At 42.0% G+C, this 144,179-nt stretch overlaps 2 protein-coding genes across 5 annotated transcripts; one reads left to right on the top strand and one right to left on the bottom strand.

Annotated features, from left to right (window-relative positions):
- Nucleotides 1-14,112: 14,112 nt before the first annotated feature.
- snai2 (snail family zinc finger 2) lies at nt 14,113-48,614 on the bottom strand. Its single transcript, XM_083782120.1, has 4 exons — nt 48,403-48,614; nt 47,626-48,150; nt 45,929-46,906; nt 14,113-14,124 (listed from the first exon to the last, which is right to left on the bottom strand). Exons 1-3 carry the CDS (start codon nt 48,479-48,481, stop codon nt 46,725-46,727), a joined length of 786 nt encoding a protein of 261 aa, XP_083638246.1. The 5' UTR covers nt 48,482-48,614; the 3' UTR covers nt 14,113-14,124; nt 45,929-46,724.
- Nucleotides 48,615-52,115: 3,501 nt separating this feature from the next.
- On the top strand, nt 52,116-121,884 carry sntg1 (syntrophin, gamma 1). 4 transcript variants are annotated; one of them, XM_083782508.1, is made up of 19 exons: nt 52,116-52,300; nt 71,155-71,263; nt 72,720-72,775; nt 81,350-81,484; nt 84,739-84,795; nt 85,015-85,072; nt 86,180-86,223; nt 87,223-87,264; nt 87,589-87,712; nt 88,534-88,616; nt 95,936-96,066; nt 98,072-98,201; nt 103,895-103,933; nt 106,058-106,174; nt 107,174-107,245; nt 110,414-110,566; nt 111,582-111,674; nt 120,612-120,722; nt 121,293-121,884. In XM_083782508.1, the coding sequence occupies exons 3-19, from the start codon at nt 72,749-72,751 to the stop codon at nt 121,476-121,478; spliced, it is 1,602 nt and encodes a 533-aa protein (XP_083638634.1). In that variant the 5' UTR covers nt 52,116-52,300; nt 71,155-71,263; nt 72,720-72,748; the 3' UTR covers nt 121,479-121,884. The 4 variants fall into 4 exon arrangements, with proteins under 4 accessions (XP_083638634.1, XP_083638635.1, XP_083638633.1 ...); XM_083782509.1 differs by having other exon boundaries at nt 70,877-71,263; nt 87,589-87,691; XM_083782507.1 differs by having other exon boundaries at nt 70,877-71,263.
- Nucleotides 121,885-144,179: the final 22,295 nt, after the last annotated feature.

Genomic DNA, 144,179 nt, shown 5'->3' with positions numbered 1-144,179 from the left:
AGACCCCCTTTCTTTCAAATCTCAGTTTATCTTGGCCATGTTGTTCCAATATGAACCAATCAGCTCTTAGCCTCCAGTGGAATGTCCCCCGAGACCTGCCTCGGTTTTCTCCCAATAGGCCCATTCATTTTGAGGACACAAGTTTAACATCTGGTTTGAATTAACGCTCTCTTTACAATAGCTCTCATCTAAGGTTCTCGGTTTTGCTCGCTGGGACCGGGGAGGGCAATCAGTCCCTGCAGAAACATTATTTGATAGTAAATCTTTGCGCGGAAATGATTGACTGCCTTCCCATTTTGAAAGCAGGAAAATTGATTATGTTTTCATGTGCATGTAAACTAGAGCCACGCGGATCTGTGTAAAGAGTTCAGAAAAGTTCTCACATTGTATGATTTCTTATGTACACTTCTGGATAATAGATCATGCTGTCATTATACCCCGCCACACGCTCCGTAGAAACAATATTGTCGTAATATTCTTGAGTAATGCATTTCTGTTCATTTGCAAATTAGTATGACATGTTTTCGTGTTCATGGGCACTTAAGCCTTCAGAACTAGAAGGTGGTGTATGAATGTTTATAGGTAAACGAGTATTTTAAGATTTGACTGTATACTACTGTAGGTAGCATCAAATGTACAAGCTGGCATGTCGGTCTGAATGAGAACCTCCAACGCATTGATGTTGTACTGTTGTTGTGGACGGTGCATGTTCATTGATGTTGTACTGTTGTTGTGGGCGGTGTATGTTCATTGATGTTGTACTGTTGTTGTGGGCGGTGCATGTTCATTGATGTTGTACTGTTGTGGGCGGTACATGTTCATTGATGTTGTACTGTTGTTGTGGGCGGTGCATGTTCATTGATGTTATACTGTTGTTGTGGGCGGTGCATGTTCATTGATGTTGTACTGTTGTTGTGGGCGGTGCATGTTCATTGATGTTATACTGTTGTTGTGGGCGGTGCATGTTCATTGATGTTGTACTGTTGTTGTGGGCGGTGCATGTTCATTGATGTTGTACTGTTGTTGTGGGCGGTGCAGCCGGTGCATGTTCATTGATGTTGTAGCCTACTGTTGTTGTGGGCGGTGCATGTTCATTGATGTTGTACTGTTGTTGTGGGCGGTGCATGTTCATTGATGTTGTACTGTTGTTGTGGGCGGTGCATGTTCATTGATGTTGTACTGTTGTTGTGGGCGGTGCATGTTCATTGATGTTGTACTGTTGTTGTGGGCGGTGCATGTTCATTGATGTTGTACTGTTGTTGTGGGCGGTGCAGCCGGTGCATGTTCATTGATGTTGTACTGTTGTTGTGGGCGGTACATGTTCAGTGAGAACAATCCGATCCAGCAGGTGCATGTCTCAGGTATAATGACTGCTGCTCCAAGCTTCTGCTGAAAGCCCACGCACACACGCACACGCACACCACTGGTATTATGCTACACAGTCATGGTCTGGGCCCCCTCTGCTGTAGGTGAGATCATAATTCCTTTCTCCTCTCTCTCTCCCTCTCCCTGTCCCTCTCCCTGTCCCTCTCCCTGTCCCTCTCCCTCTCCCTCTCCCTCTCCCTCTCCCTCTCCCTCTCCCTCTCCCTCTCTCTCTCTCTCTCTCTCTCTCTCTCTCTCTCTCTCTCTCTGTGTGTGTGTAGTCCCCTTCATCATTTCGAGAACACACTGCATATTGCGGTGTGCGGAGGTGTCTGCCAATGTCTGCTTGCCAAATGAAGAGTAAGAAAGGGGAGAGAGGAGGGCACACGTTAAGTCTCTTATCTGAGCGTTTGTGAAATGTCTTTAAGGATATACATGTAGGCTAGTTAATTTAACGTGACCTTCAATTAGACTGTGGATAGAGTACAGTGGTATGGCATCCCTCCTTTAAGTTACTGATTGCAAGGCCTTCATTTTTCTTTTGCCAGCATCTTGAAAAGAGTGACGATATAGTGCCCTTTTCATTAAAAATCACCCTCTCAACTTCAGACGGTCTGGCTGAGTTCCGTTTTAAGTCAATTGCCTATTTTAGCAACTAAATTGTTGGCTTGTTTTCTGTTGTGTGTAGACGGCAAGCTGGGTGGATTTAGTAAACTGCTCATGCACAAGTTTCTGTCAACACTGAACAGTGTTGATAACTTGATATTGACTGTCTCTCATCGTAACATCGTTGCTGGATTATGAATGAGAAAGCCCAAAATGAAATGGGTCTCCTTCTACAAATTTCGCCTGGAATGCCCAAAATTGAAGTTGATTTATTATGAATCAATTATTTTATTAAATTATCAATGTTTTATAACTGATTACATTGATTAGTTCTATTAACTGTTGCACACCTAATTGTGATATAATATTTAGCCACCTGTGACAATGAATTCAGTAAGTGAAAGTCAGGGCAACCAGACTTTATTATTGAGATACAGCCTTTGTCCCCACACGTCTCAATATTTGCCATTGACGATGAAAGGAGAAATTAGGTCAAATGTCCGCCAAATATGACGTAAATTTGTGCCATTAAATTAATTAAATTAAATTAAATGCCATTGACAATGAAGGGAAAATGTACGTCATGTGTAGACAAGCAAATCGGCCAACCAATCGCATACAGTTGTTCATGAGATGATGTATAATCATAAGAGCACCCCTCATTTCCCACAGGTGTATGATTTTTATATAGTAACCCCAAAAAGTTTGCCTGTTTATTAATCTACCCCCTGTGACGTCAAACATCATCATCAGACTGTACGATACTGCTCCAGCAGTTTCAATTTCCCAAAAATGTCTTTTTTGAGAAATACCTGTTGTCATCATCGTACCCAATCCACTATGGAGATAAGGGGCTCGCTGACAACGTCAGAGAAACTGTTGATGTCGGGTTCATGAGCACAAAATGGGAGACAGACAAGAGACAGATCCAGACATTTTGTACATTGCCTTGAAAATGTATAAAGTTCTATATACCACTACAGGCACATACACAAATAGACAAGACAGGCAAGGCCAGACAGACAGACAGACAGACAGACAGACAGACAGACAGACAGACAGACAGACACATGGTTTTGGAAATTTATAGATGGATAATAATACGTTGACCTCCTTATCACATTTTCAACGTCATCATTTAGACTGAAAGTGACCTCCATGCCTGAATGATTTAGGCGCATGGAGGTGTGGACTTCCTATAGGTTGTGTTGTGTCCTGTGTGTGTGTGTGTGTGTGTGTGTGTGTGTGTGTGTGTGTGTGTGTGTGTGTGTGTGTGTGTGTGTGTGTGTGGGTCTCTCAGTCATGCAGCCTTAGAGGTGGATAGGAGTTCCCTGGGCTGGTGGGGGTGGTGGTGGTGGTGGAGGTCACTAATTCACGGGCGGTAACTGGTGTGTCAGACTTCCCAGTAAATCCTGGCCATGCTCAAGCCACGGCGTCTCTCTGAAGCCCAAACATTTCAACCTCTGACCTCCAGGGAGCCTTTGTTTTACAGCCCGGAGTTAACAGTGCTGATAGCATGCCGAGAACGTGCCCATTTGATCCCAGGCGACAGCTCGCTATATAGGGTCTGTTTTACCACCTTTATCATTGCTGGAAACTTGACGGTTTCCCCCCTCTGCAAGCTCCAATAGCTCTGACCCTCTTGAGTAATCATGGAATATATATACCGTGTATGAAATAAATCTATGAAGTATAGAATTCATCCCGTCTGTATATATCACTGTGGCATAAATCTGATAACTCCAAGAAGGTTTGGTTGATTGATTGAATACTTAATTAACCAGAATAAGTAATGTAGTACAGTTGAAATGTATGCTAAAATCATAACGATTGCCTGATTCCATGTGAATGCAGCATTAAACATACAACAAAAAAATACATAATAATTTCTATCCACCCCTGACATGTCAAAAGTCATACATGCATTTATCTTCTCACGCTTTAGTCTACTGTAACTCCCTGTATACCTGCCTCACTAAAAAAATCCATTCATTTACAATTTACAATACATTTGAATAGGCTACAGTTACTTATACATCATGACTCGTGTATTATGCAATTATTAGTGGGAAGAATATAACACTATAATTAAACATGACAGAGATGTCTCAGTATATTGCCTTCGTGAACTCCTCCATTGAATTGATTAGTGTGAATTGAGATCTCCAGTCCAAAGTGTTTTTTAATGACGAGGGCCTTTCAACATGCAAAACAATGTGGCAAACGGGAGGATGCAGCTTGTGTGGACAATGGACATGTGACGTTACCATGTGGGTGATGAATGGTTCTATTTCCTCATCGGTGTCTGATTCATGTGTGGTTGCATAGATGGATCCAGAGCCATCTAATAGAAGACTGATACCACAGTGATCGGACTAATAACCAACGGTGATGAGAGGGCCTATAGGAGGGAGATAGAAGATCTGACTCTATGGTGCGATAACAACAACCTCTCTCACTTAACACCAATAAGACCAAAGAAATCATTGTAGACTTTAGGAAGTCTAAAGGTATATCCACATCCCCATTTCCATCAAAGGGTCATCTGTCGACATAGTTGATAACTTTACATTCCTGGGCATACACATCACAGACACATTCACATGGTCACTCATACACATCACAGACACATTCACATGGTCACTCATACACAGTGACATCACAGACACATTCACATGGTCACTCATACACGGTGACATCACAGACACATTCACATGGCCACTCATACACAGTGACATCACAGACGCATGCACATGGTCACTCATACACAGTGACCTCACAGACACATTCACATGGTCACTTAACACCGAGTACATCCTGAAGAAGGCACAGCAGCGACTGTACTTTCGGAGGTGTACAAAAGGACTAGTGAACTTTTATCGCTGTATAATTGAAAGTGTCTTAACTGGCTGTATCACAGTGTGGTACGGTAACACGACCACTCAGGACTGCAACAGGTTGCAGAGGACCGTTAAAACAGCAGCTAAAATCATCGGCAGCACTCGTATGAAAAAAGCCCACAACATCATGAAAGACACCAGCCATCCCGCAAATACCCTGTTCAAACCACTCCCTTCCAAAAAGCGCTACCAGAGCATCAAATCTCGCACCACACGTCTCAGTAACAGTTTCTACCCCCAGGCAGTCAGGCTGCTGAACAGCTGACCTTGAACTGTATTGCACTGTTTTGTCACTTCACTTTCTTGCACTTATTTTCTTGCACTATACTGTAGATGTTTGTTTATGTCCTATGTATGTAAGATTGAGAGTGCTCTGAGCTAAATATTTTTTTCATTGTATTTATACACATAAACCTGAACCTGAACCTGAGTTACGATATTGAGGGGGCAGAAACCGAGCGCTCGGAGCGCTGTTCATGCAGCCTGAACTGAGACAAGCTGGAGTTTGAAATACATTGTTTTCAACGAGGGCGGTGCAAATAAGATCTATTTAACCATGTGTGCAACATGACAACTGCTACTACAAAACAATCTAAAAGAAATTCAGATCATTAAAGCTGGGCTGTTGCCTGAGTCCAATGCAGTTCTGCCTACTTCCGGTCCAGGACTTGTTCCAGTTGGTTGTCCCCATTCTCTGTGTCGATTATCTAATGTAATCCTGGGCGCTACACTTCCTCTGCCAACCTGGGGGAGGGGGGGGGACTGACCTCATGCTTCCTTCTATGCATGAGTAGTCCAAGATGCTTCTTTTCACCTGACAGGGGAGATTTTCCCCGGCCGGACGTAGCACGTGGAAGGAACACGTTATTTCCGACCAGTTGCTTTCCCCTCCATCAGGCGCCCCGGCTGGCCAGGGCGAGGTAGTTTAGAGGGTTGTCTATGTCTAAGTCTATGTAGGAGAGCCGCCATTGGACTGGCCCCATGAAGTGAACGCAGTTTGCGTAACTTTGTCTACAATTTACAATTTAGGCATTTAGCAGACGCTCTTAATCCAGAGCGATTTACATTAAGCAAGAACAAAAAAGCATGGGAATACATCACATAAAAACATTTATCAAGAAACATGCGTAAGCTAAGAAAGTAACAGTGGAATATCTATATAATGAAGCTATACATATAAACTATACATCTATACTACTATGCTATACATATGTACTATGACGTGCTACAGTATGACTACATACAATGCAATTATAGTGCTGTCTACATAACATGCTATAAGTCTGTATCAAATGCTATCTAAGTCTACAGAAATGCTATCTAAGGGGGTGGGGTAAGTGCTATGGGCCGTTCCACTGATGCCTAGATCCGCTAGGGTGTCTAGGAGCAGCTGGTGGTTCACTGTGTCAAATGCTGCCGATAGGTCTATATCTAAGGCTCTGGATAGATCAACCTGTTCACAACACGTTGCACTGCGAAGGCATAGTTGGCTAGCCTGGCTTCCAGCCTGATTCACTGCGTTCCGCCGATCGGAAAATGTCACTGCACTACTCGGTCTGGAAAGTCTCTTGTTCTCCACAGGTAGGCGGGGCATCATTATGAATGTTGAAATGGAACCGTGGCTTCTGATTGGTCTGTGGTGCGGCGGGTTGAGGAGAAACACCAGTTTGACGTATCAATGCACACTGCGCAGCTACTGCTGTTGTCCTGCGACGTCCCCCTTATCATTCACTAAACTCACCCCACACAGCTACTGCTGTTGTCCTGTGATGTCCCCTTATCATTCACTAAACTCACCTCACACAGCTACTGCTGTTGTCCTGCAACGTCCCCTTATCATTCACTAAACTCACCTCACACAGCTACTGCTGTTGTCCTGCGACGTCCCCCTTATCATTCACTAAACTCACCTCACACAGCTACTGCTGTTGTCCTGCAACGTCCCCTTATCATTCACTAAACTCACCTCACACAGCTACTGCTGTTGTCCTGCGACGTCCCCCTTATCATTCACTAAACTCACCTCACACAGCTACTGCTGTTGTCCTGCAACGTCCCCTTATCATTCACTAAACTCACCTCACACAGCTACTGCTGTTGTCCTGTGACGTCCCCCTTATCATTCACTAAACTCACCTCACACAGCCGTCATTCTTTTTGTACTACTGAATCTGACAGTGGACTACTGACTGAATTGTTTACTTTTTACCGTAGGTTTTTACTCTCAAGTCTCGAACAGCACTATTTTTGTCAACAGTGAGAATCATGGACAGAGTGGCGCTGGCTGATGACGTATCAGCAACAACGTGGCAATGTAACGGTTGACGTTATGAAATGCTAAGGAACCCAGGCCAATAGTTGGCTTGTAGCTCTGCTAGATTCAGTGAGAAACACCCTGGCACAAATGGGTATAAATCATATTCCGCAATGACCAGTCAGTGAACCAGCTCTCTAAAACATATCTTACATAACTTATCCTCACTAATCATCGGTGGTCTTGTTCTGGCTTTGTGATGAAGTGGTTATGTTGAATAATAACTATAATGAGGTTTGTTCAATAGAGACATATTTAAATTTGCATATACGTTTTATAGTCCTTGCTATCTTGGTGCTGTAACATTATACAAATAGAAAATGTGAACTTTAGGAACAGCATGTGTACAGTACAGTACAGTATATTTCTGAGTGGTTTCACCTTTACTGTGAGTCTATTAAGCAGGGCTCCACTGAAGCACGGCTCCTCTGCTGTAAAACAAGAAAATATCAACTCCAGTCATGCACAACCATTGCAATCCTTCAAGTTAACAAATAACCCAGATAAATAAAAAAATGTGTGTGTGTGTGTGTGTGTGTGTGTGTGTGTGTGTGTGTGTGTGTGTGTGTGTGTGTGTGTGTGTGTGTGTGTGTGTGTGTGTGTGTGTGTGTGTGTGTGTGTGTGTGTGTGTGTGTGTGTGTGTGTGTGTGTGTGTGTGTGTGTGTGTGTGTGTGTGTGTGTGTGTGTGTGTGTGTGTGTGTGTGTGTGTGTGTGTGTATCATATTATATGTACTGTATATAACGGGCACGCACGCACGCACACACGCGTGCGCACACACACACACACACACACACACTATACATATCCTTTCTTTTCCAAAGAAATGCCCCACAAACTTCTCGAACAACAAGTCAGAAGTTTGCAGAGAAAAGCTCGTTTTCCGTCAAACAATGCCTTGCGAGAACGTACATAACGAGCAGCGAGAGGCCATTTAAGCTAACCACCCCATCTCAAGAGTTTTTTTTAACCACACATTTATTTCCCAATTAGCAGTTTATCCTTGAATGGCTGGCAGTGGGTTGCCACTATATAGCCACTGTGAACTATACAATTAGATTGGAGTTGCGAGGGACTTGGAGTCGGTCTCCTGTGAGGTGGATAGTGTTTTATTTGTCACCTGGGAGCAGCACTTTGGAGGGCCAGGTCACACATCCACACAGCGGGAACCTTGTAAATCGGCTGGTGCTGCCGCCTGGGCTGACATGCAACAGGGCCGCCATTCAAAACCACCTTGTGAGGAATGTCTCCCGGCACCATGTGGGGGTGGGCGGGGGTGAGGGGGGGTGAGGGGTTGGACGGAAGTCAGATCTGTCTTTCTTTTTTTAAAGGGAACAGACGGATGAACCGCACTTACGGACAGTGTTTTCTTTGAAAGGCCATTCAAAGCGTCCTTTGACACTGGGCTACGTCAGCTGATTACACGTTTTTCTTTTTTCTTTTTTTATCATCTAGTCTAATGCATTTAAATTTTAAGGGAAACTCCCCATGCTGAGAAAGGAAGACAATTGTGTCCTACCGTGTCTAACGATTCTTGGAGAATATACGTTGGTCTTATTCCTTTTATATGGCAGAGGAGTGACTCATATATACCGGTATATCTCATATTCAGCATTCACATCTCTTCAAATTAAGGAAGGATCCATGTTACTATTATAACAATGCAATAAGGCCTTTATTATTAAGATTTTTAATTAGCCCCTGTATGGGATAGGGGATACATAAAAAAAGAAAAAGAAAATCTCCCTGTGATGTGGCCCCCTCAGTGGTTGTGGCCCTAAGCGACCGCTTATATTGCTTATGCGTGGAACCGGCCCTCGTTTTAAATTAAGTCATTGTGATCTATCTTCAAGTGAGGGCTTATGAAGAGGAAAGTATCTGTGTTACCTTGGGGGGGGGGGGACCTGTAGATTACTTATCTACTTAAGGACTGTAATAGGTAGCTGGTTGAAGGAGCTATAGTCAATCACACTTGAAATCTGGGGCTTTCTCGGAGAGTCCCTAGTTAGATTCTCACTCAATTTGTCTTGCTTCTTACTTTAATGAGCTAATATGCTAGTGCACTATTCCTCGTGTGTGTGTGTGTGTGTGTGTGTGTGTGTGTGTGTGTGTGTGTGTGTGTGTGTGTGTGTGTGTGTGTGTGTGTGTGTGTGTGTGTGTGTGTGTGTGTGTGTGTGTGTGTGTGTGTGTGTGTGTGTGTGTGTGTGTGTGTGTGTGTGTGTGTGTGTCATGACAAAATGCAGAGGTACAATTCTCTCAAACAAGATAAACAAACAAACAATGCAGCAGCATTGACCTCATGTGAGCCTAGTTTATTGGGCAATGCTGTGGTTACTTTAACAGTAATGAATATATTACTTGCAACAACATTATGATGACATGTAATTGCAATTGAAATAACTAATGTCACCCAGTAACAAATGTCCGGCAGTGAGTGCTCAGAGCCAAGTGACGGGGGAAAAAAAGCTAGGATCATACGCGGGTTCAGTGCTGGCTTCTGGCTGGAGATGGGAGAGGAGTGTGAACCAGTCAGAGTCGGCTAGCTCCGGTGCCAAAAGCACTGAGATTTTGTGCGTCATCAAATTACCAAAAGTGTTGCCAATCTAAATTGCAGGGTAACATAATGACTGTGCTCGCTGTAATAACGAATAATTGCGTTTCTAATGGCATGGCATGTTTTTCCTTGGCTCTGTGCAATGTCATCATACTATCCTAACATGGATTTCAACCGGGATGATTTGAGCTTATCAGTAGCAGAACATATTGTGATATACTTCATCATTGGTGGGTGTGTAGAGTACATGTGTGACCGTTAGGCCTCTCTTTCCACAGTGCTGACATTCATCGTTCATCATCTGCCTTAATGGCATCTATAATGGGATCCAGTCTGTAAAACTTATAATTTTCTCAACCCAAGCCTGTGTTTCTCTCTGTCCTTTCGAAGGAACTTTTTATTTTTTTGCGCTAGAAGTCATTATTATTTATCTATTTTTTTATACGGCTCAGCGAATATTTATACAGGACTAATAGTCATCTCTATTCTTATTCACTTAAACCCTGTGTACTTTGTTGTATGTCAAATAGCGGAAATAGCATAATTATCTTGCAAGCTCATACAGTATGTCGCAACGCAACCAGTTGTGATCGTGTAGATGTGTTACTTTCTGCAAATGTGTTATTTTCGCCTATTGTGACATGCCCAGAAAAGGGAAGCTATAGGGAGCTCATGTGGTTATATAAATGCTTATCAAATTCATGCCATCTATAGAAGTTAGTGGTATCCACAGGCTACCTACATTTGAGCGGAGTCATTCCGTTGTTTGCCTCCAGCTAATTGTGATTGTGAACAGTCGAGTGTGCAATTTGCCTTCGCAGCAGGGGGGGGAGGGGGGTGATCTTAACAATGCTGTTGTTTTCTCTCCAGTTCAGTTTTATGGTCGCCCTAATGGGATGTTACTTGGGTTCCTAACAATTTACACCTCGGTTTGGGACGGCACATTTTGTATGGGTTATGTTATATTATATAGTCAAAGGAGATGAAAGATGACGTGAAAGAGAAGTGCTCTTATCTCGCGTGTTTCGATTGACTTATTGAAGTTATTACAAATTCATGCAGGTCGAGGTTTGGTTGGGTTGCTTTATTTTTTATATTTATTTAATCGAGTTGAGCATCCTTCATGGCTTCAGTGCGGAAAACAAATATTTAATTTGTAGTTTCCGGCGCCGAGTCAGTCAATATGTCAAACTCCTCTCTTTTATCGACCATTCGTCTTTTGGAACGGTCAGGTGTCTTCACACATGCATGTCCTAGATTTATGAAGACTTCCACGTTGCAACAACCTGTCAATAAGCAAACCCAGAGGAAAATGGAGTGTGCTGAGCGCACCCTGTGCCAAGCTCTGCGGTCAAAGGCTTGTGAGTGTGCATGTTGGCCGGACCCGGGGGGAGAGAATCGGACCAGTCAGGGCCGCCCGTGTGAGTTGAAAGGGTGAGGGGAGGGGGAGGTGATGGCGGCAGGGCGCTTCATGGAGCAGTCAAGGATAGATCCTCAGTGTTTGCCGAGGGAGAGGGGGCCAGTCAGCTCGGGTTCTTGGGGGGGGGGGGGGGGAGACTAAGGGGGCTCGTGGGCTGGCTGGGGGTGAAGGGGGGGGGGGGGGGGAGGGGAGGGGAGGGGGGGCTGGCAGGGGTGGGGTGGTGGTGGTGGTGGTGGGGGGGGGGGGTTCTACCCTACAGACTGTAACTCATTGTAGCCTGACTCCGCTGGCTTGGGTGGCAAAGATCGTGAAGTCCTGGACATTCATCAACCTGCCGAGGCAGGGCCGACTGACTGGAGCCAGAGACTGTTTTCTTCCCCCCCCCCTTCCCCTCTCCCCTCTCTCACCGTGTCAATGGGATCCAATGCAACTGTGCTGCCGCCGCCGCCTCAGCCGCAGCAGCAGCCCCGAGGAGACAGACCCGGGTCAGTGCAAATAATCAGGCCTCTGACGCCTTGCCTCGTTACGGAGGGGGGGGGGGGGGGGGGGAAACCCCCAAAGCACGAGTGTGTGTGGGGGATCCCACAGGAAACCTTAAGGACAGGGGGTCACCCAGTGTGGGTCTGTCAGCTCAGGAGAGGAAGAGGTTAAGAAGTGAACGTGCCCCGCACCGAGGGGTGTGCGCGCCACGCAGGGGCCATACTATAACAATCGCGTATATTTATTGTTATGCAATAATGTACATAAATATGGTATATATAAACACTTAAAAGTGTTAATTTAAAAGCGTTGACCTTTCGGTCGAACCTTGTATTGTATAGACAGCTGGGCATGATGAATGTCTAAATATAGCTCAAAAATCGCACTTTTGTTCTAAACTGTGTGTGTGCGTGTGTGTGTGCATGCGTGCACGCGCGGTACTAGGCTAGGCCTACATAATATTACATTATGTAACTTTTCTTTTTTTTATCCCCTGCTTGCTCAGGGGATAAATAAAATCTTGACCACCAGCCAGGTCAAAATTCGTCCTTTGTCTAGGTGAGACATGACCTTTGACCCGATCTAAATGTCTCAATAGAAGAGCAGGGAATCTAAATGCAACCACCCCAATTATATATGTTATATTGTATTAACCTTAGAGTATATATGAATAGAGACGGCACCCGGAGGAAACCCTGAGGCGAAATGGACATAGTGGCCGAATTTGGTATTGCAGCTCGAGCCAGCGCTTGTCCGTTGACTATCATTGCGCACGTTCATGTTATTGGGGCCATGATGAGTGAACGAATGTTTCATACGTGAACGAGCACAAACGGCACAATGATAGTCAGCGACCAGCGTGTTCATGTTATTGGGGCAATCCATCCCAGAATGCACTTGTTCCTAGGAGTGAAATCGCCTCATGCGCTTTTGAGCAACTTAATGCAAGTGGATGGGAGGAGGAATCCGGTGCCGTCTCTATTCATATATACTCTAAGGTATTAACACTCCGAGCAGCATAAACAGAGGTCTCCGACCTATCAAATAATCCTGCTCGTCACCCAGGATGGAGATTAACCACAGGACGGAACATTAATGATATCATAACCGAGCGCATCGCTCCACGGGCTGGGAACGCCTGTTGCGCAACATTCAATGTCATTTCCAGTTGGGACGTCATCCAAAGTGGTCCCCCCTCCATTTTAGTGGATGAGAGGAAAAACTTTGAATAACTCTTGATCTAAATCAATCCGTCCAATTCTAACCAAAGATTATGTTTTTGAAGGCCCATCGCGGTCCCGTCGCTTGTCTCGCTAGAAGTAATCGTACTTCCCGCTGTTGTCGATCCCCTCAGGGGTGTTTTGGCGTCATCCAAGATGGCGCCTTGTGCACCTTGAAATGGGCCCTGAAGGAACAAATCGCTGGGCGTCCTGATTTAATGGTTCCAAATACCCCCGGGTGTTCTAGGTGTTAACAAGTTGTGCCATACAGACTGGACAAAATGAAAATTTATTCTTAAAATAGCGACATTGTGCCGCTTTTACCTCGACCGACTGAAGTTCTGTAAATGCGACTAAAATCAACGTGTAGCCAATATTTGCTGTAATTCAAGTACCACCAGTTAAATGAGCACTCGGTAAACCGTACGTCTGTATTTTCATGACACTTGATTAACTTTTGGTTTGAAACGTTTCAAAGGCCAAAAGTCACAGGCAAGGGTGTAGGGCAACATAAAATGACGTACCCATATTATGGGCATATCTTGACAGAGAATGAAATCAAGGTCGGGTGCAATATTTCTACTATAGTTGCAAGGGTATTATAACCATCTTAAGAATCCTGTGACTTCCTTGATATCTCAATAGTTTCCCATGCTATACAGTAACAGAACTGTGACCCAATCGCTGCCGACGTGCAAACAAAGGGAGGATCCAGCGTGTAGCTAAGCCAACGCTAGTCCCGAGTATACACCAGGGCTTTGGCTTCACCCTGTAAGTCATCAAGTGGCTTTTCCAATGACTCTGTCTCAGTGATAACCACGCTGACTCAGGGCCGCGTGCAACTCCGAGCATGGGAAAATGTAAAAGAGTGGAATGTGTGGGGGGGGGAAACGCACTGTCTGCACTGATGACCCCTCTAGAGTCTGCACAGCATCCTTTTATAAATCAGCTTTATCTTTACTATGACTCTTAGGCTGTAATGCCTTCACGTTTGGTTTATCCGAGCCATGTTGCTGCGGCACTATCAGCTGTTTCGTTCCCCCCCTCGCGTTTTGTTTGTGTGCGTTGGGTATTTCTCCATCCTGTTGTTAAGTTTGTGTATATATATGCCGCGCCACCGCTTGGCAATTCCGAATACATTCAGTGTCAAAGCGCTGTATCCTCCACACGGCATTGGTTTTTGTTACAGTTTTAGTGCGATGTGTCTTATTTTATGGAATTGTGCGTGCGTGTATAGTTCTAGCTTTCCTTTCTTTTCTTTTTTTATACACTTGGAAATGGAAGCCAGAGAGTATCATGTTGTCTATTTTATTGTGTTTTTTGGAGGAGGAATTGATTTAGGGCATGTTGAAAATCTCCCAACAAAGACCTGCTTCCGCACTTATGTTTCCATTTTCAACAATGAAACGGTCTCCCTGTGAAAGTCATCACTTGTACTCTCTCGTCGCTGTGTATAGCCCGATATGTACTTCGGCCATACTCTGGTGTCGCGCGCTGAGAATCGTTGACCTACAAGCTCACAATGCGCCGCGGATGCGACACGTTGTGAGCTTGTAGGTCGGCTATTTTCATCGTCGTATGACGACGGAGCATAAATTAGGCATGTCTCTACTACTCCTCATTTAGCAGCGCCAGACAGCGCCAACAGAGCAAACAATCTGTAAGCGAATATTCAGACACACGGCGCACCTTTTGGTGCATGTTAACATCACCTCTGTCCCTCAATACACATCAAGTTCCTCTCGGTAGTTATGGAATTCTCTACCCCCCCCCCCCCCCACACACACACACACACACCACACACACACACACACACACACACACACACACATACACACACACACACACACACACACGCACAGTATCTACCCGCTACTACCTCCCCCCCCCCAGGGTCTCATGGGAGCTCAGCAGTACAAATTTCCGTTTATACCAGTGGCTAGGGCTGACGACACCGCAGAGCTCTACCCCACAGATTGACGAGCCCTCCGATGCCGATTTACTGTACATGGCAGCCACTCTGGAGCCGACGCACATCTGGAGTGGAGTATGCTTACTGAAAAACAGGGGCCAACCTTGGCCCGAGCAAGTGTAGCAGAGCAAAACCGATGAAAGGCAGCCCCCCCCCCCCCCCCTCTCTCTCTCTCTCTTTCTCTTTCCTTCAAACCCTCTTCCCACCATTACCCCCCCCCCCTCCTTCTCTCCCACCCTCTCCATCTCTCTCAAGCTATATTGTAAAGACCTTGGGAGGACTGGATTCCGTAAACAAAAACTTGAGAGAGGCATTAAGAGACGTGCTGCAGCTAATGATGTGATTGCGATGGGAATGTCTTCACCAGAGCTGCTGAAATCTTCACCTTGAGTGAGTGAGAGTGTGTGCGCGCGTGCGTGTTGATTATGGGAAAAGTTCAATTTAAGCCCTGATGGAAAAGTTTTCAACGGGAATGCTGCCAAGTTTGACAACTTTAAAATGTAAAGGGTTGAGAGAAGGATTTTTAGACCATTTTTAGATACTGTATAATATACGTATATAATACCAACAAAACTTTTGTGACTCTGAGATTCAGATTGTTTTAGTCATTGATGTGGCCTCTAAAGACATCAAAGGAAATTGATCATCATTGATGTCCAGCGGAAGCATTACATTTTCTAATCCCTGCTGTTGTCACCAACAGCTGACATCGTCCTTGTCTGAGGAAAATGAGGGACAAAGCCAAACCATGCAAAATGCATTGCAAAATGTCAAAGCTCCATGGGAGTCAAAGGGCAAATCAATTTGTTCCGGTAACTCCTGAACCCCCCCCCCCCACACACACACACACACACACACACACACACTATAATGACTGTATTCTTGTAAGAAAGTTGATTATTCATTTATCATCCCTAATATATTATTTGGCTGAGGTTCCCTTTTTTTTTTAAACATCCTCTGCATTCGACATCCTGCCATGAGTGTTGCTGTTAAATTCCCGTCGTTACTTGCGCTCAAACGAGGAGACGGCGTCAGTAGTCTCTCGCTCCGTAGTTGAAAGTGTGCCAGCGTGTGTTCCAGAAAGAGAGAGAGAGAGAGAGGGAGAGAGAGAGGTAAGAAGTGTCAAGGAATTCATTGTCTGTTCTCCACCTGTTATTATTCTGGTCCCAATCAACCTGCTAGCCAGTCTGGAGCCAGTGGCCATCTGGAAACACTGCTCTGTTTATAAACTTGGCAAGGATCAGCACTCCGGGGCCCTGACCTCCCACACAAGTCTGGAAACAATTAGAGCAAGACAGGCTGGCTGATTACTGCGAAAGGGCCCAGCGTGGCTCCCACTGATGGCTGTGGGGACGCCAGGGCCTTGTTAGAGAAAATGCAAACTCAGTTTTACACACACACAAAGTCTCTCACCGTGAACACGCACTCGTGCGCGCACACACACACACACGCACACACACACACACGATTGTGTAGGGTTTTTCTTCTTGTCCTCCGAAGTCTCGGATTCTCTCATATCGACGGATATGGACAGTCAGACAGAGCTACACGTGTGCACACATACACGCTCATGGACACACACACACACACACACGCACGCGCGCACACGCGCAGACATGTCACATGCAAACCATCCATCCACGCACGCATGCACACAATTTAGGACATGTGCATTAACGTCTATTTTAGGAAACGACCGTTCCCATAACGTTTACCCCACACACGGTGACTTCATGTTAATACAAACTTCCAACAGAGAAGTCAGTCCTCCTCCTAGCCTAAATTTAGACTCTGTTGGAATTCCTTTTTCCAAAACCATGGAGAGTGAGTGGGGGGAGGGGAATAATGTTTCTTTAGGTAGATGATGTTTGTGTAACCTTCGTTTCCATATATTGAGTCACCACTTTGTGACCTACTTCATGCAGAACTTCCATATTGCGTCATATAGCCTCACACATATCTTGACCATGCTTGTTTTCAACCATATTCTGGGCGTGTCATTATACTTGAAATATATATACAAAAAATAAATAAAAAACTAAGTTGCTTTTCCCCCCAAAAATAGCAGAAGCTCACAACTCAACAACACGAGCTTGTAGATAAGTTGTTTTCAAACATTTTCTCAAGTATTGTACAATTTTGAGGTATTTTGTACTTTACTGGAGTATTTCCAATACTTTTCCACTATCCACTATCTCAAATCCAAATATTGTGTTTTTACTCCACTACATTTATTTGACATCTTTAGTTACTAATTACTGAATATTTAGATTATTATTACAAAACGTACATTAATCACTTCAACTCTATATACATTTTTGGCCACTTGAAAATACTTTTGTAGTACAGTTTGAAGCATTTTTGATTTCTACATTGCAGTATTGATACTTTTACTTAAGTAAAACATTTGAGTACTTTGTGCTTTTTTTTCTTATTTTGAATGAAGATGTTCTGGAGGACAGATTCACTTTGGCTACAGAGCTCAGAACAAGCATGGCCCTGGGCTGCCTACACTGTGAAATCTCAAGTGTTCATTTAACACATTTTGTACAAAAATGTACAAAATGTGACCAAACATTTGTACACTCTTGTAGTCGGAAGGGATACATTGACACTGATTTTGAAGTCATTTAATAGAAATTGTAATTGAATAGATCTGATCCACCGCCTCTTTATTAGGAAGACCACACTGATGTGTGATTTTATATTTGGCAAACAATTGACTCCCTCGGTTTGTACAAACCATTCCTGGCTTAATCCATGGTGTCCGACATCTAATTGTATTTGTAATGTCTTTCATCCGCATTCTTAATCAGTGTGTGTGAAACATGAGCTCCAGGAACTCCCAAAAACTCATTTTCTACAAAGATGAATTATTTCCCAGTGGTGCTGTCACTGTAAATTGATCTCCGTCAGTGGTGGAAAAAGTACTCAATTGTTTTACTTAAGTGAAAGTACCAATACTGCAATTTAGAGCTACTCCTTTGCAAGTAAAAGGACGGAATTGAAAATGTACTTGAGTAAAAGTACAAAAGTATCGGCATCAAAATGTACTTTAAGTACTCATATTGCAGAATGTCCCACTTCACAAGTTCAAAATGTGTACAAAGTCTATTGAAAATAGCAGATATACAAGCTCACAATACGTCGCAACGCTGCGACGTATTGCTTGTAGATCGACTATTTTGAAGTGGTTAATGTATTGAAGTGGTTAATAATGTTTTCTAATCAAAATTAAAATCGCCAAAGTTACTATAGTAACTAAAGTTTTCAAATAATTGAAGTAAGTAAGAGTAAAGTACAAATTTTGACTCTGAGATGTAGTGGAGTAGAAGTAAAAGTCCTGGAAATTGGAAATACTCAAGTAAAGTACAATTACCTCAAAATGACTAAGTACTTAAGTAAAAATACTTAGTTACTCTCCGTGCAGTGGTCCAGTGGCGGTATCAACCCAACGCCATAAAAAGATGAATGAACAGCCAACGTGTTGAAAGGTCTTACTCATTTCTCACATGGCCCTGAGGCAGATCACAACCTACCAAACCCTTTCTCACATGGCCCTGAGGCACATCACAACCTACCAAACCTTGATTGGGGCAAAGAAGGATCTGATTAAAAAGACCCACGTTCATCGATCAGCTGATGATTTACTGCTTAATTTTATACTGTGAAATACTTGGAAATGGCAGTTGGACATGCTCACAACGCATCGGGGGGTGCGACAAAATAATAAATAAATCACGCTCACGGGGGCTATAGTGGCTTTGGCAATATATTACCAAACTAATGGAAAGTTACATGATTCATGTTTCATTTTGTTGATCAGCACGGTCTCTTTTTCTTCTTTTTTTCCCTCCTCACTGTCATCCACTATTCATCACACGACTCACCATTCCTCACCCGTTTCCTGATTATCACTGTTGTACATTCACCATGGCAATAACTCTCTACCCACACACTGACACAAAATGAACTGAGACGGCATGCCATGGAATATTGAGCTTTAGAAGTGTCGTCCTCTTTCTTTATGAAACAACAACAATAAGATGATAATAAATCAGTATAAGAATGATGGTAAAATGTTCTTTCTGCTTCCTATTTGTATGGTGTCTTCACTCTCTCTCGTCTATCTCTCTCTCCCTCTCTATCTTTCTATCTCTCTCTCTCTTATATAAGCATTTGTGGTATGCTGTTGCGCAGTGCATGTGAATGAACCAAGAGCTGCTTTTAATAAGCAACGATTATAGGAAATGGGCCCAAAGCCCAATAGAACATTTCCAGCTGGAAGTTCATCCTTGCCGTTAGGAGTGCAGCACGCCAGATATAGTGTGCCTGAACCTGGGAGAGAGAGAGCAAGAAAGAGGGTGAGGCTTGACTGCAGACACTGCATTTTACGGTACATCAGGTTTGGGCCACCTTTTTGACTCCAAGGAACAGCTCTGTCTGTCTGTCTGTCTGTCTGTCCAATGACTAGTCTAAACTAAGTATGCACCCCCCAACGGGTGACAAAGTGGCGCTATTGAGCTTCACACTGTGCACAGGTGCATGATGGGAAGCTGAGTTTTTTTTGTGTGTGTGTAATATTAGTGGAATACCAGCACGGAGCACAGTGCAGTACATACTGTGTACTGTGTAGCACATGCACAGGTGCATGATGAGAGGCAGTACAGTACAGACTACATAGTCCGACAACCAATATTCCGACAGCCAATAGTCACGACGACCAACAGAAGTCCCACTACTCCAATAGTCCCACAACCCATAGTCCCACACCCCAACAGCACCACACAGTTCAGACGTGTCTGATTCTTGGGCACATGATCACTTCTAGCCATGTTCCAAGGCTGCCGTGATCTCCCAGTGCCAGACGGTGAAAACCACCATTGCTTTTACAGCATATCATAGTGATTAAGCTAAGATCAATTACAGACAATAATTGTTAATAATGTTCTTGATCAACTCCGTTAATATCACTTCAATAGCCTCAATTACCTGGTAGATCTCAGATAGGTGTAGTGGTGGCTCAGCCTTCTCAGTACATGCTGCATTCTCTGACTGTTTCACTACACTCACATTGTTGGCTGTTTCCTGACCTCGACGCGACTCCTGTACTCCTGTACAGCTTCCCCAGATCCTTTTTCCAGGCCCAAGACATAAAAAAACGCATCAATTAAACGCTGCCATATCGTTGCTGTTACACCTCACATCTCCATATTTCATATTTTTATGTTTTTCTTTTTCTTCTTTTCCTGCTTGTGAGCTACATGCGGGCGTGTGCTTGTAGCTCAGTTATTTTTTTGCTATTTGTGTAAGTGAAAGTTGTCTTTGGATTCTATGAATAATGAAACCATGAAACTAATGTATTATTATTAATTGTTATTATTCATAATATTAATTAGTATTAAGAGTTTGTGACTAGATAACTACATTGGATCCACTGAAACACAGGCTATTTTTTCCATGAAAGTAACATATCGTTTTTTAGTTTTACTTAAAGAGGACAGATCATTACAAATGCATTATGGTTACTTATATGCATACTTACTTAATACATGTAGACTACTTTCACTACATTCTGCAAACCACTGCCTGGTTCACGTTAGAGATGAGGTTAACGCGTGAATTAGATGATTATGTTGTAACATGCAAGTCTCAAAAAACATCTTTCCTGTAGGAAAGATGTTTTTTGAGACTTGCAGGCCATGTTGATCATGTCATATGACTTAGCATGAATCACTGGCCCTTTTGGATAACGTGACGCAGATGCAGTCGTTTTGTAATAGCTTAAAAGATTCATAATAATAGCGGTAGAATATTGTCCCTTTCATTATATCGTCTGCCCGTCAACTGGCTTTTATGATGGCTTGACCACCAGAGTTCATCAAATATATTTGTTGTTTTGAAGTGTGATCCCCCCCCCCCAACACACACACACACACACACACACACACACACACACACACACACACACACACACACACACACACACAGTACAGTACACAGAGTACTTCTGCTTTCTGGGGACTGCAAATTGTGGAACGGGGAGAGCGTGAAAACAGGATCTCACAGCATTTTTTGAAGAGCTGGTAGGCAGAGGCGGTGTATTTTGGAATGACCAGAGGAAGAGCAAGGGCAGTGTCCTTCCTGGTTCTCCACGGCTTCCTGTCCACCACCCGTAACCCCCCCCCCCCACAGACCCCACCCCACGCAACCCCCCCCGGCGTGGAATTTGATTCAGAGTCCCTTGTTGCGTTCATGGTGCCGATGCCATTGTTTCCCCGGACCATTGATCTTTCCCCGAGACTTTCTTCCGTTTGACGACCCAGCCCTGTTCTGACTAATCCACGTCGGGTTCTCAAACCTTTTCCCCCTGTCCTCAAGGACACCCACATTGATACGTATAGTCGGCCGCGAAACCTCACCTGAATATCTGTTTGCGTATGTATGTATATACGAAACCACATTTCCACATGTCTCTGATATTTTTTTCACCATTTTTGGAAAAGAGCAGATCTACAAGCTCGCAATGCTTATGAGCTTCGGGCAGTACCACGTGTCAACCAGTAGATGTCCTACTTGACACCAGGCTCATTTTCTCAATGGAAGAGTAGGGATAATACTATACTACCTGTAACCAATGCGTTGCAGAGATACTGTATTAACATAAATAATGTTTCATTTATTCAAAATAAGTTACAGATTGCCACTTTAACCCATTCAAACTGGGAAATCATCTGTGTCATTTACTCATTTTAGATTTTTGCTTTGGCTAATCAAAAATAACATGTTTGACACATCTTGAAAGGGTAAGAACTATATACTGCGATATGGGTTAAAGGGATACATATTTCACTTTAAAAAACATGTTTTTGTCATTTTATCATCTACTCAGGCTTATGTGAACACCCCAGAGAGGTTTTAAGTTGCTATTTAGATATTTGATAGTCATCTTAGGTGCCCCGCCCCCTTCCTATAGAAACCTATAGGTTTAAAACTCAATTTTAACCATGATAGATTAATTGAAAACGCCCGTCTTTTTTCTGGTTGACTGATATTGTCCTTTTAATGGGGGCCGTGGTTTTCCATTCACTGTTTTCATTTATTTTGAACTCTCCTATTTTTAAGTCTCCTCTGTCCTCCAGGAGTCCTCGTTATTACAATTATTAAATTATTAAAAGTAGATGAAAACAGTAAATGACAAACCACAGCCCCCTCACGTATTAGAAGGACTATATCAGTCACCAGAAAAAAGGACGTGAGGTGTTTTCAATGAATCAATCATGGTTAAATTTGAGTTTTTTAAGGTACAATGGAATTGTATAGGAAGGGGGCGGGGTAGCTAAGATGAACATCAAACATCTAAATACAAAAAAACTGTCTGGGGTGATAACATAATGATAATGACATAAAGGGATAATGAAATATCCCTTTTACCCATTTTGGGTGGGAACCCCTTTTGGCATCATGTCATGCATTAGCTATTGAAAAATAGCAGATCTACAAGCTCGTAGCGCGCCACCGAGTGGCGCGCTACGAGCTTGTAGGTCTGCTATTTTTGAAAAATCAGACAGACATTCGCGCACTCTCCGAGTCCGGGTGGACAAACACTGAGGGTTTTGACTGCATGAGGTCCAGACACCAGACAGTCCTGCCTGAAACAAGCGTATCACCACCAGCCGCCTGTGTGGCATTCATTCGCCATGCCGTGCAGCCAGACACTAGTTCCAACCCCACAGTCTTTAGGATATATGCTGATTTCCTTCTGCCTGCCAGTAAACAGGCTTTAACAATGTGGGGAAACCCAGCACACATTGTGCTACGAGCATGACTGTGAGGACAACTGGCCCGCTTTAAAGAACACTATTTTATTGTCCAGAGCTACAGACACTGCAGTAATATTTGAGTGTTTGGACTAAAGTATAGACTTGTATTATGCATGAATAATATAGTGGCTGTAAGAGATTTTTCTTTTTTCCTGACCCTCTAACTGTGTTTTTATGTCTATATTTTATTCTAAGCTTTGTTATACCATTACTTGGAACGATAGCTCATTCTTATGGATTGACTGTCACCACATGAGTGGGCTATAATGTCAAGGTCATGTAGACCTGTGCATTCTAAATCTGATGAACGTTTAGATTAGAATTCTTCATAAGCTATCATTTGTGTTTATGCTTCAACCGAGACTAGGCTTGCCAACCGTTCTTTGAAATAAGGAATTGTCCCTTATATATGGAAACTAATAGACGTGTCCCATGTTGAACTGATAAGGGACACACTTTATTTGGAGGGAATCAATCAATATGACATGCACAAATCTTACAACGGCCCACATACACATACTATAATACAGGTTGTAACCACTTAAACCCTCTAGACTTTAATATTAGACTGGACCTTGCGTTGTCTCTGTAATTTGGTGTAGCTTTTCTGCCTACACCAAATCTCTTTGCCAGAAACAGCCAATACTATTAGCTTGGTCTACTATTCCTGACTAATGTTCCCCCCAGAATATGGCTGCCGGTTGGTTGTTACAAAAACTGTACATAATAGTATACTGTAGAAATAAGGGGCGCCCAGCCTCCCTTATTTGAATTTCGGGTAGTTATAGGAAACCTAAGTGAGACCACTAGTATCGCTAACAATGTCTGCATGAGTATCCCAGAACACAATCCATGTGTGTGTGCTGTTGACAAATGTGTTAGCTATAGCTTTGTCATGTGCTCATCCTGCAAAGTTATGTTTCTCGCCAGTATTTTGCTAATATATGTATATATATATATGTAGATTCTGAAAGCTAAGAGTTTTGTTTTTCTTCTCTTTGTTTTTTTCTGTTCACACAAAATCGTTCTTTTGCTTAATGGATGAGACTGATTCCAGGAATCGTCCAGGAATATACATCCAAGCAACACATGCTCATTAAAACGAAACCATGCACCTGTCTGTGTGAGCACAGGTGTTCGCTACAGGTGGTGCACTGCAGTTCAGCTCCAGGTGGTGGCAATAGGCCCTTACCTAATCAGGTACAACAGCCATTTTCCTCTCCGCCCTGTTGGAGGTCTCCCTATTTCTGTTACTGAGTCATACTAGGAAATCAGAGTGGTTAAAGACAACTTTAAAACAACCTTTATTAGGCTCACAAAGTATGTCATTACACATAATAGGATGAATTATTCTCCAAAAAAGATATCATCAGACATTGACTCATTGTTCTTCTCATTCTCAATAAAAGAAAATAAATAATTAAAGGGTGGGAAAGGAGTGACTGCTCACAGGACAGTGTTATTTAAGTTGATTTGTTTTAACACGAGGAAAGTCAATGAGGAGACAACTTTTTATTGACATTGGTGGCTTGGCAAAAGATGAATCAACTCATGTAGCCTTACTAGTGGAGATTAAAAACCTAATGAAACTGACAAAAATAATTGACAGAATAGGCTAGTAAACAAAAGCACGTGGCAAAAAAACACAAAACGGGGAGAAGACTGCTATGAATTCCAATGAGGTAAGAAGGTGTGGCCCCAATACAAATTAGAACATGCACAGTCAAAGCTATATTGTGTTTATTATCGTCAAGACTCAGCCTCAGGTGCAGGGATAACCAGAGGAGGCTGGAATAATGAATAACATTGAATGGCGATGCAGGCTGTGCTGTTTATCGTTCCTCTTTTTATTAAGCATACGTTCCATGACCAGGCAGTAGTAATTGTCATGCTGCATTCTATCCCTGCTGCCTCACAGCTTTCTAGGCGGCCTCTGAATGTTATGTAGTCACAGTGTTGGGCAAGTTACTTTGAAAGCGTAGCTTGTAAAGCTACAAGTAGCTCACCATGGCAGTAGCTTGATCAAGCTACATAGCTACCCCTGGAGAGATGTAGCTTGTAAAGCTACAGCTACATGGAAAAAGTAGCTCAAAGTAGCTCAGCTACTTTTTATTTTTCAGCGTTAAATTGAGAATGTACATGCGGGAGACCCCTCCTCCCCTCTGGGAGACCCCTCCCCTCTGGGAGACCCCTCCTCCCTTCTGGGAGACCCCTCCCACCCTGCTCCCCTCGGGGAGACCCCTCCTCCCCCTGCTCCCCTCTGGGAGACCCCTCCTCCCCTGCTCCCCTCTGGGAGACCCCTCCTCCCCCTGCTCCCCTCTGGGAGACCCCCCCAACCTGCTCCCCTCTGGGAGACCCCTCCTCATCCTGCTCCCCTCTGGGAGACCCCTCCTCATCCTGCTCCCCTCTGGGAGACCCCTCCTCACCCTGCTCCCCTCTGGGAGACCCCCCCACCCTGCTCCCCTCTGGGAGACCCCTCCTCCCCTCTGGGAGACCCCTCCCACCCTGCTCCCCTCGGGGAGACCCCTCCTCCCCCTGCTCCCCTCTGGGATTCCCCTCCCACCCTGCTCCCCTCTGGGAGACCCCTCCTCCCCCTGCTCCCCTCTGGGAGACCCCCCCAACCTGCTCCCCTCTGGGAGACCCCTCCTCATCCTGCTCCCCTCTGGGAGACCCCCCCACCCTGCTCCCCTCTGGGAGACCCCTCCTCACCCTACTCCCCTCTGGGAGACCCCCCCACCCTGCTCCCCTCTGGGAGACCCCTCCTCCCCCTGCTCCCCTCTGGGAGACCCACCCACCCTGCTCCCCTCTGGGAGACCCCTCCTCCCCCTGCTCCCCTCTGGGAGACCCCTCCTCACCCTACTCCCCTCTGGGAGACCCCCCCACCCTGCTCCCCTCTGGGAGACCCCTCCTCACCCTGCTCCCCTCTGGGAGACCCACCCACCCTGCTCCCCTCTGGGAGACCCCTCCTCCCCCTGCTCCCCTCTGGGAGACCCCCCCACCCTGCTCCCCTCTGGGAGACCCCTCCTCCCCCTGCTCCCCTCTGGGAGACCCCTCCTCCCCTCTAGGAGACCCCTGCTCCCCCCTGGGAGACCCCTCCCACCCTGTGATACCAGGGCCAATCAGAGGCCAATTAGAGGCAGCTGTCAAGTGCTGATATGCCCTCAAAGCAATCAGAAAAAGGAACAGTCCTTGATTTTTCAAAGGGGGTTCTAGTACAAGAATTAACACAGCAACCAATGGTCAAAATTAATATATTTCTTTCATGTTATTGCCCAAAATTGTAGCTTGTAACTTGAGTAGCTAAGCTACAAAAAATGACCCAAAAGGTAGCTGAGCTACTTGACGAGGTACACAAATATGAATGTAGCTAAAATACCACAAGCTACAGCAAAATGTAGCTCAGCTACGTAGCTCAGCTACATGTAGCTTAATACTCCCCAACACTGTGTAGTCATACCACCTTGTCTGTGTGATTCATGTTTGACTTAAATTAGACGGGGAAAAGAGCCTGGGAGTGGGTGATAGTATTGAGAATGTTCTCCCCTTCGAGTATACGTCGGACGTGAATTGAGGAAAAACGTTCTTGCAATATCTCATGCAACCCAGTATCGACTCGGACGAGAGTTCAGCAGAGCACAGCTAAAAGCAGGAAAAACAAATTAAAATAATACGTGAGCGGAATTCAACAAGAGTTTTTGGTCAGATCTGGGGGTGTATATGTTATGATGGTTAATGCTCCGAGTTTGTGTGAATATTTGAGAGGTTAGCACGGTGAGACAGCTGGCAATGGACACCCTTGAGGAAGCAGGTGTTTCAGATTTGAGTGACAGGTGGTAATCTGTTTCCTGTGACGCAGCCAGAGTGAGCCACCCGATTTCATCTCTCATTTCTTAATACAGTATGAAAGGCAGCGGACTTATTTGGGGTTATGTTATTAATATGGCAAGAATGTACTATTATACTTGATGTATTATTTATGCTTACTTGACTCAGGGAACTCATTATCAAAACTACCGTAAAAGATATTCTGACAGAAAAGGGGCCCATTTTCGGCAGGTGTAGCTAGTATTCAGTTTCCCAACCTTCAATAAAAATGTGGACAACCACAACACCATAATCCCTGTGTGGGAAATCAAACCTACCCTTGTCCTAAAGCTATGATTCCTAAACACTGGCTCTAAAAGTATTTACTAAAACACTGGTGGCTGCGAGCTGCATGTTTTAACTTGCAATCTGTGCTCAGATTCACAGCTCGCAGTCATGGAATGTGAAGCTTTTCTCCTCAGGTGGAGCTGTCTGCCCCGCTGTCAGTCTATCATTATACCAGAGTTGTCCCTTTGTGCACGCATGGATGCACGCGCACGCGCGCATGCACACGCACGTACACGCACACACACCCACACATATACATTGTGAGTCCAGAAGCACAAAATACACTGTACAGAACACCCACACATTACAAACAGGTGCTCATGTCGAGATTGGAGACGTACGCACACACAGTCACACACACACACACACACACACACACACACACACACACACACACACACACACACACACACACACACACACACACACAGAGAGATACACTACTGGGTATTACTAGGTAGCTAGGTATTACAGATGGATTTTCTATTTGAGAAGATGAGCACACACCTGTACTAAGTACCTTTTGAAATTCCAGTGATCAATGACTGAGACCATCAGATGAAAGGAATAGGGTAGAGTTTATAGTGTTCTTGTTGTTTTTGCGATAGAGGCGGGTGATTCAAATCGATTTGTTGTGATACACACAGTGCTCCTGAGAAAATGTGGACAATTACACCCCGACTTCAAAGGTTAGCAGATGTCTCAGGTAATTGATCTTAGATCTGCCGCACTCTTGCGAAAGCTGCCGGCCGTTATAACCAAAGCCTATACATCAGGCCTCGGCACTCTTAAGAATGAAACATTCTGCTATTTTTGAAAAATCGAAGAACGACATAGAAACATAGCTTTTTCAGAAAACTGCCAGGATGTAGAGGACATTTTTTTAATCTGATCTCAGGTCAGATTGGGTTAACTTGCGAGGCTTAATTTGAAAAATAAATGAATGAGGAACATAATTTCTTAACCACTTCTCGGTGTTCTACAAATCTACGTCAAATAGCAACAAACATAAGGGATCTACAAGCTCTTGTGCCACATCACGATACATCGTGAGCTCGTAAATGTTGGTCATTTCTTAAATAACAATACATACAATATTTTTTTTTGTGTTTACCATACACTTTGAATTGTTAAACTGTGATATTATCTACAGTAACATATCATGAGGCATTGGATGTATTTGAGTATGACCAGAAGAAAGAAAAAAATAATATATATATATATATATATATATATATATATATATATATATATATCTCCGCCGGTGATCAAAAATGAATGACATGCATGGGTGTGGGGGATATCAAATGCAGAGAGGCATGGATTTCCGTCCGCCCCCCCAGCGGTTAAAACCCTGGGTTTAGTGCATAGTGAGCACATGCATGCCTCGACTGTTGCACTGCTTAAGTGTTCACTAGCATGAGCTTTTCTGACAGAGCACTTCCTCCGCTATGGCTGTGCAGCTGAAATGCTAACATTGTGACAGGTTGTCAAGCTAACACCTCCATGCGACAGGTAAATCCACTACACAGACCACTATCTCTGCATATACGTACGCAGGACGTCTCTCCCAGGGGTCATTCGCGATTGTCTCTCTTTCCTTTGCATGTTCTATAGGAGGTGAGCGAGTCCAAACAAATTGACTGACATCACACTCAATCAGTCATGAAATCCCCAGAGGAGATATGTGAACACAGGACTTGATGGGGACTATTGTAGTTGTTCTAGCCATAGCGATACAATAAAACATACTAAAATACAAGTGGATGCCCTAAACATTTTGTTCAATTCTATATTCTGTAGGAGGAAATATGTTTTAAGGGGCTAAAATTGTTGGAGAATATTTCCAAAGTTCAGAATATATCTGTATACATATTTCACAGTGATGTTTTTTGAACATCCACAAAACAATTGTGACATTAAAATGATCGAACAAACAAATGTTATTCATAGGGATATTGGTATGGCAAACCATGAACCATGAACTCTTAACCTTTGCCTTTAGGCCCTTCACAGCGGAAGTTCCTGTTGTTTTCTTAGTTACACAGATTGAAAACTCCTTGTTGCTTTTGAAAATAAGCCATCCCCCTATTCGTGGCCATAGGCTGTGATTATAAAATGCCAGGGAGCTGGAGGCTACATGGAGATGTCTGAAAGATAAGAGCTAGTCAAACCTGTCTTCTTCAAGACCACACATTAATTCGCCAGACCTGCTTCTGGTAGCACTTCTAAACTAGATGTAACTAGTTGTCTTATTTCATTTTGGGAGTCTACGTCTGCGTGTGTATACCGTCGAGTACTTGCTTATAGTGCCTCAGTGGAAATCAGCATGCACCATAATGCCTATCAGCTGTGTTGCAATGATGCATTACAGCGGAAATGACAAATTGAAAATTGTAATTGCAAATGGCAAAACATTCCCTATAGGAAGGCAAGACAAGTATCATTGTTACACTTTGTTAAATACCATTTACAGCCTAAGCAGACATGGTTCAAACCTCCTGATTGTGCAGTGTACATATCGGTGTGTGCCATGCAGGTACTGTACATGTCCTACTAGGGAGATTGAGTGACATCTCCTGCTTTCTAAGAGGATTTTATTTGGTGCAGCCTGGGAGATATGGACCACGGCGCTAATCTATTCTGACACCACCATGCTGGTTGGTGGAGCCGCGACTCACTGAGGCAAAGCAAACAGAGGAAGGAAGACAGATCCGTTTTCTGGCTCTGCATTCATTGTTGAAACCTTGGTACGTTCAAGAGTCCACTCCAAGTGTGTGTGTGTGTGTGTTGTGTGTGTGTGTGTGTGTGTGTGTGTGTGTGTGTGTGTGTGTGTGTGTGTGTGTGTGTGTGTGTGTGTGTGTGTCACCATTACAGATTATCATTGTCATTCATCATTAGAGGTTTTAACCATAAATCAGTGCTATTGAACACCCTTTACGTCTGTGTGTTGTTTCGAAAATATTGAACCAATGGAAAGTAGTAAAAAAACTGCATTGGACAAAACCTCTTAACTCCATTGGACCCTCAAACTGTCTGCTAAAACGGCAAACTCCACCACCTCTCTCCTTCTCATGCAAGTAATTGACGATATCTAAAGTCACAACACCAACTTTGATGAGGCAGTATTGCATCGTTTAATTTCTTTTCCTTAAAAACGTATATTTTTATTTCCTGAAAAATGAACATTTTGGAGTTATGAGGTTTCCTCCGGACAGCAGAGATATATCTGTAAATATTACCTAAATTATATTCTATATATAATTATAATCATATACATTATATATATGTATGTATGTATATATATATATATATATATATACACATTTTTAAATTACCTAATGGTTTAATTCCACTGTTCAGCCTAGAAAGATAGAAAAATGTTATAGTTCATTCATCTTGTTCGGTGATGACTTGATCTCTGTATTTCCAAACCAGCATGAGGGCTACAAATCTTCCATTTCATCTAACTCCGATTTTAAACATCACAGGCTGAAACAGGTTTCTGGTTCTTCTTACATTTCATAGTTTAGATCAAAAACGTAAAGCATTCCAACATGGAATTCTTTCTCACAAGCCCCACTTGAAACACCTCCATGCCAAAGTAGCCGTATCTCGCGCGGTATGTCCAAATACATACCGTATAAGTTAGCATGCATGGACCATCGCTGAACCTGGCAGTAAATTACTGGGTAGCTATTGCTACTAAAACATGACAAGATTTTGACTAAGTGAATCATGTGTACTTCAGAAGATTCTTTAGTACATACCTCACATTTTGTGCGAGTGCGTGTATGCGTGTGCGTGTGCGCACGCGTGTGTGCGCATGCTTGCAGATGATTACTGTCAAACTGTGATTACAAGAATGCCTACCGGCGTGACCAGACATGAATGCTTACATTGCCCTGAGGTTTACAGTACTGCATCATCATCATCATCATCTACAGGTGCCTTTCGACCACAGCACCACCACCACACCGTTCTAATCAGTCCATCATTACACGCTGGAGAAGCTATAGCGTGCTATTCAAGGCTGAATTGCACACCACAGGTTTAACTTATTCCGGGGCGGGGACCCCTTTTCGGTGTTTTAAAGCACGATGTTATACTTTAGCTATTGAAAAATAGCAGATCTACAAGCTTGTAGCGCGGCACTCGTTGCCACGCTACGAGCTTGTAGATCAGCTATTTTTTTGAAAAATAGTGAAAATGTAGTAGTTCAAATCTTTGAATGTGTATTCATGATATAGCGTTGAGCGTTTTGAGCGGTGAGCGTTTTTAACTCAAATTTTTGCTTCGGGGGGGGGGGGGGGGGTGTCCCTGGAACAACATATTTTCAGATGGGGGTCGGCGGCCAATTACATATAATTCTTGGGGTTCTTGACGTGAAATATTGAGAACCACTCATATAGAAACATGGGGTTTTTCAGAAAATTGTCATGATTTAGAGAACTTTTGTTTTTAATTTCGACGTCGGGCCTAAATGGGTTAATAAACACAGGGGGATATGAAGTCCCAGCTGTGGACCTGCATGGCTGCAACAACAGCCACGTTTCTGAAAATAACCCCGCTGCACACTAGCCTCATCAGCATTATCATATTATCATATTATGTTCCCTTTAAACTCAACTTCTATAGGGCTGCCCCCATAAAAACTAACATTCTGACATTTTGATAATGACCTCCACTGTATTGAGCGCTATCCTGTCCACTGTACTATACTGTATATGGCCTCATTTTACTCTGGGTAAACATTTTTAGTTTGGTCGTTTTGTTTTCAAGGTGGAGAGATAAAAGAGGCTGTCCTAGCAGAACAGTAATTACTGTTATGGTGTGTTTATTCTCTGTATTAGCCTCTATGACAAGTACCAAAACAATCCCATAATTTTATGGGCAAAGCCCTGGGATTTTTCTTCTTTCTTTTTTCTTCTTTCCCTTCCTTCTTCTTCTTCTTCTTCTTCTTCTCGGGAACAAGGGAGGAGGGTGACTGAGCCGCCGACTTGTCCTGACAATGCAGCAGGTTGGGTACGTAGTCGTACCTCTCAATAGAAAACACCTCTGCACTGCAGAGTCACGTCTGCTCCCCGCACCTGCCACAGGCAAGTGCCTTTTTGCCATACAAAGGCATAACTTAATGCCGGTGTGCAGGTTCCGGCCTGCATTCCCCCCCACCCCCCTGCCTGACTCCTCTTACTCAGTCCCTGCTTGTTGTTCTCCGTGTCCTATTGTCAAGCCGGGCTTTAAGGAGGGAGAAGAAAAAGAGTCTTCTTGACCTCTTTTTAGACGTTTTCATTGCGGTTGTCTTTGGACCGGGACGACGGGATGCACGGCGCTGCCCCTGGAAAAAGGGGCTGTTGGATTGCTTCCAGCGGCCGTATTGGTTTGACTATTAGGAAACCAACCACTATTAGGCAACCCCAGCTGAATGAGGGATAGCCGATTATAATGGGCTTTCTCGTCTCCACCTTCTCCCTATATATATTCGTGCGCAGTTTATTAGCATATCCAATTCATTTTCTTCAATTGGGCCTCCCTGTATGTATAGGCCACCATGATCAGGTGGGGATTACAAACTTGAATCAATGGCAGCCTTTCAGAGGGGAAAAAGCCGCGTCTCAAAGAGAAGCATCCCCCCCCCCCTCTGTTGCGTTGGCGATTCGCGCAAACCCGCCTGGACCGCTGTCAAGTGAAAACACTTTAGGATCGGCGGATCCGATATGGCGGGGGAAGTCAAAGCGTAACGGGGTCCCTCGCTGCTCATGACAGCCCTCCGCTGCGTGCCCAAACACATATTATTTTGCATTCCTCTTCCTTTATCTTCATCTTCCTGTGCATCTGCTGCCAATTACCTCATCAAATGCTCTAGTTCCCGTGATTTACGCCCTTCAGTGGCTGATCATCCGCTACTGTAAGAGAATCAATCCACTCGGGCATACTAAATATAGAAGGTATATGCATATGAAAGCCAAGCACGTATATATATATATATATATATATATCCAGTATATGCGTTGCATGCGTATATGACTGAGGGTTATGTATTGATGGCCAGAGAGAGTTATTCTAATTTCTGTTTGAATGGAAGCTGATGAAATGAAAGCCTTCTCCGTCGTTTTAAGGGGCCAGGATGAAGTTCAGTCTCTGAGGCAGAACATAATGCAGTGTCTCGCATTCAATCTAATGTCAGGCTCCTCTCTATACTGTCGTATATGCCTTATTCAGTGGGTTCATATATGCAGCTCTGCCTCATGCCCTGGCTATTAGATTGGGTTCTGTACTGTGTGTACATTGAAGGATTCTATTTTTAGTGCCATCACATGCTCCAGCATTGCTTACACACGACGCCGCGAGATGTATTATTTCATTGTCTCTTATACGCTCAATCAATCTCAAATGATGGATAGGAATATAAGCCATTATCGTGGCGGGACGAACCCCACTCGGTCATTCTTTTTCCACTGTGCTCTATGGAGAGGAAAGGTCATTTGTCATTGATTTTTCCTGCTGCCTTCCCCAAGATTAACATTGCTCCTCCATGACGCTTTAGTACCTCTGGGAGCACACTGGAGAAAAAGAGGGCAGCTACACCTGCGGCTGGCTCGCTGAACAAGTGTATCAGTGTCTGGGCGCTCTGTCCCGGCATGTCGAGGCCCTCTCGCCTGGAATGTGGCGATGAGACAATCAGGTGCAAAGAGGCGCGTGGCAGCTTGCTGCGGGGAGGGATAACCTGCTCGGAGACACACGGAGGCCATCTAGTCCCAATCATCCCGAGATATTCCAATCCCCCTTGGACATGTCAATACTCAACTACTGCATTGTGACGCATCGGTGCACGGTCGTTTTCAAAACGGCTCATCTGTCGGTAATAATGTAAGCTTTATTTGACTCTCCCAGTGTGACTCACTCCGTCACGGGGAACAGGGTGGAGTACTAGGAGATTTTGTTTAGCCTGGGGGAATGAAAAATTCATTTCTATCGAGAGAAAAAAAAGGTCACAAGCAATGTTCCAGCTTCACAGGGAATGCATCAATGCACATAATTGGATAACTCATCTTTTGGACTGACACATGTTTTGGTAGCGTTAAGTTTTATTGAATGTATAGGCGCAAAATCCTCAATGCAAATTTAACTCAGAGCGTGAAAATAGACCTTATAGGTCTTTTTTGACACACTGCATTGAGGATTTTGCCATGTGGGAAAACACTAGCACTGTAAAACGAACAGTATTATAGTAGGCTACATGCTTAAATATAACAGCTGATATGTAAATAGATTTTAACATGGGTTGAGCTTGTTTTGTTACAAAAGTGGAAACTGTAATGTTATGTACTTTTAGTTTAGTCAAATTATATGCAATAATAATGTCAGCTATACAAAGCAAATAACAACAATGTATATTTGATCTTAGCACTAATCTATCATCACACATGTGATACAACCATTGATATGATATCCAAAACATTTAGCTTCTCATGAATTATGAACCTCATGTGGTTTTCCCCTCCAGGCGTAACCAGCCCCCTCCATATTTTAAGTATTTAAATCTTGGGTCATCATGTGGTTATGTGGTCTTTTCTTTCCCTCCACGTTACGATTTAGAAAGCATGACATCACAACCTTTCACCCCTTGTGAATTTGGATAAGCGGTTTATTAACAACAGGCCTCTTTGCTATCTGGAAGGCATATTTCTAAAGATTCATGACAGGCTTTTCTGCAGGGGAATATTATTTACCGCGGAAACCCAAAAAAGCACGACTTTCTCTGAGCAGAAACGACCCCCTTCTCAAGTGTTCATTTTTCCAGAATGTGTGTGTTTTTGTTGTCTAGGGTTTTCCTTGGTGGCAGTGAACAAAGCGTTCTTCTGTGGAGCTGGTTTTCAGCAATCGCAGACACAGTGTCTGTACAGGGAGTTCCTGTCCCTGGCCCAAAACCCACAGACCAACAGCAGAGAAGGACGAGGTCGGCCATCGCCGCCCTCTGCTTTTCTTTTGGCATCGAGGCATGCAGCGGGAGATTTACCTTGCTCTAAAGTTGTGTCTCTTTAAGCTTCATGTCAGGTTTAGTTGTCTTTACTATGATACATAAAAGGAATAAATCATAATGAATAAAATGTGTGGGGGGATGGGGGGGGGGGGGGGTTTACAGTGCTGCTTCATCAAAATCGAACTGGTCAGCAACATTCTTTTCTCACAGCACAACTTCAGTGAATCACAGGTGAGCTCAGTGCAGTGGAAGTAAAAGTACCAATACTAGAATATAGAAGTAAAGGTCCCCATATTCAAAATGTACTCGAGTAAAAGTACAAAAGTATTGGTATCAAAATGTAGAAGGTACTAATTATGCCGAAAGTCCCATTTCATGTTTTCAAATGTCTAAATTTTTTTTTTGAAAATGTGAGCTTGTAGATCGGCCAATTTCAAATATGGCCGAATTGTATATATATACCGTAGGGCCGAAGTGGTTAATGTATGTGTTTTGTAATAATAATCCAAATCTACAAGTTGTCAACTAATTGTAGTCTAGTACAAGTACAATATTTGCCTCTGGAATGTAACGGGGGGGGGGGGGAAGAGAGAGTAAAAGTACAAATAATTATGTAAAAATTGTACTGTAGCAGTACTTAAGTACATGTACTTTAGTTAGTTTCCACCACTGGGTGAGCTGTGTGCTGCCATGCACACATAGCTCTGGGCTTGTTAAATATTTAATACTCCATGTTTGGTTCAAACACTCTCTGCTACAGCGTAAACCAAAGGTATATCTGAGAGTGAGACGATTTATCAGAGGTTGGAATTCCAGGCTGTGCTGCACGTGATAAGGCAAGCTCAGCAGTTGTGTTGAGAGATAAAAGCAGAGGCACTGCAGTCACTAATGAAAACAACAGAAGCGTTATCTGATTCCTGATAGACTTTGAAGATCCTCCCAAATCACTGAATATTGCCTTTCTCACTTGTCTCTTTTAACAAGCTCTGCTAAAGCGCCGTCGTCCGTCACACCCCGGACCGTTCACGACGCAATAAATTATAGAATTTGTCAAGAGAATTGAACCCTTTTCATAAAATGTAGTGAACTCGTTATCCATGTACTGTAAGTACAGTAACAAAAAATCGTTGTGTAAAGTAGACAGGCCATTATTCTCTCATGAGAGAGAACATCTATTGAATTTGGGCGGCAGTCAAAGTTTACTATAGCCCATTAAAAAGCGAAATGACAAAGACAAGTTTCCTTGACGTGCCTGGGTTTCTCAGATGTCATCCCTGCCCCTGCAGTGCAGAGTAATAGAAATATAAAAGTCTTTAACTGCACATGCGACGTGCTTAATATATCACTCCATTATGAGGTCAAACGATGCATGGGATTAAAATATACTTTACAAAATGCACATATACTGGTATACACATCTGCCTTTAGCAACTGGGCTTCAGGGGGCTATCTGCAATGTTTTTGCAATGTGATTCTTGAGCCTTCACTCCAGATTACAGAGTCCATGCAACATTGTCTAGGCTCTCACAAAGTCTACTGACCTCCTTATATTTGACCTCTTTGACGTCATCAACTTTTTATTTTATTTTTCGCAGGGCTACTTCAACTTAAGATGGCTCAGGGGGACACTCAGCAAAAGTCCAAAGGGTCGCAATAGCTAAAAAAAAAATCAGTATTATTTTTGAAATGTTTACAAATTCATTTTGTAACAGAGACTACACGCCTAGTCTAAAAGTCAAGGAAACACACGTACAGTAAAAAGCCACATTTCCATCTATATACGGCCAAACCTCAATGAACAAAAACATTGTGATTAATGATTAAGTTACAAAATCTTCAGTCTTCATTCACAAAATGGGAAGAGACTGACATCAGGCCATATCGCCATATCACAAACAATACTATACCTACAATCTTGTTCAAAACAATGAAAATAACAAATTATATCTTTATTGGTGTGACCATGACGGACCGCAGATACATCAAGCAGGGGGCCACGTGCGGCCCACGGGCCGCGGGTTGAGTAGCACTGAGCTAGAAGATCGTACAGTACAATGGGCGTCATGATATTCAGCCCGGGCATTCTTTGGATATGTGTATATATTTTTAGTTTGAAGGCTACACTTCATTGGCATTCCTTGAGCTACAACAAAAGCAATGTTTTGGCTTCTGAATGGAGCAGCGCGAGGGAAATCTCATTATCAAACCCTCACTGGTGTTGTTGTGCATGGTGGGATCTGTTGTTTTCTTTTGTAGAATGCATTGGATAGAAATTAGAATAAGCTTTATTTTCAATCCCTTTTATTTCCATTTTTTGCAGAGTAATTACAAAGGCTGTAATATAATAAGAAATGCGAAGCTTCAGACTCAGATTACACACTTAGATTAATGTGCGTTGTGATGGACAGCTAACACTTACTGTAACTATACTGTGCCTAAAGGGTGATCTTTGTCACACTAAAGTAACCTATAAGAAAAAGGATATAAATCCTTCACACAGCTACAAGTTGTAGCTGTGAAGGATATATCCTTTTCCAGTAAGTTATAATCAAAGTTTAAAAACCACAAAGTGTAAATAAGGTCCTATACTTCATGTCCTAAATCATGGTATATTCACAAACCCAGATTCAGTTGAAACGGAAGGCATTACTTTATTCTCATTTGTTACCTATCTCACAAGGCTACAGTACATCCCAGCATACTTCTATGCCTCAAAAGGTTTTATCAGACACCCTGCAGAGAAAAAGTACAACAGGCCTGCACTTTACGATAACAATGCTTTGAAAGCCATCTTTAGCCACAGTTGTGCATCCCTTTTGTACGAATCTTGTCCATGCAAGCACCCCCCACCCCCCACACCACCTACACATGGGATCTCCCTTGTCTAAATGTCTACACCACATCCTAGTGAGTAAGAGACGCTCCAGACGTTGATGCACTCAGCGCTCAGGGCCCTGGCGGCTTCTCCCTGCACCTACCACCACCAGCCATGTCATCACGGACAGGGCTACTCATTCTGGCTGTAATTACCTCAGGCTGACACACCACGAGGGGGGACGCCTTCAAGTAAACACAGTCCAGATTCTGGCTCGGTGCTCACTTCAAAGCTGGCTGCGTGCTGATAACAAGAAATGGCCCTGGAGAGTCCCTCATTCTCCTCCCGCGGTGAGAGGGTGGATATGGAACGACGGGCCGGGCTGGGGCCGGGCTGGGCTGGGTGGTGTGGCAGTGTGAGAGAGTGGAGGTGTGAAGTGCCTTTTGACAGCACAGCACCTGCTGCTTCTTCTTCACTACTGGCCAGCCCCCCCCCCTCACCACCCCCTGCCATTTGTCTGGGCCTGACCAGATAGCAAGGACCAGGGGATTAGTAGAGGGGGGGGGGGGGGGGGGTTCAACGAGAAGGCATGTTGATGGGGAGGTGGTGGAAGGAGAGAGAGGGAAGGGGGCGAGATGAGAAGGAGTATAGGGATGGTGGGGGTGGGGCGCCGTGTCCTGTGTGCCCTCTCTTGTCGGACACTCCCTCTGTCATCTCGGTGGAACATTCCAGCTGCCTGTGGCATGTAGCCCCGCTGCTGCGGGCCTGATGACGTGTCTCTCCCGGAGGGCCCCCCCCCCCCCAGTGGGGCCCCGGCCCCCCCAGTGGATATAGTGCCTTCTGTGCTGCTATTCCCACGGGGTGGCATTATATATAGGGGGTGAAATCACGTCTCGTATCGAACGCCATCTTCAAAACAAGCTTAAGCCAAAAAAAGTGATGCGGCAGTCGCTTTAGTCACCGAGGCCCAAATTTGCGTTAATCTGCAATGCCATTAGCACCATCTCTCCTAATACATCCCAAATGGTGCACGTTGCCTTTTAAAGTCTCGCTTATACCACATCAGTCGGTGTCGTCTCCAGCTCTTATCAGCAGTGGTGTTTCTTTATCAGCAGGCTCACCGCACAGCTGGATGGGGGACTCCTGTGATCAGTGCGGTGGAATGAGAGCATTGGTGCAGACCAGGCAGTCTCTGAAACTACTCAAAGGGCTGTGGTGTAAGCAGAGGAATGCAACAATGACAGAAGTTATTTATGGCGGTGAGGACTGCGACCGCTCGCTGGAAAGACAAACAATCCGTTTCTCAGAGGGGGCATTGCGATATTGATGCACTGTTTATAAGAATCATAATTGCAATATATTACCCCATAGAGTGCAAATATTCAGCTACTTTGGATTGTTATCTTTGAAATCTTAGAGCGCTTTGCAATGCGTCTCACTCTTCTCGAAAGACAGGGAAATGGCAATTAGGAGAGCCGCTCCGCGTAAATAAAAACATGCCGTTCCACGAGTATTCACAGTGGACATTTCTGTTGCATATTATTCCAGACATATGCTGTATCGGTGCTCTTCCAGTAATCACAGGAATACAATTCGAGTCCTGTGAACCATTTGTTTTCATTGACTCATAACTGCAAAGGTTCTCTGTGACGTCCATGCACTTTTGTTGAGCGTGCATATGGTATTTCATAATGCACGTGAAATAATGTATGTAATGTATACAAGTTGCATAGTTCTAACAGACGGTGACAATTGCTGTACGTTCTGTGATATGCTGCACAAGAACGGGCCCATCCTTGACTGAATAAAACCACTGTAACGGTCGAATCATCTTCGCTTCCCATGGGAGTCTTGTTAAGCACAGTAGGTCCTATACCCAACCTCAGAGAAGCTGCTCCGGAGATCCATGTCCTGTCGGGGCTTGTCTGCTGAGCACAATGCCCAGAGTCTGAATAATGTGGCTGGGAGCTAGTTTATTCAAGCACCTTTTGTTTGCACTCTGTGCTCACCTTTTCCCTCTGCTGATGAACAGATAACGACTAGACACACAGACGGGAAAAGTCCAAAGCATCTCCAGTGATGCCCATGCAGGCCCTGCATTCTACTGATATAGCATGGCTTGTCTGGAGGCCATGAGGGACTAACTGTTGCAATTAAAGGAAATGCAAAGTCCAGGGTTTAACAGGCCCAATGTCCTGATCTGACGCTGAAGGCACCTGATCCCAGACAGAGGTCTAATGTTGTTGATGCTGATCTACAGGGCAGGCAATTCTCAAGCCCACACAGTATTCCATTTCACCCGTAAGTTAAGAGAGGTCATGCGATAATACGCCAGTCCCGAACAGCTGCTCTTTGATGTCCGTATACCTGGGAGAGGAGCATAATTCCTGAGAGAATGTTGCACTGTTTTGATCCAGTCATTTGTTTTTCTCACAGCTAACACAAGTTCCTCTGTCTTTTTTTGTAATCATAATTCAGAACCCCACCTCAACAGTTATGAATCACTCACCATCTGCAACATCGCAATTTAAAAACAATTCAGCAGTCACTCTCACTTTATTTTCGAGTGGTGCGGCGCCACTCCAAGGAACAGCAATGTGCGTGTCCCTTTGTCTGTCTGTTTAGAGTACCAACAGGTGACAAAGTGGCGCTGTTGAGCTTCACACTGTGCAGTGCACAGGTGCATGATGGGAAGCTGAGTTTTTAGTGTAACACCAGCACAGAGCACGGTGCAGCACAGACTACGGTGTAGCACCGACAACCAATTGTCCGACAACCAATAGTACGACGACCAACAGTCCCATTATTCCAATAGTCCGACAACCAACCGCCCGAGAGCTAATAGTCCGGGGTGCATACGTTGGTTAGACATATTAACAGTCCGCCAGCCAGGCATTAGTCCAACAACACTGTGTGGCCGGTTGCAACTAACCCGTGGCCGGTTAAAAGTCACCCGTGGCAGGTTAAAACTAACCCATGGGTCCCCGACATGCGTGGCAGGTTAAAACTAACCAGTGGCTTCCTGTGAGGTTAGTTTTATAGGGTTTGGTTTTGGGTAGGGTGTCGGACTAATGCCTGTCAGACTGCTAGTACGTCGGACCAAACGCATGCACCCCGCATTTGTCAGTCTGACAACCAATAGTCCGACAGCCCAACAGCACCACTCAGTTCAAACGGGTCTGATTTATATTTCAATGTGACTTCCTAGGTGATTGGTGGCTCACAGCAGTGCTGATGAGTACATATTGTTGCTCTGATATGTTGCTGTCCTCGCTGAGGCCACTCACCCTGTTGCCGTGGAGTGAAACTCCACTTAGAGTCGGCCGGTGGCCAGACATCTCCTCCTAGCTCTCTGATTCATCATAATTAGGTCACTGGCTCAGTCTGCTGGCCTCCTAGGAGTGCTCTCGCACTCTCGTACATTATTGCTACCGTGTATCACCGGAGCTCTGGGCACTGAGAGAGAATGTTTACCAGTCAAAATAATATTGCCTAATGGAATGCATCGAAAACAGGTGAACGCAGAAAGAGACTGGCTTGCAATCTTTCCTCCTCAGGAAACAAACGGAATACAAAACTGAAAGTGTTTTGGTTTTTTTAACACTCAGTTCAAAGTTAAATAAATTTGAGTTTGTATACAAAATATTTCACATATTTACATTAATATGGAGACATCATAGGGCCATAATTTCTTAGTTTATTTTGCCTATTTGGATGTGAAGTGATGCTGCCACAGCTGTCAACAGCTGGTAAGTGTGCCTTTTTTAGCCCGGAACTGGCATATGTCCAGTTGTACACACATGGTTCTGCTGTGGAGGGCGATCGATTATGAGTTAACTTGTGTTAAAGATGGAGTGCCGTGATTTTTGTTTTGTTTTTGCCAATGTTTCCTCTTGGTGTGGTTGCTATGTGCAATGTTGTCTTCCCTTTGTATAGATGATTTCTTCCTGGAGGCTGAAACCTTGACAGTGGAAAAATGGAAAAAAAAGTGATATAGTGACATCATAATATCATCCCCTCCCCTAACCCCTCCCCCTTTATCATACAACAACAGCTGTGGGTGCGGCTTCAGTTCAGGTGGATCAACACCCATCACCACCCACCAGGCAAACCAGGCATACTTAATGAACTGGTGGGCGTGTCCACATAAAAAACGACATTTTAACAGATACACTTTCTTTTTTTTAAACGTCCTCCTTTCCATATAAGAATACTACCTGATGACCATGTTAAATCACGGCACTCCATCTTTAAATACAGAGCTCCAGAAGTGATCATTCAATGAAGATAATACAATATATGGATGTTTTGCCACAGTGTAAATCGAGTCCCCTTTAGAAGACCCTACAGAACAAACACCCCTGTGTGCTGTAATTAGGTAAAGTAAGCATTTATCGACTCAAAATAATTAGAGGTTCTGTTGCGCCACTTCTTTATTTGGCTGGACTCTATTATATCTATTAGGCTCCTACTTTGAGGTTTCTTCCACATAACTCGTACACGCACGCACGCTCGCACACACACACACACACACACACTCACACACACACACACACACACACAGACACACACACACACACACACACACACACACACACAGACACACAGACAGACGCATGCATGCCACACTATACCACCACCACCACCCCCTTATTACAGAGTGTTCGAGAGAGCCAAGCAAACATATTATCCTCCCGAATGGCCTCTATTCCTGAGGGGGTTTGGCAACATGGAGGTGCTGTTCAGTGAACTGAACAGCATGCTGGGAGATGGCGTCATCCAAATTAATCAATGCCTGTGTCATCGTGACCATCCTGATGTTGTTCACCTTGTCATATCTCTCACATGAGGATAACGCTATCTCTAACAGCGGCTCCATTTATCAGACACTATTGAGGATTTTCTTTTACGAAACAACAAAACGCTAAAATGTAATTTAGAAGAGTGTGGAAAGTCACATTATATTCCTTTTCTATTTGGCTAAGAGGCATGTGATTCAGGCAGTCTCATGATGGATCAGAGGCTGTTTTGGCTATGGAACTGCTGACAGTCACCATCAAGTGGGCACTAGGGTAAAACTTTTAAATTATAGAAAGAGAAAGAAAAACATACTTGGAAAGTTTGAATGTTCAATTTAAACGATGAAAGCTTGAACTGTTTACCCCGACGAGGCACCATCCATCACAAGCACGGGGAAAAGGATTTGTACATTAACATCCGTCCAATATTATTACGCCATCGGTTTAATAGACACTTTAATACTGTAATGTCTTCACATCAGTAGACGATTTGAACTGTGGTAATGATAATCGTCATAAAACGGAATGCCATGTGTTGATGTCTCAATCCTCCAAATGATCCGCAGTTACAAAGGAGCTGTGTTGTTGATCTTTCCCTGCTGTGGTCATGGGGCTTTTTGAGTTGGACATTAAGGAGGAAATACAATCAAGTAAGTATGATCACAGGATCTTTTGACAGCTGACCTCTGCTCGACAAGGCAGCAACACAAACTGGCCAGGGTGCTATTGATCAAGACAACACAAGCCTTGTCTGTCTCAGTCAGACCCGACTCTTGTCCTCGCCACTTATAAATGACATGCCGGCCAGGTCCATCTATGACCTATATTCTATATCTCTTTCTATAACACGTCTAATAAGACACAGGTCTGATTATCGTCACCAGTGTTGAGCCAATGTCGAGGCCTTTACATCACTATTTTACCCCCCTGTATATTAACCTTTTACTCTAATGAGACACCAAGACGGGAGGGGGGGGGGGAAACATGACCTTCAGCACGACTTCAAAAGGCTCCCTCTGCCACAGCGGATCGGCATGAAGCAAATTCATCAACGCATAAATATATTGCCTCCTCCACGCAAAGGACGCCGCGCAATTAGAGGCAAGCGGTATCATCTGGAGAATTAGAATGTACACCTTCAGCTGAGTAGATGTGCACCATTCTAAATAGCTATCTTGGCCACTTGAGGAGAGGAGACAACGGAAATGAAAGAGAATGCTCCTTTTTAACAAGATATGGGAGCTCAATAAACAGGCAAACATTCCCCCGGGCAGTTAGTGTAACGAGGAATACACAATCAGCTCCATTCTGATGCACCAGGGTATAAGGGAGGAGGGCTGTGGATCATGCAGTGTCTCAGCCAGGGCCTCGGAGGCCCTGTATTTCATTTGTTCCACTTGATGGTCATAAAGGAGTCATACTCCCCATTCTCCATAAAGTCAGCAGTCGGCTTTTTATTTAAAAAAAAGTGCCACCTCCTAACCCTCTGGTCTCTCTAAAACAGCTTTGAAATGTTTACACTCTGACAGTTAAACTAACACTCTGGATTATGCAGTGTGGCGATTGTGGGTATGCCTAATCCTCTTTCCGTATGTGTATGAAGTCTTACGACGTTATATTCAACATTTGAGCCTACTGCACAGTGCACGCAGAATAATAATGTCACTTCACATTTTCGTCATTTCATTGTAATTAGTCATGAAAGTCAATTAAATGAGGAAGAATTCTTGCCGCTCATATTGTTTTGTTTACTGTGCATACATTATTAGTCATTAAGGAGTTCCTTTTTCCATGTTAGACTGAGAAACTCCTGGTTGAATTCCTGCTATTGGATCTTGCCGGTTGGGTGATTACTGTTCACCACCAGAATGGCTTTTTAATCTGTTTTCACTCCCAAAAGGTATTCGACACATCCTGTAACAGCCATATGCTGTAAAAGGAAAATAACAAACCCTCCTCCTCCCATCACCACAATATAGCTCAATCAAATATTAAATGTCAAGGAGAAATGTGTTTGTTTCACATGTTTTGTGATGTGAAGAATCGGTTAAATGCTATAACAGTGCAATGAAAGAGCAATTTGTATTATTTGTAGATTATTATCATTATTATATTTCTACAAGACGGTAAATCACACAAGGACAAATGTTTTAGTTAATGCAGAGGTAAATAAATACACAACAAAAAAACTAAAGGCTGTACAGTAAATCCCGGAGTGTTAATTAACTACTGTATGAAAGTTAGAATCATCCCCTCTCCTCCCATTAGAGCTCATTTTGACAGAGTTAAATGAACACGCCGGGTTCCGCCGTGTACTATCACTTCAATACTGGAGTTCAGAGTGTCCCCCTGATGGCACTTGCCTTTTATGAATATTAGGACCCGCTGCTTGTAATGTTTCCACATTAAATCATGTCTGGGGGTTCCTAACACGCAGCCTGGAATTGTAGCCGAGGTTCGTGTTGGCGCCGGTGGCTGCACCTGCTTTCCAGGGAGGCTGAAGCGCCGGCAGCCACCTGGCCCAATCACATCAGTCGGTGGGAGCACCTGGAATAGCTTGATGATGACTCACGCTAAGGAGTAGCTATACCTAGAGGGGGTTCAGCCCCCCTTCACAGCTAGCAAAACAAGTGTCTATTTGTCAGATCACGTCTTTCAGGTCAGCAGCTTCTGGGCATCGGTGCGAACCTGAGGTTTGTTATAAGGAATTGAACTTTGGCTTGTGTCCTTCAAGGGATTGTTCTCGCTGTGTTGCGCTGTATGTTGACAGCACAGGCTACAATAGACAACAGAAAACACCCTGAGGAAGTCAATTTAATCCGCGATGGCAAGGATCCCAGAATTCAAGAGGGTTGTCAAAAGCGAATGGGAAAATGTGGTTTTGTAAAAAGGAAATAATGAAAGAAAGACAGTTGCGAGAAACTGTCACTGTCCTCACTCCCCACAGTGGATGCTGTGATTGAAAAGCTTGCAGTTTAGTTGGTTTAAACTTCTCTAACAGCAGCATTTAACAACTACTAGGTAAAGAATAGATATTTAGATTTTTAGACATTTACAAGGGATAAACTCTTCCATTCAAATGTGGCAGTCTCTCAGGGCAAAGAAAGCACCACGGGTCCTCAAAGAGGATAACAAGTGGGTGCAGATCAATATGGCCTGTATGTGTTAAATTTCAAGTTTGTTTGATGTCTGGACAGGTTCACAAGGAACAGGTTCAGCCTTGATTCGGAGTTGAGTCATACTCCTCATTTCTACACCTCCATGACACGAGTCCATTCCAAGCAGGAGTTATGCTGTTGTACAAAATGACCAGTCAAATCCGGAGTGATAATTTAACGCTGAAGTGTGTTAACAAACGCTAAGGGGTCCATTTATTACGCTTTCAGCGATAAATCAACATTCCGGATCTCACTGTGAGGACAATCGCGGCTACATTAATCGCATTAAGTTATTGATCCCGGGTGATATTGAGAGCACAAAAGAGCTTAATATAGGCATTACTCAGACAGGAAAGCAGGAATTATACAAAAAATTACTTTTATTTTAAAAATCAACGTGAAGGTATCAAAGTATCAAAATTCATTCATTCAGTATCACATTTCTCACCGTTTTATATACAATCATCTCAGTCACACTTACATTCAATATATAAAAATATAAAAGCAAACCATTGTTTAAAAATACATAACTGCCAAGTAAACTGAGGCACTTTGGGGGAGAAAATATTGCTCTTTTTTGAGTGCTGGCAAATAGTTTCTGATTCATGACTGTGCAAAAGTTATAAAACGCCCACACAAAAATACATCTTTGCGCTTGTTCCCTAAGCAATAATGGCTTCAATATTCCTTTGGATGTGTGCTATAGACTAGTCTGACTTAAACATTGCACCATTTGATACAGTTTGTGTAGTTCTTACAAATCAAAAATAGAATTTCATTATAACCTATGACACAGCCGCCGAGGAGAGAGACATATACATGTTACAAGATGACGTTCTGAAAGATGTATAACACAACACGTTATCTAAACATGCAAGAGAAAGTGCATGAATAGCACAGGTGGGTGGATTACATGCTATGATGAAAGTCAACACTGATTGCTGTGGCGGAAAACACTGCTTGAAATGAGAAGCATGTGACAGTCAGAGCTATATTTTTTTTTTTTACTCTTGTCATGAAATAGATCACCACTCGGAGAGAGAAAAAAAAAAGTCCGGAGTTTTTTTGGAACAAACCCTTAGTGTGATTCCCTGACATCTCTCCAGGGTTTTTGGAAAGTAACTGAGGTCTCTGGTGGAAGCAGTACTATCCCATGCAGTTCAGTCAGTGTGCTGCACAACAACCAGATTCCTCATGCTTGTGCAGAAGGGACATTCTGGAGAAGGTTTTGGAACAGTTCTTGCACTGGTACTTTTTCACATCCGAATGGGTCTGTAGGTGAGCCCTGAGATTGGACCTGTCCGCGAATGCTCTGTTGCAGTGGGGGCAGGAAAATGGCTTCTCTCCTGTCAAATTGAGAAAAAAGAAAGAAAGGTGTCAGTGATCACATGGCAATGATATCTGGGTTTTGAACAATGCTGTTAGGGTTTGTGTATAACCAAACTCATAGTATAGTTATTGTCTTCTTCTGAAGGCCTGTTTACTCTGTACCACTTTGACAAGTAAATGCACATGCCGGTCATTCTGTAATTCCATTAGTGAAAAAAAAAAATAACTATTGTGTGTATGAAAAGGCACTGCCTATAGTGTTTATACAGGACAACTAATTATGCTTTGTGTGAAGTGGTTAGCAGCCCCTACTTGAAGATCAGTGGTTTGTCTTGACGGTCACAAATGAATTTGAAAGTCTATGAAGTCTATTTCATTCATTGTGTATCATTGTTTAGTTAAAAGGTGTTCAAGTAGGCTATATCAGTAACCACAATTACAAGATCTCAGTCAGTGGTGTCTCATCACCCCACACACCCTCAGTGGCATCTGCTTACAGGTTGGCTCATAACCACTTAATTATACTTCATTATAGGATGGCAAGAATAGTCAAAATAGCAGATCTACCAAGCTCACACAGTGTGTGAAGCATTGTGAGCTTGTAGATGTGCTATTTTCCACTATTGTTGAGAATATTTGTTTGAAAATGACATGCCTAGTAAAATATGGATGACAGCCTGGTTGGAAGTGGTTTAACTCACTCAACTCACTCACTCTCAGTCACTCACTCACTTACCGGTGTGCGTTCTAATGTGTCCTTGGAGCAACCATGGTCTGGAGAAAGCCTTGCCACAGATTTTACAAACACAGGGCAAAGTGTGAGTCCTGATGTGCATCTTGAGCGCTCCGAGGCTGACATACTCCTTTTCGCAATATTTACAACTGAACGATTTCCTCGTCTGGGCTTCGCAGTGCAGCTGTTTGTGTTTGAGCAGTCCAGAATAAGTCGAGTAGGACTTGTTGCACAAGCCACATTGGAATTTCTCCGCTTCCACTCCATGAGCGTCTGTTAGCTTGCTGATGAGCTGCTCGTCTTCATCGCTCCTCGGGCTTTCAGAGCCGCTGTGAAGGTCTTTTGATGATGTGTCGGAGAGCGATGACGGGTATCCAGAGATGGGCGAGAGGTCACTTGGTAGCGGAGAGAGCGGCAAATTGCTCGTAGTCCATACCGTGATGGGGCTGTACGCCACCGGGCTTAGGATCTCCGCTTGTGGGATGACAGGCAGTGGAAGGCCTTTGTAGATGTACGGTGAAAAGAATACTGAAACAGACAACAACATAAAATGTGTCAAACTTTGTTTGTTTTTTCGTAACGTGTTGTGTTGTAAGGACTGCGCTTGCATCACTAGAGTGAGAAACACAGATTGCTAAAGTTAGGAGGACAGGTTCAAACTTTTGAGAGAATTAAAAGAAGAGGTCTTGGTCAATGTCTTTACATGTAGAAACGTGTACATTAAAGCAGTTAGTTTGTAAAGCAAAAGCAGGACTTGTATCAATGAACTCAAAACTTTACCTGTTGGACATTCCAGCTCACTATAATTTGGCTTCTTAGCGGAGTTTATGTGTTTCTTGACAAGAAACGAGCGTGGCATCTTGGAAAACAAATGGGATTACTTGTTTGCAAAACTTTTTTTTTAAGATATAACGGTCGCCACACGGCGCGACAGTTCCCTGCGTAAAGACGGAAATCCCTATTGCATAGTCCAGTTAAGTGTCATCGTGTAGTGCTCTTGGAAACAGTGCAGAGGCTATAGCCGTAAAGAGTCTGTAAATACTCCCCTATCAGGTGCATGGGAGGAGCCATGCACAGCTCGTTTACATATCGGGATGGCTCAATCCAATTAAATTGCTCTTTTAGAAGAGAGCCCTTTAAAATACGACTTTTTTATTTTTACGCGTGCGTATACACCCGCAAAGGGCGGGGTTAATACATGCACCTTCTTCTGTACTGAGTGAGACAGGTGTTTTGTTTTTATGCTGTGTGTGTGTGTGTGTGTGTGTGTGTGTGTGTGTGTGTGTGTGTGTGTGTGTGTGTGTGTGTGTGTGTGTGTGTGTGTGTGTGTGTGTGTGTGTGTGTGTGTGCGCGCGCGCGCGCGGTCGCGCGGTCTGTATGCGTGCCTATAGCTTCATGTGAGTTGATGGGGATGAGGATGGGTTGTCATGATAGTAATGAGCCCGTTATAATTCATATGGGTGCAATCACCAGACTGCGTTGTTGCTAATGAGTGCTGCGCATTCCTAGGTCTGGAGAAAATTAGTATTCTTTCTGTGGCTGTCTAAAAAAGTATTTATCCAGTGAAAGGGAGGATTTATTGCTATATGCACATGCAGGAACGTTCAATGGTGTTGTTCACTCAAATCTATTGAAGAGACACATTTTGTACATATCTTTATCTTCTCTCTCTCTGTCCACTCGGTTAATTGTTTATTTTAAAAAAGCATGCCTTTTCCTTGCTCCTATATATGGTCTTTCTTGAAATGTGCATCTTAGTATAGCCTACATTTAAGCATAGAGCCATGACGACCATGGAGGTTAGACTAGAGTCAGTAGCATAATTGCCTCAGTACCTTTGCTGCTCAACTGGACACGGGGAGGCAAACTTATCAGTCTACGCCCCCTTGTGTTCAACTCAATTCAGTGGGTAAGCTGTAGGCTGTAATGATTGTGACTAACACAAAAAACACAAATTAGTCTTGCAGAATCATCGTTGAATATTGAAACTAAGGCTGCCCTTTCTTGGAGGACCTTGATTTTCTTGGCAAGCAGATCAATGAACATGCCTGTTTGGCTGGGGCAAGACCTAAAGTGAACCGCTTAGCCTATAACTGCAAAAAAACAAAGATAATTACACAACACAAATAGTTTCCCTTTGTGCTTGGTTGGTTGGATTATAGAAGACATGGGAGGTTTATCTGCACCATATACTGTCACACAGACCTATAGCATGCTCTCAAATGAGCATGAATCGATGCAACGCATGGTGGGCGAACATATTTTATGGTAGTCGTATATACAGTATATATGGCTGTGTGCACCAACCACCAACTAGGGGTCTTATCCTTTGTAATCAATGCTGCATGCTGCACCGAACCAAATGAAACTGAAGCAAGATGGGCTTGTCTGCTCATCGCAGGCATTCAAGGAGAAAAACTGAATTCAATACTGCATGCTCTCTGCATTATTTATAGAATGTTATGTTACTAATGTGACACTGACGACAACGGATGGCGATAAACTGAAGTGAAACCAGAAGTCAAAGTGCTGACTCAAATCACAGAACATTCTAAATCACAGAGAGAGACAGTCATTTAGGATCTGTGAAGAATTCACAAGGGAGAGGAACGTATATACCGCATAATATCTTCTTGTGGTGTATATGTGCACGGGAGTTCATTGATTTACATAATCCCCACATGATAACCTCTGAGACCTGCAGCTGCAGGGCTCTTATGTAATTATTACAGGTATATCACTGCATCAATCCTATTGTTTGACATAACATGGATGGATCAGTCAACCTATAATGGCGTCCTGTGTGCATATTATTCTGCTCAGGAAGAAGGGTGAAGTCAAAGTGGGTTATAAAATATTGGTGGTTTACCATTCAGTGCATGGCTAAAGGATGGACAAATGTGACTGTGGCAAATTTTAGATTTTCTGTTTTACACACACCATTAAAAGTTCTTATTTTGATCCAATTACTGCATGTCAATCTCCAGGTTTTCTTCAGAATATGTATGGCAATGATTTATTATGACACTATGGCGCATTAGTTATGTTCAACATAACGATAGTGGTTCTCAAATGTTTTATTTGCAAAGACCCCATTATGTAACTCTGAGAGTGTTCAAATGGAACCAAATGGACCTGCAATTATAAGGGTCCGTTTGGTTCCATTTCAACACTCTCAGAGTTACAGACCTGTTATTCAGGGTTTTTATTTCTGTGTTTCTCAGTTTCTGGTAATATTATTGTCCCACCACAAGCCAACATGGCGATGAGATGACCCCATGCTGAGGACTCCTCAAAGCAATATTAGATCCATTACAGAGGCGTACATTAAACATGGTTTGAACACTGTTCAGCCCTTCATGTGTAAACTGGAGAAGTCTCAAACTGAAAGGGATTAAGTGCTAGTGAGAACTGAATACACTAAAAGCCCTCCATTCCGAGGCCTGTAGCTATACCACGTGGGCATTAGGGCGTATGATTATCCACACTTTTGCTATCATAGAGGCAATATTGCCTTTCATGTTGGAGGTATGCATATAGACTCTTGAAATAGACATGGCCTGATATCCTGGCTGGAAATGGTTTTTTTGACCATGCATGTGAAATTACTTGGTTTTCAAGATCCAGAAGAATGATCAAAGTGGTTGTGTGCACATAGCCTACATATATATCACGCAGCATGCTGAAGGCTCTATATATGTCTCCTTTAAATGTCAGGTGTTTCAAGCTGCGTTAGTCGAGAAAACGAGGGGAATCTTCCCTGACATGGAAATGAGACGCACCTGCCCTGCCCTGCCTGCCTGCACATTGCACACCCACCTGCGCAACTGCTCACCGCTCACGCATAAGCGGCCGCTGGGAAGGCTCTCACAGTCACTGTCTACTCTGTAGTACGCAGCTGTTCAATGTAGAATTGTAGATAGGATATGCAGCCATTCAGTACTCTCTCTCACACACGCACGCACACGCGCACACGCACACACACACACACACACACACACACACACACACACACACACAGTCACACAGTGCAGTCACACACATACACTCACACTGACTATTAAAAAGTGTTGAAAAATGCTAATAGGCGTTTAATATTATTAGGCCCTGACACATAACAACATGCAAACAAACACAACTTTGAGACATCTATATTTCTGAAAAATCCTCTTGCAGTCCCGTTATCTTTATCCAGTGTTCCACTAAAACCTATCCGCGGCTTGTTTGCTCAACCGCATTAAGCTGATAAACCAAACCTGGGCTATGAAATAATTCCCGAATGGATTCATACCGCAGTGCACGCAAATATATAATTGGCCTCAAACGCGCTGCTTGTGAAATGTAGTATCTGGTGCCCCTCTCTCTCGCTCATAGGACATAGCGAGAGACAGACGTCCTTTCCTTTACCGGTACGCAGCCAAAGTAGTACAGCATCCGATATTCATGTAGCCCACACAGAGTTGCGCCGGCGTTGGTTGTTGGGTACCACGGAATATACGGGAGTGGATTGACGGACGCGTGCGTTGTTGAAACAAATCGCATGTGATTTTCAGCCAGTCATTTTGGCAGAACAGCGCACGATGCAAGCGGGATGTGAAACTGTATACCCATGCACGGACGGAGCGGAATCCCTAAAATATCATCGCTAGCTGCTGCACAGGAAATATGGGAAGATCATGTAAGTGTGTGGAGTGTGTTTGTAAAAATCTTCTTTCTTTCTGCTCATTGCTGCTGCTGGGTATATGGGCTGACCAGGATATGCCGTGTGTGGTGTGGGCGATGTTTGCCACAAGGGATACATTGTGATTTTTTTTTGCAGAGATGTTTTAGCAACCGTTGCATAAATTAAATAAAGACACCCATCTCATGAGGAATTGGTGTCGGTCGGGGGTCCAAAGGGATCTAATAACACATCGCCACCTGTTACCAGAAAATCAGTTAGGCTAAAGGTTTATTATAGACCATTGATTGTGGTTTCGTTTTGCAGTGCAGTTTGGACGTAGGTGGTTTTTCGTTTATGACTAGATGGGTGCTGTTTATTAAACAACGATATGAGTCTATCTTCACACAATTTAGCCTACTTTTGATAATGCAATCTGACTGCTTATTTAGTAGGATATTGCAGGCTACTGCGCATTAGGCTATAGGCTATACCAATAACCTATGAGCCATGAATGTAAAAAAAAAAAAAAAAGCTTGCAGTCTGAATGAATAGCACATACAAATACATCCACTATGGGGATGACTTAAAAGTCTAATGGATGATTAAATACTATTTCAAATTAAAACGTGTTTTATTTCCAAAGGCTTCTAGAGACAGTCCTCTCACACTGTCTCAGTGTTGGAGAGAGCCAACCGCAGTTCCCCAGCTGACCAGACCTCTTTTCATCCCTATATAGTTACTGGCACTGAGAAACGTTGGACAGTATACTGCCTGCAATCGACACTGTCCTTTAGATAGCCTTTACATCTTTATTCTTTAACGTCTCTGTCTGTCACAACTGTAGGCTATGCTCAGCCGCCTCAATCTGTCATCACAAGCCACGAATAGCCATGACCAATGAGGCATTAATGTCCAGCTCAACCTGAGGACTAGTTCATATAGGGCTGTCAAGTGCATTTTATAAGCCTTGCTGCAGAGAGGGCATCATAGAATGTCAGTTCTCTTTATTAGATTTAATTGAAAACTATATAACTGGAGTTCAGTTCTGACAGGAATTATAATTAATTAGGAATTATCACTGTAATAGGTATACGTGATATAAACAAATTGCATTCAATGTGTTGAGTTAATGAGTTAATCAGATATATAGTTATATACGTCTTCTTATATGCCCACAGTATCTCTTCCGTCTTTCGTTGTCATTATTGCATGTATTTCTTATGCATGGCTTCAGCATGCAGAGCATTGTGTTCATATATAATTGCATGAGAGTATATTGAACTGCGTATGTGTACATATAGGTCCCTCGAGCGGGTCAAAGGTCAGGAGCAATCTGGTTGATGTACTGGACAGCTTGGCTTTGACACACCAATGAGAATTTTGAATTGTATGCCTCTGGTGTAGCCTACACAACACACCAGTTCACCTTACGTCTTAAATCAGAGAAGGGTTTGGCCCACTTGGCCATGTGACAAAGGTCCCTTGTTTGTTAGGGGCTCTACTGTGTTGCCATCACTGTGACTTGTCATATCAAGCTGCAGGTAATAAGGTATAATGAATTCCAGTTTCTGTTGCACATGCATGCATGCAGTGCTACTGCATGTACAATGCCATGCCTTGTCAGCTGATTCTCGTGAAATGGTACAAAAATAATGTCGTATATATATGCACTGATTTGAACGGATTGTGACACAATACAATGATCACAATCCTACTGTTTGACTACACAATTCCTATAATGACATTATACATTTCCCACATAGGCCTACTGTATTTCTCCATATATGCTATAACAGGTCACTTAATAATAACTCTAGAACAAGGTTAATAATGACATATAAAACACAGTGCAGTGAAAAATAAAACAAAATTGCCATTATAATTATGGAAATGCCTTTCGGTACAACTGGAAGAAGTGATTTAAAAGAATACAGAGCTTTGTCGAGCTCCGTGTGAGCTGAGCTCCTCGGGCAGGTCATTCTCCAGACTCCAGAGTGGAGAGAGAAGCCCTGACGGCAAAGGCACGGTCACCCCTTTGTCTTTAGCTCTGACTCAGGAACACAACCAGCAGCCTCCTGCCGCTGCACAGACAGCAGGCCTCATAGGAGTTGTGCCCACTTGGCAAACAGTTCAGTGAAGGTAAACTAGGATTAATGGTCTCTCCTCCAGGTTATATAGCAACAGTGTTCTATACAATTTGAAGCCTGAGGTTGTTGTTTTTGAGCAGTGCTGAACGCTCAATGTGACTTTATGTGCATGTGTGTCTATTAGTCAGCAGCAGCAAGGACTGTAGTTACTGCGTCTATAGCCATGGTTCACATGACGCTCGTACTTCACGAGAGTCATGGCGCAACTGCAGCCTGTTTTATGCGATCGCTACATTTACATTGTAAATGTGTACATAAACATTCGGATTCCAAATATAAAGTACTCGCCACATGTGCCACGGGTGTTAGAATTTTGCTGGTACAGCGATTAGCATTGCTGCATCCCGCGTTGTTTAATAAAAAGTATTTTTATCCGAGTTGTTATTTTGCCATTGGCTTTCAACTACGCGCCCCTATCGGTCGGGAGGAGGGTGGCACTCGGTGTGTTCGATATAGGCACGCTGACCGCCCTGCCAATACAGACTAATAGGCGAGTGCGCTCCCGGTGTGCAACTGTGGATTTCCCAAACGAACCCCATTTGAGAAAAGTAGCCGGGGTGCTCGGATAAAAATGCTTTTTATTAAACAACGCGGGATACAGCAATGCTAATCGCTGTGCCAGCAAATTTCTAAGGGCCGATTCATACTCCTATTTTACCGCTGTTTCGGCGCTGTAGTGCCGAAATGATTTCGGCTCGTCAGAAATTTTCAGTAGCACCGAAGAGCCGACTTTAGGACGGTACCCGCCCCCCCGAACCTCAAATGACGTCAAATTGTAGGCTCTTCAGCACCGAACCGACTTTTATTCGGCTCTAAAATAGGAGTATGAATCGGCCCTAACACCCGTGGCACATGTGGCGAGGACGTTATATTTGACGTTATATCATGACTGTCATGATAATCATGACAGTCATGTTTCAGGGCTACTGCGTCTATAGACTAATTCAGAAACGGGTCTCATGGTCGCAGCCAACGTGTTTCCTGTATAGGCGGAGACGACATGTCTGCGGTGTAAACAGTCAGGTCTTCTACTGCATTGAATGGTAGAGTGGCTGATGTTAGTCTGCTCAAACGTTACTCTTTTACCTGCTTTTTACTAACACAAACTTTTCAAAGATGCCCAGTACATCGGGATGAACCTGTTCATCTGTTCTGGCTGTAGTAAAGGCAACATTCAACTTTGTACCTCATACTGTAAATGCTTAGTATGAGGTATAAAGTACAGCAGCCTTGTGTTCATATACAACAGAAATATTGGGTAAGACTAACGTTCTGTATCTTTCAGGACCTTTCAGTATCTTGATACCTCACTGCTTCATCTCAACCATTACTCTATGGCTCTGGTCTCAGCCACTGCATTTTTTTGACATTCTGTTTCTCTCCAAAGTTGATGTTGCCTCATAGCCATAAACTACACAGGTTCATCCCGATGTTCTGGGCATCTTTGTAAAGTTAAAGCAGGTAAAAGAGTAACGTTTGATCAGTCACTCCCTACAGGAAATACGTTGGCTGCGACCATGTGAGACCCGTTTCTGAATTAGTCTATAGACGAATCCACGGAAGGGTGCCCTGAGCACCAGCCATTACTGGCCAAGATCCCAGGGCACCCCTCTGTGGATTCATCTATACTTCATCATCGTCATCGTCCACACAAGGGTGATTTTTCTTTTAGATGTTAAAACACCTTTGCAATACCCAATGTATGAAGAAATAAACTTGAATTAAAATTCAAAAGTGATCGGATTCTGGATATATTCCTTAAGCCCTAACCACACCAAAGGGTCGCCATTCAACTCCTTAATTGGGTCCAAACAGTTGCAAGGAGTTGCATGGTGACCCTTTGGTGTGGTTTGTTTGGGACATTGAATTCCATGCGTTGAATCACTTGGGACTTGGGACGACGTGCGTCAACGTGCAACAGGACATATCACACCGCTGGGACAACGCTAAAACCGCCTCGACCCTTTGGTGTGGTTAGGGCTTTAGGTATGAGAAAAACATGTAGCCTATACTGTATATATGAACAAGTTTGATAACGTGGCTCTCAAAGTTTAGTCCGGGATCAAATAAGACACCAATGATTTTGCCAGCAGACCTGTCATGACATTGTTGGATCAAACCAAGAGATGACTGCATTTGAGGATGAAAGTGATTTCAGTTTTATCAGACTTAATTGGAGGAAATGATTTGACTTCCAGACCTCTGCAAAGCAGTCCCTTGATATGCCAATCTATTGATAAGAATGTTCTGATCAATGTGTAAAGGCTACACTCGGAATGTCATGGAACACCACCGGTGTCAGCATTCATTACATTGTTTTTACTATAATCAATGCAGTCTCCGTACTGTGGTGCTGTCGGACAAACCAATCTAATATATTATGTTTGACAGCTGCCAGAAATTGTAAGGCTTCCAGATTCTTTTTTCTTTTTTTAAATTAATGGTAATTTAGAAATTGGCTTGCAATTGTTGAGTGGGGAGAACCAAAAGAATGATAAGAAAAAAAAAAAAGGAAAAGAGCAACTACTTACAATACATTTGGAGGGTATATGATCAATAGCCAAGTGGAAGTTGAAACACAATATCCATCTCTTTCTACGTCGTCCTCAGACGAGCCCTCCATCAGCGTCTCCAGTCATCTCGGTTCTCCATACATCTGGCCAGCTCATTTGTGCTTTCTGCACCAGCACCTTTCTTTAGTACGTCCACGTATAGGTCGCTGTGGGACGTCCTCTCCATCGATGCCCGTGTGTCGGTTCCCACAGTACATGCTTTTTGGCCGGGAGTTCTTGGTGTCGGTGGCAGTGGCCAGCTAGTCTCATCCTCCTTACTGCGGTAACAGGTCATCTCGCCCCTTTGCCAACTCGCCTCAGCTTTTTTCCGCCGACCTCACGCCGACAGCTCGGTGCGGCGGTTCTTGTATCCTTTATTTTGTTTTTACTGAGAATAATTTTAGAAATAAGTTTAGGGTTAGGCATAGTTTTACTGGGGTTATGTTTAGGAATAGGGTTATGTTTCGGCATCGTTTTACTGAGGTTGAGGTTAGGAATAAGGTTAGGTTTAACCGTTTAAGCATAATTTACTTGGGTTACTTTAGGAATACCAGGCCACGCTGTTCCGCTGGCTGTGCGCCCAGGGCGAGTTGGTAAAGGGACGAGCTGTCTCGTATTCCTTACTGCTATCTTCTCTGTTACACTTGGTAATGCCCCGTACAGACGCTTGTTGGTGATGTGCTCGTCCTGGTTGATGTTCTGTACCACACCAGCATTCACAGCCATATAGAGGCCATTCACAATATCCATGAGTTCAATAAAAAGGGTTGGCATAAACTGGATGTATGGCAATGGCAAGTAACTGTACATTACAGTAAATGATGATATCAGAGCTCAGTGTAGTTCTCCTCACCCAATCAATTACAATAAATATGTTGGTATAGGCAGACGCTAGCCTGACACTAGGCAGACGCTCTTATCCAGAGCAGCTTACGAGATCAGAGTAAATACTGTAGCATGAACCCTAGTCAACACACGGGGAAATTATCACAAATATTTTCACTTATCTAGGAGATAACCGTGTGTTATATGCTTAATGCTAGTTTTAACAGATGCTACACAGTAGTATATAAACAGGTACAGTCCACAGAGTAGATTAAAACCACTGACTAAGTTATCAACATCAGAATGTTGGGATAACAGCATTTTCGTCCAAAATGGGAGAGTTCACTATGTTTCTGGTCTATTATAACACATTTGAAAAAAGTAATCACATCACATAATATGCATGAGTTATTAAACACACAGAGATCAACCTAGTTAAAGCTGCAATATATGTAACTTTCCCTTCTACCCCGGGAATTGAACACAGTTTCCTGAGTGCTGACATTTTTTCCATTGCTCTAATAGAGCATTACTCGGGGGATGACCATCAAGTCAAACTTTGTGTCAGATCCTGTGTCTAGGTGAGACATGACCTTGGAAAGAATATCTAAAAAGTCTCACAGTAATGGTTTAGCATTTAAAATGCTTATTCAAAACAGCTGCACTCCCACCGGCACCGTGGCTCATAAAAATGATAAAAAAAAAAAAATGAATCAAGCTTAGGCGAAGCAAAATCATTCAACATAAAAAAAAAGTCTTATTTGAGATTGAACTAACATTTAAAAGACAATTCGTGGTTGTATTAGAAGATGTAGCAACATCCTTAATTTATATAAAGTTATTGATATCAACATAATAATTTCATACACCTGAGCTCAAGACAATCAGTGTGAAATAATTGTTTGTGTACAATAGAACAATGGCTAGGTCGATCTGTGGTTAATAATTACAGGAATATTAAAACACGAGTACTGTCACTACTATAATCGCTATAGTGTGAGTTACATGTCTAAAATTATAGTCAGTGTCTTTACATTTACAAAATGCTGACTGCATAACTTGCTTTAATTGACAAGTATCCTAAAGCATACCTAGAATCAGTGAATGTACACGTGGAGATCAATTATTTATGTTAACCCATTCATGACGGGAACCCCTTTTGGTGTTTCAAGCATTATGTTATGCTTTAGCTGTTGAAAAATAGCAGATCTACAAGCTCATAGCTTGTAGATCTGCTATTTTTGAAAAATCTCGGAAATGTGTCGCAAATCTTTGAATATATATTCTTTCAGAGTGAACCCTTTTAACTCAAATCTTTGCTTCTTGGGTCACTGGAACAACATTATTCTCAGATGGGGGTCAGCAGCCAATTACATATCATTCTGGGGCTCCTTGACATGAAAAAGGTTGAGAACCACTGACATGGAAACATAGGTTTTATAGAAAACTGTAGAATCGTTCCCAGGTCAAAATGGATTAACACTTTCAAAGTGTTGTTCTCTACCTACTAGTGTCACCCGCTGGCTAAAACCACCGCGGAGCCTGCATGAATATTCAGAGATTGCACTCGGAATCTCAACATTGTCATTGAAAGTGAGAATGAAGCATTGCCCTCCAATTTATTTTTCTTTCATTGGGGTGAGGCAGTTCAGTGACTCATTATATGACCCTGCTAGGACATGTTGGGCTCATTACGATGACGCTCTCTGAGCTCTTCCTGGAGAACGGAGACAGGAAAGCATTAAAAATGTTGGATGATCAGAAAAAGAATAAATAAGAAAACATCCCCATGACAATGCCACATGTACTATTGATGGTTAATGTATATAGCTGCATGTGCTTTTCACTATATATGTTATACGGTACGATTGGAAAACCGGTCTGATTGAAAAAGGAGCACTCGTCTTTGGCACGAGGCAGAGTGAGCGAGGGAGGCTTTGATGTCACTGCAGTACAGACCAAACGCCTGTAGAAGGGAAGGGAGCGAGACCCCGCCGGGACCCTGCTTAGCAGTGGTGGAAAAAGTACCAGTAAAAGTACCAATGCTGCCATTTAGAACTACTTCGTTGCAGGTAAAAGTACGGAATTAAAAATGTACTTGAGTAAAAGTACAAAAGCACCGACATAAAAATGTATACTTAAAGTACTAAAAGTAAAAGTACTCATATTGCAGAATATCCCATTTCACAAGTTCAAAACGTGTACAAAATCTATTGAAAATAGCCGATCTACAAGCTCACAATGCGTCGCGTTAAAAGAAAATGGGCACAAGTAGTGTTAATTTTCTTTGATATATGATGTCAATATATATACATATATGCTCCGATCAATCGGCCACCGATCGGCGATCGGCCGATATTCACTCAATTCGTGATCTGCAATTAACCCTATACAGTATGTGATTGGCAATTTACCCTACTGTACCTGGAGAAACCGATCTTTTATACCATTTAAGTGGTATAAATGTCAATCAGATATATATTAGTATATCATTTTGCATCTTTGTGACAGGCCTAAACATTCTCCCCTTCCTCCCCACACACACAGGAACAGTTTTGACGTGGGTATAATAATTTTGGAAATATTCAAATTTTCGGTATCGGCCGATCATGAGAAAAACTATCGGGATAATTACACTATCGGTCCCAAAAAACCTGATATATTAAAAGAAAATCTTTAAAAATCTGAACTAGAACCCTATAATTGATCTCCCTGCACACATTGATTCTGCCTTCGTGAGCCGTGGCCGGAGGCAGAATGTTTTCCGATTGTACACCGTCCGTCCATCCGTCTGTGAACCTGTTATCTCAGGAAAGCCTTGAGGGAAATTCATGACATTTGCCGTAAATGTCCACTTGGACCTGATGATGAACTGATTTGAAGTTGGTAGTCAAAAGTCAAGGTCAATGTGTGAGCTCACACAACACGTTCCATCATGAAAACAGCAGCTGGTTTGGTGGAGGCATATATACGACTGCGATGCTGTATTTCTAGTTATTTCTAGTTTCTAGTCACTCTGGAGAGGATGTAGTATGTCACTGTGAGGATGACCATAGGCTAGGGCATTCACTTGTTGACTAGTTGCCTAGTTTACTAGTCAACTAGTCGACTAGTTGTTTAACTACCTATTATGTAAAAAAAAATATATATATATATATATATATATATATATATATTGGAAATAAATATTTGTACATTTAAAAACTGTGTACATTGGTGACTATAACTATAATCTACCTGATCTTGAGGCCTACAAAATCGGGAAAAAATAAAAAATAACTTTTCTTTCTTATCAACTAGTCAACTAGTACCAACAAGGTCGACTAGTGGATTCACTAGTCGACTAGTAAACTAGCCGACTAGTAGCTTAATGCCCTACCATACTAGGCACATTTCTCACAATTTAGCCCCCAGAACCAAGCAATGCAGACTGTAGTGTAGAGCAGTGATTCTCAACCTTTTTTTCATTTCGAGGACCCCCAGTTTGATATGGATTTGGCCATGGGATTCCCATTTGATAAGATCAATCTCTAGTGAGAGTGCACAGATGGAACCAAATTGGAACCTTTTGGTACTTCCTATACCATTTGGTACTTCCTATACCATTCTTGGGTGTCACAGACCCTTACAAGGGTCCATTTGGTTCCCATCAATCATTTATCCTGCAGGATCCCCTGCTGGAACTCAAGGACCCCTGGGGGTTATAGAGAAGCTACTATATATCACACCTGATGTGCTTGTGTGCACTCTGTGGATGTACAGCACCGTGTGATTCATTCATCTGTACAAACTGTTCCAGATGCACTCTTGAATTCATAGAGGAGATATTAAACCCAAATGTTCATCACTATTTTATGGCAAAATACCCGTAGACGTTTCACTTAGAGTGCAGCAACGTACAATCAGTCATTGCCCACTTTCATGTAAAACCACATTTGTTAGTTTGTCTGGCATATGTACTAGAGACTGATGACTAATCAAGCAAATTCAGCCTTAATACCCATTTCGGGGTGGGAACACCCTTTTGGTGTTTTAAGCATTATGTTATACTTTAGCTATTGAAAAATAGCAGATCTACAAGCTCATAGCGCGGCACCGAGTGCCGCGCTATGAGCTTGTAGGTCTGCTATTTTTGAAAAATCGCTAAAATGAGGCGCAAATCTTTGAATATATATTCTTTCAGAGCGAATGTGTTTAACTCAAATCTTTGCTTCTGGGGGGGGGGGGGTCCCTGGAACAACATATTTTCAGATGGGGGTCGGCGGCCAATTACATATATATTTGGGGGTCCTTGACATGAAAATGTTTGAGAACGACTGATATAGAAACATGGGTTTTTCTGAAAACTGTCAGGATTCAGAAGACATTGGTGGAATCGTTCTCAGGTCTAAATGGGTTAACTCTCATGGCGGGGGGGGAAGTGTAGAAGAGACAACATTCATTTATATTAGATGCACCTCATCTGATGTTGAGGTTCACGACGGCGACAACAGACCACAGCAGTGGAGCCCTCACATCCATCCTAGGTGATTGCTCACTGACTATAATCAAAGAACACTAGTGATTGAAATATATGACTGTAAACAACAACAGATGGTTGTCTACTTATTGGCTGGGTTACCATTATGAATAACTAACAGCCATAAAAGGAAAAAGAGTCACTGAGTACAACATTAGCATTCAGCTCCTCCTCTGGATTCCTGTCTAAGGGCTAATGATTCCCTGGATGCTTTACAGCAGAGTTGTAGTTGGTAGTTGTACCACTAGTTGTACTTGAGCCCGCCCCTCCGGTGGTATACACACAGAGGAGTCACCCAAGAAAGAAGAAAAATGACACAAGTGGAATAAAATATTTATAGTACTACAGGTAGTTCTTCTGACCGAGCAATTGGATGAAATAGGCTATCCAGTCGTGCCGAAATGGGGCATGACGGTCCAGCACACCTAGCCGTTAACAGAAGATTTGAAAATGGATGAATCACATTAGAAATATCATCAGCTGTGCTGATGATTAGTGATTATAGACTGGAGTTTTGTCAGAGGCTGCAGCAGCATTATTGGCTTAGGAATGGAACAAAAAGGGCAGGTATACACGCTCCTGTATTTTAACTAAATAAGCAAATAATAAATGTTATTTTTTTTAATGGTGGTACGTCATGGAGAGCCAAATATGTTCTTAGGGGGTACTAGCATGAAAAGGTTGGGAACCAATGCTTTACACTAGCATCTACAGTAAGGCTGGACAATTTTAGGTCATGTTTGATGAATGTGGACAGTGTGCCTATTTTGTTAAGCAGGCCCCTTCCACAACAGCCAAGTACAGTACCGCCTATTACTGTTTGCTCTACCTTGATTTCAAATGGTCCTTGTCCCACTGTAAACTATTTTACTGCATGCGTTGCCTCTGTGCATTTCAATTCTTCCATTTCCTGAATTGCAAATAACTCCTGGCAATAATTAACCCAGTTCTTATTTTCTTTGCGTGTGATATGGCACAGCAAATTAACTGTATACGTGACCGTCAATGTCTTGTTTCGCTTGAGAAAACACTTACTGTTACCAGGGACGTGAACACATGCACACACATAGACATCAAAGGGGGCTTGAGCCCCTGCCCTTTTACCCTGTCTGTAAAGCAACTGCCCTCTCCAGACCACGAATGCAGCATTTTACTACACGAGACAGTGGCAAAATGCCACTCCTTTTCATGCCATGCCGGAATTGCTTTTTTTTACCGAAGTCTCCTGAACTTGAACACAGTATTTTGCGTTGAACAAATTGATCTAGAAATCCATGTCGTATACACCGCATCTCCACTAGCTTAAAGAGTGCTGGGTTGCGCCCCGCAAAATAGCAGATCTACAAGCTCACAAGCTTGTAGATCTGCTATTTTCGCTATTTTTGTCCCAAAGTGCCCTCTTACGGGGATTTCAGCCCCTGCCCCTCTAACACTCTCTGCACGTTCCCGGCTGGTACATTTTGAACTATTGTGAAGCATGGCCCTCGAATCAATGTCCATGCCCAGGTGCTGTTGGCACTTTCCAGTATAAAGACAAACGGGTTCCTCTTGTACTGCTGGATCTGAAAAGACAGCTAGTATACGGTATACTAGGGATGTGCCGATATACTTTTTTCGTTCCCGATATCGTTCCCGATAACACAGTGTGTTAGCCGATAGCGATTTATACCGAATACCGATTTTGATCATTAAATCAAAACTTTTCAGGATTCCAATTCAAAAACGGCACAAAATAATTCAGGATTTCAAATCTAGCAAAACAATAACTGATCTACAAGTTCGAAATGCGTCGCAGTGCAACGCGTTTTGAGCTTGTAGATCGGCTTTTTAGATGCAATGTGGCCCTCTGGAGTGAGTGTGGAAATACAGTATATTAGTGTCCCTCTCCATCGTCAGAGTTGCCCACCCCTGTCCTCTACTGTATCTCGACCTGTGTCCTCTGAGTGTTTACTGCAGCATCACTTTGATCCAGTCTGTCAATACTGCTGAAGCTTTTAACATTGCAACGTATTCTCTGCACACAACAATACCCTTTTCAAAGCGCCAAGGTCTTCCCACATTATGCCCCTTTAACCCATTCTGACCTGAGATCAGATTCATACGAGGTTTCCACTGGACACACACTGGTCTGATGAACCCATTCTGACCTGAGATCAGATTCAAAAAATGTCAGTCGTTCTTCGATTAAAAAAAAAATAGCAGACCTACAAGCTCGTATCGCGCCACTCGGTGGCGCGATATGAGCTTGTAGATCTGCTATTTTTCAATAGCTAAAGCATAACATGATGCTGACACCAAAATGGGTGCCCGTTCAGAATGGGTTAATTCCGATTGGACGCACTTCCAAAGTGAAATTTGTACATGCCATTGCACCTTGTGCTATGTGCCACTTTATAAAAATCAGCAGAGTGAATTAATATTGTGATTTATAACAGTTTAATGACCGCGCCTGTTTCATAGAGCCTAATTGAAACGATGTAAGACGACATGCTTCGCTTATCCAATCCATTTGCCTATAAGGCTCAAAGTTTACATGAATATATCATATGTTAATGAAACACGGCTAATTGGTCCCAATCATAGACTGTAAAAAAATATGGACAAAGCGTTCGCCGGGTCTAACATGGACGTAAAACGAAGCCTGTAATTCCTTGCACTGTAAGTCGCCATATTTCTAGATCCGTTTTGGCCCAGCTGGCCATTGGCTGGCCCAGACAACGAGGCGGGACTTCCCCCTTAATATTCGTTGGTTTTTATTTTGACTGAACGGGGGGTGGCTCCCGATCATAGACTGTAACGGTAGCCACGCCCCTCAGAACATACGCGACTCTTATGGTCATCTTTTTAATAAATGGGACCATAATTTTCCAAAAAGAATAATAAATGACATGAGAAATGAGACTTTAAACTAGTGACTGGAAGCAGAAAGTATTCATGACCATGTTTATTAAGGTAATACAGTCTAGGTGAAGTTGGGCCCAAATACATGGGCCTCTATGGAGCTATGGGTTTTTTTGGGCCCAATGACAGCGCCACAACAGGCCATTATATGAACTTTCAGGAAGTTCCGATTTCCTTAGTGGCTTCACAAAATATCTGTCTGACTGCCCCCCCTGGTCCCAATTAAGGAATGCACTGGTAAGGAGAAAAAAAGCAATTGTGCTCGGGTAGCCGTTGACCTCTAAACGATATTTTACCCCCCCTGCGTGTCACCACGCAACACACGGCTTTTATGTCTCTACTGTTCCTCGACAACCTTCCTATGATTATCAAATGGAATGATCCTCCTGGACTTATAGGCTGTGCGTCCCACCACCTGATTGCCGAAGGCACTACTTTGCCAAAAGCCATACATCACAATCAGGAAGGTCAGGAGCTTGGTCCATAAATGTGTCTATCACTAATTCACTTCTGTGCTGTATCACCCGTGAATGCATTTGGCGTACAGAGAGAGAGCAGCAGCTGGCCGTCTCAAAGTATTGACTGAGACGTAATCGAAGGCTTATGCAATTTTTGACAGTTGCTTTAACGGGACACACAAAGCACAGGATGTCACTCTTGACTCCGGGGTAGAATGATCAATGAATGCAACACTCATTTAAGTAAGTACACTATAAGAAGAATGGAGATGTTCTTGGTAAATGTACAGTGCACAAAGAGCTGCGTCATGAACTTCGAACCAACCCAACAAGAAGACCCAAGTGCTCCGCTGACGAGGCTGTCACACAATTTTTCCAGGTGAAAAGAAAATATAATGCAGACCTGTCAAAATACACTGTGCGAGGAGAAGAGTGCAATGACAGACAGAACAATGTGTTGAGTGGTTTAATCTGGATATTTAATTAATGTAGGGGTGTAGACGAGCGCGTGTGTCCCCTCCGATTAACGCATGGATTCGCCAAACACTTCACCATGACAGTATAACGAGTTTCACAGGGGAGGAATGTGTGGATTCCCAGTTTCAGGAGATTTTATGCTGTGTCACCAAGGGGAATCATATAAAAGGAGAAAAGGATTGGATCTCAAATTTAACCTGGGGCACTCCACAAGGAGGAGAATAGGGGAAGAATGGGCACTATCTTGATACAAAAAACCCCTACAATATGTCATATATAATGTAGACCACTGCATAGTTCCAGCTTTGCCATAAAGAGCATTATGATCAGTGGCGTCAGCATTCATTAAATGACAGAAATGATAGCGACACCGTTTTCAGACTTCTTTATACTTTCAGCAGGATAGTCTTGATTATAGAACCTTTTTGAATACAGCTGACAGTTTTCTGCCTCCGCCCCCCCCCCCCATCTGAAAATATGTTGTTTCCAGGGGACCTCCCCAGAATCAAAGATTTGAGTTAAAATGTTCACTCTGTAATAATATATATTCAAAGATTGTTATAGGCACATTTTCATGATTTTTCAAAAATAGCAGACCTACGAGTGCCGCGCTATGAGCTTGTAGATCTGCTATTTTTCAATAGCTAAAGTATAACATAATGCTTTAAAACACCAAAAGGGGTTCCCGCCCAAAATGTGTTAATGATTCCATTCAAACTCTACATTACCATCACAGTAAAACACAGATAACCCATCTCATTTTGCAAGTATATTTGCTGCTGCAACACACTGCCGCCTGCAGGCAAAAATGGTCATTTATCATCCACTATGCGGGCCACAGCTGTCCTCGGGTCTAAAAGAGATGGAGATGTCACAATCTCACATATCAACCAGGCAATCTAAAAGCCTGCTACTCACTTTCACTCCTTTTACCATTGTGTCAAAGACACAAGAGCGTTATTTGAAAGACACTGCTTGTCGAATTGGTAGCAGACGCGGGGCTATGTCCAATGGAGTGGCTAAGAGTAGCTGACTCAACCTAAGTGACACAAAAGGTTCGGTCTAGATAGAAGAATGCGCTGTATTCAGAGGACTGCTCGCCCTCGCCAGTATTTCGAGGCACACTGCTGGGATGAAGTAATCATTCCTGAGTCACCGAAGTGTTTTTCTTTCATTCTTTTTTTTCCCTTCTTTTTTTCTTCTTTCACTCCATTGATCGATGTAGACATAGTACATTTTTAAATAAGCCCCAAAATACTGTCAAGATTATGGTGCTTCATCCATCAAAGGAGAGCTGTGGTCTGCTGTGTCTGTTCCAGCTGTACTAGTACATGGGCAACGCATGGCGGCCCCCACCTTCACTTAATGGCCCACAGGTTCATATCAGAATATTGATATATTATTTATTTCAGACCGCTTTAATTACTACTAATAAAAAGACAATAAAATGTTAATAGTAGTCATTAAGCTAGCTTAACCCATTTAGGCCTGACGTCGAAATTACAAAAATGTCCTTTTAAAATGTATTTTTTTTTCTGAAAGACTTCATGTTTCTACGTCAGTGGTTCTCAATATTTCATGTCAAGGACCCCAAAGGTTTTCTGAAATCGGCCGCCAACCCCCAACTGCACATTTTCACCATTAAACCTACAAGTTCATAGCGCGGCACTCGGTGCCACGCTATAAACTTCACCTTGGCTGGGTGTCTCCACAATGTCTTAGCAGCTGAGCTTAGAGCTGATCGTGGAGGTGGTGGAGGTGAACGGAACGCTAGTTTCGTTTATTCAAAAGACTAAGACTTACAGTACGTTTTAACAGCGGGAGACCTTAGAGACCAACGGCGAGCGTCACTTGAATTTCATTGGCTGTCGCCCACTATCGCCGGGCGACGTCGCCCAAAAGATGAATTATTTTTATCTTTTCGGTCGACGTTCCTCCCCCCACTCTTCGACCATCGCCTGTTCGCCTGCTATCGCCAGTAGTTTCCAGGTCCCATTGACAAATAATGCACTTCCGGAAAATTCGTCTGGCTGTAAGGCCTGGGCCGTGGCTCAGCGGTCCAGACACCTTGGCTGGCAATCCAGTCTGGCAGTGTGCCAGACTCCCAATACCGACGGCCTTTACTGCAGCATGTCACTCCCCCATCTCTCTCCCCATATCCTGTTAGTCTGTCCCTCTATAAAACATATAAAATAAAGGTCTAAATGAAAGATATTCTGAAAAGAATTAACACTGCACCAGAGGTATAGTTCCACAAACCACGTTCAACCCAGATCCGTCTCAAACAAGGGGTTAAATCAATTTTGCTCCTATCCCACTAAAATGTGGAATGCCCTACCAACAGCCGTTAAGGAATGTGAATCCCTAGCCTCCTTCAAAACCACTCTCAAAGAGCACTTACAGGCAGCTGCAATTCGAAACTGGCCCCTGTAAAACAGTAAAAGCCCCCCTCTAGTTCTATAGGCCTACTTAGCAGATTTTGTATTGACCTGTACTTTCCTTGAACTATACCAATTCTGCGAACTGCTTAATAACATTTTCAATCAAATCAATCAATCACCTTAGCAGCTAAAGCTAACGTAGCCTCGGAGACCCCAGGCGTTTAAAGCTAATGTAGTGACTGCAGAGCATGCTGCAGACAGAGGCCCCACACAGCTCCTATGTGACTCTGTTTTGTTTTGTGAAGAATTCATTCATTTCAACTCACTGTAATAGTATACTGTTTTAGAATCAACAGACCTATTTGGTGTCATGCATTTTTGTTACATTGCTTAAAACAAATTTGTGTCGATGATGTTGATGTTATTTCTGTTTATGTTCCGATTAGTCTTTTGTCAGTCAACGAGGAAATGGACTGATTGTGCTGCAGTCCAGGTAGGGAATGAGACATGAAGGAGTTTAAATATCTGTCTAACTGTCTATCTGTCTTGTTCACGAGTGAGGGGAGGACGGAGAAGGAGATAAATCGGAGCGGCAGGGGCGGTATTGCAGTCGCTGTACCACACTGTTGTGATGAAAAGAGAGCTGAGCCAGAAGGCAAAGCTCTCTGTCTACCGATCAATCTTCTTTCCTACTCTCTCACCTATGGTCATGAAGTGTGGGTCATGACCGAAAGAATAAGGTCACGAATACAAGCGGGGAAAAAAATAGTTTTCTTCGATGGGTGGCTGGAGGGCTGGCATCTCCCTTAGAGATAGGGTGAGAAGTTCAGTCACGCGAGAGAGACTTGGAGTAGAGTCGCTACTTCTTCGCTTGGAAAAGAGCCAGCTTCGGTGGTTCGGGCATCTGGTTAGGAGGCCTCTCGGGCGTCTCCCTAGGGAGTTCCTCGAGGCACGTCCCACTGGGAGGAGACCCCGGGGCAGACCAAGGACCACGTCCCACTCGGAGCAGACCAAGGCGCATTTGGAGGAAACACATCGACTCACTGGCCTTGGAACACCTCGGGATCCCCCCAGGAGGAAGTTACTAATGGTGCTCTGGAGAGGGAAGTCTGGAGCTCTCTGGTGGAGCTGTTGCCCCCACAGCCCGACTAGGGATAAGCAGTTGAAGATGGGTGGATAGATGGATGGATGAGGAAATCAATACGTCCTGTATTGTGAGTGAGTGCGTGCGTGTGTGCGTGCGTAAAATATTTGTATCATATAATCCCTACAACCTGGGGACGATGCAAATAACCCTTTACTACTGTACTAAAAGGAAAGAAATCTATTGGTTTCCTCAAAAATCGAACAAACCATGTTATACTTTGGCAAATGGTCTGCTGTAATGTTAAGTTTACTGTTAATCTTAGTCAGTGGGCTTAATGCCAGACCACATGGCCACATGACCATTAAGTATACAGAGGCCTTTTCTCCCATTATATGTACAGTAGTGAATTATTTTCCCTATTTTCTTTTCCTTGGTTCCTTCTTGTCCTCTCTATAGGTCTACTCTATTGTAAATGAAGTTCCATCATAGACAAACAGATTAGCATATTTCATTGAGTTTACTGTTACTGCGTGCGCAGAATGCGCAAAGATCTATGCATGGGATTTTGTTTCAAATGCAGATAAATTGTAATCTCCCACCACAACAATGATCACAGTACTAGCGACACATGCATTCTTCAGCTCGACAAAAAGGTGGCAGGGAGCCCACAAAGAATACTAAAGAGCTGTATTTCTCAAAGGTGTTCCGTTGGAAGATAACAAATCACCGGCATGGAGAATAATTTGTGCCTGGCATACAAAATGTAAGGACACAGAAAAAAATATAAGCTAAATTGCCTATTGGCATTCAAAAGTCTGGAGCTATACAGGTTGTACGAAGTGTGGTATTTGAGAGGAGCCGCGGTATCATAGACTGCAGATCTGAAGTTCCTGCTTCGCTTTTTGATTCTGACTTATGTGTCCTTGTATTTATTTATTTCCTAGTTCTTGCCGACGAAAACAAGACTTTGAATCACTTGTCATTCAACGTCACAATATTACTTTCTGCGTGTCAACATCACAATTATGATCTGTTTGTGCTAGTATGATAAGCCCCTTTGAGTCACAGTCAGGAGTTCTTAATCAACATTCTTGACTTCATTACATGCAGTGCTGCGTTTTGCTCTGAAAGCATTCCGTTTCTGTTATGCCTTTCATCGCGAGTAACAACCTTGCCATTGTGCGTGCGTGTGTGTGTGTGTACGTGTCTCTCTGTGTGTGCGGTTTGTGTGTGTTTTATTTCAGCTCATGCTGGATCTCAGCTTCTCTTCTCTTGGTAAAATGGATTTCCACCTTTGACCTACGCTTAGGGGTAGAACAACACTTGGGTCACGCCGCGGGTTCTCCTGCTGTAACAGAACAAACGTTCATCAGCGACTGTCGGGGATAAACCCTTTGCTAACAGGACAGCTGGGTCTGCCCTCGGCCAACTCCCGCACGCGGCCGAGTCGAACCCTCTGCAACAACAGCAAACTGCCAGCCAGGAGAGTTTGATCTCAATGCTTTCCCCTTCGGTCTGACAGAACATGGTCTGGGAAGCTGCTCTGCTACTACGGGCTGGATTAGGGAGCAACTCTCTCTACTCGATGGCTAGACCTCCCCATAAACAGAGCTGGGGGCCTTTCTTCTGAGGTAGGCTTAAGTATTATGTTGTTCCACTCTTGTTCGCCCACATCTGTCCATCCCTGCATGTCCCCCCCCCCCCCAAGTATGATGTATTTTTGGGGTATTTTTGGTTCTGTAATTCAAGCATAAGCTATATATAATCCATGTCCCATAAAAAGAAAAAGAAAAACTCACGTGGCAATCATGACTGATTGCAACGGAGTGGAATTGGCTTATGTAAAGTAGTGTATGTTAGACTGCTTGCGCATAATCATTATTGCAACTGCGTGTGTGTGTGTGTGTCAGTGTGTGTGTGTGTGTGTGTGTGTGTGTGTGTGTGTGTGTGTGTGTGTGTGTGTGTGTGTGTGTGTGTGTGTGTGTGTGTGTGTGTGGGGTGGTGGGGGTTCAGATGTTTGCTATCGAGCGCTCCTCTCAGTTATGACTACTGTTCCATTACCATGACTACTAGCTTTGTGTGTCTCCTTAAAGGACCACTTCACCACTTTTCAACCTATCTTCATATAATAGGTCCTCACTAATAAGCATGATAAAATGGCATCATCATTAGGCAGATTTTTTTAAACAAGATTTATTTACATTTTCATTATCGTGAGAACGATGGCTTCCATTTTCGCATTGCAACTTTTCAGGACTAGAAAGCCTGCAGTTTCTATTAGCTTGGATTCCCCATCGATGTTGTCACTGGAAGACGGTTTCTGAACTGCCCACAGCCGTCCTATGAGACACAGACGGAGTAGAAAAGATTGCGCCATTTTTTCATGATTATTAGTGAGGACCTATTATATGAAGATAGGTTGAAAAGTGGTGAAGTGGTCCTTCAAGGGTTTTGATGCTCATGCCTGACATGGAACAGGTTCAACAAAGTTCATCTCTGGGAAGCAGTGCATGGGTTCTATTATTGAAACCTTTTTATTAGGATGTTCAGCTGCTTCTCATCTCTGCTAATGAATCATTCATCAGAATTTTTTTTTTTGGGGGGGGGGGGGGGGTCCTTCACATGAAAATGTTTGAGAACGACTGACATAGAAACATGGGTTTTTCAGAAAACTGTCAGGATTTAGAACACATTTGTAGAATCTTTTCTCAGGTCTAAATGGGTTAAGGTCTCTACTTTTGCTGCAGAATGGCACAATGGGATTTTGTTTTCTTGAACAGAATGGAAATAAAAAATCTGATTTTCCAAGCTTCTGTGTGAATAAGACCAACACAATGAAAATAGACAAACTGCTAACAATGACATTCTTGTTTTAATCAATTTCGCTGCAACGAATCAGAACCGCATCACGGCAAATTGTTTGCACCTGACATTTTTTAAAGCCTATATAGCAGACCTACAAGCTCAAAACATGTCCGGATGCAACGCGCTGTGAGCTTGTAGATCTGCTATTTTCAGTGCACAATGCCATGTTGTGAAGCCAGTTCTATAATAACTCAGCCTGAGCCTCATCATCTTTTCTTCTAGGACCGCTTCCCTCACTGCACAGGTGGCACATGGATTTCAAGACTTCAAATGAAGAGGTAAGATCTGCAACCTTGACGATGGAGAGGGCCACTATATCTACAAAGTCACCCCAGAGGGCCACGTTGCATATTGTACTGTCTGGCAGAAACCTCGTATTTCTGTATTTTATCTTTTTTTTCGTAAATTAATGCTTCAATGTGTTAATTATCTAATGTAATCCTGGGCTACACTTCCTCTGCTAACCTGGGGGGGGGGGGGGGGGGGGGGGGCAGCGAACTGACCTCATGCTTTCTTCTATGCATGAAGAGTCCAAGCTGCTTCTTTTCACCTGACAGGGGGGAAGTTTCCCCGGCCGGACGTTGCGCGTGGAAGGAACACGTTATTTCCCACCAGTTCCTTTCCCCTCCATCAGGCGCCCCGGCTGGCCAGGGGGAGGTAGTTTTAGAGACCAGGATTACTGCATGTTTTTTGTTCGGGTACCTACCCTAGGGGGGACACAGGGAGAACATTGTTTGCTTTTATTGAATTGGAATCATTTTGTATTACATTTCAAATGCATTTAGTTATACTTTATGAACTTAAATAAAAATACTGGACACAAAAAAATCAATCAATATCCAAGCTGAAATCAATAATACATATCAGTATTCTGATGTTAACCCGCGGGCCGCATGTTGCCCACGTATGATTCTGGACGGTCCTCATTTACGAATGCATTGTAAGTGAAACTAACAGGGCGTAGAGTATATATGAATAGAGACGGCACCCGGAGGAAACCCTGAGGCCAAATGGACATATAGTGGCCGAATTTGGTATTGCAGCGCTGGGCCAGAGCTGGTCCGTTGACTATCACTGTGCACGTTAATGATGACACGTGAACGCTGTTTCATACGTGAACGCGTGCAATGATAGTCAACGGCACAGCGCGTTCACGTGTTTGGGTCCAATCCATCCCAGAATGCACTCTGTTCCTACCCGGAAGGAGGAGTAGAAATCGCCTCATGCGCTTTTGAGCAACTTAATGCAAATAGATGGGAGGAGAAATCCGGTGCCGTCTCTATTAATATTATACTCTAAGTAACAGCGTCACTCGTGGCATTGCCTCTGTGTTTAGTTTTAGTTTTTCCCCCGATGCGTTGTCAAATGCTAGGTGCGTTACCCTTTAGTCAGCATTTAGCATCATTCATTAAGCCCCAGTATCTGACTGGCATCTGGCTATTAAAGAGAAGAGAAACGCCTGGAAGCTGTCTGTATAGTTTAAATTGTCATGTACATTATTGTATCTGATCGTGGATGATTATGTAGATAACATTATGGTTATGAAAGGAGAACATGATAAACCATAAAATGGGATCAGAGATAAGGCTAATTGCATTCAGTACATGCTCTAGAGCGGGGTCAAACAATGCTCAGCCGCTTGAGAAACTGTCTGACCCAGCAACGTACACGTTACGACACTGCTGCCCTGATTTTGCTGCGCTAATGACTCTCTCACTGTCTCACGCACGCATGCACGCATGCATGCACAGAGGTCACTCACAGATCACATACGCACACAGCCGTATGCTCTCAGGCATCCTCTCTCTCTGTCTCTCTCTCTCTCTCTCTCTCTCTCTCTCTCTCGTGTTCTCCCTAGCACATTATACTGCAAGTACAAACACTGTGAATTGTTGCTTTCATTTAATATCTCACAAAGGAAGCTGCAGGCATCGACTAATTTCTTAACCTGAATAAGGGGTCTTCACTTCCCTCGTGTTCCTCATTGTAGATAAATGGCAATTGACTCTGTAAAGTGAGTTAGACTCAAGTTTCATTTGCAACGGAGACGTCTCCCTTAGCGAAGGTGACCATGGGACTATATACCTTGTTAAGACAACGATGCCGACATTGGTGCATTTGCCATTAGCAATCCTGTCAGGTGAAGGTGGTTCTTTTATTTAGACCTTTTGCTAAGTCTCAAGGACGAGACAAGCATTCCAATTAGCCCTGGAAGAGATAGCTATGCAAAATGCAAATTTATGCGGATTAGAATGTTTTAAATGGCTCGTCTCCCCATCCCTACTTGCGTAACACTGAGAAATTCATATGTAAGGTGTTCATCGATGAATTCATCTCCATTTCTGAGCTTTTATTCACCTTTTCTCGTGGGATAGATGCATTACTATTTTAGAAAAGATCACAAGAGTATATGATATGGCTGGTGGCTCAGAGTAGCCGGATGGGAACGGCAGTTCTAACCCGGGCTCCATCAGAGTAAGTTAGGTGACATCCACACCAGAGAGCTTTGCTGCGCATTTTCAGAAAGTGCACTTCGTTTGGCAGGTGTGAAGGCTCATTCGAATCCTAATGCGTATCAAAGAACCGCATTCTACTCCGAGCAAAAACAGGGGTTTCGCTTCGCTTCCAATCGCACTTGATTACGATTCAGTGCAGGTGTGAATGCAATCCGCATTAAATAAAGGAAATGAAGCAAACAATGTGGCGAGTGAGGAGCTGAACACAGTTGGAGACGGAGAAGGCATATTTTACGCAGCGCAAAGATGTCCCGTTACCGTGGATAGACGTGGTCGAATGAGGAGACTGAAGCCCTGATCGAAATGAGGACGAGTACACTAATCAATTGCTTAAGAAAACACATAAAAACACTGCAGTGTATTATAGCCCAGGGGTCTGCAACCTTTTTTAAATGAAGTGCCATGTTTTTATTTTCTAGATCGTCAGTGTGCCATATCAACATTAATTAATTTTAATGACACAGGAAAAATTCCAACATATTTTGCTTGTCAACAAATGTTTCCTTTTTCCTTCTTTTTAAATATTTTCTTTCACGTTGTTATAATGATCATTAGACTCAGGGCAGAGTTCAGTTTTAATGAATGTAGAATGCAGGATGTAATTTACACACTAATGTGAGGGACTTCATTTATTTGACTGCATTTTTTTTTAAAGTTTATTTAAAACCAAAAATACTCTCTCACACACTTGCCAGTGTGCCAGTGATCACCCTCCTTTGTGCCAATGTTGGCACTGGTGCCTGAGGTTGCCTACCCCTGTTATAGCCTACAGAATATTCTGTCTGTCTGTCTGTCTGTGTGTGTGTGCCGTAAACATGGAGTGCTGTCACTGTGTGGGGACTGGGGAGTAGGGACTTTCATCTCCATAAACTTGTAAACATTTTGCCTCCATGCCCAAAAGAACAGTGCGTGGCTGCGTGCATGTGTAGAAGGGGGGGGTGCAGTCCCAGACGGCACGACACATGCACGTTATGAGTATAATTTTATCACCATAGATTTCACTGTGTAGGCTATAGTTTATGAATGGAACACATTGATAAAAGTCCCCCCTGCTGCGTGTCCAATTGCTGTGACAGTGTGAAGGCAAACCGCAGCAAATTAAATATGTAAGAATCCCAATTTCTCCGCCTCATTCGCATCGAGTCTACCGAGTCTACCGTCTAAGTATTAGGTGGGAATGTGACCTTAGTTAGTTAGTTTAATTTATTGTCCACGTGTGGAAATTTGTCTTCGGTCTCAACAACAGTAAAAACAAACAACAGCAACAACACAATTATTTTCATGGCAAAAATGCAGGACAACAGTGAGGCTAGGTTCACTTTTCGCTGCAGCTTGCTTCTTCCTTTTACATTAAGATTGCCATACCACATTGCCACATGTGTTAGTGTCAAGTGTCCTTGAACAAGACACTGAACCCCTAATTGCTCCCGATGAGGGAGCTTGGTGCCTTGCATGGTTTCCGCCACCATTGGTGTTCTAGAATCTAGAGCCTTGGATACATTTACCGTTTATGAGAGTGAATGGATGATGCATCTGAATGCTGAACGCTGCTTTGTGTACTGTAAACAATCCACTGAGTCATCCAAGCAAGCAACACATACACCTGACTAGGTTTTCCTCAGTGTGCAGTTGGTATTATTATATATGGTTTATGCATTTATGCACAAATGTTAACGTAATAGCTGTCTGTAAATTGATTAATGGCTAAATCTGCTCAGATGTATAGTGTGCTCTGACACCAGTGCTGATTTCGTCGACTAAAACTATGACGGAAAATGTTTGTCGACTACCTTTTTTCACTGAGGAAAACTGAATAAAAACTAAGCTATGATGACTATGACTAGTAAATATATTGGGGAAAAAAGTACAAAGACATGCACAATCCAAAACCCCCAAAAAACGTAGGGTACCATCTCTGACTTGTTGTGATCATGTGATTCTGTACACAGCTGTTCCATGTGATCATGATCGACAATCATGATCATGATTGACAAGAGGGTTGTATAAAGACCTCCCTTAGGATAAGGAATGAAGACGCGCTCGCACACTGTGGGCTCCGATGTTTCGAGCACAATGCTCTTCCTCAGACTTGTGAACACAGAGGAACACATCTTTATTACAACCCTCTTGTCAATCATAATCATGATCACATGGAACAGCTGTGTACAGAATCACATGATCGCAACAAGTCAGAGAAGGTACAAGGCAATGATAAAGAGTAAAGTGACACATGCATGATAGAAAATCAACAATAAATAATATTAAATATACATCACAAAATGTCACTCCTCAGACAATTGTATACAACATAATGAACCAGAAGTTGTTTTAAATACATTCATAAATAAATGATCTAAGATTCACCATTCTACAAAAACAGGCCATCTACTTCTGGGGTTAAAATCACACACCCGTGTGAACTGAGTGGTGCAGCTCCCCCCACCTCTCTCTCTCCCCCCACCTCTCTCTCTCTGTCTCTGTCTCTGTCTCTGTCTCTGTCTCTGTCTCTGTCTCTGTCTCTGTCTCTCTCTCTCTCTCTCTCTCTCTCTCTCTCTCTCTCTCTCTCTCTCTCTCATTAGCAGGCTACATTGCAGCATTATCCCTCTCTCTGTTTCTGGCGCCCCCTACTGGTACCCTATAGTCATATACCGGTGCTCATGGCCACATGGGTACATGACCACATACATACATACATACATAGGTGTACACGGACATTGCTGGTTATAGGAGTGGTTGCAACACTCAAAAAAATAGTAGATGGCCTGTTTTTGTAGAATGGTGAATCTTAGATAATGTATTTATGAATGTATTTAAAACAACTTCTGGTTCATTATGTTGTATACAAAGTAAGACGCGCAAACGCGGGAAGCGAACGCAGCTGTGTGTGTGTGTGTGTGGTTGTTTGTGTGTGTGTGTGTGTGTGTGTGTGTGTGTGTGTGCTACAGCTGCGCCCTCTGGTGGCGGGCGGGTGGTGTCACAGCGGGACAGACAGACAGACAGACACTCAGACAGACACGATCTGCAGGGTCTCATAGTTAGTGCTCATTGCATTCGCAACAATTGTCTGAGGAGTGACATTTTGTGATGTATGTATTGTTGATTTTCTATCATGCATGTGTCACAGTGTGCAAGCATCTTCATCCCTTATCCTAGTAAATATATTGACAATTTCATCAACAAATAAAAACTAACTAAAATGTTAGGGAGGGACTAGTGGACAAGAGATCCAGTAGAACTAAAAGACAAGCCATTTTATGCTTGGTTGCATGCTGAGAATCGCAGATCTACAAGCTCACAACGTGTCGCAGAGACGCGTTGTGTCGACAAAATCATATGACAGTTAGTCGACTAGAACTAGACGAACACTAAAACATTTCAGATGACTAAATTAAATTTTATTCCAAAGACGGACTAAACTAAAATCAACACTGTCTGACACTAATTTGATAGGATTTTCGACCATATAGTATTATAGATTGTATAGATTTCCGACATTCTCAGTGGAATGAAAATCTCTGCCAGGAGGCACTCCTATGTTCCTCCCTCCATCATTTTGTGTGTGTGTGTGTGTGTGTGTGTGTGTGTGTGTGTGTGTGTGTGTGTGTGTGTGTGTGTGTGTGTGTGTGTGTGTGTGTGTGTGTGTGTGTGTGTGTGTGTGTGTGTGTGTGTGTGTGTGTGTGTGTGTGTGTGTGTGTGCGTGCGTGCGTGCGTGCGTGCGTGCGTGCGTGCGTGCGTGCATGCATGCCCTTGTAAAGGCACACTACAATGGGGGGGAGAGGGCTACTATAATGGATGCTGATTGCTGATTGTTAATGCCTTGCGTCAATTATATTTGTACTTGGAACACTAATCAGTCTGGGAATTTAAATGATAGCGCCCCCCCCCCCCCCATGTCTGTCCAAATTGACATTGAAATAATAGCATGCAACCCGTGCGTCAACCGGATGATCAGTCAGTCAGTTGATGAAATTAATACAAATTGAAGGAGCCAGCATAATGGGTCCAGTCCTCTTACGTGTTATGCACTTCATACTGTATAGTGTACCACACGAGGGTATGAAATACTCTGTGGTAGGAAACCGAGGACAAAAACATCACAAAGAATATGAAGAAAACAGGGACGCCTGGAGTTACAGGCTTCGGTAGGTCAAAAATTCTGGTGTAACTAGTATCAATCACATATATATCACATATATTATGTATAGTTATAAAGGACTAGACCTGTACATGCCCATCGCAGTCGGCCACCGGCCTACTTGGGAACCTAATGATATATACGTTGTCATAGCACCCGTTTTAACCAAAGCCCCAGTGAGGCTATTCAACGTTGAAGCAATGGGTCCTAGTGGTAAGAGGAGGGACTGCAGGCGGACCTGTGGATTCATGACCGGGAAACCCTGTGCAGCTGGGCTTTAACATTGAGCGCTCGGTTGCACTTCCGCATTTGACCACCAAAATTTGGTTGTCAAATGCGGAAGTAACACCACTGAGCAACTTCCACTGACATGAATAGACACTATGACTGGTACTGAGTGGTGTCTGTCTTCTTCGATACAAATCCACCTTTCTCCATCGCTCTCTCTATGAGTTACGAGTCATCGTGGGCTGAGGTGAATATGCGCATAAATTTAGAAGTTTTTGGTTCTGTACGTTGATGTTTTTTTATATATTTATTTATTCAGGGAGAGGTACAAGGTTAGTTTTACATCGTTATTGTTATTGGTGACATTCCCTGTTTTTTTCCCCTTAGTTGGGCAGAATGACCAAGAGTGGTCACGCTTGCCCAGCCTACCCTCCCGTTCACCCTCCCATGGGTCCTAGGGGAGGCAAAACATAATAATTAAAATACATTTAAATACAACATAAAAGGGTAAAATAAGTAAGATGAACAAAAAAGAGAAACATAAATGAATAAAAAGAAACAAAAAGAAAAAAGAAACATGACATAAATGTAGAGATATAAACAGAGAATAAAACTAAAACAATTACAAAAAAGACATTTGTATAATATAGCCTACTGCATATACCTCCCTGGGACATTGAAATTGATGCTGTGTACCGTAGTTAAGTTAAATTGCAACTGATCGTTGCAATTTAACAACGATCAGTTGCAGTGTTAGTGTTTCCAAGTTGTTGAAGTGTGATATGAAGGGTTGCCATCTGTACGTTGACGTTTATCAAGGGGGGCTTAAAGCGGATTGTGTGTGGTCTGTCTGTCTGTCTGTCTGTCTGTCTGTCTGTCTGTCTGTCTGTCTGTCTGTCTGTCTGCCTGCCTGCCTGCCTGCCTGCCTGCCTGCCTGCCTGCCTGCCTGCCTGCCTGCCTGCCTGCCTGTCTGTCTGTCTGTCTGTCTGTCTGTCTGTCTGTCTGTCTGTCTGTCTGTCTGTTTGCCTGTCTGTCTGTCTGTCTGTCTGTCTGTCTGTCTGTCTGTCTGTCTGTCTGTCTGTCTGTCTGTCTGTCTGTCTGTCTGTCTGTCTGTCTGTCTGTCTGTCTGTCTGTCTGTCTGTCTGTCTGTCTGTCTGTCTGTCTGTCTGTCTGTCTGTTTGCCTGTTTGTCTGTCTGTCTGTCTGTTTGCCTGTCTGTTTGCCTGTCTGTCTGTCTGTCTGTCTGTCTGTCTGTTTGCCTGTCTGTTTGCCTGTCTGTTTGCCTGTCTGTCTGTCTGTCTGTCTGTCTGTCTGTCTGTCTGTCTGTCTGTCTGTCTGTCTGTCTGTCTGTCTGTCTGTCTGTCTGTCTGTCTGTCTGTCTGTCTGTCTGTCTGTCTGTCTGTCTGTCTGTCTGTTTGCCTGTCTGTTTGCCTGTCTGTCTGTCTCAAAGTTTCTCCCTCTCTATAGATCTATTGCCATAATATGAAAAGGTCTTTGAACAGTAAAAAAGTTTTACGAATAAGAATATGCAGTCTATCAACAGTGAATATATGAATGAAATATGTCTTCACAACTGTTATCCGTAACAGGCATCTGTCAAGGTTCTGATGTGTGCATCCCAGTGGTCTGGGCCAATATGCAAGCGCCCAGAGTCAGTAATCCAAAAGAACAGACAGTGCCCTCGAGTCAAAGCGGGAGTCAGTAATCCCAAAAGAACTAGAGCCGAGCAGATAGTGCAGGTTTTAAACTCTCACGGGGGTCAAGCTTGGTTGTGTGGAGCCTGATGGCTACTGACAACAACAAGCCAAAGAGGAATAGCTGACATAGTGATAGGCAAGGCTTTACACTGTCACATTCTTCAAGTTCCTTCCGCTCGGGTGGAGCCTTGTCTGGGACATTTCATTTTGTGGGCCGCTTAATTTAATCGCGATGTATAGGAATGATAAATGATGGTGTCTTTTCGATTATTTTCAGACAAAGACTGGGATTTATTTGCTGCAAGAAGGTAATGAGGAGCCATTCAATATTCGACTTCACTTGGCCAAAGACATTCTGACCATTCAAGAGCAAGATGTCATCTGTGTGTCAGGAGAGCCTTTTTATTCCAGTGTAAGTAACCCAAGCTGTCTAATACACACATAGCAAATGTCCACACATCATCTGCTCTTCTCGTGACACACGCATTAATTACAATCAGATTAAGACTAGAAAAAGTGCACAGGTCTTCACCAGGCCAGGTCAGGTTTTGGCCTCCTGGTGTCGCTATAATAGGCCAATGTGAAAAGTATGCCATTTGTTCTTCCGACCTCGGGTGGCAATTGGATCATTTGAGGCATTTTGTTCCAAAAAATTTGTTTTGCAAAGATCCACCTGTTGGTGGCGCTGTGACAGGCCAATGTTGAAAAGGGTGGGATGTATTCCTCACTGACCATGTTTTGTCCGTGCTGGGCAGGTTGTGTACTGTGGGCAGCGAGGATAGAGAGAGGTAGGTAAACTACAGGGAGAGCGAGCGTTCCGTGGCGGTGGGTGTCGTTTCACCGCAGTTGTAGGAAAGCCGGTGGGGGGGGTGACGCTTTCTTATGGAGGAAAGGCCCTCTGTGATTGGCCAGTAGTCGGAACAGCCACAGAGCTTAGTTGACAACGCAGAGGTCAAATGAAGGCAGTGACGTACCACGGCCAGTGGTATACGTCATTTTCTGAAAAACCCATGTTTCTATATTATGTCAGTGGTGCTCAACCCTTTTCATGTCAAGGACCCCCAGAATTATCTGTATTTGGCCAATTTTAAGATTTTTCAATAATAGCAGACCCACAAGCTCGTATCGCGGCCCTCGGTGCCGTGCTATGAGCTTGTAGATCTGCTATTTTTCAATAGCGAAAGTATTACATAATGCTTAAAACACCAAAAGGGGTTCCCGCCCAGAATGGGCTAAGTTCCGCATGCGTCACTCACGGTGTATGACCTGGCCACCTGAACCCGCGCTCCATCATGGGCAGAAATACAATTGCATCGCGTGGGCATGGAATCCTCACAAATGTAATAATAGATGTGCATGGAAAATGAAGTTAATCCTATAGTGGTCATTGCAATGTGGCGTAATTATTCGGCCACTGTGATGCCTGCTTCGTAGAATAGCTCACATTCCCAGGTATCTCTGATTGATTGGTTGATTGATTGAAATATTTATTAACAGTTTGCAGAATTTCAGTACATTTTCAAGCACAAACTCAATACAAAGACTGTTAACTGTGAGTGGATGACCCAATAAAGCATTACACTTGTTTACAAGAGGGTCCACCTTGTTCAATTCATCAAAACATTTAGAGACGTACAAATAAAAATAGATTATCTACAAGCTTTGCGACACATTGTGTTTGTAGATGAGCTATTTAGTGTGATTGTTTGCCTCTAATTGTCACCAAATGTTTGCCTATATGACATGCCCAGAATTGGGACGCTAGGATTCATGTGGCTAAAATTGCTTGTTTTTTTTGTTTTTCCCTTGCCAGCGACATTTGGGCTTAGTTGGTAAATATGTATAATGTAATGTTCACCTTGTTTGAGTGATGGTTATAGCTCGGTCAATTCTTCTGATGGCCTGCCAGAACAGGAGGACAGAGAAGTCAGTGGGAGAAGGTGCAGGTGCTCAAAACCCATTCTTGGCGGTGTTTTAAAGCATTATGTTATACTTTAGCTATTGAAAAATAGCAGATCTACAAGCTCATAGCGCGGCACCGAGTGCCGCGTTATGAATTTGTAGGTCTGCTATTTTTTTTAAATGTGGCGCAAATCCTTGAATATTCTGTACATATATTCTTTCAGAGCGAACGTTTTTAAAGGAGAATTCCATGCTAGAAGGCTTTCTTACCTTTATTTGTAGTCGTTACGTCCCCACCAAAGAGGACCAGGTGTTATTTTGTGCAAAAGCGCATTATTGGCTATTTCCCCTACCATAAGCCCTTAATGAATTGATTTGAATTGCATTGAATTGAATGGGGCTATGGGGTGTTGTGCTTTTTGTATATATCCTCTCTTCATAATGTAAATAGTATCCAAAGCGGCACACTTTACTACTTATTTCGATGGAAATAAGCGAATTGGCACAAAAACCCAACCCCCATTAAGGGCTTATATTAGGGGAAATAGCCAATAATGCACTTTTGCACAAAATAACACCTGGACTTCTTTGGTGGGGACGTAACAACTACAAATAAAGGTAAGAAAGCCTTCTAGCATGGAATTCTCCTTTAACTCAAATCTTTGCTTCTGGGGGCTCCCTGGAACAACATATTTTCAGATGGGGGTCGGCGGCCAATTACATTACATTTTTGGGGGTCCTTGACATGAAAATGTCTGAGAACCACTGATATAGAAACATAGGGTTTTTCAGAAAACTGTCAGGATTTAGAAGACATTTGTAGAATCTGTCTTCAGGTCTAAATGGGTTAATACTTCGGTGCATGGGTCTCGCACACCAAAAATCGACAAGCTCACAACACGTCGCAGCAGGGACGGCGGACGCGTCGTGGTCAGGGAACCTGCCTTTGATTTCTGACCGGTTTCCCAATTCCCATACCAGGCTCTCTATAGTGAGAAGCATACATTTGATATGTTTTACCATTGGTTGTGGATCAGAGTCATGTCTGTCGCAGCACTATGCACATAATGGTATAGACGGCTGTTGGTGTAGCCTATTGTTGCTGTCGGGCAGAAGCCTTGAATATCCATATTTCAACTTTTTGTTTAGTTTTTGCATCATGCAGCAGTGCCACACCAAAATAGCAAACATAGCCAATCTATAAGCTCACAGCGTGTCGCGATGCGATGCGTTGCATGATGTTTAGTCAATATTGAATATTGGCAAATATTCATGGGTTGACTTTTGGCGCTGCAATCAATCCAGTGATTTGTGAGTTCACGCACGCACGCACGCAAGCAAGCACGTGCGCGCACGCACACACACACACACACTGAGTTTTTCTATCAAAATCTCTTGGTACCTGAACTAGACATTGGAGTCGTTATGATTGCAGTAAATCATAGGCTGTCCAGAAATGTCTAGTATAGACGGCATGATGGCATTTCAGTGATGATAGTTTACTAAAATGATGGCTTTTTTTTTTTAACACTTCAACTGATATCATGTAACACTTAATAGTTCTCAAAGGTCCCCTCAGAGCCAAACTCCATTTTGTACTCTCTGAGTTATGGTAGCGGTCCTTGAAATGAAAGTAATTTAAAAAAGGAAACGTTTGAGAACCACTTCGAGTAGCATAGTTTATTGTCTTATGCAAGAGGATCTCAAGCATCCCCTGAAATCATTACTGTGCTCTTAATTCATTCTACCCAAATCTCTTGACAGGAGAGGACTGTAACGATCCGAAGGCAGACAATCGGAGGGTTTGGGCTGAGTATTAAGGTGATTTAGATCTCAATGATTCTAGTCCCACTCTCCACAGAGTCTTCTTTTAATGTACTGTCACCTGAAATTATTGACCTTTCTTTCTTTTTTTTGTTCAAATGTATTAAATAGCGAGGGTATAGGAGTGTTTTGTGGAAAATGGAGTCGCTCGCCCTTTAATCTTGTCTCAGTAGTTATTTGTTCCTCTGTAATAACTCTGTTTCATTTGTCTCTTAGGGTGGAGCGGAACACAGAATCCCTGTCGTGATCTCGAAAATATCAAAAGAACAAAAAGGTAGGCTACATTATCTTCTATGCTAGAGCCCAAACGATGGCAAGATTATCAACGTTTGACCAATGTTTTCTTTAGAAGTGCAAAAATCTATTCTGATTTTGAAAACATTCATTTCATTGTTCAAAAATAGAAAATTCAACAATAGCTGATCTACAAGCTCACAATGAGACACACCTATGGGGGGGGCATCCATGGGTTCATGGGTTTGTTGTGAATCAAAATTGTTATTGTATGACCTATGGCTCAAGAGTTATAGGCCTTTCTGTGTGTAGTTTGCATGTTCTCCCCATGTCCCCTAGGGTAGGTACCCTCACAAAAAACATGCAGTAATCCTGGTCTCTAAACTGCCTCCCCCTGGCCAGCCGGGGCGCCTGATGGAGGGGAAAGGAACTGGTTGGAATAACGTGTTCCTTCCACGCGCTACGTCCAACTAGGGAAACCTCCCCCCTGCCAGGCGTAAAGGAGCAACAAAACTCAGGCATGAAGGAAGCATGAGTTCAAGTTCAAGAAATGCAGCTTGTGCCTGCATGGAAACTACACATCCGATTGTTCGTGTTTATATATCACTGTTAACAACTTTAAAACTTATCATATGTTGCATCAACTGCAGCGAGGAAAGGCTCTGCTCTGCTGCATCCAATAATAAATATATCAGCCTACTAGTCCAGTGCGGACTGGTGATTTCATTTGTATATTTGATTTCATTTGTATATTGGTGCCGAGTGCGAAGCTTGAACAATAGGTTAATTGCGGACCGCTACAGATAAACTGTGGATATTAACCTACCAATAAGGACCCAGGCCAACTGCCATTGCGCAGGACACCAACAAGTCTATGCGTAGTGATGTGTTCATAGCCGCGTGAAACTATATTCTCGTGCCGTATTTTGCTCTCCATTTCATGGTCATGGAGGGAGAGAGAGAGGTGTGAATGCAATCGCATATAGCGTGGTTGGTGTGACGTCACCAATTAACACGGTCAAAGTCACAATGGCTCTAAATAATATCTGTGTCTGTCTCTAAACTCTGCAGCAAGCCATTAGCAAGCCTCGCTCGTGCCTTTTTCTCCATGGAGGCTTCTTTACTTAAAGTGATTTTCTTCTTCCAGCTGAACTCTCCGGGTTGCTCTTCATCGGAGACGGCATCCTCCAGGTAGGTATAGAGAAAGCAGACACACACCATATGTCATTTAAATGCTTGTTTATGCGCCTCAGCCCACTCTGCAAAGTGATTCACATCTTTAATATTTCATACGCCATATGTCAGCAGCCACCACCACCACCACGCTGAAACACTCAGCAGTTATTCCTCTATAGGTGTAAATGTCAGTGTTGTGTTGTGGCATAGGTGGGACTGTGATGCAACTCTGCAAAGATAACATCGACAGGATAGCAATTCACTATTAATGGCAGCTGTGAATGTCACCTGTGTTTACAGTTTTTTAGTCCAGATGGGCAAGAAGCAGGCAACTGTATTTGTATTGCAAAGAAGTGCCTTTCTGCACTTAACCCATTTAGGCCTGACCTCAAAATTATAAAAGAATCTTCTAAATCCTCCAGTTTTCTGAAATAAATATTTTCACGTTTTTTCAAAAATAGCAGACCTACAAGCGGTGACCGCCATTTTTCCCTTTTAACGTTGATCCGGTTGCTATGCAACGCCTCCGTCCCCACCAGCTATGGGTTCTTTACATCACCATTTAGACTCCATTAAAGCAGGATTTTCAAAGACCCGTATCTCTAAAGCTCTGGAAAACCCTATGTTTCTATGTCAGTGGTTCTCAACCTTTTTCATGTCAAGGACCCCCAGAATTATATTTGGCCGCCAACCCTCCATCATGAAAATATGTTGTTCCAGGGAATATATATTCCAAATTTGCGCCACATTTTCACGATTTTCAAAAATAGCAGATCTACAAGCTCATCGAATGCCGTGCTACGAGCTTGTAGATCTGCTATTTTTCAATAGCTAAAGAATAACGTAATGCTTAAAACGTTATTCTCGGGTTCCCGCCCGAGGAAATAAGAAATGAAAAAACTATACCAAATATAGGTACCTTTATGTATGACAATAACAATATTGTGGTTGTTTTGTTAGTCAATACTTAACAACGTTATTATTTTAACACCCAAATGTTGATTTGGTTTCCAGATAAATGGAATAAATGTAAGAAGCTATCGCCATGAGGAAGTGGTACGTTTGTCTCATATTCCACCTACACTGCAGCAACTCTCACAGCACGTCTTTATCTTGTTTCAACAGTGCGATCATTATCTTTTGGACGTGTAAAACCATTTTTATCCATTTTTGAAATGAACGGCTTCACAACGTGTAGCCTATGTAAGCACTGTGACATCAGGGTCAATGTAAGCCCTTATCTAAGCCTTCCTTTCTGTACAGAAGTACAGTAGCACAATGCCTCATGTCATATAACAACATCACACACCAAGGGGTGAGCGGTATAAGCCTTTACTGTTTAGCCACAAATAGACATTTATATGTTGTGTACCTTTCCAGGTCCAGGTTTTGAGAAATGCTGGTGAAGACGTGACACTCACCGTCTCCTTTCTGAAGAAGACTCCGGCTTTTCTTAAACTACCCCTTTGTGAAGATTGCACATGTAAGAATACTCACATACTAAGTAAGAATTCGCCTCTTTTATACTTCCACCACACAACGGTGTCCCTTACAACTAATTACCACTGCAGTGCCACCTGCATGTAAAAAAAGAGAAAACAAATCCGTAAAATCTGTGAATCTGACATTCTTCAAGGACTAAATGAACATTAATTGCCAAACAGACACAAGCACGCACTTCCACCCCCACTAATTGCGTCAAGAACAAAATAAATAAAGATAATAATTGGCTTATAATGACAAAGAAACAGACAAGCGTGCATTATTCAATACCACCTGAAGAAACATTTGACAGCAAACACACCAAAATATAATAGTAAGTGAGTACATTTTATTTTATTTATAAAGCACCTTTCGAAACAAGGTTACAAAGTGCTGACACACTGCACATTGTATAGACGCTGCCTTCGTGCGAGCAATTTACTACTAAACATTGAAGGCATGAGCCCTTCATTAGAGACAAAACACACACTGACTGACAAATACCCATCATACCCGCGGGCATTCGCCACTTTAACCGTCGCCTTTATCTATAAAGTAAGCAAATATTCCGTATCCCTAATAATATGTGCACAAGTGTGTGTGTGTGTGTGTGTGTGTGTGTGATATCCGTATAATATTTGCACAGCGTGTGATAACGCCGCATCTTATTAGCAGCTGATGAGTATAATTCACTTTGAAGGAGGGTGCCCTTGAAAATGCTACACGGCTCTTCACAGAAAACTGCTGCTGTGAAATTTGAACACACACACCGGGGGGATATGTGGCTTTCTTGTGCTCGTTTCCTTCAGGTGTGCCCAGTGACCATGTGCTCGTTTCCTTCAGGTGTGCCCAGTGACCAGAGTAGCGGGACGTCCTCTCCTCTGTGTGACAGTGGCCTCCATTTGAACTACCATCCCAACAACACGGTAGGTAGGCTATACTCTGGACCCAGTTGTTGTTTTTGGCTGCAACATTTGGATTTTTAGTTTTTAGTCCTATACAGTCTCTTGAATAGTTTTAATTTAGTTTTAGTCACATTTTAGTCACCCGGGAATGTTTTAGTGTTAGTCTAGTTTTAGTTAGACTAAATATCATAATATTTTTAGTCGACTAAATCTACAGTTGATTTAGTCGAACAAAATGTGTTTTGTCGGTGCCTTGATGCTGTTGTAATGACTGTTTTTTTGAGTGGTGCAACCACTCCAAGGAACAGCAATGTCCGAGTGTCTGTGTTCACCTATGTGTGTCTGTGTTCACCTATGTGTACTTAATGAGCACCAGTATATGACTATTAGTACCAGTAGGGGCGATGTTTGCCAGAAACGGAGAGAGAGAGACAGTGCTGCACTGTTGCCTGCTAATGAGAGAGATCTCATGTCCTAACATTTTGATTTGTTGACGAAATTCTCATATCAGTCTTAGTTTTAGTCATCATGGCTTAGTTTCCATTTAGTTTTTGTGAGTGGAAAAAGGTAGTCGACGAAATCAACACTGCTCTGGCCCCCTTACCTTACTCCACTGGTTCCCAAGCAGTGGGTCGGGACCCATTTGTGGGTCGCAGACACATTGTTATGGGTCCCCTTAGATTTTGTTTCCTACATGTGGTTTTTCATTATTATTATTATTTCAAAACATTTTCAAAAAACATTCCCAAAAAATGATGCTTTTTGGGAGTCAGGTTCGGCACGGCCCGATCGTGCGGTCACACCCCGGCCCGGTACCAAGTTGACCCCCAGGGGTCCTTGAGGGGATCCCCAGCTAAATGATTGTTAGTTGGGAACAAAACAGGCCTTACATTTACGGATCTGTATAACTCTGAGAGTGTGCAAATGGAACCAAATGGACACGTACTGTAGTAAAGGTCCATTTGGTTCCATTTGTACACTCTGAGAGTATACATTAACACTGGATATTACAGTGTAGATTTGCGGTATACCAGAGATTTAAAAAAAAAAACAGAAAAATGCGCATCTGTGACAAACTTACTTGGGTTGTCCTTGAAAAGGTTGAGAATCACTGGCCTGTACTACAGTACGGCACGTTCTATAACGGTCCCTCTATCACTATGCCGCAGCGCCGTGCCAACAGGCTGTTTCCATGCAACTGTTTCTATTTCGCTGAGAATCAACACACTCCATCTTTATCTATAGCCCATTCTAGACGGGAACCCCTTTTGGTGTTTTAAGCACTGTGTTATACTTTAGCTATTGAAAAATATCAGATCTACAAGCTCGTAGCGCGGCACCGAGTGCCGCGCTACGAGCTTGTAGGTCTGCTATTTTAGAAAGATCTTGAAAGATGTGGCGCAAATCTTTGAATATATATTCTTTCAGGGCGAACGTTTTTAACTAAAATCTTTGCTTCTGGGTGGTCACTGGAACAACATATTTTCAGATGGGGGTCGGCGGCCAAATACATATATTTTTGGGGGTCCTTGACGTGAAAATGCTTGCGAACCACTGAGATAGAAACATGGGTTTTTCAGAAAGCTGTCAGGATTTAGAAGGCATTTGTAGAATCGTCCTCAGGTGTAAATGAGTTAGAGGTGATCGTGAATCAACTTCCTCTGCTCTCCCCACCTGAGCGGCCGCAGCACAGCGCCGATTGTTGACATTTTCAGCCGTTATGAAATGAGGCGCGAGTGAGAAATGAGCGCGCGGCGGGAAAACGATAAGCTCCTCTCCGGTGGTGTGAAGTCACTGTGTGCCTTTAACTCAAGTGCTGTCTGTACTCAAGTACAATTTTGAGGTATTTGTACTTTACTGTACTGTAGCCAAAATTTGTACTTTTTTACTCCACTACATTTATTTGAAAACGTCAGTTTCTAGTTACTTTGGGGATTCAATTTATTTTTTTAATATTTGTTTTGGGGCTTTTTATGCCCTATAAATAGAGCGTCGCAGTCCCGCCCCCTTTCATGACGACGCCAGGCCCAGGAAATAATTCCAAATGCATCTTCCCCATAGACATTTCAAAAAGTATTTATTTAAAGACCTTTTAGCTTGCTTCGTACGAAGCCAACTCGAGTCGTGACAAATCATGACAACAAACACAATATTTTGGACCAAACAAATAATTACAAAGACGAAAAACAACAAATAAAGTGTTGTAACCTGACGTTATTTTCTTCTTTCTAATTATTTGTTCGGCCCAAAACATTGTGTCATGATTTGTCACCAGTGCACACAAGAATTGGCTTTGTCCGCGGCGTAAACAAACGTCTTTAAATAAATACTTTTTGAAAAGTCTATGAGGAAAATGAACGGGGAATTATTTTCCGGGTCTCTCGAGGGGGCGGGACTGTGACACTCTATTGATAGGGAACAGTAGTCGGACAGGAAAGGAGGAGAGAGATGGGTGACACTTACGCAGCAAAGGCCGTCGGGCTCGAGAGTGGAACCCGCGGCACACCGTCCGGCTGGCTTGGCAGCCTAGACACAGACGGTTGATCTAACTACTACTCCTCTGACCCCTTTTCCACCGGTTGGTTCCTTATGCATACCGCTGCCATCTTGCCAGCAAGGTGCTAACTATGTGCAACTTCCCATTGACAGCCCATTTATCCAAACAGAAAAGTCCTATCTAATTGTATTAAACAACTTCAAACTCACCAACATTGCAGCTGTATGGAAAGCTTGAATTATCCTCTTTCAATCTGTAAAGTGTTTGTTTCATAAAAATCCACCGTAGACTTGTTATGAGCTACTTATCTTGTCAAGAAATTCCTTGCAGGTGATTTTTGGAGTATTGGAGTTTGGAAGCACTACTGTTATGTAGGGCAGTTGAGTGATTATCCAACAACCCAAGCTCAAAGCGTCAGAGTTTGGGAGTGCTCGTTGAATATCACTCAACGGCCCATGCGTACCACCTGTTTTGAATTTGCACATAATGCAGGAGGCAGGAGGTTGCTTTACTAAAAATGAGTGCTTCCAAACTCCAATGCAAGGAATTTATTGACAGGAAGTAGCTCATAACAAGTCTACAATGAAACAAACACTTTGCAGAAAGAGGATAATTCAAGCATTCCGCACAGCTGCAATGTTGGTGAGTTTGACGTTGTTTAATACAATCAGATAGGACTTTTCTGTTTGGATGAATGGGCTGTCAATATGATAATGAATTTATTTATACAGCACATTTCAAGACAGTCACAAAGGCCCCTTTTCCACCAAAAGAACTTCGGTTCAGAACCAGTGCCGTTCCGAACCTTGGTGCTTTTTGCGAACTGGTCGCGAACCGGCTGCATTTCCACCAGATTGACGGCCGGTTCATTTGGTGGCGCTATTATACCTCAACACAAAATGTTGAAAGAGAAGGATCCGTCATGCGCCCCGAGGGCGTTGCACAACACAAACCGATGTAAACAGTATCCACGAGGTTGTGATGTCAAGGTTACAAGTTATTATAACGCCCCGCAAGTCTCAGCTGGATTCTGGATCGCGATGCATCCGTATACGATTGGATCGTTTCATGTTTGCGTTGGCAATTAATGTAAACTTATTTTTGTTCAAAGATATCTGTTGCGTGTGTCACTGTGTCTGCGACGTCCTCCCAAGTTCCAACCCACTGACAAGTTCCAACCTACTGACACACCCACTTATATCGTCTCGGTTCACAAAGCGCTGCGTGCAATTACAAAGCTGAACCACCGTTTTGTGGTTCACATTGGGAACGAACGTTTATGGTTCGGAACCAACTCATTTTCAGTGGAAACACTCTGAACTGGTTCAATATTTAGCGGGAAGAAAGAACCGAACCGGTTCAACCCTGGTGGAAAAGGGGTCAAAGTGCTTTACATAACAGGGTAAAAAACAACAAAAAGCAACAACAACATGATCACAGTTACGACAAGATATCAGTGAATAACAGCAAGCACAAAATGAAAGCATGCACATATAATCAAAAAAGAATTATGCAAAAGGTATTATGCAAAAGGAAATTAAGAGAAGGCCTTAATGTAAAGGTGGGTTTTCAGAAGGGATTTAAAACATGACACAGATTTTGCAAGTCTTAGATTAATAGTTAGGGCGTTCCAGAGTTTGGGAGCCTGAATTGCAAATGCCCGCTGCCACCCTTTGTGATGAACTGGGCTGTGGCTTAGCCCTAGAACGGCTTTTGTTGTTTCATACAGTATGTACAGTATTTCACATACAGAGCCATAGAACACCCTGCTTAATTTCTGGTCGGACTAATTAATGCGCTGCCTAAATGTGATAAATGCTCCGTTTGTACTCGCCCATTAAATAATTCCAAAGACGTGGAGTGAAATATGGTCCTCTAGTTTTATATCCATGTGAAAGTTCTGGCACAAAACGTGTATTTAGTCAATTATCTCCACTTTTTCAAGAGATGCACAGGGGGGGGGGGGGGGGGGGGGGGGCGGAATGATTGCTGGACTGATTTTACGAATACGTCCTGTTTACCGTGGACGTCATCACCAATTGACCAGGGAAACACAAAAGTTTGGGTCACACAATTTGCAGGTGTTTTGTGATAGGTGCTGGGTAATTAATCACACCACCTGCCAAAAACTAGAGGACCATATATTTCACTCCACGTCTTTGGAATTATTTAATGGGTGAGTACAAACGGAGCATTTATCACATTTAGGCTGCCGGTTTTAAGCCCGAAGAGGATTTCAGTGAGACGTATCTATGCCTCTGATACATGAAAATGCACAAAGTATAATTAAATGATCACAGGCATTCTAGGTCTAGGCTGTGGCTGTGGGGGTCTCAAGGAGGGCTTTGTCTGAGGGCCTGAGTGTACGTGAGGGCTTAGTGGGAAATTGCATCTAGTTAGTATACCTTTGCTGGTAAGATGGCCGCCGCATAAGGTCAATGGGAACCGGTTCAGTTATTTTTGGTTCTTAGTCCATGAGCCAGTTCGAGCTCCAACATTGGAACGTTAATTATGAATTGAGTGTGCAAAACAACACCTATATTAAATTGTTATCGCCATGAAACTTCCCCAGTTGATTACTTACACGAAGACAATGATTTATTGTATTACACATTTTTAAAAATGAAATATGCAAATGAGGCATTATATAGGGAAATATGCAAAAAGAAAATATGAAAAAGCTACTAGGGTTAATCATATATTAATTTACTTATATTGATTACAATTTAATAATAATTTATATTGACTAACAATTTAATATAGGTATAATTTTGCACACTATATAAAAGGTCATCTCTAAAAGAGAAAATAATACATATAGGCACTCTTTGTATTGTTCTTAGAAGAGTTGGCATGGTAACAACGAACGTGTTCCCATCCTCAAGCCTTCATCAGCGTTGAACGCTACAAACACAGAAAGTGACACCTTTTATGGTCTCCCTATAGAGGGGACACCTCCCTCTATCATGTAAACAACCATGACTACACAGCCTCCCTAGAGGGGACACCTTCCTCTATCATGTAAACAACCATGACTACACAGCCTCCCTAGAGAGACACCTTCCTCTATCATGTAAACAACCATGACTACACAGCCTCCCTAGAGGGGACATAAAGGTTCATAAAGTTAGGCCGGTATAGAAAAACACTTATAGGCTATAATATACACTGAGACACATCTGAATGAGTCCTTGAAAAGGAGGGGGATTTAGGGGACTCGGTAAGAGAAATATACAAGTTACACATAACATTTTAGGCAGCTAAGCTAACACAATGTACAAAACACTCGAGTTGACTAATAAAGAATGTCTTAGGTTAGGGTCTCTTCACCACAATTTTGGTCCATCCCTCTGTTCAAAGGTTGTCATTTAATCTACATGCAAAGACAAAGGGACACAACTAGCCTACCGAATTGTTAATCACAATCCATATTAAAGAAGCAACTATGTTTTAAATTATGCAAACGCACCTCTCATGATAAATTGCTTTCAATTAAAAAAATATATATATAAAGACGTCTCTCATGTTAGACTACTAGTGTCATTCAGTCCTATAGGCTTTTGGAGTTCTGGCTCATGGACTAAGAACCGAAAAGAACTGAACCGCTTCCCATTGGGAACCAACCGGTGGAAAAGCGGTCACAGTAGGGCTGCACGATTAATCGAATTTGAATTTTACTAGGGTATTTATGGTACGGATCTTGCTCATTAAAGCACTGCACAGAGCCAAAAGTCCTGCTAAAAGCATAATAAACCCGAGTCCAACACCAAATTAATGTAATGCTGTGGGGCGTGCAGCTCACAGCTGTGATTGATTGTGTGCTCAGTCACTCATCCACGTATAGCCCTGTTCAGTGCGTTAGCCGTTAGCACAGAACATGTCCCAAACGCTGAGGTAAACATAACGTGCCACCGAAAAAAGCTCGTAGCATATCAATACCGTGTCCCGACCTACTGTCCCTACACTAAAAAGGGTATTAATTTGGATAATGTTATAATGGCAGGTGATATCACTATGGCACATTAGGAGCGCACTAGTACTGGTGGTTCTCAAATGTTTTAGTTGTATTTGGTTCCATTTGTACACTCTCAGAGTTACAGACCTGTTATGGTCATTCAGGGCTATAGCTCTGTGTTTCCGGTGATATTATTGTCCACTCATTTTGTATGACCGTGGCAATTTTTTTAAATTTAGGCTAAAATGTCCACCACAAGCCAGCATGCATGTGATGACCTCTGGTTAAAGCTGCTACTATAAGCAATAATATTATGTCAACATTTTAATGACTTTGTTTTGTATAATTTTCTTTGGTATTCAGACAGCCATCAATGAGTAAAACGCTCTCCCCCCCCAAAATAATGTGTCTCTGTGACACATCTAGGTGCCACAATCTGCATTCAAAGATGTTCATAGAAGCTTTGTCATTGGTCGAAAAAAAATGACTAACCAATCAGGAAGTAGACTGGCAAATCGACCAATGACAAAGCTTCTAGGAAAGTCTTTGAATGCAGATTGTGGCCCCTAGATGTGTCACAGAGACCATTTTTATAAAAAGGTCAATAAAATGTTGACATATTATTGCTTATAGCAGCTTTAACCCATTCTGGGCGGGAACCACTTTTGGTGTTAGCATTATGCTATGCTTTAGCTATTGAAAAATAGCAGATCTACAAGCTCGTAGCGCGCCACCGAGTGGCGCGCTACGAGCTTGTAGGTCTGCTATTTTAGAAAAATTTAAAACCACTAATACAGAAACATGTCAGAAAACTGTCCGAATTTAGACTTTTTTTTTTTTTAATTTCGAGGTCAGGCCTAAATGGGTTTAATGTGTTGTCTTCTCCAGGACACCCTGTCGTGCTCCTCCTGGCCCACGTCCCCTGGGCTGCGCTGGGAGAAAAGATGGATGGACCGCCGGCTCATTCCTTTGCTCCACTCGCGCCTGTCACAGCACGTGCCGGGCTCCGACGTGTGCAGGTGAGTGCACGGCACGGCGCATAGGCGCAGCCAGGAATTACATTTTGGGCAGGCACGAATTACATTTTGGGGCAGGCAAGATGTGCTAATTGTCGTCTGTCTCCCCCCCCCCCACGCACAATCGGTAGCACTAAAGGTTTTCAAAGAGAAAAGGCTGAAAGGCATGCATTTGCATTCAAATGGGTGATTGAGGGTCGCGCTCCATTCCGCTGTCCACTAATAGTTCTCAGGTCTTGTTTTTGTCCCCTTTTGTGTATGGATTTTGGCCAGGCAGAAAATGGATTTGGACGGGCGGACGCCTGTCCTCGCCTTTATTGTAGATACACCTATTTGTACGTGGTACAAAGGGGTACAAAGGGGACCTCATATTTTGTCAGAAAAGTGGCTCAGGGCCCAGGCGGTGGCGTAACCGTCTGGGCACCCGACTTGTAATCCAGTCGCAGTGTGCCGCGGGTTCGACTCCCGAGCCCGACACGGCCTTTACTGCATGTCTTCCCCCATCTCTCTCCCGTTTCCTGTCAGCCTACTGTCTGTCCCTTAAAAAAAAAACAATAAAAGGTGTAAGCCGCAAAAAAATATCTTAAAAAAAGAAAGAAAAGTGGCTCAGGCAGTCATATAGTTTCCGACCATGTCACTTCAGGTGACGGTTTGTATAGGCTCTGTATACCCGCAAGCTTGAGTTACAGTAGTGTAATAATTATCATAAGATTTAAAGATAAAAATCAACTGTAGATTTAGTCGACTGAAATGTATTTTGGCGGGCCTTGATGCCGTCGCAATGACTGGTTTCACACTTAAATAGCCGATCTACAAGCTCAAAACGCGTCGGACTGCGATGCGTTGTGAGCTTGTAGATCGGCTATTTTCAGCATGCAACCAAGTGTAAAATGACTTGTTCTTTTACTTATACTGGATCTCTTGTCCACCAGTCCCTCCCTAACATTTTAGTCTAGTTTTTATTTGTTGACGAAATTGTCAATATATTTAGTCTTAGTTTTAGTCACCAGATGACTATTCAAATGGAGCCGTCCAATTCCAGCAGTAGAGGGTAATAGAGCGCCGAAGTCCTGACGTCACTCACTCATCCCCTGGTTATAAAGTCCTGACGTCACTCGCGAAATTAAGAAAGAATAACATGACACAGAGTTTAATTTAGTTAATTTAGGACCTTCTAGCAGTTATTAAACACATTTCTTCCATGTAGCCCCATGTTTTGTAATGGCATCATCATGCTATTATGCCCATGGATATACAGAGTCAACTTAACAATGATAAATTAATATGATAATAATACCTTTTATATAATCACCAACATGAATTAATTTGTATAGTTTGTTATTTACAGCTAGGTAGACTAGCTGGAAAAGGGGCGACCGTACCTGTTACCTCTTAAAATCATCTCATATAAGCATAGTGGTCCAAAAAGGTGGTCTCTCTTTATCGTTCATGACAGTCAGTCCCTCATATTTGATAAAGTCTGTTTCTAGCGAAAATGTAACTAATTCAGCAGCAGTAGCATTAGCGTTTTCTCAGTCAGTTGATTCTTCATATCCATATGAGTGAAAAGGCCGGGATGATTTTTTTTTCTTTTTCGATCACAGTTCTTATATGAGGTGATCTAAAATCCCCCTTTGGGAATTACAAATAAAAAGTACATGAACCCTCTGCCGATATTGACGTCAGACTTCGGTGCTCTATGCTGCCTTTGCCAATACTATGTTTGGATGCTGTTCAAAGGAGTTCTGCATGTACAGTCCTGATTAAGTCATCAAAATAAATTACATTACAGTTTAGACAAAAAAGTACAATAATTGTGTTGTTATGGAGTGGCGCTATCCTTCAGCCTAATTTATAGTTTCATGGCCGTGTGTGGCTTGATTAAATAAGTGATTCTCAAAAGAAAATCATATGTTTGTTGAGTGATGCGGTCGCACAATGAAGTATAAATGAGCCTATAATCACATTTTTCCGTCTCCGTTTATTTGCCCCAATTTTTTGTGTTCAGGAAAAATGCTTTTCAAGTGATAGCTGTTGATGGGGTTTGCAGTGGTGTCATTCAATGCCACACAGCCGAAGACAGCTTAGACTGGCTTCAAGCAATAGCCAGAAACATATCCAACCTCACTAAGCACAATGTAAGTATAAGTATTTGACAAACATCAGAAAGATTCTAGCATATATGTTAGCCTCTATTGCTACGTGTGTATAGTTCATGAGTAGCTCTGGTCCATAGCTCTAATGCGTTTCATTTTGAGCTTTGTTACTCTCGACTACCGGGGCTCGCATGAATGCAGACCAGCCTCTCGTCTTTATCGTAAAATAAAAATAACGTTTTACCTACTCACCAAAACAAAGGCGGGTTGTGTCATTATAGAAAGCCTACTTTCCTTAGTGGAAACACTCTGAGAAATATTCTCTATGAGGCAATTCTCTGGGAAATATCGGGAAATATCGGTGCAGTGGAGTAACTAAAAGTATTTTTTTCCCGGTGGAAACAAAACCCCCTTTTGGCCAAAAAGTACCGTTTGGCCAAAAGGAAAGTAGGCTTTCTAATGACACAACCCGCCTTTGTTTTGGTGAGTAGCAAAAACGTTCTTTTTATTTACGCTCAAGACGAGAGGCTGGTCTGCATTCATGCGAGCCCCGGTAGTCGAGAATAACATAGCTCTAAATGCAACGCATTAGAGCTATGGACCAGAGCTAGTTAATGAGGTACAAACATGCTTTTCGGACGTCAATGTTGATGATGACAATGTCCACATTATTCACATAAACAATAATATTACAAATGTCACATGGTAAGTAGACGTATAATTATGTCAATTCACACAATGAGATGAGTGCATATATACAGTATGCTCTTCTAATGCCCTGGGGTGACATTAACAGTGTTAGCACTACCACACTACATTTACTCCCTAAAGGTAAAAGCATGCGCATGTATTATCTATAATTCATTACAATGTATTATATAATAATGATGCCAAGGGGTAAAATGCACAGTAAAATAACTCTTGAGATAGCAATTCTATATTCCAAGCCACACATTTCTGTCCTTCACAGGAGTTTGGACAATGTAGCGCTTTCACGTTGCCAAATTAAGCAGGTGTTGTTTAGTAAACACGTTTTCAAGCCTGTAGCATTTGATTACCTTTCAAAATAAACATGTAGGTTGTATTGTCCTGTATCATTTCTGCCAATGATAGGTACATTAATAGAGCTAAGAAAGCCAATGCTTGCTGGTTCTTTTTTAGACACTCCCGGGGGAAACACAAAAGCTCCAGCCACCTGTGTTGGCATGCTAGTCAACATAAATGTCCAACAATTAAAAGCCTCAGAGGGTGGTAATTATGATGTGGTGTTTGGGCTGGCGCTATATGAGAGAGCTGTATGCGAGTGTCTCTGGGGGATAATGGAGCCCGGGCTCATTTGGAGTGCATTAACTGAGGGTCATACTGAGCATAACGCAGATTACTCATTGTCAGAATGGCTTGAATGATTGAAAGGGCATTTCTGGCCTCAGCCTTTATTAAAAGTCTGAGCCATCAAAATAAGCTGAAGGACATACAGATTTCTGTTCCACTTAAACAACTTAGTTGACCAGAGTAAGGGCCGATTCATACTCCTATTTTACCGCTGTTTCGGCGCTGTAGTGCCGAAATGATTTCGGCTCGTCAGAAATTTTCAGTAGCACCGAAGAGCCGACTTTAGGACGGTACCCGCCGGACGGTACCCGACGGTACCCCCCCCCCCCCCCCCCCCGCCCCCCCCCCGAACCTCAAATGACGTCACATTGTAGGCTCTACAGAGCCGAACCGACTTTTATTCGGCTCTAAAATAGGAGTACGAATCGGCCCTCACCCAGGGCTACGTGATAGGTCTACTCCTTTTGTTGAACCCCTGCACCAAATCTCTTAACTCACAAAGTGTCACATATTTGCGATGCGTTATGAGCTTGCGGATCTGCTATTTTCGCAAAGTGTTTGCACCAGAATAGTGTAATATGGGTGTATGTACAGTAGATATTGTGATTTATTTTTAATGGATGAAGTGTAAGTGTTACCGTGTATGATTTTGACAGCCGAACAAACGAGTGCTACAGTAACACTGGTAGACCACACAATAATGTGACACACTCAACAGTCAGGCTTATTTCTTTTCCAGCTAGCAAAAGAAAGTACATAGTGGTTTCCTCCCTGGGCTCAAAATGTTGTTCTTGCCTCCATTGGAAGACCAGAGCCAATTTGGAGGGTCTAAACGCAACGTGCTGTTCCTTGAGAGTGAGTTATTGATAGCGTGCTGTGGAATTAGGAATGCCTGATACCTGCTGGGATCCGAACCGAATGTTTTAACACATTTTGACCCGAGGACGATTCTACAAATGTCTTCTAAATCCTAACAGTTTTCTGAAAAACCCTATGTTTCTATATCAGTGGTGCTTTTTCATGTCAAGGACCCCCAGAATTATCTGTATTTGGCTGCAGATCCCCATCTGAAAATATGTTGTTCCAGGGACCCCCCCAGAAGCAAAGATACGAGTTAAAAACGTTTGCTGTGAAAGCATTATCACCTACAAGCTATGAGCTTGTAGATCTGCTATTTTCAACAGCTAAAGTACGTCATAATGCTTAAAACACCAAAACGGGTTCCCGCCCAGAATGTTTTAATTTAAAGCCTCACTGCTCTGATCTCTCTCAGTGGTTGCCTGCATTTATAACCAGCATTTTAGGGAGAGACGCTGCCTCGGGTCCTTGTCGAAATGACTATGAATCTATCCCTGTTTTTTTTCCCAATTTGCATGCATTGAATTTAAGTAGCCATAACAGTGTCCCTCTGATGCATGTGGAGGACCACAGATATTTGTGTCACCATTTGTTTGTCCTTGGAGGAAACGATTGGCCTGAATGTGTGTTCTAATGGGACAAATGCCAGTAGGATAATATTCTAGACTCTAGAAGTGGCTGGTGCTGGTGACCACCGGAGAGATGTATGGGTGACAGCCGGAATGCAGACGGCACCTGGGAGCAGTATGGGTTGGTGCCCCAGCCTGCATCTTCCGTGAGGCTGAAGCCCAAAAATCCCTCGGTGAGGCCTTTAGGAGGGCCATTCGAGCCGCAAGCGGAGCCTGCAGCACCACCGTTGCCCAGCGGTGGAGCCGGCAGAACCATTGCGGCTCAAGAATACACCACTCCTGAATGAAGTTGTCTGGTGCTGGAAGTCTGGTGCAACGCACAGGTCCTCGCTGTACTCCTGGTGAGAGCAGGAGTGGACCTGGTGAGACGTAGGAGGGGCCCGGACAGGAGGCAACCCACAGAGCCTATAGTCCTTCCATGCGCCAGAATGGTGCCTCCCAGTCCCGATAGAGTAGTTCCGGAGCGGCGGATTGTGTGGCCCTGGTCTTTCCCTAGTGGGTCTGATCGAGGGTATAGTTACTGGGATGTAAGTCGGGACTTGATGACCCCGGCTGGGTCACCTGAGCAGTGGTGTCATGCTCGTAGAACGCAGTACCACACCGTGGCACCAATAAGTGTTTGACGTGCACGCGTAGGGACGGAACGGAACGGTGCTGCCTCCTACACCTCCAGACGCAGATCGATGCAATCAAGACTAGAGTTAGAACCTTATGACCTTGTGGGATACATCCCTGACGATACATACCCTGAGGATACGTCCTAGGTGCATCCATGCCATGTATTTTCGTTCTTTAGACCTAGCCTGGGACGCGTACCATTTTCGGGTTTACGATCCGGTCGTGAGTAAGGCATTAAGTGACTAGTCGACTAGTAAATCCACTAGTCGACCTGTTGGTACTAGTTGACTAATTGATAAGAAAAGAAATTTTATTTTTTTCCCCCGATTTTGTAGGCCTCAAGATCAGGTAGATTATAATTATAGTCACCAATGTACACAGTTTTTACAAATGTACAAATATTTATTTCCAAATAATAATAATATTTATTTTACATATTGGGTAGTTAAACAAGTAGTCGACTAGTAAACTAGGCAACTAGTCAACTAGTAAAAAGGACTAGAAGTGAATGCCCTAGTCGGGAGCGGATGGTAACCTCCGTCATGTTGTAGTCCACTCACTGGTTTGTAGTCATCTGGTCAGGAAACCACAAAGCGGAAAGTTCCCTGGGATCAAGGCAGTGTTGTTTTTTGGCAGCACATTTAGATTTTAGTTTTAGTCATAGTCTCTTGAATAGTTTTCATTTAGTTTTAGTCACATTTTAGTCACCTGGAATGGTTTAGTGTTAGTCTGGTTTTAGTCGACTAAATATCATAAGATTTTTGTCGACTAAATCTACAGTTGATTTACTCGAACAACATGTATTTTGGCGGGCCTTGATGCCGTCGTAATGACGTGAAAATAGACGATCTACAAGCCCACAGCGTGTCCACAACGTGTATTTTCAGCATGCAACTAATTGTAAAACGACTTATACTGGATCTCTTGACCACTAGTCCCTTCCTAACATTTTAGTCTAGTTTTTATTTGTTGACGAAATTGTCAGTATATTTAGTCTTAGTTTTTGTCATCGTAGCTTAGTTTTCATTTAGTTTCCATTTAGTTTTTGTCAGTGGAAAAAGTAGTAGGTAGTCGACGAACATTTTTCGTCTTAGTTTTAGTCGAACAAAAACAACACTGGATCAAGGGCATCATCATTTCATGGCCTGCCCAATAAAAGCCTTAATGCGGCGGGTATGAATCCGACGTCTTTCAGGTACTTGGAATAGTTTACTAAAGACAAGGTGACGATCCGAGCACTCAAAAAGTAAAAAATTAGGAGAGGGTAGATAAAAATAGATGTCATCAGGGCTAGTAGCCCTGATGAAGACTGTTGGAGTCGAAACATCTTTTAACTTTTATAAATAAAGTACATCTATTTTTATCCTACATCGTATAATCTCCTCATTTTTAACTTTTTGAGTGCTCGGATCGCCGGCCATGTCTCTAGTATTCCAGTCCCAATGATCTTTGAAGCACCAGCCTATTATACTTTACATTGTCATTTGTTTGCATCTCCTTCGAGCACCTGGTTGATTTTCTTTTTGTCACTTGGAATAGTTTGTTTGGTATATCCGGAATATCTTTTATTCCAACTCGTAACGACTGTCTAGACTAAAAACACACAGGGTGAAATCTGAAGTTTAACCACTTTCAACCTGCTTTGCCTATTTTTTTGGCATGTCATTGTTGTCTTCATCTTTCAAACATGTTCAAAAATAGCCATGACACACAGAAGACACAGGACACAAGTGTGTCTTGCGTGTGTCTTAGGTGTGAGTGAGGCCTTAGTAAGTAGTAGTATTTTTTTTTGTGCCATTTCGCAATAGTGGAGCCATGAGGCTATGGCTATTTGGGGGTTCTTGGCATGGAAAAGGTTGGGATCCCTTGCTCTAGATTGTTCCAGTAATAGCGCTCTGATACTTCTAGTTCTAGGTAGAGGTAGAATATGCATATTTTTGAGTGGTGCAACCACTGCCTTACGGAGCTATGTGTGTGGCTGGCTGCCTGGCTGGGTGGGTATGAGCATGAAAATAGCATGGTTGTTTTTCACGACCTGTGCGCAACCTAACACGCACCCAAACACACACACGCTCATATTAACTGTATTTGATTTCGGGTGTGCCAGTACAGTGACAGTGCAGTACAGTAGAGGGTATAGTAGAGGGTCCCCCACACGGTAACTCTGATCGGCCCCCTGGGCGCGTTCCTGGGGGTCTGGATGTTCCGGGGACCCCCGGGGAACCCCACACGGAGTTGCACCACTCACTTCACACGGGTGTGATTTTCCTATATAATTGATTTATTTTTTCCTAACAGGTAAAGAAGATTAACAGAAATTTCCCAGTGAATCAGCAGGTAAGTCAATCAGCTTGAATCTGCCTTGTTCTAAATTAGCTCTGTGAAAAAAGGTTTGTGCTGCTTTCTATTGACCATATGCAGACTGCATCCATCTTGCTTTCTATTGACCATATGCAGACTGCATCCATCTTTCTATTGACCATATTCAGACTGCATCCATCTTGCTTTCTATTGACCATATGCAGACTGCATCCATCTTGCTTTATATTGACCATATGCAGACTGCATCCATCTTTATATTGACCATATGCAGACTGCATCCATCTTGCTTTCTATTGACCATATGCAGACTGCATCCATCTTGTTTCTATTGACCATATTCAGACTGCATCTATCTTTCTATTGACCATATGCAGACTGCATCCATCTTTCTATTGACCATATGCAGACTGCATCCATCTTGCTTTCTATTGACCATATGCAGACTGCATCCATCTTGCTTTCTATTGACCATATGCAGACTGCATCCATCTTTCTATTGACCATATTCAGACTGCATCCATCTTGTTTCTATTGACCATATTCAGACTGCATCTATCTTTCTATTGACCATATGCAGACTGCATCCATCTTTCTATTGACCATATTCAGACTGCATCTATCTTTCTATTGACCATATGCAGACTGCATCCATCTTTCTATTGACCATATGCAGACTGCATCCATCTTTCTATTGACCATATGCAGACTGCATCCATCTTTCTATTGACCATATACAGACTGCATCCATCTTTCTATTGACCATATGCAGACTGCATCCATCTTGCTTTCTATTGACCATATGCAGACTGCATCCATCTTTCTATTGACCATATGCAGACTGCATCCATCTTTCTATTGACCATATGCAGACTGCATCCATCTTTCTATTGACCATATGCAGACTGCATCCATCTTTCTATTGACCATATGCAGACTGCATCCATCTTTCTATTGACCATATGCAGACTGCATCCATCTTTCTATTGACCATATGCAGACTGCATCCATCTTTCTATTGACCATATGCAGACTGCATCCATCTTTCTATTGACCATATGCAGACTGCATCCATCTTTCTATTGACCATATGCAGACTGCATCCATCTTTCTATTGACCATATACAGACTGCATCCATCTTGCCAGCAGGGTGGTAACAAGGTGCAGTTTCCCAGTTGACAGCCCGTTCATCCAAACAGAAAAGAAACTCGGAAAAATAATCTGCAAGATTATGCAATCATAACATGTCTACGGTGGAGTTTTATGACACAAACACATTGCAGATCGAAAGAGGATAATTCAAGCTTTTCGCACAGCTGCAATGTTGGTGAGTTTGACGTTGTTTAATACAATCAGACAGGACTTTTCTGTCTGGATGAATGGGACGCCAATGGGAAATTGCACCTAGTTCACCACCTTGTTGGCAAGACGGACGCGGGCTGCATATGGTCAATTGGGCATTTAGATAAATGTGTACCTACTGTATGCTGTCTTTAAAGAAAACTTTCCTTCCGAATGAAACGGACTGTCACTAACCACGTTGGTCAAAGAAAAGAACGGCATCAAATCTTTTGCAACTCTTGCAAAAGAGGCAGAATGTTTGCATCATGAAAATCCAATCCATCGATGGAGAAAATAAGCAGCTCAAGTGCTTGCATACAGATTGTGAATTTGGCGTTTTCCATAATAATTAATTCAACAGTCGCTGCTTCCCATTTGACAAAGTACAACATCACATGATTGACTTATCATCTCTGCAATTAAATTGCATCACAAGAGGATGCTCGCACTGAATCTTTCACTCAATGGCAATACTGCCAAAACATTCCACTGGTTCTGCAATCGCCCCGAATGTGATAAGTACCCTTGAAGCCTACAATCCTTTTATAGCCTCTATAACAGACTCATAACTCCCTTTAATGTATATCCTACAACTCCCTTTCTACATTGTACCATATACTACTCGTGCACCTCTCTCTCTCTCTCTCTCTCTCTCTCTCTCTCTCTCTCTCTCTCTCTCTCTCTCTCTCTCTCAGTCTCTCTCTCTCTCTCTCTCTCTCTCTCTCTCTCTCTCTCTCTCTCTCTCTTCTATCGATCTCGCCTCTTTAAAAAAAAATGCACTTCATTTAATCATCTGACAGATTATCTACATGGGCTGGGCAGACGAGAAGGAACAGGACTCTGTTCAGGATCGAATGTACTCACCAAAGTTCCTCGCCTTGAGGGGTTCCGCTCTCTTCAAGTTCTCAGCGGCTCCTGTACGTGTTTTTGTTTGTGGGTTGGAGGTATCTTGGTTTCTGTTTGTCATCCGTTTGTCTTGGTGTTCATTTGAATTGAGCTTACATAGGGCTCCATCTTGCGCCACCCTTATCCCTTATCCCCTACACTTATTTGCCATTTAATTTTACTATTTTGAAAATCATTTTATAAATAGTTCAACTAGCCGATCTACATCCACACGTTGTGAGCTTGTAGATCGGCTATTTGAACTATTTTAAAAGGTTTTTTAAAACAGTAAAAAATGGCAAATAAGTTTTGGTATGAGGGTTAAGGGGTGGGGCAAGATATAGTCCAACGGCTTCCACCAGAAGCAGCCGTGTGCCGTACCGAAACATCGTCCTGCCGCAAAATGCATATGACTCCAAACAAAACCAATTGTGCCGCATTGATCTAGGGCCCTGATTGATGGTGATCATCAACTCTGTGTTTACATTTTGTGAGCCATGGAAGTGATTGTGACAAGAGAGATAAGCTTATTGATTTTCACTGAGTTAAGAGATGGGAAATGATTGATTAATAAGTAAAGTTGCAGGCACCCTTTCGACGTGCTGGAGGCTAAAAGAGGAGAATAGGGAAGTGTTTGGCTTTATATAGATGCATAATTGATTAATGTGTAAAAGCTGCACGCACGTACCACTTGAATGTGCTGGAGAAGGAGAGATGAGAATAGGGAAATATGTTATATATAATATATGTTATATATAATAAATTGTTGCGTGTAAATGAGCATAATGTGAATATAAATTATAGCAGTTAAGACCATGTTAAACCAACCCACTGAGCTGTAACTCATTTTAAATTTGGTTGGTTTTTAAATTAGCAAACCTGGAGAGAGAAATACAATGGCTCAAAGTATTAGTTCCGGGGGCGGCTCTCATCTGCTCCGTTTCTTTAAAAGCGCACGGCATAGCTATTCAGTTAAAATATTCATTGAATATATTAAATCAAATCCAATTAAATAATGTGACATGTTTCAGGTGACGACATGGGACTGGACCAGAGCAGAGAAGAGTTTCACTGTGTATGAGATCATGTCCAAGGTCCTGAAGGTAAGGCTTCGAGGCATACGTTTAATATTTACACGCTGAAAAGTGTGCTTTTTGAGGTGAAAGAATAATGAACCTGCACTTGGAATTAGTTAATTAGAAAAATATTTTTGCTGCATTCTGTTTTGCAGTCCAACCACAGTGAGGTTTAACAGTATGGTGCAAATGCACCAGCCCGATAAACCATCTCAGTCGCTTGAATTCACATTATCATCACATTACAATAAGAGTCAGTCAGCGTCTGCGCTCGGGGCCCTGTGATTGACAGACGTTGATAGGCTCTTTCTTTTGAAGATATTTTTATATTGATAGAATTACAGCAGTTTGACTGGAAAGGGGGAGAGAGGTTCAGGTTTATTTGTCATGTGTATAGATACAGAGTATAAATACAATGACATTTATTTTGCTCAGAGCACTCTCAGTCTTACATACTTAAGTGACGAAGTGACAAAACAGTGCAATACAGTTCAAGGTCAGCTGTTCAGCAGCCTGACTGCCTGGGGGTAGAAACTGTTCCTGAGACGGGTGGTGCGAGATTTGATGCTCTGGTAGTTTTTTTGGAAGGGAGTGGTTTGAACAGGGTATTTGCGGAATGGCTGGTGTCTTTCATGATGTTGTGGGCTTTTTTCATACAACGAGTGGTGTAGATGTTGTGGAGATTCTGTGCTGCCGATGATTTTAGCTGCTGTTTTAACGGGATGGGGGGGGGGGGGGGGGAGGAGACACGCAGCAAAGGTCGTCGGGATCGGGACCCGCGACACACTGTCAGGCTGGATTACCACCAGCCTACAGGTGCCTGGACCGCTTGGCCGGCCCAGGCCGCTCTTCCACTTTTTGGTTCCTCAGCACTTTGGGCCAGACCGCTCGGCAATAGACACATGCTAATGTGACCGCAGGAACAGGATGGTTTACCAGGATACAAAATGCTTCGTATCTTAAATTGCTTTGTAATTTATAGGTGACATTCACGCCAGAAAGCTTTACTGCGATTAAAACGAATCCTGCTGCACATTGTTGGGGAAGTTTGCTTCGTTTGGCAGGTGTGAAGCATCATTCGAATCCTAATGCATCAAAGAACTGCATTCTACTCCGACCAAAAACGGGGGGTTTCGCTTCGCTTCCAACCGCACTTGATTACGATGCGGTGCAGGTGGGAATGCAATCCGCAGCAAATAAAGGAAATGAAGCAAACAATGTGGCGGGTGAGGAGCTAAACACAGTTGGAGACGGAGAAGGCATACTTTACTTGCTTAAGGAAACGCATAAAAACACTGCAGTGTAGCCTACAGAATATTCTGTCTGTCTGTGCATGGAGTGCTGTCACTGTGTGGGGACTGGGGAGTATAGGGACTTTCATCTCACTCCGCGCTGTGCCTCCATGCCCAAAAGAACAGTGCGTGGCTGAGAGAGATAGAGAGAGAGAGAGAGAGGTGCATGTGTCGTCCCCGACGACACATGCACGTTATGAGTATAATTTTAACACCTACTGTAGATTTCACTTATAGGCTAGTTTATGAATGGAACACATTGATAAAGCGTTTCCAATTGCTGCGGATGACAGCGCAGTGTGAAGGCAAACCGCAGCAAATTAAATATGCAAGAATCCCAACTTCTCCGCCTATTCGCATCAAGTCTACCGAAGTATTAGGTGGGAATGTGACCTTAAATGTACTTGTAAGAAGTGAATGTAATCCCACCCCTCCCCATGCCAAATTTATATTATTAAAACACCCTCCCGCCATTGCTGTACATCTACGTCAATTAAAGCATATTTTTTTATACTACGCTTACTGCCATTGCTGTTGGTCAATGGCAATTGTGCGTTCGATTGCGTTAGCATCGGGTAGCTACCTGTTGTTGTCATGACAATGGATCGCCCATCTTAGATCGTCCTCGCCATAATATCTCTATCTGTTTCTTTCAATCGCCTGTATCTCCTATTCCTTGTCCCGGATGGCATTTTTGGTCAAAACAACGTTTCTTTGATGGAACAGAGCCGGCGATGAGGAGCCCTCCAGTGCTAGACCCATCTTGTAAACAAGGCCTGTTCAGGACCTGCTCCACTTACTAGGTTATGTTCACTACCGGTAGTCTGGAAACGTGGCTTTTCAAAATAAGAGCTCAACTGGGAAAAATTGCTGGCGTGAATTAGATCCAAAATTTTCAATAAGGGGCGCTAGCCCCTTCTATTAAACAGCTTTTGTCCCCACATTTTTTGAAGATTTTCCATTGTCAATGAACGGAGAAATTCCGTCAAAATTCCGCAAAATATGATGTCAATTAAACATCAAAACGAGCAAATCAGCTAACCAATCACATGTTTGTTTGGTGAAGCATTTTCTGTGCTACCTTTACTTGAACCACTTGAGCCATAATAGCTAGGGTCCCCCAGGGGTCTATGCTAGGTCCACTGTTACAGTATTTCCTGCTACATCAAAGCTCTTCACCGAAAATAGCCAACCTACCGTACAAGCTGTACAAGAAATCACTATTTTGGCAGAATGCCAAAGGTGCGCTAAGGTTCACGTGGCAAAACAAAATTAACAGAGAGTGTTGAGGATCATAACCTGCAGACTTTAGGTTCCATATGCTCTTCAAACACATCATAATCACTGCTTGTTATCAGCGAGTAACTGTGCACTGTCTGTGCGTGATGGTCAGGGACGTGCACACATAGACATCAAAGGGGGCTTCAGCCCCTGCCCTTTTACCCGTCTGTAAAAAAAGAAAACTGCCCTCTCCAGACCACGAATGCAGCATTTACTCTGGTGGAAGAAATGCAAATCATGCCACTCCTTCCCATGCCATACTGGAAGGCAGCATTCAGGAGAATAGCTTTTTTTCCCCGATGTCTCCTGAACTTGGAACGCACCATTTCGCGTTGGAACAAATTTGTTTTGAAATCCATGTCGTTACACCGCATGTCCAGTAGATAAAAGAGTGCTGGGTTGCGCCCACGAAAATAGCTGATCTACAAGCTCTCAAGATCTACAGCGCATCGCGCTGTGACACGTTGTATAGATCTGCTATTTTCGCTTGTAGATCTGCTATTTTTGCTATTTATTTATTTTTGGTTAAAAAGCGCCCTCTTACGAGATTTCAGCCCCTGCCTCTCTATAACACTCTCTCTTGCACGTCCCTGTTTCGGTGTTATATATATATATATCTCAGGACAATGACCTTCTGGACAAGAGGAAGCATTGCTTCAGCATCCAGACGGAGGCCGGGGAGGACCTGTTCTTCAGTGTGGAGCTGGAATGTGAGCTGCTGATCTGGGAGAAGGCTTTTCAGATGGCCACATTTCTAGAGGTGGAGAGGATACAGGTCAGTATGTGCACCGTAAACCACTACTACCCCCATATTAGCTACTCTCCATTGGTATACCCGTTAGTTTCAGAATTGATTTGAAATTTTTACTCATTACTCACTTTTAAAGCCCTGTCTCCCACCCCTACAGCTGACCTAAGATGTGCACCTACCTAACTGTCCTTATTGTATTATTATGTATGTTCTGTATTTGTATGCCTGCTATTGCATGGATTGATCTTTTGTCGTTCTCTTTTAACCCTTGGACTACCAGTCCCAATTTTTTTGTTTGGGTAACAAATTGGCATATTTTTAATTCATCGTTTTAACATACAAGAAAGATCTGGTGGATTGAAGAGATGTTTTTTTTTTCTTTTTCATTCATTGCAAATGTATTCTCTCGATTCGCCACCAGATGGCGGGAAAGCACCATTATGCTGATTTTGGCTAAAATAGACGGATCTTCCTAAGTCACTTCCGGTTCAACGATCAACAACATCCTGTAGTATTTTGACCCTAGTCAATAGCTTGGCTGGTCCGGATTGCTAAGCTAATGCTATATTTTTCATAACTAAGTCAAATTAACCTCAAATCAACCCCAAAAGATCGCAAAATATCACATTTTTTACAGCCACGCACATAGAGACGGCGCGCGTGCACGATAACGCGGATTTCGGCCGTTTTTTGGTAAATTACATCCAACATTAGTGATATTAGCGAAGAAATATTAATTTTTGCTCTTTTGACCCCGCGATAACTGATATTGATTGTCATTCCGTTTTTTCCGTTAACGGGAGGTTTAGATTTTTCGATTAATTCCGTTTTTTCCGTGAATTGTAGGCCAAGGGTTAATGTAAAGCACTTTGTGACTTTGTCTAGAAATGGGGCTATATAAATAAATTCATTATCATTATCACTATCACTAGTGAAACCCTGTTTCAGATTTATGGTCCTGTGACATGCTTTAATAGTGTAGTGAAATGGGGACGTTTTCTGTGGTAGCTGTTATAATGTCTTGTTTCTGGCTCCACAGTGTAAGACGTACGCCTGCATTATGGAGAGTCACCTTATGGGACTCACCGTCGACTTCGGCATGGGATTCGTTTGCTTCGACGCTGCCTCAAAGGTGAGTGCATGGGATTGGGAGGGAGGTGTGTGGGGGGGGGGTGCTCTGGTAAAAGGCAATGACTGTCCACACACATGCGAAAGGGTGCTGCTCACCCATCCAGAGGCGTATCTACAATAAGGTTGAGGGCAGGTGTCCGTCCGCCTGTCCAAATCCATTTCTGGCCTGGCCAAAATCCATACAATGAGAAAAAAAATCTCACCCGTGTGAACTGAGTGGTGCAGTTCCCTGCCCCCCCCCCCCCCCCCTCTCTCTCATTAGCAGGCAACATTGCAGCACTATCCCTCTCTCTGTTTCTGGCGCCCCCCTACTGGTACCCTATAGTCATATACTGGTGCTCATGACCACATGGGTACATACATGACCACATACATAGGTGTACACGGACATTCCTGGTTGTAGGAGTGGTTGCACCACTCAAAAAAAGAGGACAAAAACAAGACCTGAGAACTATCGGTGGACAGCTGATTGGCCGTCGCAGTAGAGCGCGACCCTCTCAATCACCCGTTGGAATGTAAATGTAATGCATGCCTTTCAGCCTTTGTGTCCTATACTCGTCTCGCAGGTATATCTCTTTGAAAACCTTTTAGTGCTACGATTGTGCGCAGGGAGACGACAATTCACACATTTTTTCTTGCCTGCCCAAAACGTAATTCCTGGATACGCCACTTCACCCGTCTTTTCTTTACTTATTTGGGGAGGGGGGGGCAAAAGCCCCTCCAATGTTGTCCTAACACAAACATTAAATGCCTTTGACAATGACTCACACACTACACAAACATTGATGACGAAGGTGAGGACGCCAATTGTGATTGGCCGGAATGAGATGATGTATGATGATAAGAGCGCCCCTCACTTCACATGGGTGTGATTTTTGAGGGCCGCTACTGCGCTAGCCCCTCCAGCTTTTGTCCCCACACGTCTCAATATTTGCCATTGACACTGAAAGGAGAAATTAGATCAATTCCTTGTGCTCCTTTGTCAAGTCCCGCCCGTGGTTGTGCTCCTCTTCGCACCCATTGGTTGCAGTTTCGTGGTTGGACAAGAATCCTCTCTCTCCATCCACTACCATTGAAATAACATGTTTTTCAGTTGCTTCATATTGATATTCTGTACACTCGATTGTTATTTTAAACTTGGTGTCGGTAAAAAGAAACATCACAGGTGCAGCACGGTGACTCGGCATATCATGTTTGTTTTTTAGTTTTTTCCAAAAATGATGTTTTAGCAAATTCACCATAAACAAGGCGGAACGAGGCAGAAAGAGCCTGCTGGTTAAGGCCTATTCATAGTCTGGATTTTTGGTGGTGAGGTGACCACCGCTCCGGTGGTGAGCTGACCACCGGAGCTGAAATAACGTTGAGCGGTGGTGAGTAAAAACAGAGAGAAGGGCTGGAGCGGTGGCGGTGGTTTGCTCTTAATCACTTAATCATCACGGCTCCTGACGTCATGTTGTAGTTCGGTGGTCACCCCACCACCGAAAATCCAGACTATGTATGAGCCTTTTGTCAGTCAGGGACCAATCAGAAGTCTGACAAAGGGTGAAAATAAGTTATGCTTTTTTTCAATGCAAATAAGTAGATTTGTGCCAAGGTGCATTGTGCGCGATTATACCTCGTTCAGTTTCATCACCCCATTACGCAGCAAAGATTTAATGGATTAAAATAATGTAAAATTCCCCATAATCAGTAACCAAATGTGTTTTTTTAATAAAAGGTAATTAAAGGCTAGATGGGTGTCATTTCCATTGATATTTCCCTCGGTTCAGTGCAAGTCTGTTTAATAAATCCGATTTCCCAGCACAAGTGAGACTGTGTTGGTTCACGGAGTGGATGACAGACAGTCAGACACTGGTACACACAAAAAAACCCTCTGTATATAATATAAATGTATTCCGAGGCAGCACGCTTTGCATTTCCACAAGGCTAAGATATCACCCCAGGGCATAATGGATTATGGATAATGGATCTCTCAAAGGCAATGGCACCTGGCACGCTGATTGGTTTAAGTTGCGTAACGCCCAAGCCACACTGTATTTGTATGCCTGCTATTGCACTTTGCAGGCATACAAAGTGCGGGCATACATCTTGCGTCAAGTGCCCCTGACGCAAGATGGGTCCCTAAATGTTAAACGCCTTGAATGTTAATGTTATACTACTTTCCTGTTGATTGATGGTTAAAAAGACATACATTTACAGTATATGTGAAATTACATTGTGTGCAATTACCATATCTGGAATTCCCATTTGGAATGTCATGTTATTCAACACATGTGGTGTACATGTTGAAATGTCCATGTTCACTGGCATACAGTATGTTGCTGTGATTGACCCATATAACTTGAGAAAGCTCTGTGTGTGTGTGTGACTGTGTGTGTGTGTGTGCGTGCGTGTGTGCGTGTGTGCGTGTGTGTGTGTGTGCCACCCTAAAGATTAATCACTGTGTGTATTACTGCATCGAGTGATTTTGGTACATAGAAATTGATTTATTTGAGATTCTGACTTCCACATAACATTTTTGTTTTGATTGTATTGTTCCACTTTTTGCTTTGGCATTGTAAAAGTATGTATTCCCATGCCTATGAAGCCAATTGAAGTGTGTGTGTGCGTGCGTGCGTGTGTGCGTGTGTGCTAGGCTGCTCAACAGTGACACTTGGTGGTCAACCAACACTATTGCCGTACTCATTTAGACGGACATATATATATATATATATATATATATACCTTGGGAGTCGGGGACGGACGGACATAGTTGGTTGTTGGAGTGGCTCAAAAAAGCGAAGAAAAGACGGGAGAGCAACCTATCATGTGTGGACATTGCCTTTCTTCTTCATTTGATCATTTTTGGGTCCAGCACTACATACTCCTTTTTTCATGAAACTAGTCCTGATGACTGAGCATCTCTTTAGGTGCTATCTTATTCTGCAGCGTTTTGTAGTCTGAGTGCATTTGTTATGATGGCTGGTCGTCCCCTCTGGCTTCCAAACGCTCACTCCTTTCTGCAGTTGGTTTTTGGCCTTGACTCAAGTCTGAGTGAGAGCCATGCAAAGGACTGCCACCCATTATGTGAATTAACAGGACACAGCCGATGGCTGTCTACTGTATTGTTTTCTCCTTTTTTAGGCCCAAGTCCTGAAATAGATGTCTTTTTCTGTGTGTGTGTGTGTGTGTGTGTGTGTGTGTGTGTGTGTGTGTGTGTGTGTGTGTGTGTGTGTGTGTGTGTGTGTGTGTGTGTGTGTGTGTGTGTGTGTGTGTGTGTGTGTGTGTGTGTGTGTGTGTGTGTGTGTGTGTGTGTGTGTGTGTGTGTGTGTGTGTGTGTGTGTGTGTGTGTGTGTGTGTGCGTGCGTGTGTGTGTGTGTGCGTGCGTGCGTGCGTGCGTGCGCGCGTGCGCGCGTGCGTGCGTGGATTTCAATTTGAATTCTAAGACAACCTATAGTAGCTTTAACTTGTTTTATTATTATTACTAGTCCTTACCCGTTCTGAATATATGAACAGCAAATTATATTTAGTGTGGGTAATGCGATGTAATAGATCAAATTACTGATAGGCAGGGAATAATTTACAGATGATCTTGGGAAGTTGGGGACTGTAGGACATAATGTTATAGTTGTAGATTTTCCTATGCAAGTCAATGGGAAAAAATATTCACTAATAGATGCTGTAGTGCAATAATAAGTACACCATTGATGTGTGATATATATTTGTTGGTAATATTCTGCATAGAAATAAAGCTATTGAATATTTTCACTGTCGGTGTTGCACTTTGTAGACGGTCCATATAACCGCTCAGCTGACCGTCTGCTGCCCATATAGATGCATTATAATCTACTGTGTTAAAGTCGGAGGTTGGCTTTTTGGGCTTCAAATCAAGTTGCAGTTTTTTGTGCTTTATCTAATCAGGATAAGAATGAGACGTCTTTTGTGATTTAGGAATGTTTCGTTCCTGAGTACTCAAGTGGTGTCGACAGGGCAGCCAAACGTTAGTCATTGCATTTGTCTGTATGTATTTTATCATTGTATTTTACGGGATGTGTGTTTCCCTTCCGTCGAGTGGTGGCTTAATTTATTGATATGTTCTGATCCAACAGAGCCACCCCGATAGATAATCATTCCGTTGTGATCGTGGCCGTGCTGTTCAATGTTTCACATTAGGTGCAGGAAAGATGAGATCTGTAACTGCGCGACGCGCGTCGTCAGTGAGCAGGCGTGTCACCCGCGTTTGGTTTGAAGTTATAATATGAAGTGACGTTCAAACATTGCATTGCAAAAAGTGGTCGCGCAGACATACGCACGTGCACACACACAGCTTAAGTAGTTTACACACACGCTCACAGCGAAAGTAGTCTGCACACACACACGCACACACACACACACACACACACACACTAATCCAGCCAGGCAAGGGCAGAAGGTTCCTATTATAACGACAGTGGGTGCCCTACCTCAGAGTAGCCTGCGCACGTTTTTAGCGAGGTGCTAAGCAAGGGTTGTTTTTGTATATCAATCAATCCGTCCACTCCATGTGCGTGCGCACGTGCACTCTTTGCGTGCGCGGCTGCACGCTGTTTCACCCACGTTTGGTTAAAAGTTATATCAAGTGATCCCGTGTGTGGTTTGAATCGTCAATCGCCTGTCTGTGCAAAGGGGGAGGGGCCTGAGGTGGTGTACTGTGGAGCAGATCAGCGCAACTTTGCCCGTGGGATCGTGTGGTGATGTAAAAACAATATCTGTACAGTAAATATGACAGTAGCGTCGGTAAAATGTAGCCTAGCTGGATTCTGGGAGCGTGCAGATTTTTTTTGGCATGGAGAGATGTGTGCTAATAGTGTGGCTCGGTCGGAGATAGACCACGGACAAATAAACGGGTTTTTATTCACTAATAAATTCATTATTAATCTTATTGGAAAAATGGCTTCGTTAAGACCTCCATATTATTATGGTCAATGCCTGTGTGAAAAGTGGGAGCGATTGGTGCAGGCAATGAGGAGATAAGGTGGTGTTTCTGACAGACAGACATTCAGACAGACATTCGCTCAATTATAGTATGATATAGGGACGGAGCACAATCAAAAGTAATTGCATCAGAGTTCATTACCATTTATTGTCCCTTGGCAGGTAGACAAAAACAAGCATTGCATAAAATATTACATAAAACAGTACATAAAAGGTGTGAGACAAAATAATCACTCTGACAAATACTATTTAGACAAGAAGGACATTACACACAGAACACACAGGACACAAGTGTGTCTTACATGTGAGTGAGGCCATAGTGAGCTGCAACACCGCCCTCCCTGACTGGGGTGGGGGGGAACAAAAACAAGCGAACATCTTTGTTTACCGTGTCTTATAGATTAGACCAGAGTAATCTAGTAGGAGAGTAATGACACTCACACCTGTTGACTCGCATTGTAACAATGGAATGCGGAAGTGCTCATTCTATCTCAATGGAATAGTTCCAGCCATAGGAGCAACTATAGCCCATAGGCACCTGCTTTGCGGCGAGATCACCGCTCTCTTACTAGATTACTCTGGATTAGACTAGCTGGGATCACGACCGGAATAAATGCAGGAAATGCGTGATACTGTATATTGCAACACATTTAACCCAGACAACCTCTTGATTATCACGCCGCTGCCTGGAAACCAAAACAAACGGAATGATCTAATCCTTTAATTTACAGCAAACGCAGACAAACTAAGTGTAGTCACGGAGTTCTAATACAACCTGGCAATGACACACGGGACACATCCTCGCAAAGAACAAAGATAAGATACGACATAATATCTCTCAAACCTCATAACTCCAAAATGTTCAGTTTTCAGGAAATGAAAAATAAAAAAATTTCAGGAAATTAAGAAAACATATTTTTAAAACAAAGCAACGCAGCCCCATCAAAGTTGTTGTTGTAACTTTATATATTGTCAATTACTTCCATGAGAGGGGGAGAGGTGGTGGAGTTAGTTGGTTTAGCAGACATTTTGAGGGTCCAATGTAGTTAAGGGGTTTTGTCCAAAGCACTTTTTACTACTTTCCATTGGTTCAATATTTTCGAAACTACAAACAACACACGTAAAGGGTGTTCAATAGCACTGACAAAAACCTCAAAAATGGAGTTATGAGGTTTCCTCCCGACAGCAACGATATATAACACAATAATATACTGTATAACACAAGCTTTCCTTCTGCTGTCTAGATACTGGCCAGGGAATGCTCAAACATGTTATATAAAAACCATTTGGAGAAACAAAATTCTGTCTGTAGTTCTGCTTGTGTATCAACATCCATTGCAAGTACAAATCGCCAAATACATTATCACATCTCAACCTTATCGTTGACTGAATAGAAACGGCCACTTTACAGGCTCTAGGCCCCTTGCGGGCATGTCGCAAAAACAACAAGACAGCAATCTTTGATGGTCACCCGTTTGCGCTGACTTTGGCCAAAGCTTGAGGCAGTTCTTAAACAAAGTTCAAGAACAAAATTGTGCTCAGTGCTCACCCACAAGAAAATCTTCTTTTGATCTGGTGCTGGATCGCTCTATAGCAAGAGACTTCAGTAAAAGTTAAAAAAAAGACTCTCTTCATTTATTCATTCAACATGGCCTCTTGTTCCAGCCAAACATTCAATGAATCTACTGAGATAGTTGCAAAGCCTCCTGCGGTTCCAGTAGAAGAAAGAAGAAAGAAAGAAAGAAAGAAAGAAAGCAGATTGACTTTAAAGACAGCCAGTTACTACTAGATGTACTGCAAATGTCAGGATATTAGGCATCCTCTAAGAGCAATGGGTGCGAGATGATGAAGATTATGAGATTATAAACATCAGGAAAGAAAGAAATCTCCAAAGAAAAAAAATAAGAAGCTAACAACATGTAGTAAATTATTATTATTTTCAAGATATAGTATTAGTGATGATAACCCCCATGTCTTTTTATGTGGTAAATATGGTGCAATTATATTGCGCTTTTATCAAAAGGGTCACTCATGATTTAACTAGCCACTCCAACACCATGCTCATTTCAGTCAGTTTGGCACGCGGTATCATCAGCATGCTAAAATCTGGACATAATGGGCGAGATAATTAATACTGTATATACGGTACACTGTATAAAAGGAATACTGGACAACTCACCCTGTGCTTGCCCGTTTTTCCTCCCGGAAATGTCCCCTGTGAGCGGTGGGAGGGGGTAGTATGGCTGTATGCAGATTCAACACACTGCCTTATGTACTGTCTACACAGCAAATAACCTTTACAATAGTTGCCTTAGGTTCTTAAGATTCATAACTTTTAATATACTATTGACTGTTTTTGTAAAAATCTAAAAATATACTCCTATGGAAAGGCTATCACTGTAGTAGCCTTTTCATAAATTATATTCACTAGCCCTTACCCGTTGTGAGATATTTGCCCCCCCCCCCTTGTGGCCGTGGGGGGTACTGCGCCCGGGTGCGTTTGTAATTGACTAATAAATTCATTAATAATCATTAATGTGTCAAATCGAAAAAAGGGCTTCGTTACGCCCTCCATATTCATATGTGTGCCTGTGTGAAAAGTAGTGATTGGAGTGATTGGTGCAGGCAGTAAGGAGCTACGGCAGTGTTTCTGACACACAGACAGACACACACACACGCAGACAGACATTGTTAGAATTATAGTATGATGATGATACTTAGGATATATCTGCTGTGAAAGTTATAGTTAGAGAAATTCAAAGTTTCAACACCAAAGTAGTAGTTGTGAATTAGCGAATTACCGAATGTTTCCTTTATTCTCGTGTTGCGCTTCTGTTTTCACCAAAGTTTTTATTTTTGTATAGTTTCTCATAAGCGCACGTCCGTTGTCCTTCAAGTTCAACGGCCGTCTGCCGTCCAGCCTCTCCCACCCCTCACTGGGGAACATTCCGGGGAGGAAAACGGGGTTGGGGTGAGTTGTCCTGTTACCATATAAAAGTGTCCTAAAATCAGCCCGTGAATCAGCTGTTGGAAGGACACTGATGGGTCTCCAATCTGATGGGATAGTTCTTTCACCTGATTTAAAGACAGCGGTCACTACTGAAGCCGTCCAGGAAAACAAGGGTTTTGCTATTGATAGCTTCTCCTTCCATTCCCTCTTCCCTGCTCCCTCTGAAACCTTTCCACTATACAACCGTCCCTCCAGCTGCTCTGACGTGTTATGGAGTCCTTGTGGGTGCAATTGATATGAATGGGATGGGTATAATGCTCTCTTTGAGATCCCTCTGAAAAGCCAAGCCAATTCTTCTCTCTCTCGTGTGTGTGTGTGTGTGTGTGTGTGTGTGTGTGTGTGTGTGTGTGTGTGTGTGTGTGTGTGTGTGTGTGTGTGTGTGTGTGTGTGTGTGTGTGTGTGTGTGTGTGTGTGTGTGTGTGTGTGTGTGTGTGCGCGCGTGCGCGTGCATGTGCATGTGCGTGAGTGAGTGGGTACGTGCGTGTGCGTGTGAAGGCATTTGAAGAATTGTGATTCTCTCCCTGTACTGACCTCTGCGATGCATCAGAAAATTGACTGAACTCATTTCAAGTATGAATAACTATTCAACAATGGCACATTCAAATATCACTTACAGTGCATTGTGCAGTGTAATATTCCCACTATCAGTCAGACTGTGGGAATTAAATCTTGCACAGTACCGATGTATGTAGGAGTAGCATGTACCAGATACATATTCACATACAAGACGAGGTCACCAACTGTATAGCAGAGAGATATGCTCGAATGAGAACTCAACGTTGTCTAAAGATATTGCACAGATGCGGTTTATACAGCTCGATGTTGATTCAGTTATGAAAAGGGATACAGTATCTTGTATCTTTACCTCTGTTTAATGTGACATTCACAGTGTTCTCATCCGCTAAACTGCAAATATAATAGCTTCGATTTTAAATGTCCCCATTTGTCCTCTCTTGGTATTTGTATCCTATACAGGCTGTGCTGTGGAGATACAAGTTCTCGCAACTTAAAGGATCATCCGATGACGGGAAAAGCAAGATCAAGTTTTTGTTCCAAAATCAAGACTCCAAAGCAATCGAAGCAAAGGTAACGAGCCTGTACATTTCAGTGATGAAATTCATCAAGATGACTATTGAGTGGATTGGTGGATTTCTTTGTCAGGTGAAACCTGACGTATGAACTCTCCTGAAATGTAAGCGACCATCGCGCGACCTAATCATATTGATCTGATTGGCTGCCTCGTCTGCTACGTCTGCCTCCTCTCTGGCCAATGGCCAGCCAGCCAGGCAGCATCAACACACTCACTCAGCATACCCCGACACGGCGTCGGAAACAAACGCAAACAACGGCCGTGAGGTTGTGACACAGAAACATACACGTTACTAGATAATAATAATAATATGGTGGGGGGGGTGACGGAAACACCGCACTGCAGCGAAACGAACGCAAACAACGGGCGTGAGGTTGTTGTGACACACAAACATACACTAAAACAATAATCATTCATACTAATTTGGGGGGGGGGGGGGGGAACACAACGGAGACAGCGCTTCTTTCACCTGACAAAATATCACTATGTGACCATTTCTTGTTCATCAATATTTAGACTAGAGTAACCCATTTCTGTGCAATTTCAATATTGACTTTCTGTTACAGGAGCTGGAATTTTCGAACCTCTTTGCCGTGCTCCATTGTATCCATGCATTTTTTGCTGCCAAAGTTGCTTGCCTGGACCCAATGTTTGTGGAGAGTCATCATGGCACTGCAACTACCACTGGGATGGCCTCTCTCACCAGTATCTCATGTAATTCCCATACATCTAAACTCAAATATGCCACTTGACAGGCATCTTATCACTAAACGTGTAAGACATTGCACTTAATCATGGCCTAAATGAACAATTAAAACACGGAAATGTGTGTATTCAGTGTCTGGTCATCCATATTATGGAGGACAGTGGGACTATTTTGGTGGAAGACCTCTTCTTCTGGAGAAATGTAATGGATGATTTCAAGGAAGAAACATGGATTAATTTGCTTATCTTGGACGTTGAACAACTTTGTAGCCGACAAAAAGACTCCAGTGATGAAGAAAATAAATTGTGTTATTTAAAATTTCTGAACGAAACTTTCTGTGGATATAATTTAGTTGATCATCCAACATTAAAAGCAGGCATTCAATTCTATCCCCAAGGCAAGATGTTTTTTCTATACATTAGAAATTGATGTATGGTGGACTCCTGCACAGATTTTAGAGTTTGTTTATCATTTTATATAATACTGTATGCCACTTGCACTTCCCTAATGACATTTTTTATTTCTTGACAATATTACTTTCCACATAAAGTTGACTATTGATGTTGATGTGGTGTTGTAAATTGTAGTTAAAACAATGCTTTCTCTTTTTGTTTGATTATGTGGTGTAGCAGAGATAAACTTTTATTTTCATACTGTACATTTATCCTTCAATTATTTTTCAATGAAATATAATTCAAATCCAATACTATACCTATAAACGCCAAAAGCATTTGCTTTCATTTAGTGAAATATTAGTCTGGGAGAAATGTGTTGCCATTGATACAACAAGGTTATCATTTATGCTGTGTGGGGATATATGGAATACATTCCCATGCTAGTTGTAAATCCTACTACAGCACACTTCCCTTATTAGCTTGTAAATTATGCCCATTTAATACATTTTAACACAAATGTGTATGTTGGGGATATCACAACCTTGACTATTATCCAGTTGAATACCAGTGTGCCGTTTGACTGGATTGATGTGTATCCACTTCACTGGAGAGAGATTGGCCCTAGATATCTGTATGTGACAGTATGTGTTGTTGTTGTTATGTTTGTGTTACGTTGCATTACAGTTTGTTTTATCAGCTCACCCACAGAAATGGTTCAGAAATGGTCAGATTATGGAATCATTCATGGCTGTATACTCATACAGGACACTCTTTACAGGGAAGATTTACAAACTATAGTGAATAATGAATCACCTTAACATTTAGACCTGGGAACGATTCTACAAATGTCTTCTTAAAGTTTTCTGAAAAACCCATGTTTCTGTGTCAGTCGTTCTCAAACATTTTCATGTCAAGGACCCCCAAGATTATATGTATTTGGCCGCCGACACCCATCTGAAAATGTGTTGTTCCAGGGACCTCCCCAGAAGCAAAGATTTGAGTTAAAAACATTCGCTCTGAAAGAATAAATATTCAAAGATTTGCGCCACATTTTCACGATTTTTCAAAAATAGCAGACCTACAAGCGTGTAGATCTGCTTTTTTTCAATAGTTAAAGTATAACATAATGCTTAAAACACCAAAAGGGGTTCCCGTCCAGAATGGCTTAATGGAGAAGTGCTGCACACAACACATGCAGTGGGTTGTGTGAGAAAAGAAAAGGCACACTGCTCCAAACGTGGTTAGGAAAATGTTGACACCTTATGTGATGTTTTTTATTGATTTATCCCGTTCTTGATTGTGTATATAAATACAGTACTGACATTCAAATGAACTCTAAAGATTAATTCATTATGGAGATTTTCTTTTTTTTAGGGATTACTTTTAGGGATTATGGCATTTGATTAATTTGATGTGTATACCGAAGAATATAGGTAGTTTATATCCTCTTGATCTCTTCATCATTAACCCAATGGGCCAAGTTAAGAGATTGAAATGAGTTATGGTTGTATACTTTCATCTCATTTAAATTTAGCTTGTAAATAGTAAACTATATGATCACAGATCTTCTTTGGCATAGCCATATAGCACCATGACGATACGAAACACACATCAAAGAAGATAGAGACATGTAGCATCATAGACTGAGAGGGGTTTGAGATGGCGCTTCAAACTGTCTCTACACCACTCTTGTGTTTTCTCTGTATTTTTGTGACCACGAAGCCAAATTTGAACATCTTAAAAGACTTACGGTCAATTAGTGCAGTCGGTCATGCTCTTACCTTCAATTTCCCTAAGTAGGATCAACAAAAGAGAGGACCACATGGGTAAGTGAACTCAGAGGATAGGAAATTAAATGGAGTCATTGAAGTGCTTCATGTGTGTTGGTTAAGCTGACATGCAGTCAGAGAGAGTGGGATGAGTGACGGTGATGGCAGCCTATGCAAAGAGAGTTTGAGTGATGCGGTCGTGCTTTAAAAAATGACCTTTGGTCGCATACCCTTTTGAACACAGGAACTAGCAAGTGATTTAATTCTTTTTGCAGATTATACCCGTTTTATTAACAAATATGATGTGTAATAAATTAATAAATGAGACGTTTCTAACCTTTGATTTTGATTACATTTTTCACAGAATTTGGTTCAAATTCAAAGTGACTGGAGTGGACTCAACAGCTTGTGCAACATACAGTATGCACTGATATTCCTATAGACAATAAGAGACTATGAAGATACACGCACAATATTTGTAATAGAAGCTTGCATTCATAATCTGTTTTATTCAGATGGTAATTGCTATGTGTAGATGATATTAACTTGCTTGTTTGAAAGGATAAATCAAAGTTGTTCAGTAACTAACCATAGACAAGGTAATTTGGTGAACCTTTTGCTGAAATGTATCTGTTTATTCGGTGCATAAAGCATGAAATTAATTAAATGTACATTGTGTAAATCTACCAGTCAGAATAGTGAAAAAGTTATATTTTATTTATTTATTTTTAATAGCAAGCAGGCCTGATGAAGGTCTATGACAGAAAGCTTGCTATAAAAAAAATAAGATAAATCCGATTTTGCACATATTTGAGTGTGCAGAGGATGCCTTTATATTGTAGCATAAATCTACATTCATTTATCAAGAAGGTGGCATCCAAAAATCCATTTTCCATGTGAAAAATTACCAATCTGCTGTCTAGTCTTACAGTTAACTTGTGCTTTACTTCCATAATAACTTGATACTGACGTGATACTGGCCATGATACTGACATGATACTGACAATTTACAATTACAATTTACAATTTAGGCATTTAGCAGACACTCTTAATCCAGAGCGACTTACATTAAGCAAGAACAAAAAGCATGGGAATACTGACCATGATACTGACCATGATACTTAGCCTGGTTAATAAACCAGACCGAATCAGCCGTTGGCAAAAAAATTTGCCTATTTGTCTGGTTTAACTATACAGTAGCATTGGCAATAAACAGACAAGTTGCACAAGCTGCCAGACAGTAACATCGAGCCACACTAATAGAGAAGGAGGATGTCGCTTATCCTTATCCGTTTGCCTTCTTCTAGCACACCAGTTGTGGAATTGCTTCGACACTACAGTATATGCACAAATAACAAATGCATCCCTTGGGAAATCAAACGCATTACATTTTCATGCTTTCAAATTTCATATTTACATTTGTATGATACTATTATTGTGCAACATTTCAACCAGAAGTGCTGTGATGCAAAAATACATCACATTTTCCACTTTCACTGCACACACAAACTGCACCTGGACAACTGGGCACCTGATCACTTCGACAGGGTTTTCATAAAGCTACAGTAAGTGGTGGTTATTTATCCCGTGGGGCTCACTTCTGAATCTGTTGTAGTCGAGTGCTCCATAGTCTGTTGTCTGCACGTAGCTTGTGACCAGTGTTGGCAGCAAATTTCTATTTTAGTTTTAGCCATGGTCTCTTGAATAGTTTTCACTTAGTTTTAGTCACATTTGAGTCACCTGTAATGTATTTAGTGTTAGTCTAGTTTTAGTCGACTAAATATCATAAGATTTTAGCCGACTAAATCTACAGGTGATTTAGTCGACTAAAATGTGTTTTGGTGGCCTTGATGCCGTGGTAATGACTGATTTTACACTTGCTGAAAATAGCAGATCTACAAGCACACATTGTGAGCTTGTAGATCTGCCAATGCCGGTTGTCCTTTCAATGCCGGTTGTTGTTGTAACTTCTGGCTTCTGACTAGTTTGTAATCATCTCTCTTATCATGAAATGATGACTCGCTGTACGGCTGTAGTGCGTGTGTGTGTGTGTGTGTGTGTGTGAGTGTGCTGCTGTAGCCTATACCTAAATAACTCATTTTTAGGGGTTAGGGGCAGCGCATTGTAAAAAACGCAAAAAGACCCCTGGGGTCAAGTTCAAGCTACGCTATACTGATGAACTCCACTCCTATGTGCGTGTGGGGATGAGGAGCACTGTCCGCCACATATTGATCGGGGTCAGCACATTATGATCTGGTCAGTCCTTTGTGCCAGTAGCCTGCATGCAGGCTCCACAGCCAAGTCTCTTTAATATTTTATCCCACGATTTTGCAACCCATTTTTTTCCACCCAGTGTCAATTATCTAATGTAATCCTGGGCGCTACACTCCCTCTGCCAGCATGGGGAGAGCAATGGACTGACTTCATTCTTCCTTCCCAATGAAGTCTGACCCCATATGTTCTATTCTGTTCTTAACTTCTTTGGGATTACTGACTTTACTCTGGAACAGACTACGACAGAACCAGCCATGCCATGTTGTCTGTTGACCAATCTGGTGTTGAGAGAGAACATGCAAAGAGCAAGGATTTTGAATGGGATTAAGCATATGGCTTGACATTAAGGCTCGCCCTGTTGTCCGGCCGGGACAACTAAATTAATACACCTTTCCGGACAAGTGAATTAAAATTGTACTTGTCCGTTGGACACGTGACTCTTGGTTTCATGTTTTCTGAGCCAACAATAACAATAATACAGTCTACCATTTATTGTCAAAGGAAGCCAGCGACACGACGTTGCAAAAATCACACACGTGTGAACTGAGTGGTGCAATCCCCCCCCCCCCCCCCCCCTCTCTCTCTTCTCTCTCTCTCTCTCTCTCACTCTCTCTCATTAGAGTCACTACCCCTCTCACTGTTTCTGGTGCCCCCTACTGCTATTATTAAGTCACATACTCGTGCTTACCAGAGGTGGGGACTTGGACTCGAGACTCGAGACTCGACTTGGACTCGAGTCCCGATTTTGATGACTTTAGACTTGCTTGATCAAATCAAAAATAGACTTGGACTTGCTTGGGACTTGAATGCCAAAGACTTGAGACTTGACTTGACTTGAACGCCAAGGACTTGAGACTTGACTTGACTTGAGCCCTCTTGACTTGAACATTTTCAAGTCACTTAATACCTTACAGCATCTGATTATCTTTTTTATGACATGTAAAATAGTTTGGTATTTGTATATAAAGGGATGCCGCGGATCGGATATCGGGTCGATATCAGCCAAAAAACGTGATCGGGATCGGATCGGACTACAGCGAAAATGACCGATCCATTCCAAGCACTGCAAGCACTCCACTCCAGTCCATTCTAGTACTCCACTCCAGGACTTTATTCCTCCAGCAGTGTGCGCTACAGAGGCATTGGCAGCCCCAGTCACACTTCACAGTGGCAGTCTTGCACAGTGCAGGCTGCTAGGCTAGCCACTAGCTATTACTGCGCGCTGCTACTCAGTGTGGAGAAAGCCACATTGACAGCCGCTCCCGCATGGGAGTATTATATATTCTAAAACAAAAAAGACCCAACAGCCGAGTGCAAAAATGGATTCGCCACCGTGGCAACAACAGCAGCAAAGTTTCAGCCTTAGCTCCATGCAAGCTAATCTTTAGCATTGATTAGCGTCAACATCTTAGACGAGAGACGGAACAGCGCAACAAGCTGACAGCTGAGCATGACGACAAGCTCATGTTCTTAAAATGATATATCCCCACAGTCCCCAACAGTTGGTTGACAAATATGACCGCTGTTTGTCAATACTTATGTGACAGACCATGCTATGATGCTAATAACTGCTTAAGTGCTAACCAATGCTTAAATAAACAGACACTATTTCCATTGTCACGGACAGACAGTGTGCTGTGTAGCTGTAGGACAGTATGCACGGTTTGGGGATCAGGGGTCCCCACTCCCAGCCAAATGATAGGTTCCATTTGTAGGCCTACACTCTAAATTGACATTGATTTTACAATATAAACAAATACAAAATAATAATTTGGGGTCACAGAGATACAAATTGCTGGGTCCTTAAAATTGTGTGCATAATGTGCATAATACTAATAAATAGTATGGATAAAAAAAGGCATAGAATACAATAAAATAAATTTGTCACTAGAACACTTCCACATTTGAAGTATAGGCTCAAGTTGTTAAAAATAAATGGGTCAGTTATTCTCAACCTATACTCATGTGGAACTTGTTTGTTGACTATTATTCTGGGGAGGTGTTGTTCTCTGTTTTGAGTAATAATATTATCACTTGATCAATCCTGATTCAACATTCCAGACTATAAAATCTGTAATAAAAGGTAAAGATAAAAAAATGTCTGACAGATTTGGGAAAGCATAGAGCGACTTAAATATGTGCTGGATCGGATTGGATCGATATCGGATCGGTATCAGTTATCGGACCGGTTTTGATGATTTTAGATCGGTATCGGATCGGGAGTGGAAAAAGTGGATCGAGGCATTATGTAACATTCCTCTTCTACCCTGGATTTGAACACCTTTTCAGTGCAAGTAATGACATTTTACCATTGTAATAATAATAGCCTGCTTGCTCAGGGGAAACATTTAATTTGTGTCAGATCCTGTGTCTCGGTGAGACATGACCTTTGACATGATCTAAATGGCTCAATAGATGCTCATGATTTATGTAAATCTTTACATATCATTAATTAGTATTATGTCTTGGTGGGACTTGTTTGGGACTCGAAACAAAAGGTAAGGACTTGGTTGGGACTTGAAACAAAATGCTTAGGACTTGATGGGACTCGAAACAAAAGGTAAGGACTTGGTTGGGACTTGAAACAAAATGCTTAGGACTTGGTTGGGACTCGAAACTAAAAGTTCAGGACTTGGACTTGCTTGGGACTTGAATGCCAAAGACTTGAGACTTGACTTGACTTGAGAGCAAAGACTTGAGACTCGACTTGGACTTGCAACATAGGGACTTCCTCCCACCTCTGGTGCTTACACAGACACACACACAAACAAACAAACAAACAGGTACGAGGACATTGCAAGCTGGTTGTAGGAGTGGTTGCACCACTCAAAAACGCAATGACGCATGTAGCTGCTCCAAATCAATTCACAGCGCTTCTTTGCGTAATTGCGTCGTCGCTTCTGCCCACTTGTAACTGAGAACATTCATTTAATTTTAATGTATTCACCAAAACCAACTTACAGTTGGATAATTTAAAATGTATTTGTGTGCTCGTGCTCCGAAAAAGTGAATTGGAAATGTGCTTGTCCAAAGGACAAGTGACACAAAAAGTTAATGTCAAGCCCACATACTTACAGTACACCTATAGAAAGCCCAAAATGCTGATCTTACAGTGGACATAGTAAAGTTGTAAGTAGCCTTGCCGAGCCATGAGCCTATTTCCTGTAGCATGAGGCAGCTTGATGTACAAGTACACCCCCTGGACATTACGCTAGTATGTCACAGGGATTTACCCCCAATCCAACCCTTGATGCTGAGTGTTACGCAGGGAGGCACTGCATGGGTCCCATTTTTAGTCTTTGGTCTGGTATGACCCAGCCGGGGATTGAACCCCGAACTCCCAGTCTCAGGGCGGACAATCTACCACAAGGCCACTGAGCTGGTAAGTGGACTTGTTTGTCTGAAAATAAATCTTTGAAATGTTTCACAGTTTTAGAAATATAGTGCTTTCAAATTTGACAAATGTATAATGGGGGTCAATGCCAGATTTTGGCACGTAAAAAAATCACTTTCACCTAGAAACTCCATTCACACTTTTTATTATTCAGCTTACTGTGGAGACACATGCTGGAACTTTTTACTTTGAAATGTTTTGTAGTTTCTGAGTTATTTAACTTAAACGCCCAATGCATTCTCTATGGCAATAGCACAAACTTTGGCATGCTACTAGTCCTACATACTTACACCTAGCAACCCCATTCTAGCCTACTTAGGTTCATCTTACGGTGTTTGCCTGAAAAGGAATCTTTGAAATGTTTCATAGTTTTAGAAATATAGTGCTTTCAAATTTACAATGGGGCTCAATGGCAAACATTGGCACGTCAAAAGTTACTTTCACCTAGAAACTCCATTCACACTTTGTATTACTCAGCTTACTGTGGAGACACATGCTGGAAAGTTTTACTTTGAAATGTTTTATAGTTTCTGAGTTATTTAACTTAAAAGCCCAATGCATTCTCTATGGCAATAGCACAAACTTTGGCATGCTACTAGTCCTACATACAAAAACGAGGATAAAAAAAATCAAAAAACGATGGGCTATAACCCATCGTTTTTTTCATTTTTTCATTTTTTTCAAATCCTCAAAAATGATGAAAAACGGCGTGGTATAGTATGCCGTACGATATGGGCTATAGCCCATGTTCAAAAATGATGAAAAACTAGGTTAATCTTTTTTTTTTTAATTCAAAAAACGATGGGCTATAACCCATGTTTTTTTTGTTTTTGTTTTTTCAAATCCTCAAAAATGATGAAAAACAGCGTGCTATAGTATGCCGTACGGTATGGGCCATAGCCCATGTTCAAAAATGATGAAAAACGTGGTTAAAAAGAAAATCAAAAATTCAAAAAACGATGGGCTATAACCCATGTTTTGTTTTTTTTTCTTCTTTTTTCAAATCCTCAAAAATGATGAAAAACGGCGTGCTATAGTATACCGTACGACAGGGGTACTCAACTGGCGGACCGCGGTCCGCGACCGGACCGCGGACCACCTCTTTGCGGACCACCCAAAAAAAAACAAAAAAAGAAAATCATTTTTATTTATTTTTATTTTTAAGTTAATAATATAAATAACATCAGATGGTACATTTCTCATGTGAAATTGCTGCAAAGGCCCCCAAAATGTCCCCAAAGGGCCTCCAAAATTCTGGCGCGCGCTGTGCGCGCGCGCAGTGTGGCCTGCCAGGGCGTATAACTCCCAGCCTGATTTGGAGTTCCACTCCGGGCCTGCACTCTGCACCCCATTATTGGTTGGGTGGAAGGGGATCTGATTTGTATAAGCTTGGCTTGACCATACTAAACGGGCATAGAGCCCCGCTCTCCGATGGACGCCGCGCATGGGACCGGACCTCGGTCTTATTAAAAAAAAAATTGTGGACCTTCATCATTTCTAGTTGAGGAACCCTGCCGTACGATATGGGCTATAGCCCATGGTCCAAAATGATGAAAAACGAGGATAATTTTTTTTTTTTAATTAAAAAAACGGTGGGCTATAACCCATCGTTTTTTTAATTTTTATTTTTTTTTTAAATCCTCAAAAATGATGAAAAATGGCGTGCTGTAGTATGCCGTACGATATGGGCTAAAGCCCATAGTCCAAAATGATGAAAAAAGAGGTTAATTTTTTTTCCAAAATTTCAAAAAACGATGGGCTATAACCCATGTTTTTTTTTTCTTCATTTTTTTCAAATCCTCCAAAATGATGAAAAACTGCGTGCTATAGTATGCCGTACGGTATGGGCTATAGCCCATGTTCAAAAATGATGAAAAACTAGGTTAATCTTTTTTTTTTTAATTCAAAAAACGATGGGCTATGACCCATGTTTTTTTTTTTTTTTTTTTTTTTTTTCAAATCCTCAAAAATGATGAAAAACGGCGTGCTATAGTATGCCGTACGATATGGGCCCATGGTCAAAAATGGGATAAAAAACGTCTAAAAATAGACGTCTAAAACACGTCTATTTTTAGACGTGTTTTAGACGACTATTTTTAGATGTTTTTATCCCATTTTTAGACGCTCGTCTAATAGCCCATACTGTACGGCATGCTATAGCACGCCGTTTTTCATCATTTTTGAGGATTTAAAAAAAAACAAAAAAAAAAAAACAATTTATAGCCCATCGTTTTTAGATTTTTTAGATTTTTTTTCAAATCCTCAAAAATGATGAAAAACGGCTTGCTATAGTATGCCGTATAGTATGGGCTACAGCCCATGGTCAAAAATGGGATGAAAAACGTCTAAAATAGACGTCTAAAACACGTCTATTTTTAGACGTGTTTTAGACGTCTATTTTTTGACTTTTTTATCCCAATTTTAGACTTTCGTCTAATAGCCCATTCTGTACGGCATACTATAGCACGCCGTTTTTCATCATTTTTGAGGATTTGAAAAAAAAGAAAAAAAAACGATGGGTTATAGCCCATCGTTTTTAGATTTTTTTAGATTTTTTTCAAATCCTCAAAAATGATGAAAAACGGCTTGCTATAGTATGCCGTACAGTATGGGCTATAGCCCATGGTCAAAAATGGGATTAAAAAACGTCTAAAAATAGACGTCTAAAACACGTCTATTTTTAGACGTGTTTTAGACGTGTATTTTTTGACGTTTTTATCTCATTTTTAGACGCTCGTCTAATAGCCCATACTGTACGGCATACTATAGCACGCTGTTTTTCATCATTTTTGAGGATTTGAACAAAAAGAAAAAAAGAAAAACGATGGGTTATAGCCCATCGTTTTTAGATTTTTTAGATTTTTTCAAATCCTCAAAAATGATGAAAAACGGCTTGCTATAGTATGCCGTACAGTATGGGCTATAGCCCATGGTCAAAAATGGGATAAAAAACGTCTAAAAATAGACGTCTAAAACATGTCTATTTTTAGACGTGTTTTAGACGTCTATTTTTGGACGTTTTTATCCCATTTTTAGACGCTCGTCTAATAGCCCATACTTTACGGCATACTATAGCACGCCGTTTTTCATCATTTTTGAGGATTTGAAAAAAAAGAAGAAAAAAAAACCGATGGGTTATAGCCCATCGCTTTTTGATTTTTTTCAAATCCTCAAATATGTAGAAAAACGGCTTGCTATAGTATGCCGTACAGTATGGGCTATAGCCCATGGTCAAAAATGGGGTAAAAAACGTCTAAAAATAGACGTCTAAAACACGTCTATTTTTAGACGTGTTTTAGACGTGTATTTTTTGACGTTTTTATCCCATTTTTAGACGCTCGTCTAATAGCCCATACTGTACGGCATACTATAGCACGCCGTTTTTCATCATTTTTGAGGATTTGAAAAAAAAAAAAAAAAAAAAAAAAGATGGGTTATAGCCCATCGTTTTTAGATTTTTTAGATTTTTTTTCAAATCCTCAAAAATGATGAAAAACGGCTTGCTATAGTATGCCGTACAGTATGGGCTACAGCCCATGGTCAAAAATGGGATAAAAAACGTCTAAAAATAGACGTCTAAAACATGTCTATTTTTAGACGTGTTTTAGACGTCTATTTTTGGACGTTTTTATCCCATTTTTAGACGCTCGTCTAATAGCCCATACTAATAGCCCAAAACGATGGGTTATAGCCCATCGCTTTTTGATTTTTTTCAAATCCTCAAAAATGTAGAAAAACGGCTTGCTATAGTATGCCGTACAGTATGGCCTATAGCCCATGGTCAAAAATGGGGTAAAAAACGTCTAAAAATAGACGTCTAAAACACGTCTATTTTTAGACGTGTTTTAGACGTGTATTTTTTGATGTTTTTATCTCATTTTTAGACGCTCGTCTAATAGCCCATACTGTACGGCATACTATAGCACGCTGTTTTTCATAATTTTTGAGGATTTGAACAAAAAGAAAAAAAGAAAAACGATGGGTTATAGCCCATCGTTTTTAGATTTTTTAGATTTTTTCAAATCCTCAAAAATGATGAAAAACGGCTTGCTATAGTATGCCGTACAGTATGGGCTATAGCCCATGGTCAAAAATGGGATAAAAAACGTCTAAAAATAGACGTCTAAAACACGTCTATTTTTAGACGTTTTATCCCATTTTTAGACGCTCGTCTAATAGCCCAAACTGTTCGGCATACTATAGCACGCCGTTTTTCATCATTTTTGAGGATTTGAAAAAAATGAAGAAAAAAAAACGATGGGTTATAGCCCACCGTTTTTTGATTTTTTTCAAATCCTCAAAAATGATGAAAAACGGCTTGCTATAGTATGCCGTACAGTATGGGCTATAGCCCATGGTCAAAAATGGGATAAAAAACTTCTAAAAATAGACGTCTAAAACACGTCTAACAATAGACGTGTTTTAGACGTCTATTTTTATACGTTTTATCCCATTTTTAGACGCTCGTCTAATAGCCCATACTGTACGGCATACTATAGCACGCCGTTTTTCATCATTTTTGAGGATTTGAAAAAAATGGAAAAAAAAAAAAACGATGGGCTATATAGCCCATCGTTTTTTGAATTTTTTAACTTTTTTTCAAATCCGAAAAAATGATGAAAAACGGCGTGCTATAGTATGCCGTACGGTATGGGCTATAGCCCATGGTCAAAAATGGGATAAAAAACGTCTAAAAATAGACGTCTAAAACACGTCTAACAATAGACGTGTTTTAGACGTCTATTTTTAGACGTTTTATCCCATTTTTAGACGCTCATCTAATAGCCCATACTGTTCGGCATACTATAGCACGCCGTTTTTCATCATTTTTGAGGATTTGAAAAAAAAAAGAAAAAAAAAAACGATGGGTTATAGCCCACCATTTTTTGATTTTTTTCAAATCCTCAAAAATGATGAAGAACGGCTTGCTATAGTATGCCGTACAGTATGGGCTATAGCCCATGGTCAAACATGGGATAAAAAACGTCTAAAAATAGACGTCTAAAACACGTCTAACAATAGACGTGTTTTAGACGTCTATTTTTAGACGTTTTATCCCATTTTTAGACGCTCGTCTTATAGCCCATACTGTACGGCATACTATAGCACGCCGTTTTTCATCATTTTTGAGGATTTGAAAAAAAAAAGAAAAAAAAAAACCATGGGTTATAGCCCATTGTTTTTTGAATTTTTTAACTTTTTTTCAAATCCTAAAAAATGATGAAAAACGGCGTGCTATAGTATGCCGTACGGTATGGGCTATAGCCCATGGTCAAAAATGGGATAAAAAACGTCTAAAAATAGACGTCTAAAACACGTCTATTTTTAGACGTGTTTTAGACGACTATTTTTAGACGTTTTATCCCATTTTTAGACGCTCATCTAATAGCCCATACTGTTCGGCATACTATAGCACGCCGTTTTTCATCATTTTTGAGGATTTGAAAAAAATGAAGAAAAAAAAAACGATGGGTTATAGCCCACCATTTTTTGATTTTTTTCAAATCCTCAAAAATGATGAAGAACGGCTTGCTATAGTATGCCGTACAGTATGGGCTATAGCCCATGGTCAAAAATGGGATAAAAAACGTCTAAAAATAGACGTCTAAAACACGTCTAACAATAGACGTGTTTTAGACGTCTATTTTTTGACGTTTTATCCCATTTTTAGACGCTCGTCTAATAGCCATACTGTACGGCATACTATAGCACGCAGTTTTTCATCATTTTTGAGGATTTGAAAAAAAAACAAAAAACAAAAAAACATGGGTTATAGCCCATCGTCTTTTTAATTTTTTAACTTTTTTTCAAATCCTAAAAAATGATGAAAAACGGCGTGCTATAGTATGCCGTACGGTATGGGCTATAGCCCATGGTCAAAATGGGATAAAAAACGTCTAAAAATAGACGTCTAAAACACGTCTATTTTTAGACGTGTTTTAGACGACTATTTTTTGACGTTTTATCCCATTTTTAGACGCTCGTCTAATAGCCCATACTGTTCGGCATACTATAGCACGCCGTTTTTCATCATTTTTGAGTATTTGAAAAAGAAAAAAAAAAAAAAAAAAACGATGGGTTATAGCCCATCGTTTTTTGAATTTTTTTACTTTTTTTCAAATCCGAAAAAATGATGAAAAACGTTGTGCTATAGTATGCCGTACGGTATGGGCTATAGCCCATGGTCAAAAATGGGATAAAAAAACGTCTAAAAATAGACGTCTAAAACACGTCTAACAATAGACGTGTTTTAGACGTTTTTTTCGCCATCGCTTTTTTTTCGCCATCGCTTTTTTCGCCATCGCTTTTTTTCCGCCATCGCTTTTTCCGCCATCGCTTTTTTCGCCATCGCTTTTTTTCCGCTTTTTTCGCCATCGCTTTTTTCCTCCATCTCTTTTTTCGCCATCTCTTTTTTCGCCATCGCTTTTTTTGCCATCGCTTTTTTCGCCATCGCTTTTTTCGCCATCGCTTTTTTTTTCTTTCGCCATCGCTTTTTTTGGCCATCGCTTTTTTTTCGCCATCGCTTTTTTCCATCGCTTTTTTCGCCATCGTTTTTTTTTCTTTTTCGCCATCGCTTTTTTTGGCCATCGCTTTTTTTGGTCATCGCTTTTTTCGCCATCGCTTTTTTCGCCATCGCTTTTTTCGCCATCGCTTTTTTTCGCCATCGCTTTTTTCGCCATCGCTTTTTTCGCCATCGCTTTTTTCGCCATCGCTTTTTTCGCCATCGCTTTTTTCGCCATCGCTTTTTTTTTCTTTCGCCATCGCTTTTAAATTTTTTAACTTTTTTTCAAATCCTTAAAAATGATGAAAAACGGCGTGCTATAGTATGCCGTACGGTATGGGCTATAGCCCATGGTCAAAATGGGATAAAAAACGTCTAAAAATAGACGTCTAAAACACGTCTATTTTTAGACGTGTTTTAGACGACTATTTTTTGACGTTTTATCCCATTTTTAGACGCTCGTCTAATAGCCCATACTGTTCGGCATACTATAGCACGCCGTTTTTCATCATTTTTGAGTATTTGAAAAAAAAAAAAAAAAAAAAAAAAAAAAACGATGGGTTATAGCCCATCGTTTTTTGAATTTTTTAACTTTTTTTCAAATCCGAAAAAATGATGAAAAACGTTGTGCTATAGTATGCCGTACGGTATGGGCTATAGCCCATGGTCAAAAATGGGATAAAAAACGTCTAAAAATAGACGTCTAAAACACGTCTAACAATAGACGTGTTTTAGACGTCTATTTTTAGACGTTTTATCCCATTTTTAGACGCTCGTCTTATAGCCCATACTGTACGGCATACTATAGCACGCCGTTTTTCATCATTTTTGAGGATTTGAAAAAAAAAAGAAAAAAAAAAACCATGGGTTATAGCCCATCGTTTTTTGAATTTTTTAACTTTTTTTCAAATCCAAAAAAATGATGAAAAACGGCGTGCTATAGTATGCCGTACGGTATGGGCTATAGCCCATGGTCAAAATGGGATAAAAAACGTCTAAAAATAGACGTCTAAAACACGTCTATTTTTAGACGTGTTTTAGACGACTATTCTTTGACGTTTTATCCCATTTTTAGACGCTCGTCTAATAGCCCATACTGTTCGGCATACTATAGCACGCCGTTTTTCATCATTTTTGAGTATTTGAAAAAAAAAAAAAAAAAAAAAAAAAAACGATGGGTTATAGCCCATCGTTTTTTGAATTTTTTAACTTTTTTCAAATCCGAAAAAATGATGAAAAACGTTGTGCTATAGTATGCCGTACGGTATGGGCTATAGCCCATGGTCAAAAATGGGATAAAAAACGTCTAAAAATAGACGTCTAAAACACGTCTAACAATAGACGTGTTTTAGACGTCTATTTTTAGACGTTTTATCCCATTTTTAGACGCTCGTCTTATAGCCCATACTGTACGGCATACTATAGCACGCCGTTTTTCATCATTTTTGAGGATTTGAAAAAAAAGAAAAAAAAAAAAAACATGGGTTATAGCCCATCGTTTTTTGAATTTTTTAACTTTTTTTCAAATCCTAAAAAATGATGAAAAACGGCGTGCTATAGTATGCCGTACGGTATGGGCTATAGCCCATGGTCAAAAATGGGATAAAAAACGTCTTAAAATAGACGTCTAAAACACGTCTAACAATAGACGTGTTTTAGACGTCTATTTTTAGACGTTTTATCCCATTTTTAGACGCTCGTCTTATAGCCCATACTGTACGGCATACTATAGCACGCCGTTTTTCATCATTTTTGAGGATTTGAAAAAAAAATGAAAAAATAAAACCATGGGTTATAGCCCATCGTTTTTTGAATTTTTTAACTTTTTTCAAATCCTAAAAAATGATGAAAAACGGCGTGCTATAGTATGCCGTACGGCAGGGTTCCCCAATTAATTTTCCTCAAGGGCCATATTTTGACTAGCGTACCAGGCTGGGGGCCGAGTCTGCACGCGCGAGGTCGAGGTCTTGCCCTGAAAATTCATTTTCAGGGCAAGACCCCATTTGAAAAGGATGCCCAGTTTGACATGCATAGGCTACTGACCCCCATTTATTGCCATTTATATCTGGGACCCTTAAAAAAAAAAAAAAAAAAAAAAAACATTTTTTTTTTTTTTTTTTATTCTTTCATGGGCCACAAGGGGGCGCTCTGTGGGCCGCAAATGGCCCGCGGGCCGCCTATTGGGGTACCCTGCCGTACGGTATGGGCTATAGCCCATGGTCAAAAATGGGATAAAAAACGTCTAAAAATAGACGTCTAAAACACGTCTAACAATAGACGTGTTTTAGACGTCTATTTTTAGACGTTTTATCCCATTTTTAGACGCTCGTCTTATAGCCCATACTGTACGGCATACTATAGCACGCCGTTTTTCATCATTTTTGAGGATTTGAAAAAAAAAAAAAAAAAAAAAAAAACGATGGGTTATAGCCCATCGTTTTTTGAATTTTTTAACTTTTTTTCAAATCCGAAAAAATGATGAAAAACGTTGTGCTATAGTATGCCGTACGGTATGGGCTATAGCCCATGGTCAAAAATGGGATAAAAAACGTCTAAAAATAGACGTCTAAAACACGGCCATCGCTTTTTTTTGGCCATCGCTTTTTTCCATCGCTTTTTTCGCCATCGCTTTTTTTCGCCATCGCTTTTTTTTTGCCATCGCTTTTTTCGCCATCGCTTTTTTTGGCCATCGCTTTTTTTGCCATCGCTTTTTTCGCCATCGCTTTTTTTTGGCCATCGCTTTTTCCCATCGCTTTTTTCGCCATCGCTTTTTTTCCGCCATCGCTTTTTTTCCGCCATCGCTTTTTTTGGCCATCGCTTTTTTTCGCCATCGCTTTTTTTGCCATCGCTTTTTTCCATCGCTTTTTTCGCCATCGTTTTTTTCGCCATCGCTTTTTTCGCCATCGCTTTTTTCGCCATCGCTTTTTTCGCCATCGCTTTTTTTTTCTTTCGCCATCGCTTTTTAATTTTTTAACTTTTTTTCAAATCCTAAAAAATGATGAAAAACGGCGTGCTATAGTATGCCGTACGGTATGGGCTATAGCCCATGGTCAAAATGGGATAAAAAACGTCTAAAAAAAGACGTCTAAAACACGTCTATTTTTAGACGTGTTTTAGACGACTATTTTTTGACGTTTTATCCCATTTTTAGACGCTCGTCTAATAGCCCATACTGTTCGGCATACTATAGCACGCCGTTTTTCATCATTTTTGAGTATTTGAAAAAAAAAAAAAAAAAAAAAAAAAAACGATGGGTTATAGCCCATCGTTTTTTGAATTTTTTAACTTTTTTTCAAATCCGAAAAAATGATGAAAAACGTTGTGCTATAGTATGCCGTACGGTATGGGCTATAGCCCATGGTCAAAAATGGGATAAAAAACGTCTAAAAATACACGTCTAAAACACGTCTAACAATAGACGTGTTTTAGACGACTATTTTTTGACGTTTTATCCCATTTTTAGACGCTCGTCTAATAGCCCATACTGTTCGGCATACTATAGCACGCCGTTTTTCATCATTTTTGAGTATTTGAAAAAAAAGAAAAAAAAAAAAACCATGGGTTATAGCCCATCGTTTTTTGAATTTTTTAACTTTTTTTCAAATCCTAAAAAATGATGAAAAACGGCGTGCTATAGTATGCCGTACGGTATGGGCTATAGCCCATGGTCAAAATGGGATAAAAAACGTCTAAAAATAGACGTCTAAAACACGTCTATTTTTAGACGTGTTTTAGACGACTATTTTTTGACGTTTTATCCCATTTTTAGACGCTCGTCTAATAGCCCATACTGTTCGGCATACTATAGCACGCCGTTTTTCATCATTTTTGAGTATTTAAAAAAAAAAAAAAAACGATGGGTTATAGCCCATCGTTTTTTGAATATTTTAACTTTTTTTCAAATCCGAAAAAATGATGAAAAACGTTGTGCTATAGTATGCCGTACGGTATGGGCTATAGCCCATGGTCAAAAATGGGATAAAAAACGTCTAAAAATAGACGTCTAAAACACGTCTAACAATAGACGTGTTTTAGACGTCTATTTTTAGACGTTTTATCCCATTTTTAGACGCTCGTCTAATAGCCCATACTGTTCGGCATACTATAGCACGCCGTTTTTCATCATTTTTGAGGATTTGAAAAAAATGAAAAAAAAAAAAACCATGGGTTATAGCCCATCGTTTTTTGAATTTTTTAACTTTTTTTCAAATCCTAAAAAATGATGAAAAACGGCGTGCTATAGTATGCCGTACGGTATGGGCTATAGCCCATGGTCAAAATGGGATAAAAAACGTCTAAAAATAGACGTCTAAAACACGTCTATTTTTAGACGTGTTTTAGACGACTATTTTTTGACGTTTTATCCCATTTTTAGACGCTCGTCTAATAGCCCATACTGTTCGGCATACTATAGCACGCCGTTTTTCATCATTTTTGAGTATTTGAAAAAAAAAAAAAACGATGGGTTATAGCCCATCGTTTTTTGAATTTTTTAACTTTTTTTCAAATCCGAAAAAATGATGAAAAACGTTGTGCTATAGTATGCCGTACGGTATGGGCTATAGCCCATGGTCAAAAATGGGATAAAAAACGTCTAAAAATAGACGTCTAAAACACGGCCATCGCTTTTTTTTGGCCATCGCTTTTTTCCATCGCTTTTTTCGCCATCGCTTTTTTTCGCCATCGCTTTTTTTTTGCCATCGCTTTTTTCGCCATCGCTTTTTTTGGCCATCGCTTTTTTTGCCATCGCTTTTTTCGCCATCGCTTTTTTTTGGCCATCGCTTTTTCCCATCGCTTTTTTCGCCATCGCTTTTTTTCCGCCATCGCTTTTTTTCCGCCATCGCTTTTTTTCGCCATCGCTTTTTTTCGCCATCGCTTTTTTTGCCATCGCTTTTTTCCATCGCTTTTTTCGCCATCGTTTTTTTCGCCATCGCTTTTTTCGCCATCGCTTTTTTCGCCATCGCTTTTTTCGCCATCGCTTTTTTTTTCTTTCGCCATCGCTTTTTAATTTTTTTACTTTTTTTCAAATCCTAAAAAATGATGAAAAACGGCGTGCTATAGTATGCCGTACGGTATGGGCTATAGCCCATGGTCAAAATGGGATAAAAAACGTCTAAAAATAGACGTCTAAAACACGTCTATTTTTAGACGTGTTTTAGACGACTATTTTTTGACGTTTTATCCCATTTTTAGACGCTCGTCTAATAGCCCATACTGTTCGGCATACTATAGCACGCCGTTTTTCATCATTTTTGAGTATTTGAAAAAAAAAAAAAAAAAAAAAAAAAACGATGGGTTATAGCCCATCGTTTTTTGAATTTTTTAACTTTTTTTCAAATCCTAAAAAATGATGAAAAACGGCGTGCTATAGTATGCCGTATGGTATGGGCTATAGCCCATGGTCAAAAATGGGATAAAAAACGTCTAAAAATAGACGTCTAAAACACGTCTATTTTTAGACGACTATTTTTAGACGTTTTATCCCATTTTTAGACGCTCGTCTAATAGCCCAAACTGTACGGCATACTATAGCACGCCGTTTTTCATCATTTTTGAGGTTTTGAAAAAAATGAAAAAAAAAAAAAAACATGGGTTATAGCCCATCGTTTTTTGAAATTTTGATATATTTTTTTAACCTCGTTTTTCATCATTTTTGAACATGGGCTATAGCCCATACCGCACGGCATACTATAGCACGCCGTTTTTCGTCATTTTTGAGGTTTTGAAAAAAATGAAAAAAAAACTAAACATGGGTTATAGCCCATCGTTTTTTGAAATTTTGAATTCTTTTTTTAACCTCGTTTTTCATAATTTTTGAACATGGGCTATAGCCCATACCGTACGGCATACTATAGCAAGCCGTTTTTCATCATTTTTGAGGTTTTGAAAAAAATGAAAAAAAAACAAAACATGGGTTATAGCCCATCGTTTTTAGAAATTTTTAATTATTTTTTTAACCTTGTTTTTCATCATTTTTGAACATGGGCTATAGCCCATACCGTACGGCATGCTATAGCACGCCGTTTTTCATCATTTTTGAGGTTTTGAAAAAAAAAACAAAAAAAAAAACATGGGTTATAGCCCATCGTTTTTCGAAATCTTGATATTTTTTTTTAACCTCGTTTTTCATCATTTTTGAACATGGGCTATAGCCCATACCGCACGGCATGCTATAGCACGCCGTTTTTCATCATTTTTGAGGTTTTGAAAAAAAAAAAAAAAAAAAAAAACATGGGTTATAGCCCATCGTTTTTCGAAATCTTGATATTTTTTTTTAACCTCGTTTTTCATCATTTTTGAACATGGGCTATAGCCCATACCGCACGGCATACTATAGCACGCCGTTTTTCATCATTTTTGAGGTTTTGAAAAAAATGAAAAAAAAAAAAAACATGGGTTATAGCCCATCGTTTTTAGAAATTTTTTATTCTTTTTTTAACCTCGTTTTTCATCATTTTTGAACATGGGCTATAGCCCATACCGTACGGCATGCTATAGCACGCCGTTTTTCATAATTTTTGAGGTTTTGAAAAAAAAAAAAAAAAAAAAAAACATGGGTTATAGCCCATCGTTTTTCGAAATCTTGATATTTTTTTTTAACCTCGTTTTTCATCATTTTTGAACATGGGCTATAGCCCATACCGTACGGCATACTATAGCACGCCTTTTTTCATCATTTTTGAGGTTTTGAAAAAAATGGAAAAAACGATGGGTTATAGCCCATCGTTTTTTTTAATTTTTGATATATTTTTTTTATCCTCGTTTTGCATCATTTTGGACCATGGGCTATAGCCCATATCGTACGGCATGCTATAGCACGCCGTTTTTCATCATTTTTGAGGTTTTGAAAAAAATTAAAAAAAAACAAAACATGGGTTATAGCCCATCGTTTTTAGAAATTTTTAATTCTTTTTTTAACCTCGTTTTTCATCATTTTTGAACATGGGCTATAGCCCATACCGTACGGCATGCTATAGCACGCCGTTTTTCATCATTTTTGAGGTTTTGAAAAAAAAAAAAAAAAAAAAAAAACATGGGTTATAGCCCATCGTTTTTCGAAATCTTGATTATTTTTTTTAACCTCGTTTTTCATCATTTTTGAACATGGGCTATAGCCCATACCGTACGGCATACTATAGCACGCCTTTTTTCATCATTTTTGAGGTTTTGAAAAAAATGGAAAAAACGATGGGTTATAGCCCATCGTTTTTTTAATTTTTGATATATTTTTTTTATCCTCGTTTTGCATCATTTTGGACCATGGGCTATAGCCCATATCGTACGGCATACTACAGCACGCCGTTTTTCATCATTTTTGAGGATTTGTAAAAAATGAAAAAATGAAAAAAACGATGGGTTATAGCCCATCGTTTTTTTTATTTTTTATTTTCTTTTTTTATCCTCGTTTTGCATCATTTTGGACCATGGGCTATAGCCCATATCGTACGGCATACTATAGCACGCCGTTTTTCATCATTTTTGCCATTGAGCCCCATTGTAAATTTGAAAGCACTATATTTCTAAAACTATGAAACATTTCAAAGATTCCTTTTCAGACAAACATGTCCACCGTAAGATGAACCTAAGTAGGCTAGAATGGGGTTGCTAGGTGTAAGTATGTAGGACTAGTAGCATGCCAAAGTTTGTGCTATTGCCATAGAGAATGCATTGGGCGTTTAAGTTAAATAACTCATAAACTACAAAACATAAAAATAAAAAAAAGTTCCAGCATGTGTCTCCACAGTAAGCTGAATAATAAAAAGTGTGAATGGAGTTTCTAGGTGAAAGTGACTTTTGACGTGCCTATAAAGCTGCCATTGAGCCCCATGTTAAATGTCTCAAATTTGAAAGCACTATATTTCTAAAACTATGGAAGATTTCAAAGATTCCTTTTCAGGCAAACATGTCCACCGTAAGATGAACCTAAGTAGGCTAGAATGGGGTTGCTAGGTGTAAGTATGTAGGACTAGTAGCATGCCAAAGTTTGTGCTATTGCCATAGAGAATGCATTGGGCGTTTAAGTTAAATAACTCATAAACTACAAAACATAAAAATAAAAAAAAGTTCCAGCATGTGTCTCCACAGTAAGCTGAATAATAAAAAGTGTGAATGGAGTTTCTAGGTGAAAGTGACTTTTGACGTACCTATAGAGCTGCCATTGAGCCCCATGTTAAATGTCTCAAATTTGAAAGCACTATATTTCTAAAACTATGAAAGATTTCAAAGATTCCTTTTCAGGCAAACATGTCCACCGTAAGATGTAGGCTAGAATGGGGTTGCTAGGTGTAAGTATGTAGGACTAGTAGCATGCCAAAGTTTGTGCTATTGCCATAGAGAATGCATTGTGTTGCGGAGGATGAGAGGAATGCTCTCATCCTCCGCAACACCCATTCTCATACACCGCTATACACCA

The sequence above is a fragment of the Protomyctophum parallelum genome (genome assembly GCF_964188405.1).
Source record: "Protomyctophum parallelum genome assembly, chromosome: 14".
Lineage (NCBI taxonomy): Eukaryota > Metazoa > Chordata > Actinopteri > Myctophiformes > Myctophidae > Protomyctophum > Protomyctophum parallelum.
This window is presented reverse-complemented; position numbering and strand designations above follow the sequence as displayed.

Excerpts from the sequence above, each read along its gene's own strand:
- sntg1 (XM_083782508.1), top strand. The coding sequence starts at position 72,749 with ATGGATTTCAAGACTTCAAATGAAGAG. Across the intron at positions 98,202-103,894 it reads CCAACCTCACTAAGCACAAT|GTAAAGAAGATTAACAGAAA; the intron begins GTAAGTATAAGT and ends TTTTCCTAACAG. Across the intron at positions 107,246-110,413 it reads TCATGTCCAAGGTCCTGAAG|GACAATGACCTTCTGGACAA; the intron begins GTAAGGCTTCGA and ends TATATATCTCAG.
- snai2 (XM_083782120.1), bottom strand. The coding sequence starts at position 48,481 with ATGCCACGCTCGTTTCTTGTCAAGAAACACATAAACTCCGCTAAGAAG. Across the intron at positions 48,151-48,402 it reads TGAGCTGGAATGTCCAACAG|TATTCTTTTCACCGTACATC; the intron begins GTAAAGTTTTGA and ends TGTCTGTTTCAG. Across the intron at positions 46,907-47,625 it reads ACACATTAGAACGCACACCG|GAGAGAAGCCATTTTCCTGC; the intron begins GTAAGTGAGTGA and ends TCAATTTGACAG.